Raw genomic sequence first — 144179 nt, forward strand, 5'->3', positions numbered from 1 at the left:
ATTTTTAGAAACTCAGACGTTGAAGAGATACATCAGGCTGTTGTCCTGGTGTAAGTTTATGTAAATATTCCTAAAATCAAGAGGATTCTTTATAAAGACATTGCTGGTGATGTGACCTGATTTTCAAAGACAGCGAGCACGCGAGACCTGCCTTTGTCTTCACAAACAGCTGTAGATGTTCATCATGTCAGCCAGTCAAGCCATTAGCCTTTCAGCATTCTAGTATTTAAGATCAGATAGATAGATTTACCCAGAGGAAATGACTGTAGCTACTAATTTATGTTCATTTCCTCACATGTAGAGCGAACACATGAAAGTCAAGTCACTTTTGCTGCTGACAATAAAAGTCATACATTCAGAGATCAAGTACTTTGTGGTTTTGCTAGCCTGAGCTCATCATGCCTTGTCAGCCACACTGGAAGACCACCAGTTAATGGATTTAACCTTTGCACCTATGAAAAATAATGGGTAAGCACATCAAAGCTAAGTTACACCAAAGTCATACATGTCCACTTTCTCCATCAAATATTTTCATAGTCTAACCTCCTTCACAATTGCTTTACTTAGTTTCACAGAAAGTACAGTTGCTCAAGTAAGTAGAAAGCAGTTAAAAAAGGTAAAGTTGCAGCTGCTCCCAAAGATCTCTCTGAAGTTCAGCTTCCACATGTGCAAATAGCAAGATAGCACTAACCAGGTCCTGCAGATACCTTGACTCAAGCAACATTTTAAGACAACAGAACAGGTAATAAGGTTTTGTCAAAGTAGTAGGTAAAGATAGAAAAAAGTTACTTTGTGTTGAAATGATCTAAATGTAAGAAACAACTAAATGAGAGAGAGAAATAGAGAAGTTACTCATAGGATGGTATTTTTCCCATTTTCTGCAAATAGTTACTTGTGCATCTTAAGAATCATATAAATATTTGTGGATAATATGACAGTGTCAGAACATAATCAGAAATCTGCCTTCCCAAACTCTGGACATGTGTCCACTAGCTACACAGTTTAAGTTTCACTTAAATCACAAGCTAGAAGAAAAACTAATTCTGTCTGAACTGTAGAGAATGAGAAAGCAAAAGATATAGAAATTCAGGAAGTCAAAACAAGAAATTCCTAGTAATTCTCTTTTCCATTACACTTAAACTCCTATAGCCATCTCAAATGGATTCAAACAAGAAATCTTCTGAAATGTATGTCAGAACAACTTTGTCTATTATTTCTATAGATTCAACTGTCAAAATTCTTAAGAGGGAGGAATACTTTATGCACCACATTCTGGGAAAGACTGGAGATTTTCACCTGTAACAAGTAACATTCCTGAGGTATGAAACAGAAATCCAGCCATCAGGAGCTCCCGTCTGTCTTTGAAAGTGACAAATAATTCTCCAAGCTGAACTTCAATTGAAAGCATCAGCCACAGAGAGCAACAGTTTGATGCTGCGACTCACTGTAGTGTGGATGTTTAAAAAGTTCAGTAAGTCCTCCATGCGATCAATAGATTTATTCAGTTCTCTTTATAGTAATATTTATCTTTTTTACTTCAAAGTAAAATTCCGTATACTTTGAGGTGCTAACAAGGATGCTGACAGAATAAATTTGAAAAACTGATCACAGTGTTTACTAAGGTATTCTCCTAAGGCTCTTTTCAGGATACCTTTGGCTGCAGTGTGGTACGTGTGAATGAATCCTTGGAGCCAGCACAACATCCTAGTGTTTTTGAACATAATGATTTACAGCAACTGCTTTGAATGCAGTGGTAGGTCCTAAATCCATTCATTGTTTACTAAAAGAAGTGGACTTTGGTAAAGAGAAGGCAGAAGCCTGAAAGAGGCTATAGCTTCTATAGGACCTGTTAGAAGTAACATTTCCAAAACAGGGAATGGATTATTTTCTGCTAAATTTCTCAGCTCTTAACATCTCTTTTTCTTTTCCCCCCATCAGTCACAGCTGTTATCTGAAACACAGCCCAGCAGGTGATCAGTTCAGGCAATGTAATATTTCTGTGCACACATACATTGGATAGTATAATGGTTCCTTGAAGTCAGTGAAATGTTTGCTACAGACTTGAGTGAAAAGAGAATGTCACTGTTCATTTCTTCAAAATCAAAATTAAAACTGAAGTTATTTTAAAAAGCTACTTCACACTTATACAGTTATTACTAACTAAAGAAAGAAATCTGACCACTTTAAATCGCATTATGCAAAAGGCTAACATGATGTACTTGTCTTCAATAGCAAAATAGTCAGAGGACACAGTGTAGATGATATTAAAACTAAGATTACAATGGGAACTGCTATAGCTCTCATTCTACAGTACAGCAAAGTAAAGTATAGGAGTTACAGAAGAACAAAAAAATAAACAAACTGACATCTGGACACTAAACTCACAATGCCGATGACAGATTTCTGCCATAACAACTTTTTTAAAAAAATAAAATAAAAAAAATACTACAACAACAACAAAAAGCTACTGTTCGGTCCTTTCTCACAATTTTCTTAGTGATAAAGGATGCAAATATGGATACTCTTGGATGTTTGGGTTATTTGGGGATAAACTTGGATATTTCCTGGGTGAATACTCTTCCAATGTGGCCTGGTATGTTTTAACATTCTTTTCACTCATGCAGTCTGAATGGCAGCTCTGTGCAACCGAAAAGAAGTCCAGAAGTAGTGAAGGGCTTTACTGTTCCAAAACCATGTGAAGTAGCACAGAAAAAGACAACTCAAATTTCTCCCGTTGTGCTGAATTCCTCTTCTAATTTACTACCAGCACTGGCTGGGCACCCAGAGGCATTTTTTTGATGAGCAATTCACGTGTTACTCTATGGACTGCCAATATAACTCCAGCTCGTGGTAGTGATCCAGGATGTGATCCAGGAAACAATCATCTTCAGCCTCATATTAGTTCAAGAGGTCCTGACAAACCTGTATATAGTGTTTTTTCTGTTCCTATTTGAGCACTCATGGGACCCACCTGACACAAACTTTGAGATAGTCCAATGTTGCCATCATTGTTTCCAATGCACTGAAGATAATATTCAGCTATGTACATGGTTCCCTAGTTGTAATCTGCTGATTTGCACAGATGAGTTAATTGAGAAACTCTTCATTCCATGGTGTGACTGTTGTTCATAGCCATCCAAAACATAACTTGTCATTGACATTGCTGTCACCACTGCTGAAACCCACCACCCATTGCCTCACTATGCTTATATCCACTGTTTGGTCTCCATAAAAGCTTAGCAAGTATCAGTGAATGTCAGTGGTTGCCATTTTTTCCGCACAAAGAAATTAAATGATACACCACACTTCCATGTCAGATTCCTTTGTGTCAGAATGTTCCCCTGTTGCCATTGGTCTGACAGCAACAAAATGTAATGCAATATTGTCAGGAAGGTTCAGCCTCTACTACCATAATACCAACATCTGCCTCTGATGTCATGAGACAACATAGTGAAATAACAGGCATTACTTTCCAAGTAGCCTTCATATTTTCAAATGCATACAATAAAACTATAATAAGCAATTCAGATTTTTTTTCAGTGTGTATTTTCCTAAGAAGACAGGCAGAAATACTATTTATGAGTGGAAAATGAAGCTTTTCCTTAGTTAAAAGTGATGGAAATGTATTTCACTTCATGTGATGCACAGCACCTTTCCTCCATAAAAAAATAAAATAATGAAGTCTTTTCATTATGGTGATTTCTATTTTCAGATTTATTTTCTTATTTTTAATGTAAAAAACAACCCTAAATATTGCTAATTCAGTATTTAAATCAAATTGTAACTGCTAGAATGTCAATGACAAGGTAAATGATTGCTGTATTTGTTTCAGGGATAGAGAAAGGCGTGAAATTTAATTTTCAATTTATGTAGCAGATTACCATAATGATTGGAAATGCATTCCTTCTGTCACAAGGCTGTCTGAGGACAAACCAATCCTCACCTAATTTAGAGGACTAAGTTTAGTTTCAGCTAGTTTAGAGCAGTATAACATTTAAAGCCTCGCATGGAAATAGATTTACATAACATAAATCCTTTGTGTTAATGGTGCAGCCAATTCTCAGGTTTTTACTGTCCTTTTTTTTTTTTTTTTTTTCAGCAAAAACTCCCATGATTTTTTACAAATCAGAAGTTGGTTTTCTCTTACCTGGTACACAATTTACATGCTTTCACATTATTTTGCTTCCAAGTTATAGCTTCTCAAAACTACTGAGATCTGCAAGACTATCCACTCCCAAAATATTCCTACATTTAGTAAGATCAAACTGGACTTTCTGATTACAAAGAATCATCCTTGTCCAACATCTTTTTTCTTGAGGATAAAAAAAAATAGAAAAGAAATAAAAGAAGTCACGCCTTTTCCCTAGTAAAGTTTCTAATTAAAAAGAAATGTTCACAGGGATTAAAGCTTTTGCTTTTCTACTACATGCACACAGTGGCTATGACATGAAACTAGCATAGGTTCATTTGAATCACTTTATACCAGCTATGAGCTTGTCACTTAGCATTTTCAAAGCATAACTATCACTGCTGAAAATCCTATTGTACTGGAAATAAGATGGAGTGATTCAGAGATGGAATGCCCACAGAGGAGTTAGTTCTGAGAAACAAGACTATGGCTGCAGGGAATTACAGAAAAGGTGCTGTAGCCTCTGTTTCCTGCTCGATTAGGGAGTGTGAATGGGAAACATGCTTCATTAACAAACATACTATCCCATTTGGCAATATTCAGTTTGATTGATAGAATTTATAATGTGCTTAGTGCCATTTTGTAAATACATAACTGTACTGCTACATTTTCCCTGAGACATTTGCAGAAACTAAAGAACCTCCTGCTTTACTTCACAGGCAACAAGATCTAAAAGCAGAAAGGAAGCATGAAAGAGTAAAACAATGTAGTTTCACTCTCATTTTTTTTTCTGCTATAAAACATAGATAAACCTTTTGCAAACTCATGCACTTTTCATTGCTCTCACAAAAATCAGTCAGTTATACGCAATATTTGCTATACTATAACAGTCAAGGGATGGAGCGGGCTGCTTTCCATCCCTTTAGTAGTGCTTGGTCACCTAAGTCACCTAAGGAGTCCCAGCTCAGGAAGAAAATGGTCTCAAGCCATGAGTGAAGCCATTTACACAGCGTTGACTGAGAGAAGGGCCTTTGCTTGGCTCATCACAAATTGCATAAGCCCTAGAATCATCTGGGTTGGAAAAGAACTTCAAGAACATTGAGCCCAACCATCAATCTTACCCATGTGAGAGAGCTTGGTTCTATCCAGCATTTATGTATAAAAGCCTAGTTATTCTCTTTGGCTCTTTGGATTTCACTGGTGGTCATATGCTTCTTTTTTTCCTCAGCAATTCCTGGAGCTCAGTTGAACTTTGGCGTGTTCCAGTCTCATGCTTGAATGGTTGTAGGACAGTTGAGAGGAGGTCTCTACAGATGGCCTCCCTGGAGTGGAGGGAAGATTATGAGATCTGGGTTGTAGGGGACCAAGGCAACAAGGGTTGATCTGCACATTCCCACGTGTCACACAGAGCAACAAACAGTACCTAAAAATGCATACGTTTTGAAAGTTGTCCTCTGCTGTCAACTCTTCATCTAAATTACTAATGCTCTGAGGTCACCCTGTCTGCATAACATTTGGGTGCTTTATCATTTGCTGATGCAATATGGAAAATGGGACTTGGGACTCGCTTTTTTCAGAACTCACAAATGCACTGGCAGTCAGATGCGCACTGCAATGCATGCTCAGCTAAATCAGAAGAGAGCTTGCTTACCTGGATGAGAAACAAGGCAAACCCTTGCTTCTTTGATTTCTCTGTCTGTTGACAAACTACATCTTGGAGAAACACTTTGAAGAGGATCAGCTGAGGTCAAGAAGCAGAGAGCTACAACAGCTCTCAAAGAGATCCAAGGGGAGAGCAGAAGATCTATACGAGCTCCTCACCTGCTGAGGGAAATGATCATGGGGGGCAGGAAAACAGCTTCCTGAAGAGAGAATAGAAAATTCGGATGGGACAGGTATAAATTAATCCAAGCATAACCATTGAAAAGACAGGCGATCTCCAGTGCAGCTTCACCTCTGAGCCCACATATTTCTTGCTATCAAGCTCATCCAAGCTGAAAACACAGCTTTGCATCTAACTCAGGTACAGCAAATAGGCCACCCCTGTCATTGGGTCTTTCCTCTCCTGGCATGAGATCTGATGTGGTGTTAATAAGAAAGAAAAAAAAAATCCCCCAAACTGCTACTGAAATAAAAATCAGCTATGAATCCACCACAGTTAATTAAAAAAAAAAAAAAGAAAAAAGTGTGAGGGATAAAGATGGAAGCACTGATCATGTACATAGGCTCCTTGGAGGAAATATGCAGTGTCTAGAACAAACAGATGAGGGGGTTGGTCTAGTACTAAACTTAGATCAGATAACATAACTAAGAGCTGCTAACTCTCACCACATACCTGTAATATCTGATGGAGACCAGCCTCCACCTCTGCAAAGCCAGCCTTAGGCACACGTCATGTAGGCACATGGGGCTGAGCTCTGTTTCTTGTGTGTTTTCTTACCTTGTGCTGGGGGTCCCAAAGCAGGCAGAAATACTCTACCAGCTTCCCCATGGGTATCTGATGTTATTATCTCCTTTCACCTTGGTATGCATAAACTACCTTATTGCTTGATTTTATGAACTGTAAGCTTAAAGCAAGAAAGATACTCTAAACTCCAACACTTAGTTATTTCCCTTTAAGGGAATACAATTTCTATTTGAGTACCCAGCTATGTCACAATTACAGCTGAAGAACAGTACTTCAGTAAGAGTTTCCTAAATATTTAATAAGACTCATGGCATTACCAGTAAGCAGCCACAAGCTGAGACAGCACAAGTATGTTTCTGAGCAGCTTTTGCAGGTGAATGGTTCACAGCCAATAAAACAATATATTACATGAAATTTGGATGTAAAGTTCAAACTCATTTGTCACAGATATTCCTAATTTCAAATCAGGACAGCCTGGTTACATTCACATCAATTAAGTATGCTTTGTGGAAAGATCTGAGCAATAACTTTTGGTAAATCAATGTTCGTAAAAAATCATTTAAAAGTCAAACGTATGTATATAGTTTCAAAACAAGGGAAAATGCATCAATGCAAATATTTGAACAAAGATTTCATCTGTTTTTCTCCAATCAAGAAGTAAGAATTGCATACAATTTATCTGGCCAAATGTATTCAAATAATAGGGTAAATTTTGAATATTCATGGATAATCAGAGACTGAATAATGCTCTGTTTCAGAGAAGTTCTGCAAATTAGAGGAGTAAGAAAACTCACCAGGGAGAAACTGTCTGCTCTGCTCTAAGTATCACACTGTCAGCACTTCCACAATTGCAGTTTCCTATAACATAAAGTGATTTTGATTTAGCATTTTCCAAATAATTTAACAACTGACTGCCATTGTCCTCATTTCAGATGCCCAATTAAGTAAAATCTCCCTCTTTTCCTTTCTCCTCCCCTAATAATCCCTATCTTAATTACATTCAAATTACATTGTATTTACAGTATAATGTACTTATAAGTAGGTACCAAAGTAAACATTCATAATAGAAGTATCCTTTGTATGCAGTATCCTTTTAACAGCTCTCCACTCTTTGAACATTAAAACAAATTGCCCAAAACTGAATGCAAATTAGGGATTCAGTTTTCCATTACAAAACTAAAAAGAAGAATTTAAAAACACTGACTTCGGTATTTTCCTGGCTTTCCTTTATGGCAGTCTTTCCGGTAAGCATCAGTTCTTGTTTCTCTGTGGTTGACTGTGGAAGACAAAATTGTCTGTAGTTCATTCATGACAGGAGAAAATTAGGATGGAAGTATGAGAAAAACTTGTCTTCCTATTTAAAGGTAAAACCGAGCAGTATCTGAGTTACCTTCTCCAGAGAATTATACAAACAACACACAGTCTTGAACTAGAAATTCAGAGAAGGAAGCGTATACTGAAAACGAAGACTGAGAAGTCAGAGACTGAAGGGCATTTAAAAAGCAACATCCTCTTTTAGCAGAAACAGCACAGAAGAACCTGAAAGGATCTGGGAGTGATAAAAAGTATGTATTTATGAGATGGCTTCCTTGGGGAGTGCATCCGTCTTAACATGAGTAGGTCACTGGGGATAGAATGAGATCTCTTGAGAAGCATCATTTACAGAGTCAAATACAAACATCAGGTCTCTCTAGAGTCTGTTTCTTCAGATTGGATCACAAAAAAAGCATTCTCTGAAAGTATGTGACTTTGCTTGATCACTTAGCTAACCTGGACAATATGTATATTCTTTTTATTTTTAGACTTTGAATATTTTCTTCATTTCTTATGCTTTTTCACTCATCTTTGCATTGTTATCTATTGCAGGTATTTGGGAATTGCTTAAAAATGTGCTTTAATCTACTCCAAGGAGATAGAAAATTAAGTTGATTTAGAAATTGAAGAAAAAAAGAAGTCCCATCGTTACTTTCCAGACTGATCCTAAGGAGTTTAACTGACTTGCATATCCTTATATTCCTCAGCTGAAATCTGTAAGGAGGTAATGAAGAAAGGATATCTGAAGCCAACTTGGCTCACGCATCTTAGTCCAGGAGAGGCACAGATTCAGCTGGATGGCACCATAGCTTTCATTGCTGGAGGCCCTGGAGTTTCCAAAGGGATAAAGGTTGAGAAAGCATATAATTGGTGTGAAATCCACTAAAAAATACTCTCCTATCTCTTCTGCTGCTCGCGCTTTTAGAGCTCCAGAAGGCAACTGGCAGTACGGACTCCCTGTAGCAGTACACTTCTGCCCTGCTTTCTACAAAATGCCTCATTTATTTCTGCTAATCTGCTGCTCCAGTTTCTAGTCTCTTGAACAAAGGTATATCCTCCACATGTGTGTGCATACGCATGTGGAAACTAAAAAGTAAATGTAAGTGAATTCGCTAGAAGGAAAAAAGACTTCTAGCTTTGTCCATCAAATATTCAGATGACTTAACTGTAGACAGTGAAAAGAAGTTCTGATGCAGCGTGTGACAGATATTTCCATCCCTAGAGATTGCCACAATAGATGACAAAATAGAAGAGACCTGACAAGAGAAAGCAGAAGTAAAAATTCTTTTCCAGGTCCTTTTCTAACATTTCCCTTCTCACCACTTGCATCTTTGCTTTCCTGTGTTATTTTAAGATTCATGTCTTTTCAAATTTTCTGCCAAGTATGATGCACACCTGTGGAGCAGGAGAACAAGATAATGACAGGAATGCACTTACTGATAGAGGGTCTGCCTCAGCTTGCAAACTCCAAGACATTCATAGTCTATAAAGACATTACGTTGAGCCCACTGTGACAAACTCAGAGCAATTAATGTCATGCTGCCCTCATTGTCTTTTACCTGTTCAACTTCTGTACCATTTCTCTGCTATAACTTGTGTCCAAGAAAATCTTTCTAAATCAACCATGAAATGTTCTATGAAAGCCACTGAATTTTCTCATTTGCACTCCTCCCAAGGCCTCTCTAAAATCAGAAAATTCGCAATTACCATTAAAAAACATGCTATAATGTTATAAGCATCTGATAAGAGAGATGATTGGATTTCCAGGTGGATTTTGTTTGGATCTTTTGTTACATACTGTACTCATCCAAGTCAAATACAATGTTCTGGTAAGTAAAGTTTTCCACAATTTATCTTAGCCAATTTAACGGACAACACAAAAAGATTGTCAAGAACTTAAATACCATTTGAATTTTTACCCCATTTGTAACCCTGATTTTTTCCACAATCTTTCCTGAGCCAAGAGACAGCTTTTCACTCCATTTGTGTAAAGCAAAGCAGAATTGTTTTTATTGAATCCAATATTCCATATATTTTTAAATGATGGATGTGATGCTTTACAGCCAACTAAGGTCAGTATGGAATGTTTTGTTTATACATTGCTTATCAGGTTTTACATTTGATAAAAATTAGTAACCGAGAAGTATCCTAAATCAAAAAACTGTAGAATCAAAACACATCCCATAGAATATTCCTTGTTCATATGGTACAAAATCTGAAGCATATAACATCAAATCATTTATTAAATCACATAATTGTATTTATGTATATAGTTCTACAAATTTGTCAAGGTGCACAAAACTATTCAAATTCTACAATTAAACTTGTGTTAGAAAGATGCAGTATCTGTTATCTTTAAAATAGGCATTACATTCCTGTTATCATTCCATATAATTTCGAATCTTATCTAAGCTTCATCAACACTGACTATGCAGTAAACCACACTGAAAAGGGAAACATTATCAGATGGTTTTATTGTTAGAAGGCTCAGAATATCATTTTGCCAATTTCTTTTTAGGAATAGCTGCATTTCTGTTAAATATTCAGTAAATCTCCTTTTCTTTTTCTTTGACAAAATCATAGTTGAAAAGGTTAGGATTTTTTCCCTACTGACAGCAAAATTATTACTTTCTGTCATGAAGAAAGCATTGAAGCAGCCAACAAGAACGTTCTAATTCTTACGTCCCCATTTCTCAAAATATCAAGATGATGTTATGTGCCTTGTTGTCCCAGATTGCTTGTCATTAGATTGCAGGACACAGTGGATCATTTATGGTAACCCAGAAATACAGAGCTCTGCTCTACCCTTGGTCATACACCCATCACTGATAACAGGGCCGTACTGTGGCAGAAAGCAGTCAGGGCCAGGTGCTGGAGATTCCCCTTAGGATGGCTTTTGTATGTCACCCTGAAATGTAGGATGTCACATCAGATGTACAGAATGATTAAGAAATCTCTTACCATTCTCAGACAATAATAAAACCTTTGTGTTTCTTAGAAAATGGATTTGCTGTCTGACAGGTGATAGCCAGCAGAGATGACTGAGTACACATGTGACAGCTGGGAAATAGATACAGGCAGTCACTGGGCTGCTCATGGCCCATGCCAGCAGATAAGCACCAAAGATGTTGATAATTACAAACAACCTAACACTTGTCTGTATATGCCATCCGCTCTGAAACAAACCAGAATAGGCTTTACATGCTTGTGTGGATTCTTGAAATGCCTCACCATGTTCACTAATCAAGGTTCTCCTCTTTCATATCCTCTAGGTGTGGAACTGGGGCAGTTGTGGGATGCCAGCCACCTCCAGGCAGGAGTTGGAGGGAAGGTCAGAGGGAGCCCTGCTCAGCTGGGTACTGCTTCCCCACACAGCATCTTTGGAAGGAAGTGAGGCCTTGTGACCAAGCACCAGGTTTTTGATAGCCGTATAGAAATAAGACTCTAGCTGGATGTTTTCCCCAGGCTCAAGATCAGGATAAAGTCATAGGCTCTGAGAGAAAGCATAGTTCACTTATTAGATATAACACCTTGAAAAAATCTGCTACAGATACCCAACTCTGCTGAGTTTGTGACATCAGTAAAGCTTGACAAGTTGCACACTTTCAGGATTTTAAAGGGAATAAGAATCAAAGCAAAAAGAAAAATTCCTTGTGCAACTTAGAAATCTTTATTGTCTTGGGCTATGTCTGCCAGCACCAGCAGGATCCCTGCATTAACAGCCCTCCCCAGAAAACAAACACATAAACAGTCACTTTTTAGAGCAGACAAAATCACTCCACAGGACTTTCCAGCCCAACCACTAAACGTGTTTTTAATGGTTTTGGAGGGTCCAGCTGATTATCCCTAGCTGCGGCTGTCCCTCCTGCTGCCACTTCTTCTCAGCACTGTCTCAAGTGAGATGTTTCTCCATCCGGCCGCAGAGCCTAATTGTTGGCATGTGGCTCTGGAAACCCCTTTTCCATCTGTATGAAGTATTTTTACACTCCTGGGCTGGAGCATAGTCATTCTACTCTGATTTCCTCAAATGCTTTTTTGAATGCTTAACTTCACTCCTGCAAGGACGCTTGCTGATTTTGATGTTCCTTCTTATGCAAACAGATAAACATTTGCTTGCCTCTTTGTTTCTATTTCCTATTTATGTAATGGGAACTCTACTCCTCTCACTCAATAAGTATTCAAAAAACAAATTCACACATAAAGGCGAGTTGCTCAAGCACCACAGTGATGGTGTAAGTACCGTAGCCAGCCTGATTCTCCATTGTTATTAATGTGCCAAATGAACAGTTTATCAGAGATGATTTCATACTTCTAAAGAATGGAAATGAGCAACCACTAGTGGCTTTAAATGAAAACATGAACATAATGCACAGGAATACACACTTTTTAAAAGTGCTTCTTGGTGTCTGTGATAGACAACGGGAAGAGGCTGCAAATGGGTTTAAATGACTGAAGCTGTTGTCACTCAGATCTGATTGAAACAACCCAATATTTTAAATACCATTCACATATTAAGTAGCAGGTGTGAGTTTCTGCTTCTTATTAGAAAAAAAAAAAAAAAAAAAAAAAAAAAACACTGGAAAAACAGCTGCTTTCTGTGAATTTAGCTCTGGGAGCCAGAGAGCTCCAATTTCAATCTGCATTCTGGGACAGGTAGCACAGAGCAATTAATCACTAAGACTCTCTCAGATGGTCTCACCTTCTTTTGTCTTTGAACAGCATGATACAAAATAAAAATGGGTCATCAATGCATTAGCAAGAGGCTATGAGATCATATCCTTGAAGAGATATTATATGTGCAACACTCACACAAGAAAAGCAATCTTTTTTGTCATGGCAAGAGCACATAATCTGAGGCAGGGAAGGTGTTTATTTGTTTTTACGAGTAGCACTAAAATGCTTTTTATAGCAAAGACATTGGTAGCTTTCTGTTCTGCAGCTCCCAGTTGAAATGAGAAGGGTGTAGCACAGAGCACAGGAACAGGTGAGTTCAATGTTTACCCAAGATGCCTATTGGCATTCAAAACCATGAGAAATGAGGTGGTGCTGGCAATAAAGGTTTGGGCCAAATACCTGGGACATGGAACGTGTTACTGGCTAGGAGCAAGAAGCAGATAAAGAGAAGCATGTTTATATATAAATAATAACCTGGAGAAACAGGTAATATAGGTGAAAATTGAATCAAATCGTCACAGCATGTATAAAGCATCCTATCAGACGTATCCTTCACTGTGTTGTTCATAAAGATAGCAAAGAGGGACTGCACAAAAATCAAGGCAGGAAGAGAGGAAAATATCTGATAATTGAAGTCTCTGATCAGTCAGAAATCAGTCAAGTGCTACTGTTGAGCTTTAATAGCAACAATAGATTCTTTGGGACTGAGAAAATAGCTATGCACAAAGTGGGAGGAATCCTGTATTACTTTTGTCATGAATATCCAGGAAAAGAAAAAAATACAACAAGGTTCTACAAGCATGATTTGAATAATGAGAACAGCAGAAAATAGTAGGCATGGAACATTTAGCAAAGTATATCTAAATTGTGAGCAGCCAGCATGCATTTAACAGCAAAGAGCTTGCCTAACTCATCTCGTGCTGCTTCACTGAAGAAGCAGCAGTAACCAAAAGGATTTTACAGGGAGAGAATCTGTGCATATAGTTACAGACCTGCAGGAAACAGTTCTGACAGAGTAGCCAGCAGTAAGTTAAACACGAATAAGGGATCCACCACAATGATCAACATTCAGCCAATGCAGTGCTACGGTGAAAGAGAAAGAGTAAAGAACAGCAAATTAAGAGAGATCTTACGTTACAGGCTGACAAGGGAGTAAAGACAAGGTGCTTTTGTAGTGTTCCCAGGAAAACACTTGGGAGTGTGTGGGAGCAAGAATTCTGAGAAAGGTGATGCTTTGTGTTTAATCAAGAACGCGTCAGTGCAAAATACATCCATACTGCCACAAAACCCATTATGGAACTCCCCTTCCCCACATTAAAAAAAGGGAATAGGAAAGCTGTGAGCATATGGCATTTATGGTCTTAAATTGCAAGGCTGAAAGAGGCTGTGATGAATTATTGAGACTTTACACATACCAAAGAATCTTACCTAGTAATTTCTGGCTGGACAAGCCTGTATATCTAGGAAAAATATGTGGTCTCAATTTAAATACTTCAACAAATTCATTATATTCATAGGTTAATTGTTCCAATAGTTAATTACTTTCAGTGAATCTTAAGTATATTCCTACTTGGTCTGCCTTTACTTTACAAACTAAGTTTTTTGTTGCCCATTCATTAGATTTCATAGCACTTCTTAATAAACCATTCACAGTCCTTCCCTTAGAGTTTAGCCTAAGCTACGTTCTATTGAAATAGGTTGAACTTCTTATTTTCTCATTACTACAATGTTTTTGAGACTCCAGACTATTTTTTGAATCTTTTTTTCTATTCTTTCTGAATTTTTAAGAAACACGGACACACTGTGTCCACTAGGAACTGTTTTCTGGTTAATGCCTAAGCAGCACACTGTGACAAATCTTAAAAAAAAAAAAAAAATGTATAAAAAGCAACATAACAGTTGCTGCTTGCTGTATCTTAACAGGGATAGGAAAGTCACATGTGAATTTCTGAGAATGACTGCATTCTGGCTTCTGGTGGAATTAACTCTTATTCAGTTACTCCTAATTTTTAGTTTTAGTTAGCTGAGAATCTGGGCCAACTACAAGGTTCCAGTTAGAGAAGAAAAAAATGAGGTGGACACCACAAGGTTCAAAAGAGGACAGCTGAGATTAGCCTCAATGACCCTAAATGATAAGTGAAAGAAGGTTAAACACACTATGGAAAGGAGATTAACAAAAGACCCCACCGGTACATAAAATACCTTAAGGGAGTTGTAAGAATACATTTTAGTAGTCTGGCAATTTAACAGAGGAATATGCCAGCTCAACTAATTAGTTAATGACTGTATTAACAAAGATGAAACGCTCTACATAAAGGCGCTGTTTTGTATTACAAGAAAGTGAAAAGCAGCAGATAAATTTATAGATTTGTTAACATGGAAATTTAACAAAATGACCAGGAGGATTATGAGGTTGCCATAACACAGACATGGTGGAGAAGAGAAAAGGGACAGAGATGCACCAGGCAAGTCCTCTGCACACAGTCAGGTGAGACCACGGATGTTCAAAAGAATGGGCTGGAGTCCTCCTATGGTCCCATCTAATATGAACAAATCTGTGATACGCTGATGTAAAAGAAGGTTTTTCAGCATAAGTAATAGAGAAATAAATACAAATAATGGAGAAGCTGTGCTTCCTGATATATTACCTAGGAAAATATTAATATAATTTACCAAATTATGATATATATATCAAAACATGTGCCACAAATAACATGAGATACTTTTGCCTAAAGAAATTCAACGATTATAGTCCCTGAGATGTACTGGACTTTACTAACTCTTATGAAGCCTGTTAAGAAAGCTGTATTTTTCAAACAATCCTGAAAAAGCCTTTTTCTTTGATTTGAAAAGGTGAACAGTATTTGTGAATGAAACTCAGCTTTTAAGAAATATTTACAACCATCTCTCTTCTCTTCCTCCTTTGCAAAATAAACAACTTTTATGATTTTATGAGCATATTGCTCATAAAAAAGCTATTTTACTAAACAACTTTCCTGGTTATTAGTTAGAACTCATTAGATGTTCTATTAATTATAATGCATAACGATGTCTGCAGCTTGCTGCATTTATTCCCTTTTAAAACAAATCCAAAATGCTAGCTACTTACATTTAGACTAGAATTGTTTGTTTCTAAATTATTTGTTATGTGTTTATTGATTCCACAGGCACACAGGAAAGTAAAGAATATTAGATACTGTATTTCATGTGAGCTTTTTATTATCTTCTCTAAAAATTTGAGTTTGTGGAGCTTAGTACCCTCCAGATAGCAGCTGTCTGAAAACAAAGCTTGGGAAGTTTTGCTTTGGTTTGCACAGAGAACTTTGAAGACATTTCTGGAGGATGACGAGCAGCAACGATAACTGAGAGTATGCATGCAAGTGCCATTCAAAGGGATTTAGGAAATATCATTCACACCCTAAGGGTACATCTAATCTGCACTGCACTCCCTGCTCCTAGTCAATACACATTTCATCACATCATCTAAGCTGATTGCCAAGAATCCTTCCTACTGAATCACATATTTCTGAGTTGCCATCACTCCAACCTGCATGGCTGCCATCTTCACATCTATTGGTGTCAGCACTACAAAAGGAGACGAGAAAGATCCTTATCCCCATTCAATAAGCCCCCCTGGACCAGAACAGAAGCACATGGATGCTATCCATGCTTCTTTCCTCCTTTAGCAAAGTCGGAACAGAAACTTCAACAGACATAGCTGCAGACTCCTGTCCAAGTGCTCTGAAGGAAGGGCAAGGAAAGTGAGAGTTCATGTGGTAAAATAACAAAACAAATGTCTGAGTGGCCACAGAGTGCATGGAAAAAATTGAGAGGTTTGTGGTTTTCAACAAAGTACAAATGAGCAGTAAGACTAGAAGCTTCATTTGTTAAAGTCTGCATTTCCCTCTTTAACTGAATTCCTTTCCAGCACTGCAGATTTGCAGCCAATGCGCAGGAAGGTCGTTTCTCATTGACAGAACGATAAAGCTGATCGAAGTATTTTGTCAGCTGCTGAAAGAACATAACTTCTTGAGCTCAAATTTTTTCTGAGGTTTTATTTGCTATTTTCAAGTGTGTCTATTAAGCACTTGAGGGACAGTTATCCTTAGCATAAGGTATCCTGGTCTTCACTTAAGCATCCCATTGCTTTTTCCTCCATGTTTCTTCCTGAAAGACGGTAAATAACCTTGACTCCAAACAGTTCTCTCTTAGGGCAGCAATAATTAGTCACAACCCCACTCAGAAGAAGTAGCAGCAGTAGCAAAAGGCAGCATTGCCAGGGGACAGAAGCTATGAGCGCTGAAGCAGATTCACACCATTTGCACAAAATCTCCTGTCCAGTCAAGGTAAGCAAGTATGAGGATCAGTGAGAACAAGAGAGATCCAGAGAAACAGGATGAGCCCCTTATAATTTACCTCAGTTATTTCATTGCACTTTTGAGCACATAACACAGGAAGATACTTTCAGAAATGTGAAGCACTGAGTGTTGAATAAATAATCACTGCTATTTAGTGACATTACTGATGAAGTAACACAAGAGTACCAAATTGTTCATCACTAGTAAATTAAACTTGGTAACAATACTCCCCAAGATGCTCCAGGGTTTTTCTCAGGGAAAAATGCTCTTTATCCTTATAGGGTTCTAAACTTTCAGTAAAAGCAGACAAATATTGAGGAATAATATGGAATGCAAAAAGCAAACTGTTTGGCCCAGGCTACAAGCTGTTTCTTTTTTCACGCAAACTGAGCATGTAGCTAAAATGTAACTTAACCTTTTACACAGCACTTCACAACAAAATAACCTAGGATAATCATCTCATTCCTGTTTCCTTTATCTACTTCTTGATTTTTTCCCCCTCGTGTCAACGTGCCTTTCCTTATTAACACAAGTTGTCCCCTGTGCAAAACTTTTCCTTCCAAAATGTTCTATATCAAGTTGCAGTATACAGAGATAGTACGTTTCCTGTGAGTGAAACTCCTGCGTGCCTTCAGAGGCAAAAAGGGGGTGTGTTTCTTCCTCAAAGATCACTGTGAAGAACAAACACAAAGATGCTACAGCAAGAATGGTGTTCTGTTCTTCCATCATGAGTGAACACAACGTAGAAACTGGCCTAGGAAGAGACCAGTGTGAGATTTACACCACTGATGCTAGCCACAGCCTAAGAGGAAGAACTACAGTCTTAGCAGCGGCTTATCTTAGCTACAAAATAAAACTCAGCTTCCCAAGCTCCACATCTCAGAATGCCACTATCATACACGACATGCACACAACAAATAAAAGTATGGAGCCCCAATAGCTAGGTCCATCCTTTCCTCCCCAGCCAGTGGGAGGGTGTTTAACCATCTAAACCTTGTCCAAATAGATTTTGATCTAAATACAAAACTTCTGCTCTAGGATCACCAATGCAGGATATTCAATTCTCTTAAAAGTCTTGTCAAGGAAACAAATAGAAAAGTAATTTATATTACAATGCAGTTTCCAGCAGCAGGAAATGTCACTTTGATAGTCACTGCCAGCGTGGTTTGAAATGTTTCATTTAAGCTCATATTGATCTCAGACTTCTGACTGCCCCCTCCCTCCTTCCTGCAGGCAAACTCAGCTTCCTGAATTCACTTCTTCATGAGTCTGTGCAGGTAGACAAGTTCCCACCTAATTGCCTACATAGAAAAGGCTTTTTCACCCCAGCTACCACTGTTGTAACAGCTGATAATAAAATCTTTCTATCATCTTCCTAGGAGAGGTTATGTCAGAAGCTATTCTCAAAAAGGAGCATAGTTCAGCCATGCACTGCTGTTCAACACCCTTTCTTTTGCTAAACACCAGAAATCTCAGCATTATATCACTTCCTATTTTGAAGGCATGCACATACTGCCAAAATAGGAGGGTCTGGGAATGAATTTCATATTTGCATTTCTTTGTAGTAGTTTTTTAATTTCTGAGACCACCAAAGCTGTTTCTCAGACCCTATAGCAAGTCTCCATGAAGAGTTTTAGAAAGTGTAATGTTTTACATTTTGAAAAAAAGCTTAAATGGTGATATTCAGACCTTTTCCTAAATTGATCTCTAGTCATCACAAACTCCCTTTCCAGCCCTCCTGCTTTCTTTCACTTACAGAATGATGGTGGTTGTCTAGGAAACACATCTTCTGTTCTCACTAGCATCACAGCACTGTTAATGAAAGAAATCCCTTTGCATCTCTGGGTTGCATCATGTTAATTCAGCACCCTGTGTGAGATCAAAGCAACTGATTTAGTGTGCAACTTGCAATGTAAAATGCTCTTTAAGAGGCTGCTAAAGTGAAAGAACTACCAGAAGGTAATGTTCCTCTGAAGTCCTTGCAGTGGTTAGCTATACAGGGAATTGCACACATTCACAGGATCATCTCTTATACTCACTGAGGTCAACAGCAAAATGCTCAGCGTCTGGGAGCTGGAATAGTTCCAAAACAGTGGTATTTTCTCAAGACAAAGTCCACAGATTCCCTTCAGACTGCTACACGTGGTAAGCCTATGCAGAAAGGAGAACATTGGTATTTGGTTACAAGAGAAAAAAAGATTGCAAAAAAAAAATTCCAACCCCAAACCTCAGCAGTTATTTAATGTCTTCTCACCGTGAAAGTACAGCTCAAGCTCATTCATCTGTCTTCTCTACTTTTAAGCACAGAAGGTAGATTCACCCAATTACACCCAATTAAGAACCCAACGTTGTTCTTAAAAGCATTAGATTTTTCCTTACTGGCTTCTGCACACCACATTTTCAAGCTCTTGTTCACATTTTTGAAGACTGGCAATAGAACCAGAAAGTCTACATCCAGAGCTGGGCAGGGTTAAACTTGCAGACCACTTTCTGCAGCACATTTTCTATCTGATCTGTTTTGTTTGTAGCTATTGCCTGCTGGACCGTACAATGCTTCGGTTTAAAGAAGAGCAGTGCAAAATGCTCCCACCGATAGCAGCCTCTGGCAGAGTTTTGGAGATGTGTTTCTTGAAGACAGTAAAAGCTTGAAAGCCTATTAAGTTGAGTAGTTACTAAAAGCCAAGGCTGCACACTTCTTGAGTATGTGCACTGAGTTCTATTGAACCCTTGAAAACATTTAGGAGTACAAATACCCAAGGAGCTCTCAGGATCACAAAGAAGGCACCTAATTAACAGCTTAAAGGATTAAACGGCAAGAGCAGAAAGTAGGTAGGCATGATTGCTGTCTGAAACTTGAGGAGCACTAAGTGGGGGTAGGCTTAAGCAGACCACAGCCCATCTTTTGGGCTTTGTTTCTTTTCAGCAGATGTTGTGGTGATTCCAAGCTCAAAAGATGGTTCTGAAAGCACAAGTCCCCGTGGCTTGGAAGTAGGTTTAACACAGTTGCATTACCCCCAGCTCTGTCAGTTTTATCATCAAATCACAGGGTCTGCCTTGTTGAAGCAGTCTAGTTGTCTTTCAGCTCAGATATTTCATAAACCAGTGGAGCTTGTGATGAGTGGAAATTCTTCTCCAGATTAATTAGGCTTTGAAGTCCTGTAAAAACACAACTCTCTGAGCCAGGTGGGAAATCAGTTAGAGAGTAAAACTGCAAGATTCAGACTCAGGCCACAAATCGTTCTATAGAAAACCACTCAGTATCAGCATCTCCTTCAGTGAAACTACATATTACTTCATGCCTAACACAGATTGCCTTGATGGCAATAAAAGCATAAAAGAAAAGAAAAACTTGCTATACTAATTATTTGTAGGAAAAGAGGATGGATGCTTGCTGGTTAAGTTTTTGTTATTGTCTCAAGAAAACAAATAGAATTTTGTATTTATTTAAATATGTGGCTGTAGCAAGACCATCTAGTCTGCTGACTAGTCTTGGTAGCAGTGAGTAACGAATGCAAGCACCTCACAATTCCTTATTGTGGGACTGGATACAGCAAACTGCATGAAGGAGAAAGAGGCACAGGTTGGCCACTATAAAAGTTGCTTTGCGTGGACTGACAGGGGAAATGCACTGCGTAAAGACTAAAGATGGAGACTGCTCATTCTGGCCAACTGTGAAAAACACAGCAGATACCTGAAAAATGTGTCAACAGAGAGCAGGACTAGACTTCAATAATATTCTCCACAGTTTTTAATCATACCTCACCCTTTTGGTCTTTTGCTCGAGGGAAAGCAAGCCCGCATTAAAATAATAAAGAAAAAAGCCATAATCCTGGTGACTTATATCTCAAACCTTGATGTATGAAAGATCCACCCTGCTACAGCTATTCACTATTCAAACCCAGATTAGAATTTTGCAAAGGGTCTCTCATTAATTGAAGATCGGATCAATATCACAATTTATAGGGTGTTCAGAATATGTGCCAGGAGATATTTCCATATTAAAATTGAACAAGGCTTGACAACAACAGACTCATTCTCATCCCAGATTAACTCCAAACAGTAAAGAAATATTTTAATCATTAATCTTATTAACCCCCCATCTTAGCTTGTCATTTCGTGAGGCATGGCTTCTGCTTTTGCAAATTTAATTCATGTTATAGTGTGCAATTTTCTTTGCTTACTGTTGCTACATGACACTTCTTGTCTCCTTTCTCTCAGGAATGTTGTTTTCTTAAAACCCCAGTTAAAGAGTGATACACATTTCAGTGGGTTTCCTCACTAGGGGCACATTGGACATGCATCTCAAAGCAATTGATCCAGGTGGAAGATTAGATCAGTAAAAAAAGTCTTCTGTGCATAGTTTGGAAACTTCTCTCCCTTAATCATATTTTAAGTAACTCGTCTCAGAATGGGCCAGTGACTTCCCTCCAACCACAGACTGATCACCACACTCATAATGCAATGAATCCTCAGGCACACCATCCAGATTGATAGAGCCATTGACACAGCTTCTCTCACCACATTTCTTAGCAGGTGAATTCCAAAACAAAACAGGATTTTTAACTAAAACTGAGGCAAGGAGGCATAGGAATCATCATTTTCAGAGCAGCCTTCATATATCTGAGTGAACATCAAAAACAGCGTGGCACAACTGATAAGAATTTCACATCAGATCCACAGTTATTTTAAGAAATGGAAGAGCATCACTGATGGGAGAAGTAGAATTGAAAGATAGTGTTATAAGACACTAAAATCTAAAGTGTTTGGAAGATAGCATTCATATTTAAAAGATTTATGTCAAATATTCAGTGAATTTAATAAAATAAGTCAACAGAAATAACTGGAGATACTCTAGTTTATATGTACTGAACGTGGTAACGCTTGTATGAATGAATATTTTTCCCTGCAAGTTATTCCTATGAAAAAAAGTCTTCACACACCTAGAGCTCTTTTATGCTATTACTTATAAAAGTAAGTGAGGAGCTAAAAGAATCAGCCAACATCAACAAGGTTAGGGAGAACAGAAAGGACACCTTAGAAGTGAATAATTGTCAATACATCCAGGTTGCATGGCTGCCCAACTAAAGGTAAATATCTGATTACAAAAGGTGCTGTACAAATCAAAAACCAAACACTGGCTCCTACTCAAGAGAAATTTGTACCTAAGAAAAAGAACAATACAGAAAGAGTGGGTGACAAAAGGCAATAGGAAAATTGCCTGAGCTTCTAATTCAGCTTAAGATTCAGAAGCATCAGGGCCTTATAAACTTTTATGGAAGTGTTTAGAGGGGTTAAAGTTGTGAAGATGTTTATAGGGAGCTGTTCTACAAATATAAAAGGTAACAACATGCTTAATTTGAAACAGAAGTTGATCAGAAGTATAAATCAAAATTTGATGGAGGAAAGAAGGTAACAAATCAGAGTAAAGCTATAGACCTTTAACATGAAGGTATTTATTTCCTTGGTAATGGAAGGAGATAATATAGTCAAGGTCACAGGCTAGAAAAATGCTGTTTTAGGGAGCATATCCTGAACAAATACAAGATTGTGTTTGTAAAGATCAAATAAAAGGATATAGCATTAACCAAAACACATGCTGGAACTAGAATAAGAATTTTACTTACAAATACTTTGGGGGGATGGGGGGGGAATGTACCTTGATAAAGATGTAGCATCCACAACTGAACATAGTTCACTGCTGAAGTTGGAGAACCATCCTGAACCACGCAAACATCGCTGAGGATTCTCCTGCAGAAGCTCCTTGCTTTGCACTCCCCACCACAAATCTTTGGCCTGCAGGAACAGGAACACACACTGCAAAACTGCTTACAGCCTCATGACTAGAAAAACTGGGGAAGAACAGTCATTACCATTAGAATTTCTGTTTTCAGAGACAATTTCCTAGACAACCAGAAACTCTGCCAAATGCAAAGCGCTTTCTTTGCATGATATCGGTTTGCATACAGTGAGGAATTACACACTTAGATTGTACAGAGCCAGTAGTTGAGATTCCTCTCACCTCGAGAGCACTTAACAATGACTCTCACTGTCTGATCTGAAGACAGCAATACCATGATAATTTAATGTAACATCTAGTCAGACAATCTTGATACATCCACCTTGAAACAATACAGTCAGAAAAATTCACTTGGCTATCTTTTTCCTACTCTTTAGAAAAATGTGATCCAATCGCAATAGTGAACTCAATAGAGCAGACAACTATCAGCCATCCAAGGTATAATTAGTAGCCTTTGACTTGCCTTTGACTTGCTGACTTAGTTTTCCTGGAAGATAATTTACATGTGGAACATCTGAATTGCAAGCTGGCATTTAACAACACAAATAACTGTTGCCTAAAAGTCCTTGTTGTACAAGATGCTCTTCCTTCTTTCTCTGTCAAGATCAGCTGCTCTTAAAGATATCTGTAATACTTGAACTACGTTTGCCCATAAGGTGCACTTAATATGATATTGTGGAGCCATAACTTGCCATGAGCCTCAAGGTAGATTAGTCTTGGTATGGAGAGCACTGTTTTCTGAGTCCTAACTCCTGGAGTTGAAATAAATTTGGTTTGCTTGTTCTTACCAAAGAAATGCATTGCCTGTGTGGCTGTATTATATTAGGATATAATATAAGATATATATATATATCTTATATATATGTATATTATATATATATCTTATATACAGGGCATATAATATATACTAGAATATTAGGGATCCAAGAACTACTGAATTAGAAGACCAGATGCCAAAGCCAGTTTCAAGAACCAGTTCTGAATGTTTAGTAGCAGTGACTGTGTTGATCCAGTGACAATTAGGATCCATAGAAGCACTTCCAAATTTAGAGGACATTTATCATCAGCCAAACTAGATTTTCACACAAGGAGAATGCATAATTGTGACACAATATGATGCTAACAACCCAATAGGTTTAAAGATAATCTTGAAGTGAAATGGTAGTCAGTAAGCAATTAACAAATGCAGGTAAGTGTTTGGAGCAAATTATGAAGTGTCTTCTTGGCTTGTAATTCCCCACTCTTGGCACAAACACTGCAGTGTACTGTACAACTTTCTATAGCCAAGTAGGACTTGCATGGTGACTGGAGCAAATTCCTGTCAAAGAAGCAGAGGTTTGCCAAATCACACAAAAAGCTTGATAGTTTTATTTATTTTTATCTGTATTTGCTCTTGGCACATGATTGATTCTATTTTCAAAATGCATTTTAATTTTGAATAATATTCCACATGCAGATTGTTAGGGAAGTATTCAGAGCATAATCAGGCTCTTCCAAGCTGAGAAATAAGTCAGCTGCAGGATGAGAATTCAATTGCAACCATGGAGAGCTCACATCTCAGCCCCAGCTGTGCAAAGATCAATAGATAAATGCCAGCCAAGGACTGAAGAGAATTTTGGTTTGGAGAGTGAGAGGAGACCTGTGGAAGGGAGGAATACAGAGAAGCCCAAGGAGCACTTCTACAAAATATAGCACTTCTATACAAATATACAAATGCTACAAAATGTTTACTTCCTTTGCTACTCATGTTCTGAACAGTCTCAAATTTACAAGCTTTTAGAATTTTTTTCCCCTTCCCAGTAGAGATCTATTGACCAATCTTAGCCTAAAGAATGAGAAAAGTTGAGTGCTGAAGTTTAGAAAATATTTCAAATATCTGACATACAAAGAGTCCACCTTTGTAAAGAAACTTAAAAAGTCACAGGTAATTTTGGTTTTATACAAACAGTAGTCACAGAACGACGAAGAACTGATTTACATACTTGTTTTACATCAAACTTTCAAGATTACACGGAGAAGACAGGCAAGGGATAGTAAAGGACGAGGAGAAGGAGATTCAGTGAATAGTTGAAGTGGACATCTCTCTTCGATATCTTTATCCTCCTCTTAAGGAAGTATTCTGAGACCTGAAGCATTGACATTACCTTATGCAGAAGCCCACACCTATTTGGAATGTCTTATCATGAGCTACAATTAGATATTCTGGGAGAATATAACAGTTCATTTACTTGGATGAGAACTTTCCGCTGACTTCCCGTTGCTGTTTTGCATCTCTTTAGCACTAGTTGGACAAAAACGAAATGGAAAAAATAACAGAGTTTAAATTAATTTCTTGTTGATTCCATTTTCAGATCCTAGATTAGACTAGCATTAAAATAAAGTTACAAATACAATAAAGAAATTTATTTTTCAAAAGTGGATTTTGCTGGAATGTTAAGACTAATGAAATATTTCAGTTGGATTTAAACCAATAAGCATGTAGTTACAAAACTAGAAGTTTAGCCTTGTGATTTTAAGATAGAAACCCCTTTTGCATTTTGCCAATATTTCATCAGACACTTTATAAATCTTTCCAGTAATTTTTTTGCTGCAATGTTTGCACTGCTTCCTATTCTCCTCCTTCCTTTTCACATGCATAACTAGCACAGGAGAAAGTAATGCAATTCAGAGGGTACTGCTGTGGATTTGTTTCAAAACGCTACATTTATCCAGATATTTGACTACAATGCTACCATGGACTTCTTGGAACTTATTCTGCACAAAAGGGGGCAATAAAATTGTGCAACCTCATAGACCTCAGGGCACTGACCAGTGAGCTACGATTATATACTGAAAGGATACATTAAAAAATGTAAATTGGAAAATTAAAGATCCTTCATTTTTAATATTCAAAGTTGGACAAGTATTATTAGCAAAGTAAAGGGATTTTCACTTTGATGTTACTGAGGATTGGCTGGAAAGCTGCCTGACAGAAAGGGACCTTGGTGTACTGAGGGACAGTGAGCTGAATATGAGCCAGCAGTGTGCCAGGTGGCAAAGAAGGCCAATGGCATCCTGACTTGGATCAGGAATGGTGTGGTGAGCAGGGCTAAGGAAGTCATCGTGCCCCTGTTCTCAGCACTGATGAGGCCTCACCTCAAGTACTGTGTTCAGTTATTATACCTCAGTACAGAAAGGACATTGAGGTGCTGGAGAACGTCCAAAGAAGGGCAAGAATACTTGTGAAGGACTTGGAGAATATGCTTCATGAGGAGCAACTGAAGGAACTGGGGCTGTTTAGTTTGGGGAAAAGGAGGCTGAGGGGAGACCTTATTGCTCTTTTCCAGTACCTGAAAGGCGCTTACAGCAAGAGCGGGGTTGGTCTCTTCTCACTGGTAACAGGATAAGAGGAAATGGCCTCAAGTTGCACCAGGGTAAGTTTAGGCTGGATATCAGGAAAAACTACTTCACTGAAAGGGTTGTTAAGCACTGGAATAGAATCCCCAGGGATGTGGTTGAGTCGCCATCCCTGGATGTGCTTAAAAACCATTTGGATGTGATGCTCAGGGGCATGATTTAGCAGAGGATTATCAGAGTTAAGGTAGCTTGGTTAGGTTGCAGTTGGACTTGATCTTTAAGGTCTTTTCCAACCTGAGCAATTCTATAATTCTACGATTGCAAAGGTAAGTATGCAAATCTCTGGCATTCAGTTAAGTTCATGCTGTTGGACATCACACTACAAAAGGTCGAGATGAAAATGTAGGTTATATCAACTAAAAGGCAGTTAACAGTGCTAAGTCTAGATGCAGTTGATTTATTATTAATTTCAGCAGAAATCACATGAGCTTTTCACAATAAACCTGAAGTAGCATTCACTCAGAGGCTGAGACATTTGCTGTGACTTACAGTTGCTTGAGAACACATGAATAATGGCAACTTGAACTGCCTGCTATTTGAGTAGTGAAGGACCATCCCCTGCTTATGCTGCACTGTGCTAGAGAAAGCAGAGCTTTGGAGAATGCTGCCCTTATAGGTCTTGCAGCTTTTATCATGAAGAGCTCATTTGGATAAAGAAATAAGATTACCCAGCCCTGGAATTACCAGTAGTCAGAATGAGCGGGAGTCCATAAAACATCTCCAAGGTGGCATTTTTAAAAGGCAAAGGACATTTCAACCACAATACAAAGCTGACATACAACTATAACTACTTTTCAGTCATCTCTGAAGGAGAACCACACAAGCAAACCCTGAGTCAGCCAGTACCTTCACAGAGCAGCACTGGTGAACCTTGTACAGTTCAGGAAATGTGAACACATTTCAGTGCCACATTGGCAATGAGCAATTGAATTGAAGGCAAATGCTTGTTCGATGTTTTGGCTGAGAGAAGAGAATCACAACCTTGCAATGTAACTCTGGAAATGAAGGCAACCATCTTCCTGGAGTTTTGCATTCCTCCCCTTACTGCACAAGAATCAGTACAACAGAGACCCTTATTGCAGAACACAGCGCAAGAAGAATTTGTGCATCAGCCTAGTATTCTCTTGAGCTACCTGGTTACATCAGAGCACTCACCAGGGAGCAGATAGATGCTGCTCACCAGAAAAATCAGGATGAATCAATCATTCACTGCCCTTAGCCACAGCACTCAGGCATTGCCCACTGTGCTGTCTCCAAGGATAACAGAAACTATTTACAACAGCACTGGATTTCTCAATGCTTTTGAAATGCTGGGCATTTAAAAAAAAAAAAAAAAAGTGCTGCATCAAAATGAAAGCAAATTTATTTCTGTGAAAGTTGAACACTTACAGCAGAAATACAACTTTCCTTGTAGTTTAGCCCAAGCAAACAAGTTACAAGAAGAGGTCTGTAAGTAAAGCTCTTTGCTTTTCCCCTTCTTTGGAAAGGGGGGGAAATTGTCTTCACTGGTCATGTGTCACAGATTCAGGAGGCACCAATACAAAATGCACTGAAGTCAGAAGAAGACAAAGAGGGAAGGGAGGGAGGATATGCACACATTGTCTGGTTAGTGGAACAGTTGTCTGGGAGTCAGGAATTTAGGATTTGTTCCCCAATCCCATGCCCAGCACATTAGGGTGTTTTGGGCTAAGCTCCACATTCTGAAGCTTTGCTAGTGTTAATTTATTAAAACGACAATCAAACAAAACAAAATCCATTTACTACTACTTCTCAGTGCAGTAACTTAAAAAGTTTTATTTAAATCATGAACAATGTCAAAACCTATATCACCACCAATCCAAAATCATATAGAAGACATTTGTCTGGTATCTGAAACAGTAAAACGTGATCTCCATGTAACTTGCTTTAATCATCGTTTAAAAAAAAAACAAACATTATGAACATTCCTCATTCAGGAAGATGTAAATTGTTAATGGAAATTGTGAAACAATCTTGTTTTCATTTAAAAATTATTTGACTACCAAACTCGGAGGAAATGAAACCATTTTCAAAATAAAATTAAATTAGAACTCAGTAATTATTATTTTATGTATAACAGATAAAGTAAACTCCGTGAAATTAATCTATGCCACCATTACATGGATAATTACACTTTCATTGATCCATTAAACCCAGAATATTTTAATAACGTACTTAAAAGGTTATTATTTACTCAGTAACCATTAGCTTAGCATAGCACAGATACAGATGAAGTAAATGAAATGTCATCTGACTGCCCAGTAAAAGAGATGAATAAAACAATATTAGAATTAAGTTAGCCTGTTACGCCTATGTGCAAATGTCACTGCAGCTTGTTGAAACTCTCTGCTGTTGGTGAGTGGTGGTCATAGGGACAAAGGACTCCTGCCAAACAATTTCAGCAGACAAAGGAAAGACATCCATACGAGTACTACCAACTGAGCACTATGTGCTCAGTAGTTCCCACATAAATCCGCTGTATCCTCAGTAAAATAAATCCCCTTAGAAAAATCCTGTCTGCCACTGAACTGCACAAAATAAGCCACATATGGTACCCAAATCTTGCATCATGTGTAAGTTTGAAAGAATCCTATACTACTTATGTTCTTCAGACTTAACCCCAATTAGCAGAGACTAACTGAATAACTTACTAGCTGTAAGGTATGCCACCTCCTCCATGTACAGCAGTTGGATCCTTAAAAACTGGGGAGGTGACTACAAACTGTGTACTATAATTGCTGCAATTCCTCTTGAAAAATACCCATCACTGAAATGTTAGTCTTGTTTGAGCACTAAAAGCTTAGAAGTAATATACTAATTCATATGACATCCACACAGTGTGCTTTATTGCAAGTAGAGGAAAGCCAAACCAGGATTCACTCATAGCAAAGAAGAGCAGGTAAGGTGTAGAGAAACAGCACTACTTATCACAGACAGTAGCCAACGGAAGCATTCAAAAGCACTTGCGATGGACAATAGAGGGCCCAGCTTCCTCATATTCGTCCTTACTAATCCACATTTGCTGAAAAGTGGAGAGGGATGCCAATATTGAACCCCCAATCCAGACAGAGTATTTACGTTCTGGTGGTGCAATCATCTAGAAGAGAAGCGTGATCTGTCATAAATAAAGTGGCAAGCAGATAACGCAGTAACATCTCTTTGGATTAAATAACTAGGTGAAAGGCACTGTACCAATGCAACTCTAATGAAATAAGCCCTCTGAGAGGCAGAAAGCCTGTAAACTGCCTTCCAACTCTAGTCAATACAGATTATCATCAGCAGATGAATAAGTGGCAGCCCACAAAACATCTTACAAATGAGAAAGAATTTCAAATTTAAGAGATTAATATAATTTGATCATAAATAAACACTTCCGAGAGTGGTCCAAGGTTCATTTGTTTAAGGATAAAATAGCTCTGTAAATAAAGCAAAAAAACCCAAACACTTTGGACATACCAGCCTTGTATCCCAAGATAGATGTTAGATATTGGGCTGCCTCTTCCCCGTTTATCCAGTGCTAAAATGCATCAGCTGTTCTATGCTGTAAATACTTAACTAAATTTCAAATTCATTAGTGAATTGTTAGCCTATTACTGAAATTTCTTTCATCCTTCTCACTACTAATGGCTTTCACTGACAGCTAAACTTTGAAGTCTGTGATACTCCCAGTAACTTCTCAAATTGCCCATCTATCCATTGGCATTTTCAGCTCTTTCCTCTGTAGGTTCATCCCTGTCTCTCAAACTCCTCTTTCAATCCTGCTTTAGCTGGTTTAAGGAACAGAGGGATAAGGCTGCCTGTCCACACCCTCCTACCATCAGGACTCCTGATGCAAGACCTGAGCATTCGACTACAGACATTTTAGATTTGCTTATACGGCATAATTTTTCAACAAAAGAAGCAAGCATTAAAAATTACCTTAATCTTCATGGTACTTGGAGCCAAAGCTGTGATCTCTTTCTGCATACGGTCACCAATACCAGGATACATTGTGGTTCCTCCAGAGAGTACATTGTTGGCATATAGATCCTTGCGAATGTCAATATCACATTTCATAATGCTGTTGTATGTAGTTTCATGGATACCTGCAGACTCCATCCCTGTGTGGGAAAAAAGTTTTCATCATGTTATTTCTTTTTATTATTGTTAAAATGGAAAAGGAAAGCTCACTAGTCCAAGCTTATTTCCCTCACCTATCTCCCTTCACAAGACTCCAGAAGTTATGGAATGCCTAGGATAGGAAGGAGATTCAGGAATTCCTGAGTCCCATAGCCACATTTCTGACAATAACCATCCTTTAGCACCAACTGTAATCCTTACTACACTTCCAGTAAACAAATTCCTCTATCAAAGGGAATTTCTGTAAATCTCACTCCTGCTGCTGTTCAGATACAGAGCTTGGAGCTACATTAATGCTTGGATAGTTTGATTTTCACATAGAAGTGTGGCTAGCTTTGCTGTTCAGTACAATAGAAATAATGCCAAAGTGCCTACAGCCATTTTGCTGGGTCCTCATCAGCACAATCTGAGTGGGAAGTGGGAAATTTTTAAGAGCAGTATGATTTACCACATAAAGCGCCTACATCCACTGAGAGAATGGAAATTTTAACACTACAGCTAAAACTACTGGAAAATAAGGTTTGATTTTTATTTTTATTTTTTTTAAGATTAACTCAGATTAATATAAGAAAATGATAAACAGAAACAGCGTCTGGATCAAAAAAATCAGTGCTGCGTGGATCTAGATCAGTCAAGATAAAAAGCAGTGATCTTTCAACAGTTCTCCAAACATCAACTTAAAACTTCTACTGCGTTCATGAAAGTATGAAACAGCCTTAAAATTCTCATACTCTAAATGAACAGAGAGCTTTCTGCAGAAACTTCTAAAGAACAAAATAAACCAATAGAATCTGCACGTTTCTAAGGACAATTGAGGACAAACATTTAAGATCCTACAGCTGTGAAACCTTCCTATAGTTTCTAATAAAGCATGCTTTCTATATTGTGCTAAGGCCCTAAAAAGAGAAGTCGTGTCTCACCTATAAAGGATGGCTGGAAGAGAGTTTCTGGGCATCGGAATCTTTCATTTCCAATGGTGATGACTTGTCCATCAGGAAGTTCATAGCTCTTTTCAAGGGAGGAGGAGGAAGCAGCAGTTGCCATTTCATTTTCAAAATCTAAAGCCACATAACAAAGCTTCTCCTTTACATCCCTCACAATCTCCCGTTCCGCTGCAGAGAGTCAGTAAGTTTTTAATCAACATACAGTGCAACAGACTGAACACAGACATCCTCATGCGCAGCTCCTTAGGCCCAGGGTGGCCATACAGTCCATTGAATTCTGATCTCTCTGCCATCATAACTAAACTACTTCCCATTTGCATAACCAAATCTCTCTCATCTGCTGATGAAGATGTATTGTGTTACCAAACAATGTAAAGAAATTTTTACATTTTATGAGCCAAAACTTTGATCAAATTTCCAGAGGTTCATCTATTACCAGCTACTAACTTTGTTCCTTTGTCTGTGGAACAGATACGGTGAACTCCAACAAGCAGTTAAATTCCTCAACGACACAGGATTTCCTAACAAAGTGGTAACCATGTCCTTGAGCTCAACAGATATGCTGCAAGGCACAGCCAGAAGAATTCCATTAGCTAAGCTAGAGATATGGTTTTTGCCAGCATAATAAGACAAGTACCAGAACAAATATAAGCAAAGTGCATGCAAAATAAAGCTCATTACCAGTGGTGACAAAAGAATAGCCTCTCTCTGTAAGAATCTTCATGAGATAGTCAGTCAGATCTCTGCCTGCAAGGTCCAGCCTCATAATAGCATGAGGCAAGGCATAGCCCTCATAGATGGGTACATTGTGTGTGACACCATCCCCAGAATCCAAAACTATCCCTGAAAAGAGAAAGAAAAGGAGACGCTGGATATTTTCCACTATTATAGAGTCTCTACATTCCTCATATTCTAAAATGAATTGTGCAGCAACAAATAAAGATCCTCACCCAATTGCTTCTGTCATTTTTACATCTAAAGAGCTCACACGTGAGATGAAATTGTTAGCTCAAACTAAGCAACTGTGGCAGTGAAGAGACATGTAACATTCAGCAACTTGATTGTATTGTTCTTACTGAACAGATGCTAACAACAATAATCATATACGGAGTCTTTCATTTTAGAAGACTGCTAGCTCTTCACAGACATGAAACAGTATATAAACTGCACATAAAAATCTGTCTGCCATTAAAATAAATCATTCCACGAGGGAAAATGTAACCACGGTTTATCTGCCTGCAGATGAGTCAATTTCCTATTCAAGAATGGAAGTGAGTGTATGTTTTCCAACCAAAATGAATAAAGCATTTCTGATATATCAAAGATGTATATAAACAGTCAAATTTTGGACACGAAACAAGTATTTATAACAGGTTGTAATCCCTGCAGGCTGGTGATCTTTTCATATAGAATTATACCGTGACATCAGGCTACATAAACAGATGTCTTTTAATTTTTTTCAAAATATGTTAAGACTAAAAGACTACTAAAATGTAATTTATTGTCTTGATGTTTAATCAGATTCTAAATGGCAATAAGAACTACATGCTAATTCTAGAGCAGACTGCTAATTAACAGCAGACATCAGGTTTGGTGATAGATATTCAATACTTGCATGAAACATTTTCACTTAACCACTGGAAACTATTTATCTTGTATGGGGAATGGAGCTTCACAATAGAGACAGGTATGAAGTAAGAAGGAAAGAGCAGGCATGGAACAGCCCAGTTAAGATACAAACTGTTTCTCCATGCTGTGCAACTAAGGGCAGTATCAAGTTGTACCATCCACCTGTTCATGTTATTGAGAAGTAGCAACTTGATCATTTTAAGCAGAACAACATGAAGCCAATGCCCACACCTGCCACAAAGAGCAGAACAACCAAGAAGCATTTAAATGGCATAGTGGAAGGCATTTTGTTTCCATATAAGTATTGATTCTTCTTAATAAACAGCTGGCATGCCACAGCAAAGGAGTACGTACACGTGCAAACGAAGGACAGGCGGACAACACGGCACCCAGACAGACTCACCAGTGGTTCTTCCAGATGCATACAGAGACAGCACTGCCTGAATTGCTACATACATGGCTGGCACGTTGAATGTCTCAAACATAATCTGTAATTAAAAATTCACAAAACTTTCTCAGTTACACTTAAAAGTAACTGAAGAGACAGCAGAACTGAAGTCAGTGGATATCTTTTAATGAACCTCAGACTAGGTCAGGGTGCTACTGATAACATTCATTGAAGGCAATGACCCTGGATGACTTTCTCACCCCACTGCTGCAACAATACAGCAATCTAAAGTATTTAGATATATGTCATTAAAAAAATTAAGAAAACACAGCTGAAAACAAAGGAATATTCAACCTATTCATAGCTCAAGGAAGACCTGACCATTCCTGGCACAGCTTTTGTTCTGTCTCAGAAACTCCTCTGCTAGAGTGTTCAGATTCCTCTGGCAAACATATCTAGTGAAACACGAACTTCAGGATTCTCTTGGTGTAGCTAAAACCTCACCTGATCTGGCTTAAGCCTGTCATCTCTTTCTGTCTCCAGCAAACACTTTTTTCTCTTTATGGTAACCTTGGATATCAGAAGGTTCTTCACCAGAAGGTAGCAGGCACGGAAAAGTCTCCCCAGGGCCCCAAGTTGTTGGAGTTCAAGGAGCATCTGGACAATGTTCTCATAGAGTCTGATTTTTGGGTGGTCCATTTGGAGCCCAGAGTTGGACTCAATGAAACTTATGGGTCCTTTCCAACTTACGACATTCAACATTCTCTCATCTTGTCCCTCACATATTCTCTACCCTAAAAAGCTCCAACTCTTTTCACTTTCTATATCAGGTACTCTGCATTTTCATCAGAGCAGATGGAATATCTTTTGTTTCCGGCTAGAGCTCTGCTGAGTAAAAACATTAAAGGCTCACAGGGAAGTAGTGAAATATGGACAGCCATATGGGATTTATTCTTTCCTAAACTAATGTTACCTACCCCACACAATGCTAATCCATCATCAGTGCAGAGCCACTGGAATCAGGGAGTTACATTTAAACTTTGGATTTCATAAGCTAATGCCTTTGCCAATGAAGTCTATTTTAATGAAAAGCACACCAACAATTAAAGAATATATTAATTAGATATTTCATAGTTAATTGATGCAATGAATTTAATGCAATAAGCCTCTAAACAGGATTTATCATTACAGTGTAATGACAAAGAAACAGTCCCAGACATGTCTGCTGTATAAACTACACTTTCTGGTTGCCATAAACTAGGTCTTTCTTATGTTTTGTTGTTGTGTATTACCTCCCAGTAACGTGTGCTGCCAACTTCATTACTTAATTAGTATATTTACACTGTTGCTGAATGGATGCATAATCTTTTTATTAAATATATGCCAAATGAGTGCACAAAGGGAAGCTCAGAGCTACATTTGATTTTCCCATGTGATTTTACTTCCATACCTGTATTTAAGTCATGCTTCTATTTACATCACTAGTCAAATCTGCAATATGGACTTCTGGCCAGAAGGCTGTTCTAAAATGTACAAACTGTGGAGGTCTACTTTTGGTTCTGAGATATGCTTATTAAGTCAATTCGGGCACATCTATCTGAAAAAATATTCAGCAGAGCATTATTTCAATTTGAATACTCCTGGGCAATCCATTTTCCCAAGACAGAAGAGATCCAATTTTTAGAACAATTTTCTCCAATCCTTTGCGCTCAGAGATGCCAACCCTAAGTGATTATCTTCCATATTAAGAAAGCTGAATATCAAGGACTTTTATACCATGGCTTCCTGTATGATTCCCATGCAGAAGTGGTCTGCAGTGCAGCATTTCCCAGGGGAGAGGTGGAGTCACCATCCTTGGAGATGCTCAAGAAAAGACTAGATGTCACACTGAGTGATGTGGTGTAGAGAGGTGGCAGGCATGGTTGGACAGCCAGACTGGGTGGTCGTAGTAGTCTTTCCAGCCTTAACAATTTCATGATTCCTATCTGGTGGCCCACCATACCTGAGTCATTTTTTCACGGTTGGCCTTGGGGTTCAACGGGGCCTCGGTCAGCAGCACAGGGTGCTCCTCTGGTGCAATGCGGAGCTCATTGTAGAAAGAATGATGCCAAATCTAAAATGAAAATCACTTCAGAAAAGTGGTCAGGAAATTATTCCATTTGTCCACATAACACTACACAGGAAGCTTTTCAGATACAGTTCTAATAAATTTTCTATAGACACGTTAAAATAGAGAAAAAGCTTGCAAGAGTGAAGCTGCCAAATGCTGCTCTGTTTTTATTAACCAAAACCACTGGGTTTTTACCATATTGAACAACAGAATATGACCTACACAAGGGAGCCCCTCCTGACAGGATTCCCTGCACATATGATGGATCATCCTCTCTAAATGGAAGCACTGCTGCATTTCCAGCCCCAGCGCTCTGGTGCTGGAGCTGAGCCGAGCATTGAACTGCCAGTTCTGGAGAGATTTCTCCACTTCAAGCTGTGTGAAGGCTAAGATCCAGTTGTAAGCCATTGCCAAGGCAGTCTGTATAAATCTAATTATTTCCGCAGAAATGAAAAGTTGTTTTTGCCACAGCTATTTCATCCTGTAAGCCCTGAATCAAACTCATTCCAAGTAACTGCGTTTCTCAGTTTCTGTGAATCACTGTTGTTCAAGCTGGGAGGTGTTACCTGTACCAATAGTGCTGGCTTTGATTGTTCTCCTGACCCATCAAGACCCTTTTTGTCTGAGGACTGACTACGAGGAACTCAAGGGATTATTTTCTTGATGTCAGCTCAAAGACAGATTGTTTTGTATCATGATGAAATATTTTCTCATCTTCTCATGTAATTCTTTCCTCCATTTTTTTTTCTTGTCTCTTTAATCATATTCCAGCTTTGTCCAACCTAATGAACTTATTTCTGAGCATAAAGCATCAGCTTTGTGCTCAAGTTTACTTGATGATCTTGACTTCGTAGGTGCTTCAGATTCAGACATCAGCTGCCAAGCACTGGAATTATTTATTATGAAAGTTATCTGCCCTCAGAAAAAAAACCTCATTTCCTCTCAGTCACTTAAGTATAAATCCAGATATTTCCAGAACTGGGACTTGGGGTGCAGGCCATTTCCACTTGAAGGTTGTAGCAATTGGACAGATCAACACAATAGGGAAGGTGCTACAACAGAGGTGTGATGACAGAAAGATGGCACAATAGAAAGGTGCTATAAAGGAAGGGAAGAAGATTGCTCACCTGTATCAGAAGGTGCCAGGTTCACAGGGGAAATCTTCTCCAAGGAAGGATCTCCAAGCAGAGATCCTTCCCCGATGGCAGTCAGCCCCTTAAATGAGGTCTAAGAGAAGTGCAGCCAGGCTCTACCCCTTTCTATCACACAGCTGAACTGCCTTCACCTGTGCTCCAAGGGCTGACCAGGTCCTTACCCCAGGTGCTCAATCAACCAGGTCCTTACCCCAGGTGCTCAATCAGTGGTTCAGACCGTGACTCAACAGTTACCATACAAAGGTTTAGAAAATGAAGGCAGGAAAATGTTGAAGAAAATGAAATAATCAGTAAAAATAAAATAAAGGACAACATATGTCATATATAAGGAGAAGGAAAAAAACCACAACTTCAAATAGGAAAGAAGAAGGAGAGGAGTTGTACATCATTAACAATGCACCGAAGATTTCAACAGTACTAGCAAGGATAGACCCTGATGAAACCTCTGGCATTTTGCAGGTTTTTACTCCAAACCAGGCAGGATTAGGTGCTGCACAGACCATTAGACTTGATCTAATGATAATAATGGATAATGGTATTCCACAAGAAATGAGAATAGCCCTGTGTTAATTTCAACAGGTGACAGGAATTAAATTTAAACAGCATGCAAAACAGCTAAGAGAAATTACCGAGGAGGGATTATTCCAACACTTAAACATCTACATAGCCATCAGGGTCAGAAATCTCCCCATTCTAACGCTTCCCCTCCCATACACTCAGCATACACTCAGCATACAGCAGCTCCGTTGCTGCGTACAAATTAACGGTGATGTACAAAGCCCCGTGTTATTATCCACTAGAAAACAGAGCAGTCCCAATTTGAATATTGTGAACTGAAGCACACCAGAGGAAGAATGCTTCACTTCATTGCCCACATGTTCTGTTCCTGATTCACACAGATGCCTGGGCGCCCAGCAGCATCCCCATCCGCACTCCCCCTCACACACAAACTCATCCTTACTCATTTTCCCAGCCCAGTCTTTAGGTGACCTCCTCTTATTGTCATGCGTGCATGGCTGAGCACTACACTGTTATGCCTTTGTTCCATTTTTTTGGCACAGTCCCCAGCAATTTCCTCATTTCTTCTATAGTGTGGCATTTTTCAGTACTGTTATTTCCAAGCATGCCAAAGAAATTTGTGGTTTGGATCAGAACTGTGCAACTTGTTTTGGGAAATCCCAGGGAAAATACATAACGCTTATTTCTTTAACGTTCAAACTTTAGGAACAATGCACTTCTGAGTGCCCTTCAGCCAGAAGAGCATGTATGTGTCTGTGTATGTGCACACATACACAGAACTGTTATACAGTTTCTGTTGTACAGAAATTAGGTGGAAGATTCCCATGTGATCATATGTCTAACTGAGTTGGGGAGAATCATAATAATAATTACTTTTTTTTTTCTTTTTAATTTATTTGCAACAATCATGAAAGTTAGCAATGTGATTCTCATCTCTCCCTTCCCTCTGTCTTTCTCTCATGGTTCTTTTCTGCTATTTGTTGCTCATTTATTTGAAAACCTTTTCCACTTTCTGTCCCACTCCTTAGACTGAGCGCAACTCTGTCTGGGGGCATCTCTTCCAGCTAGGACATCTTGGGTGTTGTATGACATAAGAAAGTGATTTTGAGCTAAGAACCCACTCTCACTCATTTGGTTGATAAAGTGGAGAAAAAAAAAAAAAAAGTCGGACTACAAGAACCCATGCCTTGTCCTACCATTATATGAATTACAGCACTGCCCGAATCTCCACCAAAGAACATCCTTGGAAAACCCCTCCCCTAGCAGAGGTCATTCTAGCCATTATGCTACCCTGCAGCACTACACCATGAGACAGTAAAGCACATGCCAGTTTTTGTTTCTGTTTTTGTTTTTTTTTTTTACCATCCCCAATTTCTGTTCTTGACTGCATTTTAGATAGCCTGCTCCAGCATCAAGCATTACCCAGAAAGCAAACACCACTATGTGCTCTACACAGAACAGTTCTGGTTGCAGAGACAAACCTAGTAAACTTTTTCACCCAATGCAGAGCAGGAAAATTATCATGAAGAACAATATAATGGTGGGAATTATATTCCCACCTATTCTACACTACAGAAATGAGCAAGGTATCTTCCCAGGAAGCAGTGAAATAATGAAATGCAAATACTATGCTTCCATCTAGAGGAGTAGGTGGGCAACTCTCATCCAGACAAGAAGTTGGGACTCCCATTACTTCTGTGTTAACTTTGGTCTGTTCACCTGGTACACCCTGCACTACCAGTGTGAATTTGTGGCTGTGAGATTATATAAGAGAACACACAGCTGAGTTGTTGCTTTGCCCCTAAGCAGACACAGCACTCTCACAGATTCAGGTGCTCCCTGCAAAGACCGGGATGCATGCAATATGAGAAGGACTTCGCACAGTAAGATAGCCCTCTCCAGAACCCATCAGCAGCACTCTGCACTGCCAAGCCTGCTCTTGGCACCCTCAGCAAGGCACTGCTCAGTGCCATTCTGCTGTCCAAATGCCAGGAATGCAGTACCTGGCAGGGAATACAGCAGCTTCATCACCACACAGGCATTAAAGCTCACTGGAATCAGCAATGGGAAAACATGCTCTGCGGAAAAAGTCCCCTGCTTAGAGAGTTGGTACAGGGATGAGAAGCACAAATCTGGTCTTCAATTGGCAGCAAGTGCATTCTATGCAATACAAAACACGTGCATCATCCGTGCTCACATAGGCAAGAATTGAGGAGGGAAAATCATCCACTACCTCACAGGTTTCAATCCCAACTGAAATAACCTTCCTTCGTGTTTCTGTTACACCTCTGATGAACTGCAACTCCAACTTTAGCCAATTCCGATCACATCATACCAAGTTCTGTCTCAGTTCGAACTTCAAGACTAAATATATGTATAAAATATTTGTCTAACATGCCACAAATACCTGAAGAAAAACATTTACTTTTTAAAACGTCTCCAGCAGTGCTAAGGCCTGATCAGCACTGGACTCCTGTACAGGCACACAGCACCATCCTTTCAGCTATACTGAGATTTCCTCAAGGATTCTTTCAAGAACTTCCTTTGATTTGCAAGGAAGATAACGTCAAACTCTGTGTTTTTGATGACGCTTTAAGAAAATTATATTAAAAGTAAACACCCACCTTTTCCATGTCATCCCAATTGGTGATGATTCCATGCTCAATGGGATACTTCAGCGTCAGGATCCCTCTTTTGCTTTGAGCTTCATCCCCTACATAGCTGTCTTTTTGACCCATTCCAACCATAACACCCTGCAAAGTATATTGTTCCTCTATTAGTGTGGCGTACCTTGCACAGTAAAAAGAATATGGCCTAAATCTCATGTGAAACAATGTACTCCACAAAGCCAAACTAAAATGCAAATTTATTGCTAACCACTGACCGTACCAACTAGCTCAATAAACTCTCCAGAAAGCCTAACACAGCTTCAGAAATGAAGCTGGGGATCTTGCACCGCACACAGAGAATGCCTGCATAGAAGCAATGTCTAGGAAGGCATCAGTAAACCCATGGTATCTCCAGGAGAGATGGGTCCTTCAACATTGCAAAGAAACACTTGAAATGAATTGCAGATGAAAGAGAACCTGGTTTTGACTCCAAAGATCTGCTTCTTATATTTGCTTGCACCTTGGGTCTAAGCAGTTCCACTACTGCCTTTAAATGGTGAGATCGCTCCTTTTCAGAAGACCAGTTTACAACACAGGTAAAGGATAAACATTCAACTTTGAAATTTACATTAATTAATGCTCTTTTGTGAAACATAAAAGAGATTTTGCAAAAGAAAATGAACACGTTGAATAATAGTTTTATTAATTTCATCATGTTTGCATTAGGAAGTCTATCATTCTTTCTCTAAATATAACAAGACATTCGGTACAATATTATTCAGCAAATAGTAAAAAATATATTGAATTTTGTCATGGATTGTAACGCAGCCACTGAGATGTTTCACTGTGCAAAATGACATGCCAGCTCCAATCATGATTAAAAGCCAGTGAACAATTCCAGAGGTTAAAGAATGGACATGCTTTCAACAACTGACATTTAAACTTCAATAACTCATAGAGGTGTTCAAAACACATTCATTAAAAAGCTTAATATTTTATGCCTGTCTAAACAGGCTTATTCAACTTGGCAAAAGAACACAGAGAACTTCAGGGAAGGGGTTAGACACCTCAGAAAATTAAAATCTAACTCGGATAAGAACAAAATCAGTGAAAACTGGCAACTTCTAATTCTAAAGGAACTGTTAGAAAAGTAATTAAGCAAGCAAGACCTTTTTCAAGTTCAAGAAAAATCACATTTATCCTTTCTAGTCCTGCTGGAGTTGATTAAGTGATGCACCGGAGATATTTTTCAGACATTTAATGGGCCCTGCTTTTGTTTAATGGAACAATAAAAGGACTTTACCACTGCCATTCATATGGTTTCTTGTGTTAGCAGCGTTCTTCCTTTTTTGTTTGTGTTGATACAGCAACTTTTGTGGTTTTTTTCCCATAAGACACCTCCACATCATTAAAACATTCATGTTCTTCTACAGTCAACATTTTATAGTTGAAGAATACCTTTTCCAAAGGACTCGGAAGCTCACTGCATAAAAGATATGCAGCTCAACTACCTGGTTCTTAACAAGCTCAATTCCCACAAACACGAATGGGAGATTTGCCTGAATAATCCTTTATCACTTCCACAAGTCTCACAAATACGAGCAGGCAGCACTTCCATTCTGGTACCAACAGACCTGATGTCGAGGGCGTCCAACAATGGATGGAAACACGGCTCTTGGAGCATCATCTCCTGCAAATCCAGCTTTGCAAAGACCAGACCCATTGTCACAAACAAGGGCAGTGGTTTCATCATCATCACACATAGTGCCTCAGTTTGGGCTGTAAAACAGTAATTTGAAAGAGCTTGGAGGAGTAGATGGAAGGGAATGAGACAGAAACAATTCTTCATCTTTTAGATAGCCTACTGCTGTAAAGAAAAATTATTTTAGAAAACAGCAAAACTAAATACCAAAGTCCATGCTAAAGCCTCAGTTCTGGAAAACACACTAAGTATCCATATAAATTTTGGCTGAATGAATTTTAGTGAGCCAAGTTCGCAAGGATATTCAGCCTCCATTTCCAAAAGGGAAATCTCCGATATCCCTGTCATTCTCTATTAACTGACTTGGTGATCACAGGAGGGGCTCAGCTAATGGATACACACTCAGCTCTACGTGGACTTCTGCAAGCGTAACTCCATCTCTTCCAATGCTAAATTACCTTCTAGAAATTACATTTATTAAAAATGAATCAATCATATGCACCCACCAGTTATAACATAAGTGCTTTAAGATCTCCTGAACATTAACTCTTTCAAATGCTGCCTTTGTTCCCTAAAGGTATTTTTGCCTTTTTCTCAGAGGGCCATGATCAATTTGAAGAAACAACTAAAAATAACCCCCACAAACACTTTCAGGAAAGTATTGGCTGTGTTTTTAAATGACAGCTACTCTGTAACATTAAGTGCTGGCTAGAGGACCTGTTCCATACTTGTAATGGTAAATATCTTATCAAGGAAGCTATTCTGGGACATAGAACAAGCTGTGGCTGGCACAGCTGGCCAAAATCAACAAAACTGCAGCAGTTGGCCAACACATCAAAGTCCTGAATTCACTGAAATCCATGGCAGAACTCCCACCGAGGGAGGGCCCAAATTTCACCAAGACTTCTCTTTTGGACTCCTTGTTTATTTTTAGGGCTGTAAGACTGCCTGTTTAGGCAGTCAAGAGAGAAGTATTGCACTTTTCCTTTTCTGGCAACTTCATTCGGTGAGGAAGAGGACTTTAAGAACAAAAAAGGAACGAACAAGAAAACAGAACTTCTCCCACTAAGTTTCCATCTGTCTGATCTGTGGAGCTTAAAACAGCCTCATGCTCTTCAGACGGCCACTGCAACAATACTGAAGTCCTCGGATATTTAAAACCAAGGTTTTCTCACAACAGACAATGACTGTGCAGAGATAGGATACTCTGCCCCTTCTGCATCAAAAAAATAATGAAGTCCCTGGTGTTCACTCCTTCACCATGGGCTTTATGGAGTAAGACCACAACACGATTGATCAGAACACTGCCAGATGAAATGGATGTATAATTTAATACATGATAATGCAGTATTATAAAATAACAATAATCTCTTTGATTGACGTTGATATGCATGTGACTGGAAGATTCCTTTGCTCATAAAGAAGCTGAATATTTCTAGCACGTATGTTTGCCAATAGTTTTAATTTAGGAATGTTTAAACATTAGTTCCAGCAGGTGTATTTGTGAATCTTCATTCACACTGCCACAAGCCATTACTTACTTCCGAAATCCTAACGAAAAGCCTTTGAGAATGCAATAAACTAACCATCTTCCAGCATTATCCAGCTTTACAGAACTGTACCCAGACTTCGATTCCAATGTGAATCTGAATCAAAGGAACTTCAGTTCCTAAATACAAGAACTACATCAGGTGAAACGCTACAATTTCAAAACAGAGAAATTATAAGTATAGAGATTCTTCGCAGCTCTGACAGTACAGCACTGATCATTGGTTCCAAAGGCTGGATACAGCAAAGATGCTTAATCCCCAAGGAGAAAAAATAATATTCCCATTCACTCTCATGCACAGCATTTTATGTGCAACTGTGAATGGAAAAATGTCAGTTACAACCATCCTCAGAGAAAAAAAAATCACAGTGAAACCTTAGATCATCTTTACAAGCTAGGCTTCAGAGTGCCAGCAGTTATTCAGTTGGTACTTTTACTCAATATTAGTTAGACAACTCATTGAAACTTATTAATAAAATCAATGGCTGAATTTGTTCATTTCATGCTTAAAAACAATAGCAATGACCTTGCTATGCTTATCATTACTTAGTCATAAGGTAAATGTTAAAAGAGTACTACTTAAATACACAAATACCTTCAGTGACAGTCATGTTATTGCTTTGAAGCTGCTGGTTTTATGTTTAATAAACAGATAACTTCCTATTTGTTTCTACTGGTTTCTGCATAATGCCTGATGTTCAGAGAACACTATTAAAGTTCTAAATTGTATAGCATGTTCTGCATTTTGTATGCATATTTAGCACGGGCCAAATAAAAGTCCTTATTGTCCGTGCTGTTCTAGGATTGACAAAGAACAGATGCCTGAACCATCTAATTCCCTCAAACTGTTGAGCCTCCATGTCTTTTGAATGCCTTCCCCACATCCATCCTACCCTGCCCCTCAGTCAGTTGACCAAATGTAGGTAACACTGAAATTAATACAGCCATCCACTCTTAAGACAGCACTCCTTCTGTAAAATACGAAGCGTTTAGTTCTTTAGTACAAAATGCTGTGAGAGAACTAAATGTGATGGAATACATTCACCTTGTGCTTCATCCTGGTTTGTGTCATAGCTACTCATAACTATCTGTTCAGCTTGTATACAGATCCCTCTAGTCTTCAGACAAAGAAAGTTCCACTGTACACCACTGATCTTTCCAGTGATGAGGGATATCTACATCTCCTTACAATCATGCAGTCAAACCTGAACTGCCTTACATTAGGAGTCCTTCTGGAATTCCTTCAATGGCTAAGGCAAAGCAGTATCCAGGACCACATTTTGGAAATAAGTAAGTGTACACATACCTCCAGAAGATCTCGAACCAAGTGAAAACAAGCGTTAAAATCATCAGCTGCTAACAGGTGAAACTCTCAGGGTGTGCTTACCTGGGAAATGGTGACGATCTGTAAAAGCACCTTCGTAAATGAAGTGATCTCATCTTCCATTACATTTATAACAGCTTCAGGAAAGGAGTTCACAGAACATCTACGTGAGTCAAGCCATTTTTGGAAACCTTTTTTTCAGTTTGTGCTTATCGCTGTGACAGCATAAAGGCCTAGATAAATTAGGGCAGGACTTCCATTCCCTCTGTATCCCCTCCCCCTTGCTAACTTGCTATGCCTCGTGAGAAAGGATTTTTATTTTCATTAATAACCCCCCTTTTTGAGACAAAAGCCCTCACACCAGATGTGCAAGACAGGAAGGTTTTGTGGTCCACTGTTGTCACTAGAAACCATTCTACTTCTTTTAACACAAATACCTAAGAATAGCTCATTATCATCCTTGTTAGCAGCCATCCTGAAGCAGGAGAAGTCTTACCACAAACAGTTCTCACGTTTCAACTGTACTTGATGTTTGTTTGTATGGTGCAAAGACTGAAAATAGCTGACTTATCTCAGAATTTCAGTGACACTGTGGCTTAAAACAGGGACTGAATCAGCAATAAGCCATTCAAAAGAGGTGAGTGGTAACTATTTCACACACACACACACAAAAAGACATCAACTACACCGGAATACATTGGATTAATATAGGAATCTAGACCATTAGTAGACTAGAAATATTACAGAATCCTCATAAGAAGAAAGTTCCCAAGCTTTACCTTAGTTCCTAGATAATTAAGGCCAGTGATAATTCCCATTCCACATCACAAAAGCAAACAATGCAGAACTTTAGATAAAATTTAGTAAATGTTAACCCTGCCAACATCAACTCTCAACCAATGGCTCTCTCTCTCACCATGTGACCATGCACAGCAGAAGACAGCATGTACAAAAATCCTTGTAATACAGGCAGATAATTCACTTCATGAACACCCAAGTCAATTTTGTAAAACTGATGGAAGCCTTCAATTTTCATATGCATTATCTTTTCCCACAATATTTTAGTCTGATTAATAGGAAAACAAATGGCCATTTCTTTTTGTGACTTTATGTCTACTCTCTTAGACTTGGCTCGTTTTGAATGCATCTCCATTTTATACAGGCACGAACGGAAACACAGAACAAACAATAAACAGTACCAGTAGTAAAAACAACATTCTAGCTTCTACTGGCCATAGCCTTCACAAATAAGCTGGTTTTGGAATCAGAGAAATAGCTGTGAAGTTTCAGAGATCGTTATAACAAAATACAGGAGTATCAATATAAAAGGCACAATGCTCCACTACATACCTACAGAAACTGAGTGCAAATCACCTGCTTTTTATAGCCTCCCAGTTAAAAATGCAAACTCTCCTCGTTCGTAATTCAAAGTATGTAAAATATGTAAGACTGTAGGTTTATAAGCCTGAAGTTCATCTGCTGAGCAGCTAAGTAACATTTGGCCCCAAGACATACATAAACCCATCAAGACTACGAGGAGTGGAAGTAAATTTAAACACGTGAAAAGTTACAGAAATTGCACCTCTGAAACAACAATAAAGGAACATAGGATGCTTAAGACATTTCTTCACGCCAATTCCCCAGTCTTGACTGAAGCTTATACTTCACCTTACCACATTACCACATACAGACCTGTGTACCCTGAAACAGCCAACGCAAACTATAAAGGCTTAATATGGCCAAAGAACATTGACTTAAGCTTATTTTTTGAATGAAAATAAGAGGAAATTAAAATCCAGTTCTTCTTTCTTTATTGCACTCTTGTAGAACTTCCTGTTGTAACCAAGAAGCCAATAAACAGTAATAGCTGAATATTCCTTCAAAATGTATAGTTCAACTCTTAAAATAAAATTTATTTAGAAAAGATATCATTTACAACCCATTCAGTAGTAATCATTCATTATGTACTCACAAGCAATATTAAATAACTAGTATGCAGCAGTTTCTTTATAGGGCAAACGAGGGCAATATTTTCTCCTTAGCAAATATAATACCCCACTGTTAAAGAGCAATTCAAGTCAACTTTGGGACAACTGTGATATACACAAATTTCTTACAAGAAGCTGAAGATTCATATAGTGTAACAAGAATATATACAACTGTGTCCAGTGCATAGCTTTACAGCAGCATGTGAAAAATCTATTATCTTGAATTGGCACACCATTACCTATAAGAAAATAATTTACTCAGAAAATGCAGTGTATTCAGAGAACACCAGTGAGGCACAATAAAACAATAAGATGTAGTGTAACCAGGTATGTAAGGAATAAATAACGGGATTTTGCTCTGGAGGTCAGCAGCTTAGAACAGGTAAGACTTCGTCCTCGAAGCCATCTTCTGAAGGAAAGGGCTCCTCTTTTCACCTGGTTAGGAAACAAAGTGTTCATAAATACCTAAGAAGCAACTCCATTGTAACCTAGACATCTCTGGCACCGTAAACCTTCTAACTCTGATGCAGCAACAGATGTCACACCATGGGACTTAAACATGATTTAAAGATAAAAGAACAGCATTAACAAAAGGGGAGTAAGAATGAACACAAAGTATTTGTATATTATGTAATTACATATGCATACTAGAGACAAAAACATATAATTACATGCATATAAACTGTATTTAATGGCCCGATATGCAACAGAATTAAACTTATAGATCTCTGATATTTTGGTTTGAACATACGTAATGTGGCACGTTTTACACAGCTATCTATATTTGATTTACCATCCACAACCCAGGACAGAAATAAATTTTTTCATTACTTTGCTATGTTGAATGGACCCCTCTGTAGCCAACACACCCATGATATGTAACACAATTAAAAGAATGTTTCAATCAGCTTTTTGGATTAATGGCAGATTAAACAAGTAGCTGCTTCGTGCCAGCATTTACATACAAAGAGGATAATCTACAGTCAGCAATTCCCAGAAATTCAAAAGGGAAATCTGCACTTGAAGAATGAATGAAAGACAGAGAGGTAAAGAAGAAGAAGACCAAAGAAAGGAAGAGTAGCATGAAAGAAAATACTGAACCATGATGCCTTCAGTGCTACCTGCAATTAACAATATACAACATGTGTACCACTTAGGCAGTTTATAATCTGGGCTTTTTAGAAGCTTTTTATTTACTTACCTTTCTTACAGTAATATGTTCACTAGGATTGATGATTAAGGCTTCCCTTTCCCCCTCGGTTTCCATCCTAACAGTGTATTCGCTAGGTACAGGCCTGTAACTACTGACTTCAAATCTAGAGAAAAGTTAGACAATGGAATACTGAATTACCTGCTCTTCCAAAATACCAAATTTACATTAAAAAACAAACAAACAAACAACAACACAACACTTTATACATTTAAATTGCTGCAAGGAGCTTCCCATAAAAAGCAGTAAGACTTAGAGACTTACGACAACATAAGCTATTTGCAAACTACTCTCAAGGTGTTATTTATTCTAAATAATCCTCATCATTGTTAGCTGGTTAAATAGTAATTTTCAGATTACAGTAGTAATGAAGATTTTAATTGGGCAAATGACTTGTGATATTTTAAATCTAACCCATGCCTGTACTAAAGTTTCAGTATGTATATTTCTTCTAACTTGGCAAAAATAACACCGAGTCATTCAGAAGCAGGAGATTAACTAAAAATAAGAACAATAAAAATCAAAGGCCCTTAACATTTTCTTGATCCACAGAGTTAGAACTAGATTTTTAACAGTCACACATGCATTTTTTTTATTGCTACAGGTTCTACACTTACAGTTTCTATTCTATTACCAGAAATCTAACATCAACAGGAAAAATCATCACTAAAAATAAAAGGCAAATAAAAAAAAAAATCGGACAGTTTTTCAGTTCTGTAGTACACTTTGCATTTATTCTAGGCTACTGTAAATGAAAACCTCAGGATGAACCTATTCAAAAAGAAGCTGAGCCACAAGAGGAAGAAAGAAGAGGAAAGAGGTTTAAGCTCTCCGAATATGCAGGTTTTTTCATACTTGCATAAGGGTTTAAATTTAACAATCCATCATATACCTTCAAAAGAAAAAAACAAAAACGTTTCACAGTACAGTACAGTTTACCTGTTACTTAGCTCTTCAGAGAGTCCAAGAGCTTCTTCTGCAGCTTCTCTCCTTCTCTTTTCTTCTGCCAGTGTTTGTGTCAGTTGTGAGAGAGCCTGCTGCACTGAATCATATTGTTGCTCAGTGTCTGCAAGCCTATAAATAAAATGAAAAATGAAATCAATATTTTTATGTACTGAAATAATCAATTCATTGTTCTTTTTTTTTTATTTAGGAATGTTCTGTTTGGGGATAAGGACACAACTTTAATGAGCCTCGTTAGATTAGATTTGGAGATACTGAAATAAAACCAAATAATATTGTAAGAATATGACTGACACATTTAATGTACTGTAAATCCACATCCTTCCCTTTTCCCCAAAGAGAGAGAAAAGCATTACTTATGCACTTACAATACAGCTGTTAGAAAAACAATATTGCTAATACACACTCTTCAATTCTGACCTTTTTCTGAGTTCATTTAGCTCCATATTGTCTATTTCAACAATAACTGCAGATCTTTCCTGTGGTGCTCCAGGGGGAACTTCTGCTCTAGTTTCATCCTATTAGAAGGGGAAAAAGCTAGTCACAATTTTTGTAGTCGTAAAAAAATCTTTATTCAGTTAAAGAAGCCATGAGCAACACACAACAGGGGAACAGAACTCTCTTGTGTCATTCAATCATTAAATTTCCAAAACCACAATTTTACAAAACTAAGTCTTCTAATTAAAAAATGACAACTGCCTCTGTGTGCTGCTGGATTTGGAAGATGCATGTATGCAGTACAACACAGCAATCTGTCTGCTATGTCTGCAGTGCAAGAAATACATCTACAAATGCACACAGTAACATAACATACTGAGCACAGTTTCCTTAATAGCATAGCTATTCTTCTACTATCAAAATCTGAGACAAAATATCTGTAGCATATCAAGCCATACAGACAAGCCAGTTCAAACAGAGGCAGCAGAAAAGTTCTACACAGTATTGTATTCTTTTTCTCACATTTGTGAACTCTAGACACAGAACACCCCATTATATTTTGTCCCCTTATGATAACATCTGAATATTTGGATTAGTTACTTAGCTCTAGCTTCACAGCTTGTTGCTAAGGTGTAACACAAACAGCAGAACAGAAATACTTGTATATTCAATAAGATGCAGTGATGCACAGGTTAGGATCACCACCTGGACTGACACTGAATAAACGCTTGGGAGTAGATGGCTATGTGTACTTGCAGAACAGGTGACAATGTGAGACTGAATAAAGTAGGTCTCCCTTTTATTTTCTCCCAGATAGACTATGACTAACATAAAGCAATGTTTAAATTCAGAGCTTTAGGTAGTGCAGAAGCACCGAGAACTGCACTTAAGCAGCCTCATGCTTTGTAAACAACATGTGAAGGAAAGGGAACCTGAATCTTCCGTAAGAAGTAGAGATTTAATTTCTTTTTCAGTATACAGTTCTCCCCATTATTTTTGTTTCTAGAAAGGGCTTATATATGAATCCACATAATATTTTAGGGTCTTCCATTTATCAGTCATTACTTACTAAGAAAGGTAGCAGAGGAAAACATTTTAGAAATGAAGGGACCACAAAGAGATAAGCTTACATGTGTATGATGGTTTGTAAGGGGTACTGAGATGCTGAACTGATTAAATAGATCTGATTTCCCAAAATATTACAAATAACTTTGCAAAATGGTTTGTGACTGCTGTGAAACTATCACTGAATCTTGCTAATCCACTGATTGGTGATCATCCAATTATCCTGCCAGTTGTGGCCAATTCAAAAAAGATGATGCTTCAAAATGAAAATAGCATCTGTAAAGAGCTTCCTGAAAAATCTAATTAAAAAACCAGCTTTATAAAAAAAGTTATCTTAAAAGGTATCATAGACTATTGTATCAACAAAACAATTAAAAAACAGTAAGTAAATGCTTTTTAAGTATTTATTTTTGTTTAGCACAAAAGCCAGCAAAAACACGAGTATAAAAAGAGCCCTAAGAATTTTCTCTGTGTTCATTTACCTGAACGGTGCCCTGGAAGGATGTCACCTGCATTGTTTGATATTCCCTCTCCAGTCTTAAGTAACGATTCTGCAAATCAGTGTAACGAAGCTGGTTATCCCTTAGAGTCTGAGATAGAGTTTTCAGCTGGGCAGACAACACAGCATTCTCTTCTGCTGACTGCAGATTCTGAAAGAAATTATCATTTAAATTATTCAAAAAACACAATAAAGCAAACACAAAAACTACATCATCCAGGAAATTACTAGACATGAGATCTGTTGTTGAAAGTTTGAAAGTAACTGCATACTATTTTCAGTATTGCATCCACTTTTTGGCAAGGTCAGCTTAGTAAGATTTAACTAGTTGTTTTATGAGAAGTAGAAGTAACAAAATGTTCAAACAAAAACAGAAAGAGTATTGTCTCTGTAATCAATAACTCAAAACAGTAACTCCAGGAATAAAGATGTTCATCAGGAAGTTGAGGTATGTAAAAGCAGTCAACTTTTAATATTTTCAATAACAAAACAGCAATACAGCTCTTCACCCTTTCCCAAATATTCACCTTCACCTGTAGGTTGAGATTGCTATGACAGTTTCAAAAGTTGGTTGAAATTGTCACTAGATTCATAAAATGTTCAGGTGCAGCAGTAAAAACAGACACAATTACAGATGAAATGCAACAAATCTAATTTGTTCTGAATACCAAGACACACAAAGCAGGATAAGTGCTTAGTGAATTTCCAAAAACATTTACAAACTTCTGCAAGCAAAACTCAACACATCCACACGCAAATCAACTGAAAGGTTCATAAAGACACTGTGAGGAAACATTTTTGAGGTATTTTACATTTGGTATGAGAAAGCCAAAATTTTGTTCCAGCTAAGACAGCCATCTTTTTCTGTCTAATATAGAATAAAGAAAAATACTTTAATTTGAGTTCAAGTTGAGCAATACTCTATCAATCTCCTCAGAATGCAAATTCAAATAAACATCTCTTGGTCAAATAAGGAAGGCAACAGCATAAATGTAATACTGAGTTTACATTGCAATTTCTAGACTGAACCAAATGGAATGTTTTGAAGAATTCTAAGTTTTGAAGCGAAGTTTCAATCATAAGGATACCACCCAGTTTAGCCCTATTTCTGTGCTTTTAATTGCTCAGATTCACATTGACTATTTAGGATGACAGTTGTTGGTTTAAGTTACCTTTGAATTAACCTGATGTAGATGCAGATCCTTCTGGTGCATCTCCTGAAGACAGCGCTGTAGCTCATTCTGAAGCTGATTCCTTTCAGCCAAAACATGTTTGACTTCCTCAGGGGTGTCTGCACATCCAGCAAGAGAGGCAGTTTCTAAAGCCTTAAAAAATATCAGTATATTCAGGTTAAACAGTAAAGGAATTTTCTAAATAATTCAACATTAAATATGGACTATATAACGATTTCCTTTAAACAGGATAATTTCCTTCTTATAAGTTTATTTGACATGTGGAAGAAACTTCATTTACATCAAAATCTGCTTCTAAAAGTTTTCAATCTACAAACTTCACTGGAAAAAAAAAAAAATGCAAACAGTGTGAAGCACGAAAGTGGAAAAACAGAAAAGGCAGATGAATTTAAAATACCTTTTAAAAATCTAGTTTCTAATTAAAAAAAAATAATGGCATTCCTAACAGGGTGAATGCAGCTGTTTTTTAAATATGAATTTAAAGTTAAAAGCCCAATTCACAAAAAGAATTCAACTTTATCGCTAATAGAAAAGGACAAGATTGTGAGTACATGGCAGGCCAATGCTATGATGTTAATCTCTAACAATGAAGGAAAGTAAGCCATCTTCAGTGGTTTCTGGAATCTATTTTCTTATAAAATCGTGAAATAAAGACTTTTACCACATAAGGTACTTTGTAACCCAGCAGACACTGCAGTTCAGCAGCCCTTGTTTGTCATCTTGAACACACAAAAAAATGAACAGTATATGACAGCCATGAATTTTACCAGCCGAAACACTGTTTTTAGTGAAATTAATGGAAGATGCCTTACCTCTACTTCCTTTGGTACAGAAAAAAGCAAATGAAAACATTATTCCAAAATAACACTTTCCTTGAACCTTTAATGATAATCTATGAAAGCAGACAACTGGGTCTCAGCTGCTGTCTTTCTAAATTTGGTATTTTGTTCCTGCCAGAAACAACTCTAGCTGCTTCATGGAAAGGACAACAGTGTTTCCATTAGGCATCTGTCTCCCTTCTCCCCACAGTTAGGTTCTACTCTCATCGACAAATAATTAAGAGATTGATTTAGGCTCTTATGACTTTGCTAGCATCAAGTATATGCTGTTGTTATCAATGTAAATTATCAAATTTCTTTTTGATCCTGTTAATAACATGTACCTGAAAACAGTCTGTAGAAATCATACATCTAAAAAACGTTCATGCTACCTGAAAGAGCACATATCTTGACTAGTTTTGCTTATCACTTTATCTTGGATTCACAAGAAGTTAAAGATTCTCACTTCAAATGCACACATCCTACAGTACAATGAGACTGTTTATCTCTTTAATTTCTTCTTTAACACGAACAAATCTCAATCTTTTCTGAATTTTCTTATTTTCTGCATCATGTTTTCACTCTTTCAAAACATTCTTACTGCAATGCTTCTGTGAAGCTGAGGTGAAGTGTACTGTAACATGCTTTGTGTCACTTTATCCACCATTTTTTCAACATCCAAAAAACTTATTTAATTAACGCTGTTTTTCTTAAAGTAAGATGGAAGCAAGTAAACCTGTTTGTCCATCTGTATCAATAACATCAGTTAGACAAATTTAAAACTGGATTTAAAAAAACGTAAGATGTTTATTTCTCAAGAGAAGTTATGCTACTTCTGTATTTAATGATTTTATACATACATGCAGATTATTATAAACACAGGCTCAGGAAGACATTGTATACATGACATTTTCAGCTGAGAGAAAAAGAACTAAGTATAGCCTGTGCCACAGGCTGCCTGGCAGCTAATTAAGTCTAAGAGCAAGCAAGGACTTGGTAACTGATAAACACATTGTTGGCACCCTACAAATCATCATACAGCATTCTACTTCTCTTCTGAATGTATCTCATAGGAACAAGTAGCAACATTGGTTTTATAATAGTGTGAACTGCAAATTACTCATGATAGGCAGAAAATTGGCACAAGAATTATAGCCCCAAAGTTATTTTCCACCTAAGAACGTAACACATTTTACCTCAGCTACTATGTAGGAATTCCTCTGAGAGTTATCTGAAAGCTTCATCCCTCTTGACTGGACAAAACTATGTGACAAAGCTATAAATCGCATTGCTCTTTTTTTTTTTTTTCCCCCCTTTCCAATATAGATCTCTGTATTTATCAACACCGTCTGCTGTTGAATCATGCTCATGATCATTCACCAACTTTGAACTTCTTCATATTATATTCTAGATTTAACTAACCTAAAATAGCAATTTACAAAATTACTTAAGGAATTTACTAACATTATCAACTCTGTAAAGAGAAAATACAGCTAACTTACAGTTTAACCATAACAAATTGATACTCCTTATTGGCTAAGAATTAACAACCATTACTGGTTCATGACAGTTCTTCATATTTTGTTTTATAACTATTCTTTTATTCATGAAGTTTCTTCGCATGCTTTTTATCCATTAAAATGTATTGCACCAGTGAGTTTTTATGGATCCAAGTTGAGGGAGGATGGATCCAAGTTGAGGGAGGGAAGATTTAGGTTGGATGTTAGGGGGAAGTTCTTTACAAGGAGAGTGGTTAGGCCCTGGAACGGGCTGCCCAGGGAGGTTGTGGATGCCCCGTCCTTGGACGTGTTCAAGGCCAGGTTGGACGGGGTCCTGGGCAACCTGATCTGAATGTGTGTGTTTGGTGGCCCTGCTAGGCAGGGGGGTTGGAACTACATGATCCTTGAGGTCCCTTCCAACCCGGGTGATTCTGTGATTCTGTGAGTTTTCTCTGTTATTTTATAAACGTAACGAACTTCTTTTTTTCATTTAAAAGAAGTGGATCAATATCAACACACCTGACTCCATTTGAAAAGTGTTCTTAATTATTGCAACTCAGTGACCTGATGTAGTTGTAGCTTGCTACTGGACTGGCCCCCAGAATAGTGAAATACGCTCTATAGCATATCAGCCTTCACTATTTAGACTAACATACTAGATAATTCTCATTTAGGAAGCAAACTGCAAACTTAGTACAATGAATCAACTGAAATAGGTTGATGCCTCCTGCTATATTCCGTTTACCTTGACTGGGTAAATGTTGCCAGTGGAGATTGATTTTTTAACAATTACGTCTTCTTGCAGCTTCTGCAGTTCTGCAATCTGACGGTCTTTCTCAGCAATTGTCATTTGATATTGATTTCGCAGTGCTTGGGACTCTGAGAGGAGGAGGTTCTTTTCCATCCTGAATGAGAAATAAAAAACTAGCTATTAAATGAAAATATACTATACAGAAGTCAATGAAAAGAATAAGGCTGTATAAATTGTTATTTCTAGAACAAGTCATGGCAATTTTAAAAAACTTACATGCAAATGTGGTACATTTTATGAGTATTCTCAATACATATTTCCATTTGAAGATGTCTCTTCAAAATAGCATTCACAGAATTAGACACAAGGTGTGACATTATTCATTTGTCATAGGTGATAGAAGATGTCAACAGTGTAGAAGTGGACATGTGAATTTAAAAAAACATTCCTCAAATGTGAAATGAAGACTATTTTCAATATGCAGTTGAGTCAAATCTGCAATATTTCAGACGTATACTTAACAACAAAAAATTGGGAGGAAATGTTCAGGTTTATCAACAGTAACTTTTACTGAGACAACAACATGATATCATCAAGCACAGAAATGCGATCCATTAATTTTAGATCCATACACTGAAGTCACCAGCTGGAGAGAAGACATTCATTCAAGACTGAAATTTTACATGAATAAAGAGATAATTAGGCAAAGATACAAGGATAACTGTAAACAAAGAAAAATGCGTGGAAGCTGACCGAGCACGTTATGAAAATATTCTTCTGATAAATTATACATCATCTTCTTTGTCAGTTATATATCACGTTGAACTCAATGAAGAATTCTAAGCAAAAACCTTATGCATCACTTGTTAATTTAATTTAAACATTTATACCTCAATCCAGCAATTTCACTCTGGTATGATGCAATTTCTCTCTCAGTTTCTGCTTTGAAGGCTTTTGTCTGATGTAACGCCTTCTCCAAATCATCAACCTTGGCCTTCAGTTTTGATATTTCAACAGTTGCAAGGCTGGCTCCTTCTTTAGCCTACATTTAATAAACATGATTAGTAAACCGAAAGAAAAGTATATAATTGAAGTCTTCTTAGTACCAGAATTCTAGTACAGAATTCTTTTGCTTTGCTTTTCTCATTTGCTTTTGTTTAACAGGAACATTTTCTAAACTCTCAAGATTTCACACATCTTGTTTAGTCACACTATGTTTTCATAGCACTCATGTAATTTGCAAAGTCATGCATTCTCTGCATTAAATGGAAAAAAAAAAAAAAAAAAAAAAAAGAAGCAATGTAGCCAGTTAAAACTTACCAATCTTTCCCTGTCAATTTGAGGCACATCCAAATTACTTTTAAAATAATTTATATCATTGATGCTGTTGCAAGCAATGGGAAATGAAGCTGTGCCCCCCTGTTTAGTTTCAGAAGCTACCTTCTGCTTGCTGAGTTCCTGAAGCAATTTGTCTCGGTCATCCTGAAGACTGGCCATAGCCTTGGAAAATGCTTCAATCTGCTGAACATAATTCCCACATTCAGATGAGAGCCTGCTAATCTCCAGCTCACGGGTGACAAATGTCCTACAGAGATTTTCAATTTCATCAGCAATCTGATCAACTGTAACCATATTTGCAGGATCAAAAAGTACCTTTTTCAGAAGACCATTTTCCTTGAGTATACTGACAAGACGGGATTTAAAGCTACCAAATTCAGCTTCAAGTTCAACTCCTTTCTTTTTTTCAGACTTGAGTTCTGATGTGTATTTGCTCTGAAGTATATTTAAGTCCTCTATTATCCTATCTCTATCATTTTGTAGAGCAGTCATTGCTTTGCCAAAGGCCTCATTCTGGGATCTCAGCTCTCTATTCTGAGATTGAACTTCTACTATCATCTCTGTAAAAGCATCGGGTTCATATCCTTGCTCAAGTTTCTGAAATGTCTTACTGTGTTCCCCATCTGCATCCTTAGTATTTCTGCCTAGTGATTTCTGGACACCGTCAATCTTCTGAAGTTTTTCTCCATACAGTCCATTGGATGCACTTTTTTTTTTCTGAATGCTACCACTAGCTAACAGTTTCTCTCCAGACTCAGAAACAAGCTTCTCTTTGTTTAATGATGCAATTAAAGATTCTAAATCATTTACTTTAGATACTAATTTTTTATTTTCATGTTCCAAAGATACAACAGTATCCATTTGCAGTTGACTGGACAGTTGCACCTCTTTTATTTGTTTCTGAAGATCATACTTTTCCTGTTCAAGGCCTTTAATGAAATCTAATTTTTGCTTAAGTAAGTCTTTTAATTGATGATCTTTCAGAGATAAAACTTGGTTAAGATCTTCCCTATACTTTATTAGCTGGGCATTTAGCATTGCATTTTCAGAATGAAGATCATCTATCCGATTAAGTAGTACCCTTAATTCTTGTTTCAAAGCATTATTCTCACTCGCATTGCCAACTATAAGATTGTCTCGTTGACTAATGACATTTTGGTGAAGATGCTCCAGTTCTTTGTATTTTGAAAAAAGGTCATCACGATCATTCTGAAGAGATGACATTGACTTTTTGAAGGCATCTAGTTCACTGGCAATTGCAGCCTTATCTTGACCTGCCTTATCTGCTTTCATCTGGAGATTTCTCAGTTCATTTTCCATCTTTTGACAGGACTCCTCAGACTGTTCTTTCTCTCTCTGTAGTGAACGGAACTGACGCTCATATTCTTTGATTTGTTCTCTATGTTGAGTCTGTACCTGAATCAGATAGTCAGAAATTCCATCACTTTTTGAAGAAATGAGTAAGGAAATTTCTTTATCCTTATTATTCAGCATGATTTTCATTTGCTCAGAAATGGTAATTTGTTTCTCCAACTCAGCATTAATTTTTTCCTTTTCAGCAAGAAGGTTTTGCAGTTCTTGTTCTTGTCTTGTAAAATTACTTTCCAGAACTTTTATCTCACTTCCAGAACTTTTATTATTCTCTATGAGATGATTAAGAGAGTTATTTTCCTCAAGGAGTGCTTGCAAAGCTTCCTCTTTTGACTGCAGAGCATTCTCCAACTCTTGCTGCCTATTAAAAAAAAGTACATTTTCTTCCTTTATTTTGCGGAGCTCTTCATGCCATGGTATATTAGCAGATTTTTGCCTTAAATACAGTTCATCCTTTGTTTCCTGTCCCACAGAATATTTGATATTCAGTTCCTGAATCTGAGTCATTTTGTCTTTCAATTCATCTTGCAGGGACATTATCCTTTTATTACTGTTTTCTATTTGTATCTCTTTACTCTGGATAGCCTCCTTGAACTGTGTTTCCCAGGTTTTCATTTCAGTGATTACCCTGTCCCGGTCATTTTGAAGAGAGGACATACACTTCGCAAAAGCAGCTAAGCGTGCCAAAGCTGCATTCAAATCTGCCTGAAGCTTCTTGTTTTCAGAGTCTTTAAAGCTAATCTCTTCTTGCAATCCTTGAATCTTACTAATTGCCCTATCTTTTTCTCTCTGAAGGGCACTGTGTCTTTCCTCTAAGTTCAAAAATTCTCCTTTGTGAACCAATTTTAATTGTTTAAAATTTAGCTCCAGTTCTGTCATATATTTTCTCTTCTGGATTTCCAGTTCATCTTCTTTCCTCTTAAGTTCATTTCTCCAATTCAGATTCTCAGCTGTAAGCCTGTCTACTTCTTTCTTTGACTGATCCAACAAGTTCACCTGTGAAGACAGCTTTTCATTGAGATGGGATATTTCTTCATTCGATTTGGTAAGCTTTTCTGACATATTACTTAAATCTTTTTCAAATTTTTCGTTTTTTGACTGTGACAATTTCACAGACCTTTCCAAATCCAGGATCAGCTCCTGGAATTTTATAGAATCCTTTTGCAAATGGTTGATCTCCTGCTGTTTCTCCTTTAAGAGTTCTTGTAATTCTTTTGTTCTGTTTTTATTTCCACTATTATCTCTCTGTGCACATTTCACCTTCTCCTCAAACAGTTTTACTAGTTGTAGCTGCTGTTCTTCTTTTTCTCTAATCACATTACACTTCTCTGCCTTTAATTCTTCCAGTTGCTGTAAAAGTACATTATTCTGCACTTGTGCTGATTTCATTGTATCAGTAAGATGATCAACCTCTTTAATATGATTAAGCAATTCTGTCTCAAGGAATTCCCTCTCATTCTTTACTTTGTAAGAACTTTCTTGTGCATTTTCTAATTCCTCTTGTAAGAGACATTTATCATCTTCTAAAATCTTAACTTTTTCATTTAGACTAACAATTTCTCGTGTAAGATTTTTACACTCCATGTTCAGCTTTGTAATACAATGATTTTTATGGTCCAAAGACTTTTCAGTTTCTTTCACTTTTTCTGAAATTAATTTTCTTTCTTGTTCCTTTTCAGAGAGTTTCTCTCTTAAAACATTAATGTCTTTTAACAATGATTCATTCTCATATAACGCATCTCTGATTTTAGATTGCATATCATTTTGGTACACTTCCATTTGAACTTGGAGGTCTCCCAGAGCTGCTTTAGTTACAGCGATGTTATTATGAAGGATGTCATTTTCATCCTGAATTTTCACTAAAGCCTGCTTTAAATTTTCAGAAGTTTGTTTCAGCTGTTCATTTTCCTCCATTAGCTGATCATTCTTTTGAGTGAGTTCATGAAGACGAGTCTGGTGTTCTTCCATTCTTGCCTCTTGTTCACATATCTGCCTTTTTGCTTTTCTCTGTAATTCATCAACTTCCAATTTCTTGGATTCACTGAGTTTTTTCAGCTGATCCTTAATCACTTCATTTTCATCAGTGAGTTTCTGAAACTGTTTCTCAAGAGCCTCCTTCTCTGATTCCCCTTCCCTGAGTCTCTGAATAGCCTCTTGTTTCTCTTTTCTAGTGACATCAATAACTTGCCTCATATCTGCTATTTTACTACTAATATTCTCATAAGCCTGAAGGAGGGATTCATACTCTTGCTTTAATTCACTGTGTTTAGCCTTCCAACCTGTTAATTCAACTGTCTGAGAATCTTTTAAGGTATTTAGCTGGAAAGAAAAGGCCTCTTTTTCCTGAACTATTGTCTCCATCGTAGATTTAAGACTTTCACATGCAGCAGTGAGGTTTTCATTTTCAGCCAACAGTCTAGCATTTTCAGAAACAAGGCTCTCCTCTTCAGACAATACAGAAACAGTATTTGAACTTTGCTTTTCTCTACCAAGCTCTAACAACAAGCGTTCAAGCGTACTTGTCTTGTTCACCAGTTCCTCTCTTTCCAGTAACAGCTTATCAATCTGGTCTTTCAGATATCTATTTTCTCTCAGAGCTTCTTTACGTGATATTAAAGCTGCTTGTAATTTTCTTTGAAGATGGTCTTTGGACTTCTCTTCTGCTATAGTCCTTTGCCCTTGTGGTTTAGAATCACCTACGTTAACAGTTTTTGCAAGTGGCTCTTGAACAATTTCCATTTCTTTCTGGATTTTATAGTCCACTGCTTCTTTCAGAGTAGTTTTCCCAGAGTAACCAGTCTTAGATAGTTGAAAAGAGGTGCCTTTACTTTGTAATTTTCCTTGAAGAGAACCACCTTCTGAACAAAACTCTACCAGTTCTTTTTCAGTACCATTTTCTTCTTTAAACTCTTTGCATGACACTACAGGAATACTTATCTCAGCCTTCTCACGTAGCAAACGAAGTTCTGTCAGAAGCTTTTTGTTTTCTTCACTGACATGCTTTAACTCCCTTTTCTTATTGATTAGTTTCAAATTGGACTCCTCTAAATGATGAACAAGCTCCTCTTTTTCATTCTTTATTTCTTCAAGTGCTGCTTTGTAACGGTGGATTTCTTCTTGGCGGTCCTTTAGAGCTTCTTTTAACAATTCCTTTTCAAGATCAAGTTTCTCCTTAAAATCTTTAAGTGAAGAATGCAAAGCTTCTATTTCCTCATTCTTTTCTGCAATTTCCTTATTAGCTTCCTTTCTCAGTTTCTGCAGCTTCTCCTGGCTCATCCTGCAATCCTCCTCATTTTTTTTAACAAGTGTTTCTTTCTCATTATTTACACGTTCCAGCATCATCTTCATGTCTGCAGTTTCAGTCAAGAATGTTTTCAGCTTTGTCTGTAGCTGCTTTATATCCTCCAAAACGCTATCTTTACATTGTTCCTGGCACTGCTCCTGTTCTACCATGGAGTTTAAGTCAACTGCTTTTATTCCACCACCACCAAATTCAACTAATATTTTTCTCAGCTCTTCCTTCAACATTTCTGTTTCCTCCTGAAGCTTTGCATAATTGTCTCTTAGTTCTTCTAATTCAGTATCTTTACTTGTCACCGAAGTGATTAGGTTTTTTGACTCTTTAAAGGATGCAGCCTGAACCTTGTTTCTTGATTTGTTGGATTCCAAATTCTGTAGGTCACTTTCTTCTTCTCCCGTCTTAGGAGAGACAAGCTCTTTCCCAAGATGTTTTTCTAATTGATTCAAGCCAAACTCTTTAAATTTTCTTCGAAGATCTTCCCAGAGAGCTTTATGCTCTAGTTTGACATTCTTCAAGTGTTTTTGTTCATCAAAATCTGCTGTAAGTTTAGTGTCCTCTGTCCCCTCTTTCTGAAATTTTCTTACATCTTCTTCCCTGACCAAAAGATCTCTCTGCAAGTCTTCTTTTTCTAACTGAATTACATTAGTTTCATTGTTAGAGTCCAAACACTTTCTCTTGTCCCTGGCACTGAGCTTTTCAGAACTGGAATTTTTCAACAATTCTTCCTCCTTAACTTCAGAGTTCATCATTTCAAGAGCTATTAAGAGCTGTGAATGTTTCTCTTCATACGCTCTTACTTTTTCATCAAGCATAGTTTGCATATGAGCAAACATGTTATCCTTTTCCTCTAAAGATTTTAGGTTCTGCTCACAGATAATTTGTTTTTCAGCAATGACATCATTTAGTTTTGCAATATTGGCCTGAAGTTCCTCTATATAAGTGGCCTTTGCCAACAAGATATCATTCAAGTCACTTATTTTGACATCTTTTTCTCTAAGCTGTTGCTTCAGAGTTCCAAGATGGGTCTCAAAATCTATATTTTGATCTTCAGCTAGTTTCAGCTTGTCCGTTAACTCCTCAACTTTCTTCAACAACCCCTCTCTTTTTCCTTTCTCTTTCTCTATTTCTTCCTGCCCACTCTTCTCTAGTTTTGCGACTTTTTGCATTAGATCTCTTCTTATTATCAATGCTGCTTGAAGTTTCTTCTTCAGATTCTCTTTTTCCTTGCCAAGTTTCTCAAGATTAAGATACATCTCCTCCTTTTCTTTCATTAAATCTTTAAAAACAGCTTCTCTGTTGCTTAATACAACCTGACTACATTCCAGCTCTTTCTTACAGTCCTCAAGTTCCTGCAACACTCGATTTAGTTCTCCTATGGAATGATTATGAGCAGACTCAAGAGCCTGCAGTTTGCTGTTTAATGTTTTCCTCTCTTCAGAAAAATTCAGCATTTCACTAGACAATGATTCCATGATCTGGGTAACAGAACAGTCCTTTTCTTTCATTTGCTGGCTTAGACCAGAAATTAAATCCTTTTGCTGATTTACTTGTGAAGTTAAGTCTTCTATGAGTTGATCTTTTCTTCCCATATCTTCAAGGAGACTTGCTACTTTTTTGCCGTCAACATGCAGTTTTTCTTGACTGGTCCTTACTACTTCTTCTGATTTATTTATCTTGTCCTGAAGAAATTCAATCTGCCTATTCTTTTCTTGCAAAAGAGATTCTTGTTTACATAAAGTTTCCTTGACAGCAATCATTTCTTGTGATAGGCATTCAATTTCAGATTCATAGGTACCCTTCATTTTATCAATATCATTCTGCAGCAACTCCTTCTCTTTCTCAAGTGACTGCATATTTTTTAATTCATCTTTTATGACATCTATTTCTTTCTGTTTTTCTAAAAGAACCAGCTGCAATTGTTCTCTTTCTACTTCTTTGCTTAAAATAGTAGATATCAGAGTGGAGAATTTTTCCAATTGTATTTTACCATCAGTTAGCTGCAGTTGAGAATCTGAAGTCTTTGCATTCTTTTCTTTACATAAAAGCCTACTATTAAGTAAATGAGATAAGCTTTGAGTTATTTCCTCTTTGGTAAGATCCAGTTCCTCCTGTAAAGACTGGATTTTGCTATCCTTGGATTTCATTTCACTTTCTAAACAGTTCAATTGTTCAGTAAGATTTTTAATTTCTAAAGTTGCCCTATCAAGTTCTGTCACCCATTTGTTTTCTGACTCAAGCAGACTTTGCTCTAGATTTTCAAATTTAAGTTCTAATTTAGAAAGTTCTTCACCCTTCGCACTAACCTGCATCTGTAACTTCTCTTTTTCAGTCTTCATCTGCAGTTGGACAGCATCTATCTGCATTCTTGAGTAATTCTCACTGGCTTCTAGTTTTCCATTCATTTCTTGGAGCTCTTCCAATTTCTTTTCCAAATGATTTTGAGATGCAACAAGTTGTGTGTTTTCAGCCATAAGTTTAGCAGCATCTTCTTGTAGCATATTTTTTTCATTCACTAAAGCCTCTACTTGGTGTTGCAGACTACCTATTAAAAGTGCACTTTCGTGGCTGTCTTGAGATGATTTGGAATTTACATTATTCAACTCCAACTTTAGACATGCTATATTATCTGCCTGTTCAGTGCAAGTCAAACGCAGAGACTCTACAGCCAATTCTTTTTGCTGTAATTCTTGTTTCCATGTACTTATTTGGTTTAGTGCTTTACAGTGTTCACTTTTCACAGTCTGAAGCTCAACTGTCAAAGAATCAACTTTCTTCTGATTAATATTAAAGCTTTCATTTTTCTCCTCAAATTCCTTAGTAAGGTTTTTCATAGCTGCACCACTTTTTTCTAATTCTTCTTTGAGAATCTCAATCTCATTAGAGAGAACACTTATGTTCTTATTTGCCAACTGCAGACTGGAATCCTTCTCCTTCACAGAATTATGCAGTTCGGCAATAACTTCTTCTTTTTTATTAAGAGCTGCATTAAACTCTGTTCTTAGTTCATACTGTGCTTCAATTTTTTCCTGAAGAGACAAAAAGGCATCTTCTTTCTCCTGGATTAGTTCCTTAGATTTTTGTAGTTCTTGTGTTAGTACATGTACTTGACTTTGGAGCTGAGAGATTAAATTTATCTTCTCTTCATCTTCCTGTGCTTTCTCCTTCAGAGCATTGAGAAGAGTTTTATTTTCTGAAAGAGAGGATTCGCTTTCTGATAAGGACTGATCCTTTTCTATTATTACGTTCTTCTGATGTTGTACTTCTTTCTGTAAATTCACTTTTACTTCCTCCAGCTCCACTACCTGTTTCCTTAAGACAACACATTCATTCTCCTTTTCTTGAAGTTGCATCTTTAAGCTCTCACTGAATAATGAAATATTATTTACAGTTAAATCTTTCTCTGAAACAAGTACTTTTAATTGTTCTGCTTCTGAAGTTAAAAGTTCTAACTGTTTCTGCTGCAAAATGGATGATTCCTGTACATCAGAAAGGCATGCTTTTAAACTAACGTATTCATCTATCTTTTGTTTTAAACATTCATCCTTCTGTGCAATTGAATCATTCAACTGTGCTGCTTTTGCTGTCAAATTTCTAAGTTGATACTGAAGGTCAGAAATAACCTCCATATTCTCAGACAGTTGAACCCTAAGTATATCAGACTCTTCAGATTTATCTTTTAGTAACTTTAATTCTTGAGCTTGCTTCTTACATTCATTTTCTTTTTCCTGCATTGTCTGTTTAAGCTGGCTGGCTTCAAAACCTAGGGTTTGTATTTGGTTTTGCAGATCTGAAATGACTTGCAAATACTGCCCTTCTCCTGCCATTTTACTATCCTTCATTTGTTGTAGCAAAACATCCTTCTCAGAAATTAGAATTTCTTTCCTTTCCACGAGAGTTTTTAGGTTTTCTTTTTCAACCATGAGGCCATCAATTTGGTCCTTCAGAGCTAAAATACTATGACTCTGTTGTGACAAGTGTGAAGTTAAAGTAGCTATTTCTTCTGATTTTTTCGTTATCATTCCATTAAGGTTTTCAATTTCTACTTTCAATTTTTCATTTTCTAAAGCTGCTGTGTGTGCTAGTTGCCTTGCAGAAGTAGTATCAGATTGTTGCTGTACCAACTGTGACTGAATAATTTCACATTCATGTGACTTCTTGCTCAATAGGTTTGAAAGGTCCTCCTTTTTATACTTAAGCTCAGTCACTTCTTTGCTTACTTGCTGTAGCTGATTATTTAACACTGAAGTTTCTTCAATTTTGTCAGAAACCTGCTTACGAAACTTTTCAAGTTCTGAACCCTGACTTTTTAGAGTCAGGTCTCTTTCTCCTACCCACTGAGATAACTTTGTTTTGTCCTCTTTAAGACTTTTAATTTCTTCCTGCAACTCTACAGTATAAGATTTACTGTCTTCAATTTCCTTATGCAGTGAATCACATTGAAGGATTTTTTCTTCTAGACTCTTGCTCTTAGCTTCAAAATCCAAAGTTAATCTTTGAACTTGCTCTTGCAGCAGTAAATTATTTTCCTTACTTTGGCTGAGCTCTTGTATTAGGGTACTACATTCAGATAACTTACTATTTAACATTTCTTCTTTCTTTGTTTCTTTGTCTGTAGCATCCTTCAGTTGAATGAGAACTGATTGCATTTGTTCACTCAACTGTTGTGCTTGTTCCTTGCTTTCAGACAACTGACCAGCTAACACATTGCATTCCTTTGTCTTCTTCTGCAGCTGTTCTGCAACTGAATTTTCTTTTTGCTTTGCAGCTATTGAGAGTTGTTCAATCTCTTTTGCTAGAGTGGTTTTTTCACTGTTTAGTACTGAAAGAGTGTTTTGGTATTCAGCATCGCTAACAGATAACTTGCTTTCCATTTCTGCTACAGCCTGGATTTTCTTTAATAATTCACATTCCTTCACATCCAGAAGTTTGGACAAATTCTCATTTTCACTGACTAACTGTTGCTTCTCTTTTTTCACTTTACCTATACTTTTTTTCAGATGTTCATTTGCTTTCACTTGCTCTGCCAATTTTGTTTCTTTCCCCTCAAGATCTGCCTGCAACCGCTTATTAGCTGAAGCTTTCTCCTGTGTCTCTATTTCCATCTTGTTAATTTGTTTCTGTATTTCACTTAATTGGTTACTAAGCTCTTCACAACATGTCTCTTTGGCTTTAAGATCTTCAGTTAATTTAAGTTTGGTCTCTTCATTTTGTTGCTCCAAAAACTCAAGCTTCTTATCTAATGAAATAATGATCTCTTGTTTCTCCTGTAATTCTTTTTTAATTGTTTCCTGGTGTTCAGTATGTTCTGTGAGCTTCCTAGATAACTGAGCCAACTCTTCATCTTTTTTAGCATCTTCCAAAACTAGTTTGTTGTATGAATCTTTAATAGATTTTAACTCATTTTCAAGAGTCTGTTCTTTATTCTCTTTCTCTTTAAGCAAACTGTTCCATTTTTCTTTCAGAGTGTTATTTTCCTCAATCTGAGATTTCAAATATTCAGCTTCTTTTCTTTGTTTAGTCTCAGTTTCTTGTAGCTTTTCAGATGATTTGCTAATTTGTTCTTTCAGCAAAGTAATTTGTGACTCACACTCCATAAGATTGTTATGGTATGCGACATGATTGGCCTTCATTTCAGAACGGAGATCCTTAACTATAATGCTGTACTCACTGATTTGTCTTATCAGTTCCTCATTTTCTTTAGTTTTAGCTTCATTTTCAACTCTAATTCTTTCCAGTTCTAGTCTCATTGTATTACTCTTCTCAGAAAGGACAGATATTTTCACACTTGTATCTCTTACATCAGCTGTTTGTACTTCTTTCAGTAAATCAGCCTCCCTTTCAGCCTTCGATAAAGCCTCTTCTATCCCTCGTATTTCTTCATTTTTGCATTGCACTTGATGCTTCAGAATGATAACTTGTTCTGAATATTCCGTCATATTCAAAGACAAGGCAGATAACTCCCTCTCTTTTTCTGCCAGTGCTTCTTTAAGATGATCAATTTCTCTTTCACGTTTCTGGAGATCTTGAATAAGTTGAGATCGTTCCTCTAAATGGCTCGTATTCAATTTGTCAAGTTCCTCATTTGTCTGGTCAAGATCCAGCTGCATTGATTCCACCATATCATCTTGTTTCAAAGTCTAAACATCAAGAAAATAATGTTACAAGAATAATTAAAAGGTACATTAGAAGGAAAATGGAAGATACACTCCATATGTAAACCTAATATTTAGACTAATCCATCACTCACAAACAATCCTTGAACTAATGACTGTATGGAAATCGTTGAGTCACAGCCTGAACCACTGATTGATCACCTGAGGCAAGGACTGGGTCAGCTGTGGGAGCACAGGTGAAAGCAATTCACCTGTGTGGCCAGAAGACCCCATTTAAGGGCTGACTAGCACTAGGGAAGGATCTCTTTTTGGAAATTCTTTCTTTGTGGAATCTTTCATCCCAAGCCTGAATCTTTAAATATGGGTGAGCATTCCTTCTGTTTGTTTCTTTCCATTTCTCCATTATATTCTTTCCAACTGTACCACCATGATACTTTTATGAACTGTAACAATGACCTACCCAACAGTACAATCACAAGACAATGTTATATTTTAGATCGTTTTAGCATACAGAAAGGTCAGTGTATAAAATCTGCAGTATAATTAATGCTCAAGGTTGTTGGTTTTTTTTCTCACATTTAAATGAACCATTTCAAAATACAAGAAAGATCCTTATTTTTATTTTATGAGTTACCTTTTCCTTCAGTGTAGCAACTTTTTCTATGAGATCACTGATGACTTTTTTCTGCTCAGCGTTCTCCACTTCATACACACTGCATTTCTTTAAGGCTTCTTTCAGCTTAGTATTAAAAAATAAAGATTTAGATCATAGAAACATATTTAAAATGTGATGTTAGAATAGTAAGATTGAACTTACCTAAAAGAGGTAGTTATATAATGAAATTAATTAAGACAACATTTCACTCAAAATACACAATACATTCATGCAAATCACTGTGGTGTGGCAAGTAATCGTTACACCCAACTTTAAGCAAAGTAATTAGATGATGTGAACAAAGCTGCAATGAAACGAAAGAGCCAAATCCTTTGGCTAGAAAAACAGCAATTTTACTTCTGGAATACAAATCAAAAGTTAAGGCCAATGTTCACCAGTTCTAATAAATTACATACTATTTAGTAACTTACATTTTGTTCACTATGCACAAACTTCTCTCCCAGCTCTTTGTTCAACAGATCCCTTTCTTGAAGCAGTTTTCTCAAAGTTTCAATTTGTTCCAGTTTTCCTGTTAAGCTTAGCAGTTTTTCTTCTTTTTCTCCAAGTGAAGTTTCAAGGAAACTATTTCGATCGCTCAACCTGAGAAGAAAGCACATACATATATCTTTGATAACTAAATTCCATCTTGAAAACAAAGTTTGCTTTAGGCTTTCTAGTTTATTAGTCCCCAGACTGTGCTCCTAAAAGAATAATCATTTCTACAATTTCCATTTAAAGTTCCAAGTCCAAAAGTATCTTGACTGCAATCAGAAACAAGTATCAAGTTTACATGTTTTAACAGATGACACTTCTGGTCCATTAGAAATTTAAGTTTAAAGCAAAGAAAGCAAATCCTCAATGGAGTTATAAAGAGCCTTTATTTTACCCTTTCAGCTGCTCATTCAATCCAGAGATCAGAATTTGGTGCTTTTCGGCATCTCGAATCTGTTGATTGCGTAACTGGGTGAGCTGACTTTGAAAACGTTCATTTTCATTCTGCAACAAAAAGTTAATCAAGAGGATTACTGCACACATAGAATAGCATAAGAGAACTAGAGTTCCAAAAATCTGACTCATTAGAAGATTTACATCTTATGTAACAAGAGACTGTTAGCATATTAGCACTCATCAGTTCAAAATACAACATTAATATAATAAGTTCAAATAGATGCAACCCACCTTTCAGAAATACTTCCTACAGTGATGCTATACTAGAATGAACTCAAGGATTGTTGCTCTATACCCAAAGCAACACACACACACACACACACACAGTGTTAAGGCACCTTATTTAATTGATCTTCAAAAGGGGAAGCTACTGCTTTGAAAACACACTTTCCTCATTGATTTGAAGATAATACTAAAGGGGCATGTTTTTTTCAACCTGAAGGAATGCAAAAAATCTGCAGGAGACTAAATTAGCATAAAGGGAGTTGCAGAGAAAAGAAGAAAAAGAAAGCAAGCTCCATTCACACACTTAAAAAAGAAAACAACAAAAAAACAATGCAAATGCCCTACTCTAGTCAGATTCACAGCACTCATTCAAAAATAAAACCACAAAAAAATCTAATGGCAACCAAAAAGCAAAACACATATTCAGAACCAACATCAAAAAGGACAAACGTGGCAAACTTGTCACCTCTAATGAAAATAAGCTAGCATTCTGGAGGAGGCAGAACACACCTGTACCGCCCTCAATAGCTGCCCTTCTTCCTTTACATCAAACGTTACCTGTATCAAAAGGTTTTGTTAAAAGATTCTCAGATATTAATAAGTTTGTTTTGTATCTTAAATTAATTATAAATAAATGAATAGGTGCAACTTAGCAGGTAAGGAATATGAGCAATGTACCAAGCTTGAGGACCATGAGAAGAGATCAGTTGTGTCATTTTGTGGAAATTAGGTTTAGAAAGTATTGAACATAGTAACTTACTAGTCAGGAAATACTATAAAAGTATTTAAAATTTCTGATTTAAGTATTTATGTTACTGTTCTTCTCGTGCATTCACTGCAGCATACATTAAAATATGTTATGTATTTATATTATGCATATATTATATGTACGTGGTATGTGAGCTATAATTATGAATTGAGGGAAGTGACAGAGACTTCTTCTAGTAGTAAAAAAAAATTCAGCTCTTGCTCTTTTAACAAAGGCATCCTACAGAGAGTTATACAAATTATTTTGACCTTCACTATGTTTCTGCAACAATTAATGAAGCTTACTTCCAACCAAGTTTTTTTTAATGCACTGACTTCTACTTTTACTGAATAGAAGTGACAGACTTAAACTTTAGAGCATAAGATAGCATGTGTAGACTGTCAGCCAACAGAAACTATAAAATAGGTTTTAGGTATTTTTGCTAGCTGCAAATTTACACTTTTGTGCTACTGTAGGCTGTTGTAAGAATACGAAGAGAGGACTAAGCGATTATCTTAACAATAGCAGTTTTTAGGGAAGTGCAAAAGCTCACCTGAAGAGTTTCCATTCTACCTTGAAGCTGCAATCTATCTTCCAAATCCTGACAACGTTCTTCTAGAAACAGAATTTGTTCCTGCAGTTGATTTCTTTCCAATTCCAACTCTTCAACTACACTCCGTAAGCCTATTTAAGTCAAAAGGAAGAATTATTTCAAGAAAGATCTATTAAAAAATCCTTAAGTCTAGAAGACTTTCACCTTTATATTCACAATTTTTGCCATTGCTGGGCACAATTAGATCTCAACCACTTCCAATGGAAATGCTTGAGGTCTTGTTCATGCAAATATTAAATGATAAACATACCCATAACTTTTCAAAAACTAAGATCTACTTGCAAAACTCAGTAACTCACAGAGAACCTAGCAGAAATATTGTAATCAATATTGTGTCCCAATTAATAATAAGAGTGATGTTACTTTAATCATAAGTTAATATACTTACAAGATCAGATTTTAAGCTATATTAACAAAGTAAACTGGTCTATATCAAAATTTGCAAGTGCATCTACTGCATTTTACTAACAATAAATACTAGTAGCTTATACCACAGACAGAAGAGCATATCCACACTAAAAAACAGCTGTTTGATCTTTAAAACAAAGCACACAGCAGAGCAATATAATTCTGTTTTCCAAACAAAACTGTTACACAGATTGGAAACACACTCACAGGAACAAGACTCAACTTAAAAACCACACGATCTTGCTACGTAGGGTACTTCACAGGCAGCAAGGCTCAAACAATTCCAGTGTTTAATAATATTCATATTCTACTTCTGAACCAAAACTAGGCAGTTCATCCAGCACGCACATGCTTAAAATGAAACAGAAGAAAACACAAGCCAAAAAAATTCAACAAAGAATAGGATACACCACAAATGGGTTGTTAGTTGAATTTTGAAAACAAAAATAGACACAAAATACAGAGGCTGTGCATGCTTTAATAAACTGTCTAGTCTCTATCACACCTGCATTAGGTGAAGTGTATTCTGGCCACCAACCTCCCATATTTTCTCCTTCAGCTGAATCAGTGCTATCCAGGGTGACATTCAATGCTTCTTGAAAGCATTGTTTTCTATCAAAGCTGTACTCTTCCTACGTGCAAAATATAAGAATGACATTTAATTAAAAGAAGAAAAGAAGGAAGGGTAAAATACATATTCTGTTACTAGAAGTGTAGTTTCAGTTAAATGTTATAAAATGCAAATGCAACAAGTGATTCAGGTGCATAAACGTAAGCATGTGACCACTATGGACAGCTGTCTAGCCTTAAACTGTCATTTCCAGAGAAGGAGAATCTTCCACTGTCTTTGTGCAGGACCTACTACAGCTCTAAAGACACCCTCAGGCATCTGAGAGGCCAACAGATAATTATGTTTGGAAACGTTAATTAGTTCCAGTTTCCACAGTTAATAGCATCCTCTGAAAATCGAAGTACTGCAATTAACTAAACATAAAATTATTCTTCCAACAGCAGGTTTATGCAAGTGACATTGTAATTATTCTTATAAAATACTGGGATTTTTTTTTTTTTTTGCAAGCAACAGCACCAAGTACCAAAAAGTTAACTCAAATGAACTGACACTAATTACTAACTGTTCTATAAATCTCCCTGCATAGAAATTAATAAAGACTGTATCTGACACAAAACATGGCCTTAGCATATGAAGCATGTACACAGCTACAAGGATATGAATTACTCCAGAAGGAGACTCACAATTTTTCAACGTAAAATTAAGCAGGCTCGTGACTCAAGGAACAGAGAACTGTGATGCCACTAGAATTGCTCCTCATCTTCTGGCTACATTCACAGGTATTTAAAATTTACTACCAAATCTATCTAGTATTCACTTACATAACAGATCTAAGCTCATAAGGCCTTAACCTATCCAACTGTAAAGCATCATATTTTCATTAACATTCAGGTAAAAATAGATATATGTAACTTTTAACCCACCTGAAGATTCCTGTTGTTCTGATTACTTTTTCTTCCCGCCTGATCCAGCCTGCCCATTCCTTGAACTGTTGTCAGTTCCTCCTCCAGCTCCTGTTGCCCTGAGACTATGGCTGGATCAGAGCAGCCAGGAAAGAACCAGTCATCCTCAATCAGTTTTGTGCCACAGGAAAGGAATTACAATTATATCAGACACTACTACATGAAAAGAGACCTGGGACAGGCTGAAGTCCCTATGAATGACTGACAGAACAAGATTAAAGAAGCAATCCACAGCATTCACCTTGTGATTTCCCTCCAACGTTACTTAGTAGAACACAAAAATAAAGACTGTATATCTATCTCACTAAGAAGAAGCAAACTGAAGTCTAGCATTACTTCTTCGTCACTCTAAAGAAAGTCTTAATACAAGAGATCGGAAAGGGTGAGTTTACGCTAAAGTAACAATAATAAATCCAACCAATTAAAGGCCAAATTACATAGGCTTTTGATTTACCAGGTTAAAATATACCCAATTTGTATAATAGTATCAGCTGAGACAGCTGTGCTTTTTGTAATGTGAACAATCACATCAATTTCATGTAAGTAACGTGTCTATTTCGACTTCAATTTTAGTATGAGTATGATAATTTGAGGAAGTCACAAGCAAGCGTTACACTGCAACTGGTATCAAACCATCTTATCATACATCAATAATACCATTCTTTTAAAGACAAATACAGAATCATTGTTTAAAACAAAAAACCACACTGAATAAATTCAGAATATGAAAGCTAAGGTATGCATCTTGATCGCTGTTAGAAATGCTTTTTCATTTTAAGTACATTCCCATCTGTTTTGTGATATGACAAAACACATTTGGGTTGACAGACTAGGTAATAGGTGTATCATGCAAAGCAGACAAAACAGAACAGCTGGTGAGAAGAAATGAAAATAAAGGTGGCTCCATACTTCAACTGAAAATAAGACAATCGCAGATACAGCTTTCAACTTAACCATATCAATACACAGTTGTCTTCATAAAATGAAAAGTCCAGACAACATTCTACTTATGCATCAGTGAAGTATAACCCCAAAACTGTTAGGTCATACTGGGAATGCTCAGCTTTCATCTGAATTGAACAAGGTTAACTTATTCAACAGATTTCATTAAAGCACATTCATATACCACCTACTAGATGGGAGTAAAGTTCTTCCTGTAATATTTAAAAACTACATACTTAACATCATAAAAGAATCATAAAAGATTCAAGCAAAAAACGCTAAAGAAAACCTTTAAGGGCCATTCAAGCAGGACTGCAGAACTGGATTTCCCTTATGGTTTTAATTAAATTTCGGTTTCAATTAAATTGTGGTTTCTTGCACAGTCACTTTATCAGCATTCATTCTGCACACTTTTGTGCAAACATGAATTCAACTTTTTTTTTTTTTTATTTTGTATTTAATCGCTACACGTGCTTTTTCAAAGCATATATGTATTTATATATATAAATATATAAATATATATAAATATATAAATGCCAAATTCTGATCACCTTAAATATATGCTTACAGAACTATTATTGTAGTCCAGGAAGCAATTCAAAGAGAAAGTGTTATTTAATATCAGAATTTAATTCCCTCTTTAAAAAAATTAAATGCCTTCAAGTTTAAATTGAAGACATCTGCTTTTAAGCATCATCAGAAAGAAAAGTACACTATCCTTTAGGAACCCAACTATTTTTGGTTTTGATAGTGGAAGAAAAAACGACATTACCATTGTCAGATGAAAAACGACAATGTAGAAATTGGAGCTTTAGAATAATGTAAAACCCTTTGTTAAACATTAAAACACTTTCAGTTAAATTCAGCATTACTTTAACAATAGTAAGTAAGTAAATATATTTTCTAATGTTTTGCAGCAGCGTAGGAAGCCTTTCATTTGCAATTATATCTGAAGTAAAAACCTGAACAAAACACTTTTATTCTGATTCACAGTGCATTCAAATTAACTAATAATGCATCTATAATTCTGTGTGTAACTGTTCATGTTACAATCTTCAGTGGTTTGCAGAGGAAACAAGCCAGAATTTACAGACATCAGTCAATACTTTATCCCCCTAAGATTGTGTAGCTTTTCATACATTCATTCCAAAACAGAAAATTGCCTTACTTGGCAAATTCCCATAGTCTATGATGGAATGAGTAGTGGGTTTCTAAATTGCTTAAAATATTGGTAACTAATATTAATCCAAATAAATCCTGTAACTTACATGGGGGAATATAATTGTGGTTTTTTTTTTTTTTTTTAAATGCTACTGAATTTCAATTTCTATTAAGAATATCTAAATAAATTCAATTCTTGTTTAGTTATATCCAGTTGCAGCAAGCTAAGATTTTTTTCCTCTAGAAATATGGAGTCAGCTGTTACAACAAAGAAAAATAAAGAAACACGACTCGGTTAGTGTAAATGAAGAAATTGGCTTTGCAAGAGGAAAAAAAAATTAAGTTGAAAGACAGCATTTGTTACACATACTGTTAAAACCCACATACCATCAATGGCAAATATTATAAGGTACTGTTGGCAATTTCCTCACAAGAACCATCATCAGAAGAAATCAGCAACAGTACATTACAAGTTGCCATTGCTGCAGGAACCTGCATGCACAAAACTGATGGGAAACTATGTTCTCACTGGCTGACCAAATCGCAGTGTAGGGTAGGAGTGGAGGGGGAAGGGACGCTGAGGGCTCATCAGGTGTAACGGCAGGAAAAAAAACACCAAAAAAAAAAAACAGAAACAGAAGGGTCATGCTTATCCCAAGGGGAAAAAATGCAAAATTAAACACAGACTGACGCAGATGAAATTTTACAACTGCTATTAATATTGCATGTGGGTCTGTAGTTACCACATATGAGGTAACAGGTAGTTTTAATGAAGGGAATATTATTTCCATCCAAAGCATTACATGGTAAAGCTCTCAAAAAGATGAGACAAGATCTTTAAAACATTTCTGTGCTTATATACTGAACTTCCAAATTCATCCTTCAAATTAAAAATAATTACTCAATTGCACATTAGAAAGAGAAGACTCAAGTTCTTTAACTGAATTAATTATGATGGTAGGTTGTGCACATTATAATGTGCTGTTAATCCATTAACTAATGGGACAAAAGTTAAAATGAAGTACTAAATGGTCTGGGAAATAAGCAGTAAAAACTAACTGAAATTTAACCAGACCTTTATGAGATTTAACAGAATCTGCTTCACTTTCTCATCAACTGTTTAATTAATAATTTAGAAAATTTCAATACTTGAGATTACCCAAAATGTGATTTTCTGTAACACTGTTATTCAACCAACCACACAAGTGACACTTGTTAACAGACTACTAAAGGAAAGTTTCTGATTAATGACATTTAAAGGGAAAATTTGTCCTGCATTTTACTAAAGCACCACCCAATATCAAATTTAAACCAGTACCACAGTTTCCCACACCTTTACTCCCTGTTCAAGGCAGGCAGCTTTAACATACGGTGAACTTTTTAAGCACTGTTCATTCATATGTGGACAGTACGCTTCCGAAGTAAGTTCAACATTTCTTACAGAGCAGCAACTTGGAGGGGAAACAGAACAAGCACATCTACTCATAAAAATGATACAAAGAAAAAAAAATGAACATATGGAAAAAAGATTCAAGGACATAGGAAAAAAAATTAAAAATGCAAACTTAAGCAAATTCACTTGCTATATATAATTCTCAACATTACATAAATTAGTCATGATAGAACAGTATAAATTCAGTCTGCAGTAGAACACACAAACATGTGAGATGTGATTGCACATCATATGTATGTGATAATTTAACTAAGAAAAACAACCCACCTTCTCTCTCCTCCTCAATCTGAGCCATTCTCAAGGCCATAGCAGATTTCTCTTCCCTGACTCGATCACGCGACTCCTCTGATTCTGGTGCATTTTCTTGCCATTCTAAGAGCTGATTCTGCAATTCATCCACACTACCTGATTCACTAGCCTAACAAGAGAAATTGGACATGAAAATATATTCACCAAATCCCACTGTGAACATAAATGACTTTTTAATTTAGCAAGCCATTCACAGAGAAAATTATCTGTATTGTTTACCACTTCACATATGTATCTGTGAAAATGAAGATATTATCATAGATGGTAAAAAAGGCAAACCTTACCACTTAGCAAAATATCTAAAATGCTACTTGCCAGTTGCACTTTTAGTCTAAAATACTTTTTATATGAAGTGTTTTTTCTTTTAACCAAAATATTTTTCTTGTACATTTTCATCTTGAAATATTTCAAAGTAGAATAATATTTAACTTCCTTTCCTTGAGATAAGAAATCTCTATTACTTTTATCCATGAGTAGAATAAGAATGTTTCTGCCTTCCCCTCAAAAGAAAGCCTCGTTTTATAAATTTAACAATCAAACAAACAAAAAAATTTCATTAAAGTTCATAGATAACACTTTCAGCAAAGTATGTTCAAACTGGCTTTGTTGTTGGGCTTGCACAAAATCACTAAGTACTAAGAGTAACATATACTTTTAATCTATCTAGAAGTCTTTTGGGATAATTTTTTGAATCTTCTCCCTTTCTCATCCATATCTGGATATTTGTTAAGATTTCATTTGTTATTTTCTTCTGAAAGTTACTCAGGTCATACACAAAGTAATAAGAAGTCACACTTCAAGAATTTCTGTTAAATGTAACTAAATAAATCATAAGCAGTTTAGGGAAACATAACTTAAAGTATGTAAAAAAGTAAGTAGAAATCCACATTTAATTAATTCAAATCCTGTCAGCTTGTTACTTAACAGCCACTGACATCTCAGTTTCATGTGTCACTCATCTGCAGCACCAAGATTCAATGAACATACTTTCCAATGTGCCACTTGAGCCAATCAGTAATTCATACAAATCAATTTTAAAGTTAACCTGTGAAGCTGCTCTCTTTGTAACTTGGTCAAGATCAGCTTGCAACTTCCTTTGCTGCTCTTCATAGATTTCTAGCTTAGCCAGCAATTCTTCTACAAAAAGAAAATCATGAATTAGGTTTGATACAATGCAAAACCATAGGAAGATCAATAAAAGCATAGAAAAAAGATTCAAAATGGAAATTTAGATGATTGATTTCAATAAGAAGCCCTGTGCTGGGCTGTGCTGTCCACTTACCCAGAAGACCGACTTCTTGTTTATTAAATACTGATGAGTGCTTTAAATTTAATCTGCTAACAATTTAGACCACTAAACTGAAAATTCTACCATTTTCCATTAAAAAAAAAAAAAAAAGTCATAAAAACTAACAAGATAACACGAAAATAATCTCTCTGAGCTGTATTTTAAACCTAGTTACCACTCTGAGGTTTTATACAAGTTTTTCTCAAAATCTTTATAACAAGAAAAAAAAAAACATTTGAGATAATTCTGAATTTAAGCTCACTGCTCTTTACCATTTATTATACACACTCTGTTACATTTTTCCAAATATGTTCATTCTCATTTTTCATCCTAAGAAAATACCTCTTCCACTTTACTAGAGAACCTGATACACATTCTGTCAGATACAACAAGGCCTGAACTATAAAGCACAAGAAGGTTTAGGGAAGGAAGAACCGAGTTGCAACTCTGAGTTAAGTAGCGTATGCTGTTGCTCAAAGCAGCATGAAGTTACTTCCAAATCTGTTTGAAAAAAGAAAAGGTATATATTGGAAATTTAAAACAAACAAGTCAAAAGTCCATTTAACCCTCCCTGTCTCTTTACTCTGAACCATCTGCAATAGAGTAGTAAAAAAAGATATTTTTGTTAGCTTTTCTCCTTGTTTTACCGTTCTGAGTTCTGATTTCTTGTGATGATTGCAGTTTTAATTCCAGTTCTTCTTTTTCAGCTTCTAATTCTGACACACGATTGTTCAAGGCTGACAGATCATTATTCTTCGATGAAAACTAAAACAAAAAGCAGCTGTAAGCTTCTTAAATGCATCAAAATTTGTACATTTTGTTGTTGCGATTTCCTCCTGTATCAACATTTAGCTTCCATTCAATTTTTATACTATTTTTATACTCAAATATAGCCATTTTGAATAAATTATTTCAATATTCTATTTACCCCATATTTTACTTCTTTCAATCGAGTAAAGGCATTTTAAAAACAGGTTTGTAGCATTAAAAAATGCTGCACATACATTTTTCAGCTCATCTTCCAATTGTTTGATTCTTGATTTAGACCAAGCCTTCATTTTCAGAAACTTAGCTTCAGATTTGCTGGCCTCTTCTGTCTTCAATTTCAATTGTACTAAAAAGCAAGGCATAAAAATTACTTAAAATCCTAGAACGATTATCAGTAAGGGACCTATGTTTAATTTCTTTAGCAACTGAAAGTAACACCTAAACAAGACAACTGTATATAGAGAAGAAAAACATTAAGAAATGTAGTGAGTAATTTACAGTGATATCTTTACATTCCCATAACCCTCACAGTAACAGTGCTTCTGCACACATACTTCTTATGGTGATAACTTTTCCAGTGGATTTTATGGAATTCCATTTGAAAAACGAATGAAATTAGCATACAGTACGAAAGGGTATGGTGCAAAGTAACTTCATACACGACAACTTTTTAAATAGGATACCTTCTAATTCTTCCATCTTCTCTTTGGATGTAGATTCCAGATCTGCAACATCTTTTGAGTTAGTCTGCCCACTACCAGTTAATTCTGCCACTTGTTTCTTAAGCTGAAACAGAGCCTGGTCTTTCTCTTGCAGCTCAGTTTCATGTTTCTCTTGAATTTCATGCAGCTCAGCATTGTATTTCTCCCTGACTTTTGTCATTTCAAGCATGTGTTTCTCCATCATGTCTTTTATCTGTGCCCTCAATACATGCCTCTCAGCATCCAGTTTGGACTGGAGGTTTTCTTTTTCAGACTGCAGACGTTTCATGTTTTCAGTAATCTCCTGTTAAAAAAAAATGTTAATATGAAGTATTTTCAGTACCACTGTGAAACATTATATGTGCATTCTTACACACTTTATCTTGTCATAATCAGAAAAGGGTGCTGCTTTGGGCAACTGGCTCTCGTACAAAAAACCCAGCTTCAATTTCAAAGGACTACATGGGAACTTCAAAAAACAGCACTGCTATTTTTGGGTGCAAACTACATACAACATCTCTCCATAGGCAAAAGTGGAATAAAAATGAATGTTTTGATGTACAGCGTACAGGAAAACTGCAAGAATCTAACAGTGATATCAAGGATTGAGAATGTTCACTACAACACCATTCAGATGTTGTTACTTACATTGTTAGAATTTAAACTAGCAAACTACAACCTAGTTGTTTTTTACAGAATCCTGTTGCTAACTAGTTCTCTGTTGGTGCTTATTCTACTTTCAGTGCTTTCACATTAGTTATAATACAACGGCTAAAAAAGATTACAGATCTCCCTAACAGTATGACAGCAGCTCACCAGATTAGATTTGTTGTACAAAAGCCAGCATTCATAATCCATGAACTGTCCATGTAAAGAGGCCGTGAAGGACAAGAGAGACAGTATTTTTAAAATGTGATTATACTGCACATGTAAAAGAAGACTTCCTGCTATTTTGATACTAAGACCAAGGATCCACCACAGTTAAAACTGCTCTAAGTTCATGTTGTCATATTTCACCCTTCCCACTATCTTCAAGTTGTGCATTTCTGTCCCCTCAATGCATTAGCACTGGGTACTATTCCTGTAGATCATCTTCCTCCAAGATGCATCTAACCCCAGGAAAAAAAAAAACAACAAAAAACAAAAGCTTGCATAATGCACAACACATAATAAATGTGAAGGATGAATAAAGCACCGACTCAGCTAGGATAACAGCTTGTAGATCATTCATTTTTGCTGTGGATCCTGACTGTGTCATCAGGACAGGATGCCTACCTGGTTACATACATAGTTTAAATAATTTCTAATAGATTGTGAGTCTGATAACCCTCTTGGCAAGTGGAAAATATTTTAGAAATATTATGGCTGAATTACTGGCCCTGACACTTCTTAAACAAGTTGTTTCAGCAGAGTCTCAAAAGCTTGAGAACTGCAATGCCCTTTTCTTACATTGTTGAACTGAAGTAGCAGCACTCAAAAGGCTATAATCAGGGTTCACAATAAGTGCTTAAACACAAAGAACCCTGATTAGCTATGGGTTTTGCAATCAGTAGAAATACTTCAAAAGGAAGGGCACACAACTAGCAAAACATTCTCTTTAGGGAACAAAAAGAAAGCCTCAGTTTTGAAGTTCTCTCCAAAACTCTTAACTAGAGAAATCAAAGTTTTTTGACAGCAAAAAGTCTTTAACATGTAATAAATGAATCAAAACTATGGGTGACAACTGACAATTTTGTATTTCACGGGATTTATTTCTCCTTAAAATTCATTTCCTAACTGAAATTAATATTTGTTTGCACAATCATGATTACATTATCAGCATGTGTGAAAACCACCCAGAGCACTGCCGAAGTATTTTACACAGAATCATCTTTGTACACAATCAACAGTTTTTAGAACTTGTAATTGACCAGGTGAGTTGAGCAGGGTGTATATAACATTTCTTACTTTCAATTCCTGGTCCTTGGCATCCAGTTCTTTTTGCAGCACATCTATCACCTGTGTTCTTCCCAGCATGACTTCTTCCTTTTCGTGAAGCTTCTGTTTCAAGGCCTTCAATAGCTAGTAAAAAAATCAAGCTATCAATATAGAGGTTAACACTTTAAGAAGACAAAGTGAACGTCCCATATTTAGTTTCCAAACAAGACATCTGAACAGTGTCATACAGGTCTTTGTGATTCTGTGATACTCACTGTTAATTACATTATTCCAAACTCCCACGGCTAAGTCAAAGCAATTTACCAATTTTCCAAAGCAACACACCTGTTCCAAGTCAGCACTTGCATCAGATTTAGCAGCTAATTTAAAGAGCTCCTGCTCATGCTTTTTCCCCTGTGCTTCCAGCTCTTTTTCCTTTTCATGAATTACATTTTGAAGCACACGTACCTAAAACCACATACAAAGAAAATATGAAACCTGTTCAGAAAAGTACATTAAAAGAATACTGAAGTAACTGAAGTACAGCAAGATATTGTGTTCTGTAAGTTGAGTTTTGCTTCTGCTTAGTAGTAAGTAATCAGTCAGTGTAGGAAGTAAGTAATCAGTCAGTGATTACCAAAGACAATGATGCATACAGATAAATCTCTAACTTGCATGAAACGTGCCTCAAATCTACAATAACAAAATTCAAATGACAAGAAAGACACTGAGGCCCTGGAGCAAGTCCAGAGAAAGGCAATGAAACTGTGCAGGGTTTGGAGCAAAAAATTGTAGGTGGAACAGCTGAGGTAACTGGGATTGTTCAGTCTGAAAAAAAAGGATGCTGACTGTATTCAGAATGGTTAAATAACTCAGAAAGGCCTGCAGATGCTGTATGTGTACACTTCTGCACCTTCAGGAACAGTGCCACAAGGAGAAGGGTTTAGAGGTTCTTCTTACAATGCTCCACAACTCATTTTACTCATTTACATCCTAGTTCCTCTGTGCACAGACATCAGCCACATTGTTAAAATCCTTTCTTGCACAGTATTTCATTTTCAATAATCACCTGTACAAACCATCTACTGACAGTCCCATTGTTTTTATTTCATCTGATGACTATTTAGACCTTAAGAATCACTGAAAATTCAGAATGGCTTCTCTCAGATATTGAAATAGCACTACTACAGCCAAGACACCACTTCTTCCACCAACAAATGTAAATATTTTTACAGTGCTTACTTACATTTTCTATATATGTCGCTTCCATCTTTTGGAAACGTTCTCTTTCATTGCTCTGCACATTTTTAAGACTCTCAATCTCTTCCTGGAACAAGCTGCATTTTTCTTCACTGTCTCCAACCTTCTTGTTAAGTTGCTGAACAAGAATCTCCATGCTTTGTAGGGATGATTCTTTAATGGATAGTTCGTTCTTTAGAATGCAAACCATAAGATGATAAGAAGAATGGCTCCAGAATAAAGAAAAAGCAATCACTAGGAATCACCTTCTAGCCTTTCCTCTAACGTTAAGCACATTAAACTAGAAATTCAGGTTTGGTATAAATTTGTATGAAGTTTGTCAGCAGATTCCAAAGTCAGTATTAATGATACTGACTAAAGCAAATAAATATTAGCTCTAACAAAATAAATGAGATAACCAGTGAAGAAATTGAAGTCACATGAATAACGACAGCTTATTTATTCTTCAGAAAAGGACTGCTCACGTAACAGCAGGGTTTGTTGGGTTCCTTGAAATTGCTATGAAACATACCTTCAGCTCTTCAGTGGGCAAGAGTATTTCATTGTTAGCACCACCTGATCCACATGCTATCTGTAAATCGATGATATAGGCATCTCTTTCAGCTAACTTCTTTTCTTTCTCTGCCAGCATGGCATCCATTTCAGTCCCCCGATAGCGCTGAGCCTCCAATTCAGCATCCTGAAAATGAAAAGACAACACAGCATGTAATCTATACTTCTATCATCTACAGCTCAGAAGACCAGTTTGTACTACCTCCTTACAGCCTATTTTAAGTTACTGAAAAAACTGCCACCACATTTATAATGTAGTTCAATTTTAGCCACAACATTTAATTACTAAGTCTGTTTCTCAGTGAAATTCTGTAGCACTCGCATTCCTGCCACTTTCTACAGTCAATAACAATATGCACAAAACACATAATATGAAATTATTCCTTGCTTGCATTTCTTTCTGTAACGACTTGCTTTTTGTAACTGAAACAAAACAGCATTTTAATTCAAAATAAAAGGTTTAAAGATTATATTAAACCACACAGGTCATACAATTTTTCCTTTTCCATTTACTATCAAAATACCACAGAAGTATTCTAGAGAATTCATTAACTGAAGACACAACAAAACAACTATTACTGTATTTTCTGAAGCAGATTATAACATTGTAACGTGGACGTTGTGTTGAGGGACATGGTTTAGTGAGAACTGTTAGTGATAGGTGGGTGGCTGGACTGGATGATCTTGTAGGTCTTTTCCAACCTTGGTGTTTCTGTGATTCTGTGATATATCCTTCTCTTTCTTCTCAACCAAAAACTTTCAGAACATCTGTTTAGCCTTTAAATATAATCATGCACCACAAATGTGAAAAAAAACACACACTAAGCATCACTTAAAATACCACCTTTTTTTGTAACTCTTCATCTTTTTGTGTGATCTGGGATTCCAGTTCTTCAATTCTCTTCCTCAGCACCAATATTTTCCCACGGTTTGCTGCAGCATTTTCCTGGTCACCATCTCTTGATGCCTGCAAAAACATGGACTCTTTAATACCATAAATAGGTAGTGACTGATTTTGGGGTACCTCCACCTATTCCAACAACAATATTGGTGAAATAAAGTACTCTTTACTCGTGGTTGGTATTTCCATTCCCTTATATACAAATCCAAGAAGCTAAACAAAGGCAGCATGGTATTCCTATTAAGCATGCAGAAATCATCATATTTAAATTATTAATGATAATTATTGATGCAAAGTGAACTGAAACATGCAGAAGGGGTATTTATTTCCTCTGGCCGTTGTAAGCCACATAACCTGGCAGGTGTAATCAATATAACACAGAAGAAAGAAGGGACTGTTGGAGGGAGTGGGGAAAAAAGCATCAATTAAATGCCTCCAAAGCACAGTATCTACTCATATGAAAGCACTACTATAAACAAATTTTAAAAATCTCTGTTTCTGGTAAAATACTGGTCAGCTAAAACAAGAGATTACTGCATTTAATCCAAACTTTGCTTCCAAGGCCATTTTTAGATTTCCAGGGTTGTTCTGGTTATTAAAATTACAAGGTGGGTTTTTTAGTTTCATTTCCTCTCATAAACATATATTCCTGACTCACGTGTGAAGAGTTCAAGATGCAAATAAGACAAACAGCAGTATGATTTTTTTAGTTTTTTATTTAACTAAAACAATTTGAAAGCAATACACAACTTTCTAAATTTCTATAACAAAAGAAATTAGATAGAAACACACAGACTGGCAGCCAGCGACTACAAAGTTTATCTTGATTGCAACCTGATCAAAGCAGCTCAAAATTGGGACTTGAGGTCAATATTCAAGTCTGGCATATTAAACTGTCCACTTTCGAGCTAAAAGGCACTTACCTTTTTCGGTTCTGCTTTTTCCTCTGAGCCTCCTGATGCTGACAACTGTTTCTTAAGTTCTTCCAGTTGTGAGGTTAACGATGCAACCTTGGCTTTGTTTTGCAGCTTCACTTTGGAAAGTTTGGCATCAGCAGATTCCTTCTCCTCCTACAAACATCAGAGTCACAAAGAACTTAAATCAGCTCCATGAGCAACTGCGTCCTTCAAGTCTCCCATTAAAAACAAACAAACATAAAAATCTAAAAAAAAAAAACACCTAAGAAATCTAAATCCAAAACAAATTTTTGGAAGAGAGACTGCTGCCTGTGTAATATTCAAACTCAGTTAACTTTTGGAACAGACAATACATTGACAAAAAGCTAGAACACCCAGGCCTCATCTGGAGCACTGCATCCAGTTCTGGGCTCCCCAGTACAAAAAAGACAGGGATCTCTTGGAAAGAGTCCAGCGGAGGGCCACGAAGATGGTGAAGGGCCTGGAGCATCTCTCCTATGAGGAAAGGCTGAGTGAACTGGGTCTGTTCAGCCTTGAGAAAAGAAGACTGAGAGGGGACCTGATCCAGGTCTATAAGAATCTAAGGTGTGGGGGGCAGAATGGCGAGGCTGGACTCTTTTCAGTGGTGAGTGGAGACAGGACAAGGGGAAACGGCCAGAAACTGCAGCATAGGAAGTTCTGCACAAATGTGCGCAAGAACTTCTTTACAGTGAGGTGACGGAGCACTGGAACAGGCTGCCCAGGGAGGTGGTGGAGTCTCCTTCTCTGGAGATGTTCAAGACCTGCCTGGATGCCTACCTGTGCGACCTGCTGTAGGGAACCTGCTTTGGCAGGGGGGTTGGACTCGATGATCTCTGCAGGTCCCTTCCAACCCCTACAATTCTGTGATTCTGTGAACAGCTAATTGTTACCAATGCATCCTGAAGTTCCTCCAGTTGCTGTAGGGGACTGTTAAGCTTTTATATACAAAATCAGCTTATGGCAAACAGGACTGAAGTATTTTTTTCAAGCAGTCTTTTTGACAGGAACACATACACGGTACCTTTAACTGATGGTCTTTATTTCGAAGCTCAGCATCCTTCTCTCGAACAAGCTCCTTTAGCTGTATTACCAGCTGCTCAGTACTTGCCAGCTGTTCAGTCAAATCCGTCACCGACATGCTTCTTGCATCTTGTGAGCCCGCAGCCTGCAGACATTAACTACACTTTGAACAAACAAAATGGTGCAGACAATGCTCTTTGTGCAAAAAAATCACCTGTTTTGGTACAATTTCCTTAGGGGGCCGGGCGGGGGCTTGAAAGGCAAGAGGGTGCGTTTGTTTTCTGAACACATACAGCACATCTTTTTAGAACACAACATTCAAACATGCATCTACTATATGTGCACATACCAGACTGGTCATAGCTAGTTTGACAGATATAGTAACAGAAGGGGTTATATAAAACCATGTTAAAAAGATCTCGCAACACAGTTGCAATGATCTACAGCAAAGAGTAGGAACATTCCTCACTGTACTACGGTTCAGTCAGACCATTCCACCATCTTGTTTAGACCCAATAAATCCCTATATTTTGCCACCTCAGAAATTCCTTGCAGTTTCTTCCTTTTCCTCATCTTTATAGATTCTCTTGTACAGCAACCTTCCCTTCTGTCCCTGATCTAAGATCTGTGCGGAATCATAAAAAGAAACCTGAAAGATTTCAAGTGGATCTAGCTAACTCTACTCAAGGCTTTAAAGAAAGCTTTCTTTTTTAAGGAAGCAAAAGTAAAAAACAGTATCCCTCACCTTTCCCTCAGTAAGACTTTTTCCAAAATAAGCTTTAATGTAACTATAGCAATAGTTCATTTAAAATAACATTTTTTTTTTTCTTTATGGGGGTCAACAACACTGACTTTGAACGGCTAAACACATCATGAAAATAATTAATAGCTACACCAAATGTTGAGCAACTTAATGTACAAGGGCTGAACTTTCTTAACTACTGGATTTTCATCATGACATCCAGTAGTACTGTTACTGGACGTAGAGGTAACAAAATATTTTACTGAACACTATGCACAAATAACACACTTGGGATAAAAGCCCATAAAATTTCTCTGAATTTGCTCTTAAAACAATGTAAGCATAATGAAGACGAGCAGAGCAGTGGTGTTATGATTAAATATCACATAGAATGGAAGCAAGAACCCAATTTGACTTATAGAGCTATCATAAAAGCGAATGATGGTAAAAGCAATTAAGCAACTTCTTTATGGAAGAGCAAATACATATTATTAGCATAACATCCATTAGAGAAATTATTACTGAAAAGTAGCTCATTACTTACTACTGCTTTGGAAGGGGAATCATCTCCACTACCCCATTTCCACATGGTTTCAAGATGGCTATGAAAAACATAAATGAAATAACAAAACAGTGAACATCAGTGACTCTCAGATGACTCTAACCAACTCGTCCTCTCTGCACATTTCAAAGTAAAATATTTGAATCTAACTTGTTTGTTCAATGGTGACAGCACCTCTGATTTCCATCACATTACTAGTTGCTAAGATATAATTACATTTTGTATAAAATATGCATACTATGCCTTTTGACTCCTAGCTTGTAAAATGCCAACACTATTAAAAATATATATATCCAAAGAAGCCTTTAAAATGTAAATACTGTAAAGTAGTGTTCAGCATAGTTGCTATTTCCACATGTAAATAAAAGATAGAAGCACTGCTAATATTTAACCAGACCTTAAACACTGCCTGCCACTGCAGTATGACAGGGTTCATATCAACGTGTGGTTCTATAAAACCACACACAGAAAATCTTCAAAGAACACCACCCTGCATTCCATGCCATGCGACCATCTTCATCTGAAAAATAAAGTCAGTGCTGCAACCCTTGAAGTCACTGATCAGTCTACTAAATACCAGCAGCTGACGCTGCAGGAGCAGCACTTATTCCTTGCTCCTTTGCTCTGCAGCAAGCACCACTGATTTCTAAATAGTAACAAAGTATTAGACACATGTAATTGTAGTCTCTGGCTGTGGAAAGCTGTAGACATAAATTAAGGCAACTCAGGGCTATAAGGTGGCAAAATCCTGAAGGACAAAAGGACAGAAGGCAGATCAGGGGTTAAGAACAATCCTGCATAATAGCGATAGGCCTGGCTGAGAAAAAAAACGGGCAGCCTTCAAAATATCCCATGCTGTAAACACCAGACTGTGCTGTGGAGATGTATATTAAGAACAGACAGATGTTGCTCTGTCTGGATAATACTCCAAACAGCAGCACAAAGTGAGAAGCCAAGCCCTACCTGTTCTATAATCTCCACTCTCCACTGGCAACACCCATCTGTACAGCATACTTTTGAAATATGCACGCACAGATCAGTCAGCACTACTGAATTTGGAAACCAGTTTATTATAAACATTAGCACATAGCTTACCTTAAAAAGTATGCAGAATGATAGTAGAGACTGCTTTTAAAGATGTTTATCTTCTAAAAGCTAAAACCAGCAATCACAGACTGCAATCTATGGCCTACGTTATCTACAAGGTCAAAATGGATTATGCTAAGATTCTTTCCTAACATTAAAACCAACAAAGTAACTATGGGCTCGGGGATAGAAATTATATAACTTAAAAGTAAAAACCCTATCTATGACTCCTCCAGAGCCCTAACATCAAATCTGCTCTCATTAAAAAGCTCATTTCCAGATACATAAAAGGGTTACTGAGGCACAGAGAAGCTAAAAGGGACTCACTGGATTAATATGGTGGTGTATTTACATTTGACTTATGAATATTTCAGCTCATTTCCAGCTTTGACTGAAGCAGTTGCCTTCAGCCCCTTCATGTGCCAGCATTCCTACTTGAATACCTTAACTGCCACTTTCCCAATCATCTTTATTTATAGCAAGGTTACTAAATATTGAGAAGTTTTCCAAACTAACTTGGAAACACAAACAAAAATTTCTCACCCACCATGAAGCCAACCAATAGTGATTTTTGCTTTTCTTATGCTGACAACAAATTAAAGCACCAAGGCTGCAGCTGGAATGCTCAGCACAATCCTTTCTCCTTGCAGTATTATTTAAACAGAACTTGAAATCAAGTCTTCTATCCCAACTGTCCTTCCAGTGCTAGCCTATTTACTGGACACAGCACTATCAGTCATCATGAAGCTGAGAGTCCAAACGATCTGTGGCTACCTTCTCTGTGTTTGTCTTTCTGCTGCAAGATCTACCTGCTCGCTCTCACTTTAAATGTTCCACACTGCTTCATCACTGCCAGTACCTCATCCTGCTCTTCATCTTGCATTTCCTACCATGCTGATCATCATCCTTTGTCACGCACTATACGCTCACCTCCCTCAGTGTTTCCTTCACCAAGGAACAACAAGCAGCATACTCAAACTTTCTGCAAACTCCAAGAGACGAACTAAGGTTTCCTCAACTGCAGTGAAGGAAGTTTCTCCTTACGCTCCAAGGACAACTGAGGTTTCAGCTCTTATCACAATGGGATTTTATCAAACAAAAAAGCTCCTCCAGCAGCTTTGGCTCCACAGTCGTCCATTCTATTAGTCCTGCTCCAGCTGCAGTTAAGTGCAGCTAAAAAAATCTAACCGTGCATTCACCTGGGGGAGTTCCAGCCTGCTCACTTCCCTGAGCCAGCTATGTCAGGGCCTGGCACAAGGGGCAATGAAGAGCACACAGCTATGGGCAGGGCACCTTTCAGCAGCAGCACGTACAGTGAGAGGTCACAGAACCCCCACACTCACTTTCCCCACGGCTGTTCAAAGCCATTCTGATATAAGGATGGCTTCATGCACACTCACTGAGCTTTCAATATGAAGGCATTAAGGGAACTCTTCTCCTTCTCTACAGAAGCACATAGCAACAAACAGAGGCAGAACTACCAGGGAAGGCAGTGGTGCTCCCTTTCTCTTCTTTCACACGTCTGCAGTAGAAAGATTATCAACAGTGCTTTATTACTTCTAATACAATTCTTTGAACACTTGTGCTTTAAACACAGAGACCGAAAGAAAAGCGCGCCCATGTATTTATTTTCTCACTGCACCTGCACAGTTTTGCTTTTACCCGATACTGATTTAACAGCAAATCCGCAGTTATCACACGTGCTTGTTACAAACAGCTCCTCGAGAACACAGATCACGCTCCCCTGGAAAGCCGGCCATCCCTCCCGGCCGCACACACTTCCTGCAGTGCCGCCAGCACCGTCACCGCAATCCGTCCAAGGCCCGTTCAGGCTCAGGGCCGAGGCAGAACACAGCCCCAACGAGGAGGCCCGGCCGTATCTTCCTCCCCTCACCCAATCGCCCCAGCTCACGAAATGGCTCCGCGCGGCCCCACTCACCTGCGGGTGCCGGTGGGCGGGCGAGCCGCGCCGGGCTCCACGCAGCGCTACCGCCTCCTCCGCCTGCGCCTCGGCGCGGCCCCGCAGCGCCGGGCACGGCAGCGAGCCACGCCCCCCGCGGCACGTCGGTGTTGTAGCGCCCCCTGGCGGCGCGGAGGAACCTCGGCCCTGAGGGAGCGTGGCGGCCGATGACCGACGAGAGAAAGATTTGTCGGGAAGAGACGAGCACCTCCGCGAGTATCGGTGCGCTGCGGATATAGCGTAACGACAGCCGCACCGTCAGTGTTCTCGGAGATGAAGTGGAACAGCTTTCCCAATGTGACCAATGTCACAATGTCGTTGCTTTTCCCAGCGTGCCCTTCTTTCCAGTTCGCAGCTGGTGCCCTGTGACTAAGGACGCCATTTATTACAAAGACCGCCTGGTCCTTTCCCCCAGCTGCTGCCGGGCCGTGTGATGCGAGGCCAGGATCTCCCACAGGCACTTCCCACTGAAATTCCCAGCCACGTCATGGCCATGGGCTTCCCGGCACTGCGTGCACGAATGCTCTCAGGAATAAAGGCTTCTTTGGGAAGCGCGTGCATGGGAACAACAGCACTGTGTTACACCCTCACAACACACTCGGGCTAGCCAGCATTTGAAAAACAGGGGCTGGAAGGCATCTTACCGAAAACTAAACTCCTAACCACTTCAACAAGACCGGCATTTGATCAGTTCTAGAGATTTTCATGTGCAGGAAAGAGGCTTCAGATGTAACAGTTCAAAAGATACAGGTAACAGTCCATCTGCCTTCAGGTAGTTTTCCTCATTTGTTTCTGAACAGATTTTTCTGCATCGTATTTATAATTCAAAAATTCTAACAGCAAATGACTGACCTCATAAATAAAGAAACCTCTGTGGTTCTGAGGCAAAACAGAGCAGCAGGAAAAGAATGTACATGGAGAAAGATGGAGCTATAGAAGGCTTACATGCCTCTGAGTCCAGCCAGCCCTGTGCCCTCTTCAGGCCCAGAATTACAGAGTTTTCCACTCTCATACATAGGAATGTGCATTCAAGTGCTGCCCTTGGAACACTGCATTTTGGTGCCTGTTGCTTCATTGCTCCTTGTTTGTATTACCTTTTCTTAAGGGACTCTTGAAAATTAGTTTCAGAAAATGCTTCAGAAAACTTATCTACATCTTTGCTCCAAATATTTTTTAATGGTTCCAATTCAGTGAAAGAGGCCGAAACTTCCTTAAACTTCAACTTTTCTTTGCAGTGTGAATCGACCTGCTGTAATGATCAACACAGTGTATAAACTCATGAGGACTGTATCATCCACGGCTCTTCCTTACCCTTTAATCCAATGTATCAACTAGTCTTAGAAAGATGGGAGTGGAAATGACACCCTGCTTGCTTCTGGAACCCCAACAGCCAAATCCACTGCTTGGTTCTCCCACTCCAAAATGCCGTGTGCTGCATCAAGGTCCTGTTAGTGTGATATTAAAATTGCATCATTAAGTCTGAAAGTACAGCATGCTGGGAGAACAATGTGCATCTCACAAATAATTGGTTTTAGTGTTTTTGTGTGCCTTCCAGCCTAACTTCCCTGTTATGAACTCCCTTCAGCCCTAATGCTCATTTTACTCATCAGCAAGCTACACGTCCCTCAGAGACGGGTGGAGATTTCTCTGTTGGAACTTCTTTACTGCCTTAGCAATTCCTCCACATTTAGGAGGAATTGCTCCTGGTTTGTTAGCCTCCTCACTTCTCTCAATCCAATCAGAAGTGGGAAGAAATTTCTTGCTCAGCTTTCTGCTGAGCTCTCTGCTTTCTCAGTATTGACAAATAAAGCATGCTCAAAGGTAAACAGATAAATACTGGGTTTTAATTGTGCAACTAATTTAGAATGGAGCATACAATTTAGATAATTTAAAAAACTAAGGAAAACAATGTCAACAAAACCCAGAAAACAGTGACATGTTACCCCAGACTCCATGGTAATGTAGACAGCCACAGGCACTAACCTGTATCTCACAGAACACAGTTAATCACACAAAATATTTGCTACCCATCCTCATAATAAGGAAGGTTTTACCACCTTCCTTTACTACCACAGAAATTTATTACCTCTGTGATTACAGAATTAACTCTTCTTGTTAAGTCTTTTAAATATTAATCCTTTTTTGTTTGCCTTTTCCCCTTTTTTAAACTTCCCTTTTCCTACAAATTCTCCATGTTATTTCTAAAATGTCTCAGCTCTATCACCTTTTATTATTTTTCCCATAGGAATGTTGTACCTCTACCAAAGTATGTTATATTATATGCTTTGGCACTGACAAGTCTTCTTTCCCAAATGATGGGAAATTAGTATTTTCAACATGACATTCCTAAGAGATTGACATCTCTTAGAAGGGAAGCAGTAGAATATGTGGCCTGTGTCATACCAGTACTACTTCACTTAGAGAAAGACTCTAACCCTCTTTGTTTCCCAGCATAACAACTCCCAAAAGCTATAATCACTCTGCCAAAACTCACTGATTATATGTAGCAGCCACCTCCTGGTCAGAAATAAAAGAAGCCTTGGTCACATTTAAGGAGAGTCTCCAGATGGAAAGTACAGATGCGTCTTGCTTGGAAATGAGAACTACACTGGGCTGTAAGTAGCGTGCTCTTAAATAACCACACTTTTCACATTTCCTTTTTTACATTTTTATTAATCAAAGATAGCGTAGCTTTCATATTTTGAGTGACCAGAGAGATCCCAGGATGTTTTCATAGCTAAGGTAAGCTTAGCCAAAAGGTGCTTTGCAGAATACATGATGGTTTGGAGTAACACAATGCAGTCCCTTGCCTTTGTTATGACTGAGTGAGCCAGTATCACTGACCCCCCAGAAAGCACAAGCCAGAGCCCTCGGAAAAGAATATACCATTGGCTGTAGACTCTTGTGAGAACATGCTAAAAGTTCCAAACTTGTCAAAGGAAAATTTGGCATCATACTTAACTGAGAGGCTCCCTAAGACCAGGGGAAGCACCAAAGGTCTGCCTCCACCACAGAATCGAAACAATGTGCAGCGTTCGAGCTCTAGAAGTCGTACACACACAAACAGAGCATTATTCTTCATGCTATTTAGATGCATGTGTATTTTGACTGCCATTTATACAGTTGCACAAAGGTCAAAATATAAAAGTCTGCAAACTTTTGTTTAATGCTCTTATGGAAGCCTAAAGCATTAAGTTTACCTGTTCATGTGTCTCAAAAAAACAAAAGCTGATTACACGGGAAAGTAAACTAGATGTGCCATTTTAATTCCTTAGCATTTTATAAACAATTTTTGGTATACTAAGAAATATTTAGTGCAAAGCACATGCTTAGCTTAAATCCTAGACTTGGAGAAAAAATATAAGCAAAACTAAACTGTAAAATGAAAGCTCAGCAAAGAAGCTGGCATATGTAATCTGCAGGCCCACAGAAATATAAAAGAAAGGAAGAGATTTCCTCACTAAAAGCATTATTTTGGTTTTGTTTTAAGAAAGTTAGATGCCTTCCTCCAAAATAATGGTATTGACCGTTACGTTATTGGTTTGTATAAGTGAAAAAAAATGTTACATAGATACTAGATATTGGAACAAAGAGTCTGCATCACCTAAAAACAAAAACTTCATGGATACTGCAGCAAGTTTATGCATATGATTCAACACTGTTGTGTTGAGGGTAAACTCACTGCTTTGTGTATGAAAAGGTAGCATCCAAAAGAACCAAAATCTCAAAATTAATTAGAATTCATGCTGAAGTAAGAAATTACAGTTTTCCATCACAAAACATACATTATTCCTGCATTTCCATATCAACCTCAAAGGTTTTCCCAGGTCCTCCACAATGTAATACTACTTCAGAATTAGGTATTTCCACTGAGCAGATGCCATGCCAAAACTTCCTGAAAATGTTAACAATATTGGTCTCCTTCACGCAAATGGAGACAGCAGTTTACCAGATGGAACCTTAAAAAACAGAATTGAAAATTAAAAGGCCTTATTTCAGCTGAAACTGTAGTATTTCAAAGTATTTAAACTTCAAACTGTAGTATTTCAAAGTATTTCAAACTTCAACTGAAACTGCAAGAAGTACAACTGAGAAAAGAGTTAATAATGATTTTGTATAATTTCAGCTTGGAAAGACAGCATACAGACCAGGATTGCTACAGAAGCATCCATAACATGGCTATTACAGAAGCAATACTGAAAGCTGCCTTGTTAACCCCAGTAATTGCACCCTCATTGCACAAGTCTTGTTGGCAGCAAAAGTAATCAAAGTTATCCAACTGATAGAATACAGCAATATCATTCACATTGCACTGAGACAACTTCCAGCAGGAGGACGTTCTCAATTTACCTGGAAAATAATTAAAAAGATTAAGAGAATGTTGAAAGCAATGCCAGTTTTGATACAGATTGGGAATTCCTGCTTAGACTGAAGCTTTAGCAACAACCATCCTGGGAAGATGTCAGTCCTAAAATCAGCACAACAGTCTTTTTGGGGCAGTAGAGCCAGGAGATTGTTTCACTTTGCTCATTCTTTCATTTCCAAGAGACATGCACTATGACAAGAGCTGCTGGAGCTGAGGTAGTTCAGCACTCAGCCAGCAGGTTCACCTCACACAGCCTGTGCTCTTATTCCTGCCAGAGAGCCTGCTCTGTGAAACTGTGGACATCCTCATGCAAGACGCCAAGCTCCCAGTAGGGGAGCTCCAACTAGAAAGTGATTAGCTTCAGAATCTCTTTATTTAAAAAAAAAAAAAAAAAAAAGCAATTAAAAGGCTGTGCTGAGTAACCCACAACCCGAAGGAAGTCTGGGAAAATGGCCACACCTTCATCTCTGCCTTTCAAACAGAATGTAAACTCCAGAACTGCAGATGAGTAAATACTTCGTTACAGAGCTAAGAATGATCTTCAGCTGAGGTATTTATCCGTACCATATTAACCCCATCTTTACATGAGAAATATAAACTTTACAGTGATCACAATGAATGTCCAATTCAGAAAAGTTTTCTCCCCTCTATGCCTTCATGGGCTTATCCGCTTGGACTCCTTAGAGGCAACAAGCTCAGGTAAGAAGTGTGTCAGCCACAAACTCAGTATGTAGTGAGACATCTGTATAAATGCTAATACACGTGTATATCAAATATCCAAATCATCTCAAACTGTATCAGTCACTTAGAAGTCAAAATACACCAATTTACTACTAGTATGACCTTCAAGCTTATATTTGCAACCTTCTATTGCAGAAGGCTAAGAAATTCAAGTTATGTCCAGTACAGAAGTGCACAGGCAATGAAAATGGATACAGCCATGTTTACCTTAGTTCTGTAAGTCAGTATACCTACCAAATCTCATCTGCAAGCAAGTGTCTTCATTTGATAAGCAAGTGCTGTTGGTCTTGCACAAGGAAGGGCTGTTCTCGCAGTGATAGCACCTCAGGGCATAACCTAAGAAGACAGAGTTTTGCCTTACTGAACAAGCAGAATTGAAAAGAAAAATGAAGAAACAGTGGCTGCATTTGATTGCCCCAAAGCGTATTTCTGGTTGTTAACCTAAACACAAGCTGAAATGCACAAGTTTTTGTCAGTGCACACGCCGAGACTGGTAATTTTGCAAGTAAGATTTTGAAGCATGTGCTTCACATATTTCATTTTGAAAAGCATTTATCCTTACATCCCCTGCATAATTATTTTTTGCTCCTTTTATTTAAAAATCAGATTTTCCAACATCACAGATAAGAGATTTTTTTACTAGAATTGCATTCCATCCCTTTTTCCCTTGTTCCTTTCATCCTACCTCATATCTCCCTTGTTCTCTGCTCCTTATTTCTAAATCATACATCGGGAATTCAATATTCCACCAGCAAAACAGCATGTTTAGTTGCCATATTAAACACCAGCATGTTCTGCACACAGCTCTCTGCTCTGACCAAAGACAATCAGCCACAGAAACTAAGCCCTGCCTATAAAGTTACCCTAATTCCCTGCAGCAACATTAAATAATGCAGGCCTTTCTTGTTATTTTTCCCTCTCAGACATTGTTTCCATGATTCCTTCACACACTGTCATAACATTCCATCAGCAGAGAGCCTCCATTATACTCACCAGAACTAGAGAAAGCAAGCAGAACAATGCAGGCGGTTAGCAGGACGCAATTCATCTTGATCATGCTTCTTCCCTGTCTGGGGGGCATAAATAGATTTAAAATATTTATTATATTTAAAATATGTACAGAATTGGCAAAATATGTGGTGAGGAAGCAAGGGATTCTGTGTGACCAAAGTCACTGGCCATCAGAAAAGCACTGGAAGGGAAGAGACAAAAGTGACTTTCACCTTCACAGAGAAGGTTTCATGCTGGGCGCTGGGCCCAGAGCCCCACTGGCTGCAGCACTGCTGCTCATCCTGCCCAAGAGCTCTCACCAGCTGTCACCTTCTGCAAGAAGGGCCTGTGGTCCTGTATGTCTTCTCTTTCACAGCAATCCACCAATAACCCCAAAGCCACCCTATGCTCCTTCCTTTCTTCTCTAAGGGCTGTTTGAGAGCTGCCTGCACTGCAAGGCTGCTTGCCCCTTTCCCCACAATTGTCTCAGCTGTGCCAGTCTACAAGATGAAATGTGTGAGCAGTATGAGCCTACTGCTGAATGTTCATACCCACCATAGCAGAGAATGGGCTCTTCTGAATCAAGCAGCAGCTTGGGTTGGAAGGGACCTTAAAGTCCATCCAGTTCCACACCCCTGCTATTGGCAGGGCTGCTCCCCACCAGATCAGGCTGTCAGGGCCCCATCTCACCCAGCCTTGAGCAGCTCCAGGGATGGGGCATCCACAGCTTCTCTGGGCAGCCAGTGCCTCACTGCCCTCTGAGTAAAGAATTGCTCCCAATACCTAATCTGTATTTTCTTTCTCTTAGTTTAAAACTATTCTCCCTTGCCCTGTCACTATTTACACATGTAAAAAGTTAATGTTTTCCACGGTAAACAACTTGGTGCAAAGCTTCCCAGGACCTCACACCCAACGCTCTCCTTCAGACCCAGCACCAAGCAGATCTGGAGACAGATAGACACACTCGAAGCAGAAGGACCTGGTATTGTATTTAGCTTCAAAGCCTAGGTGGGAGTCGACTGTCCCAAAGTGCTGCAGGAATTTAGATAACAAGTTTTGCCAAAAGACTGCAGCGGGGTACTGACATCACTGCTTTTGACCACGTTTCTGCTTGGAGCTACTTCTGTGTGCAGTTATGAGGCCGTAGCGACAAGCTGGTGGAATCTTTTCTTCCCAACTGAACTTCAAAAAGTGGCTTTGCAGTAAAATAATACTGAAGTCCTTCTCAGTCACAAGCCAAGTAAGTAAACGGTCTTTTCCTCTTTCTTGCTTAAGCTAAAAAAAAAAAAAAAAAAAAAAAAAAAACCTCTCGGCTGCAGGATGTGATGTTTCCCAAGATGTTTCCCGCACCCGGGGCTCTTGGCACAGCCTGCAGCGCCCCGGGACGCCGCCATCTTGGAGAGACCCTCAGCCCCGCAGTGCCCGCGGCGCGGCGCGGCTCAGCTCGGCACGGCGCAGCTTTGCCGCTTGGCAGAAGCGAGTCACGGCCGGAATAATAAAGGTCCGCGAAACAAACATAATGGCTTTGACGGCAGTAAAGCTGCAATGTACCTGTCTTTTGTGATTTAATTAGAAATCGGATTCCCAAATTGTCCAGTTGGGGCATCCCACCGGCCCCGATGACACAGCTGTCCAAACGCCGCGGCTGAGGACCGCGCCGAAGGAATCTCTGCAGCCCCCCGGGACCGCTCGCCCGCGGACGAAGCTCGGTCGTTGCCGTGCCGCAGCCCCGGAGAGGCGGGATGGCAGTGAGCGGCGACGGGGACCGTGACTCGTCCGCAGCCTCTCGGAGCAGCCCGTTCCGCATCCCATCGCACCTCGTCCCATTACCCCGCGGCCGGCACGACGCTGCGTCCCCGAGGCGTTGCGGCTCTGCCCTGGGGCACGGTGTATCTACATACATACAGATACACACAGCGCACTGCGGTACCGCCGCGGACCCGGTGCCGTGACCCATCCCACAAACCCCGTCCTCCCGCAGGACGGCCTCCCCTCCTCGTCCCCAGCCCGGCCGCTCGCTTCCTTCCCGCAGCGCGCCGCCGTTCCGCCTGTAGAGGCAGTCCTCGGGCCGCCGCTCCCCGCCGCAGCGCTGCGGTGAGCCGAGAGGCTCACTGAACATCTCCGGGCTGCCCGAGCCCGCGGCGCCCCTTACCGGCTCCGCACGGCACCTCCGTTCAGTCCCGCACCGTCTGCAGGCGGTCGGCGGTGCAGCGCTGAGCGGTTCTGTCGCTGCCCGCCCCGAGGGCGGAGCCGCGGGCACGGCCCGGCCCGGCTGCGGCACGGCTCCCGCACAGCTGGTGCTGTGGTGTTCTAAAGATCCGACCTTCGTGCGAGCCGTACCTACGAGCAAAGGGGGAGAGGAGGCTTGTGCACATTACTTACAAACTATCAGAATCCAAGACGCTAAGACTTGATATTTCAAACGAACAAACACAGTGATTTATTATTTCACTTGTAAAATTTTGTGGTGAGGAACTGGCAACATGGAACTTGAGTCACAGCTGAGAATGGGCCTGTTTTCCCTTCCTTAAGTCCATACTGTCATATAAATGGCATTTCCCTTGCGGTCCGATTTTCCACCGTTGCAGATTCCTTGCACAGATGATGAACATTTCTGTCAACATCGACCAGAATAAACCCTTCAGCGGCACAAGTCAAACAGCAAACCCTGTGGGTTTTGCTGCTGGCTGGCACCTGCCTTGTTTTCGCCTTGCACGATGCAGTCAGGCCAGGGCAGAAGGCTCTCTCCATTTAATCATGTCAGTACAAGCCTCAGAAAATGCCAGTGGAATCCTACAGCAACAATAAGCTGGCACTGGAAGCCTTTTCCACACACACAAATAAGGTCTGCTTCAGTTACACATTTGCACTGGATGTGCCTTTAACTACATTCTGGACTCACAGATGTGCAGTGAGGCCCAGTGGACAAAAACCCCAGCTATGGGGTCATCAGACTTTGCGGATTTGGTCAGAAGCAGGTGAAAGAGCTTCAGGCTTAATCTAAACTCTGGCCACCAAAGAGACAGGCAGTGCAACATATTCACTGTACAGTTTATATTGAGCAATTAGCGAGTGGAAGCCCTGTAACATTTACCAACACACCTACCCGAAGTGCTGCATCAGAGCACTGCTGAAATGCCATCTTCCTCAGTGGGATCTCAACAATCGCTCCTCTCTTTCCCAGTGAAGATTTCTGCATGCACACATGACTAATGCCTTGTTTTCTTCCAGTTTCAGCTGCTTTGCTTTTCATAACAACTTGGCAGAAGTTTCAGGTTCTGGTGAGATGTGCAAGACTACTGACATATGCCCTGTTTTGACTGTGCATGACCAAGAGCTACAGTGCTTCCAGCAACACGGCATCTGCTAAGTCCAGGCAACACGTCGCTGTGCTGAAATAGCTGCCTGAAGCCATTTTATATAACCACTTAGAAACACAGCTGGTACAATAACAGCAACAAGCTGTTCTCCCACCTCATTAGATCTGTACTTCATACCTGCAGTTACAAGAGCCCTGAGACTGCCAGCAGCAATGGGATCATGGGCTGCAAGTGCTCAGAAGCCAGCAGGATTGTGCTGCCCTCTATCCTGCCTTATGCAACAGTAAGCAAAAATTACACTTCCTTTGTAACAACTGAAAGGAAAAGGAACCCTCCCATAACATCTGTTGGAAGTATTTCTACAGAACCTAATGACTTTTGGTTGATACTATGTTACTAGAACCCGCAGATCCTATTTCTGACAATGGCATGGCCCTGACCATGACAGTTAACAGTTGCTAAAACACCTATCAGACAGATTGCACTGGAATAAACTCTAGTTCTGCTAAATACTGGTTTCCCAACCTTTATTCACTGATCCTTTTAACTGGCGATGAACCTCCTGTTAAGAAACAACATTAAGCCACGATAATGTTCTTCTAACAGTTAATACTGAAGGAGCTCCCAAGCGAAAACATGTTTTACCTAGTCTAGTAATTCACACTGATGTTCAGACTTCAGTACTGGAGAGGCAACATTTTTTTTTTCTTTCCTTTTTTTCTCCTCTGGATGTTTCACCTGAAGAACTGTTGCAGGGGTCACATTCAGTATTCATTTGTCTCCCACTGTGGAAGATCTATCCAAATGCTGTGTGGCACAAGAGAAAGATGAGCTCATTGAGAACCCAGTGACTATGACAATGACTTCTAGGAAGCAAACAAACAAACATTCAGACTTTCTGTAACAGCTGTAGCTATTCAGCAATTGAAAGATTTAGTTGTAGCAACAATATAGTGGTATTACTCATCAGAGTTACTAGTTCTGGATATAAAAGAAAAAATAAATGAACGGACTACAGCAAAACTAGTCACCAGTTTTGTTCAAGTCTTCTCAGAAGCATTCCCATATAGAACTTCAGGGCAAAGAAAGCAGTTAATTTGTTTATTAATGACAGTGAAAACAAAATAAAAGTGATAAAGCAAACAGATACTTATTTAAATATAAAGATTCTAGTCATCTGGTGTTCTGTCAGGCTCTTTTTCTTTTTTTTATTTTTGATGGGGGGATTCAGGAGGCATAGTTGCAAAAATCCACAGAGGATTTAGGGAAACATGATACTTTGACAGAAATTGTCAACTAGGGCAAAGTCTGAACAGCAAACATCATATAATGAAAAACTCAAACCATATTTACAAACTCATACTTCGTAGTCATTGAGAAATTTCTTTACCAAGTGGCAGATGATGTGTGTGCACGACATTCTGAAAAGGCATTATTCAATCAGAGTCACTTAGCATAAAATTAAGCAGAAAGACAGATTGTCTAGAAATAAGGCCAGTTCCACTCCAAATTTATCTGACAATCAGAATTTTCTGGTGGTTCTACATTAATAAAAAGAGCGTAAGAGCACCTGATCTAATCCAAATGGGATATATCAACCAACCTGCAAACATCATTCCTAGCAGAAATTACCAACAGTAGAAACTCACGTGGACAATATACACCTCTTTTGCCTCCTTGTCTATTGCTAATTTCAAATGCTTGTATAAAAACAAATCCCCACACAATGGTTTAAAATCGAAACATATGATTATCTCAGACTATCACGCTGTTTTGCACCCAGGAAAAAAAGTGAACAAAACCCAAACACCTTTCTCTTTCTCTACTTCCTCCTTCCCCCCTTCCCCCACACTTCCAAATCAGGAAACAAAAAAGAAAGAAGTTATACTCTGATGAATATTAGAGCTGGCACCAACATTCATGCTAGTTGCCCTGATGGGCAACAGAAAGTTCATTTACAATAGTCAGAAATATTTTTATGCACTAGCCCCAAAGAGTTCAGCTTCTGAAAACAGTTTTGGAAAAAAGTCCCATCAGGTATGATGTGGGCAGCGTCCAGAAGGTGCAGGAATGTCCATCACTCTACGGCGGTCCTCATATTCATCAGTGTCTGTGGAATCCTCGTCTTCATCCACTGCATACTTGTTATTATTTGTTTCCTAATACAAGGCACATTCATATTTAATTAAAATCTTGTATTTCAGCAACTCATAAGAAAGCACAAATGTTTGTCCAAAAAAATTAGAAATCTATATTATCACATCAATTAACTGAGGTAGATACAGTGCCCATGTCTTAAAAAACCCAGTTCCTTAGAATTATAAAGCTTACTTTACACTAGACATCATTTTGCCAAACTACTTGATCTTCAGCTCAATAAATTGCCATTAGCCTTAATTATTCCATACGTACAGCTACATAGAATCAATCTGGAACCTTAGTTGTACCGGTTTCCTTGGTGGCTCATATTTTGATACAAGCAGTTTAAAAGCAAAGGGTCATTACTACCTTTAAAAGTAGTGGTAGAGCAAAAGAGATGAAACCAAATCACTTTTACAGTCAGATACATTGTAACCTCTTCCACTCACAAAGGTAATCTAGAAATACCTTCCACTATAAGTACGACCTCTGCTGGCAATTTCTATTATAGCCACTGGTAACACGATTTTTCAAATAAATTTGGTCCTGTTTTTCCAAGGCAAAAGTAGAAGGAATACTCAGCGCTTGCACAAGGATTTTAAGTTCTATCTGAACTAATCACTAGAAAAGAGCTATGCAAGTCATACAATTAATAAAGCCATCACATCTAAATGTTCCAAAGCAATCAGAAAAATTAAAGTTAACTCGCAATCTCCAAACCACAACGATAATTAACAGAAAGCTAAATATCTTTCTGATTTGCCAACTCATTAAGAGTCAAATGCAAGTCAAATGCACTTCAAGTGAAAACTGAATATCAGGAGGATCATTTTAAAAATTTTAAATTGGTAGCACTACACGTCAAGGCAACAAGGATACATGGCTTTACCAGTGTACAAACTGACTACTACAGTTTTCAGACCGATTTAGGCTTAAATGTGTTATCAATCTGAATAGCTTTCAGTGAATTTTGCAACATAACTGTTTTCTTATCAATAAACATTCCAGAAGCTTAAAAAAGTTTGCATAGTGGGAAGTTGTCCAAGTATCAGACTGAGTGATGCTTCCAGATTTTATGTTTTAAGTGAAATGGATCTCAAAGAGAGCTGATTTTCAGGGGAAGTATTAAAACTGAAAAAAAGTCATCATTGAAGTTTAGACACATAGTTATGTTCTACTATTAAGATGAACACTCAATGAGAACAGGAGGTGAGAAAGAAAATCCAAGATGAGCATAGCTGCATTTTTGCTTACCATTCGTGCTGTAGACACCTTGAATGTTGGACACACCATATGAAATCTGGGAATCGTGACATTAAAGAATTTTTCCTTGTAGTAGAGGCAGTGGAAGGTGTAATACCCCTCCATATACCCAGACGTTGTGGAGAAAGTAGTACAGCTGGTATATTCATAGACTCTCCCTGGACTGATTATTGGAAACTCCCCTGTTGACAAGATGTTAGATCACAGTAAGTAAGATCTGATGTATAACTGCATTTTAGCACTTTGCTGGAGCAGCGGCACTCTGTAACATTCAGGCAGATCATTTCAGATTCTAGTAGAGGCAGAAAGTATACTCTAACTATTAGCATTAAAAACAACTGCTTGAAGAAAGATTGACTATCAAGATGTTAAAACTATGCTTGAAAAACAACTTTAAAAGATGAAACAGATGGATGTGTATTTCTTCCTTTCAAGCAATGAAATCGTGTTGATACAAACCACATAACTACTACCATGTCATCATAAAGAATGGCTGATATGCACGTCATGAAACTAACACTATTAAACACCAAAACATTCACCATGAGGTTTATAAAAGTAATCTTTTGCTTACCAACTACTCCAGGACCTTGAACTTCTTCCACATCACCTTTGGCATTTGTTATTCTCCAGTATCGACTGTCCAGCTGACAAGCCTTCTCAGGAAGGGCATCTTTGGACATTTCGATTCTAGAAGCAAAACAGCATATTTAATGATTATGTAACTACTGTCATACAATTTAAGACTTGGGCAATCTTGGGGTATTTCTCAAAGCAGACTGGGAAAAAACCCCAACAACTTACAGTAAGGTATACTGAATCAGTTGCCAGTAACCACCTGTATGCCTCTGCTCACTATCATTATTGCTCCCTTTTTGAGTTACTTGTAACTTTTTAACTTCACACATCACTGTATTTTACTAATTACCAACTTGACAGATGCCTTATGTACTTGACAAGGTAACGTTTAAATGGTTGTTTTTTACTTAAATAGTGCATGCTGTGCACATTCAGACACATTCAATTAATTTCAGTAACTTCACAAATTTATACAGAGTATTACAAAATTGTTGATGTGAACTCCCCAACGGTCTTCCCTGTGGTGCTTTATGTTGTTCAGTTATAATTCTTACCTGATTCTGTAAGTGAAGAAATAATGCGGTGGATGTACAGAACTGAGCTCAGGTAGAAAAGATGTGGATACAGAAACAGTAATATCTCCTGTGGTAGCGACACATTCTTTATCATGCACATACCTGCAAAAAAGAAAATGTTAAATCTGCAAATAGCTGTGCACGTTCAGAACAGAAAACTAAAGACGTGAAGTGATTAATTAGTCACTACTAAGAACACTGCAGTGCTAGATTTAAAAGTAATTCTGAGTTTTTCATCTGCTAGTTAAGTTAATGATATACACAGTGTCTTCATTACACACACTTCCCAAACTCATACAGCTACATACCTCTTTCTAACTGCATTAATGCTTACACTATGCTAAGTATACAATTTCATCTGAAATCAATGAAGACACTTGTTATTAAGGATGTGCTCTTATGTTATTTACTTACATATTTATATATATTGAACTTATGGAAGTCTATGTTTATTATTCGCCTTTCTACCACAAGTAAATTGATTTTCAGATCAAGCACTCGGGTTCTGTAGAACCCCAGTTTGATAAAGCTAAGGCTCTTACTTAAACTTAGAAAAAATTGTAAGTACATGACTATTAAGCAGCAGAACAAGTCCTGTTCATTTACTTATTTAGTGCAGTGTTACTTTAAGAGATCAGTTCACTGGAACAATTGCTGTCTTAATAACTCAAAACTGCCCTGCAGCTGTAGCACATGCATTGTAAACACTAAGTAATACAGTGTTGTTAACTAAGCTTCAGAACAACTTCTTTTCAAAATCCCAGTCCTGTTTATATAAATTACAAACTCAAGTTTCTGGTAGAAAAAAATGTATTTAAGCATTCTCTTTCAAAGCTGTGTCTGCAATATTTCATGCACTCCTTCCTCCCCCACTATTAGCTTTTATATCCGATACCCGTAACTACTTAGAAAGAGGTCTACGTTCTAAAAGAAACATCAAGATTGCAGTGAGGCTTTAAGTCTCAGTCACATTACCTGAAGATCTGGTCTCTGATGATAGGATAACCACCAGTTACCACTTTGTTGACATAGGATGTAAACCATTCCAAGTAAGATGTTCCTAGATATCAAAGAGAAGTGTTACTAAGGATAGGCAAGTTTACCACTAAGAACATTTCCGTAAACAGTGTAAGGCAAAGCTTAATTTTTAATATTTCACAATAAATTCTCAGACTTTCTTAGATGAGTTAGCCAATATTCCAGTCCTTTCAACCAATTAGGCTCATCTGGAGCAACCAACCTAGAACTAAGATTACATACTCCAGAAGTGCCACAGCAATTGAAGAAAATCTTAGCTAAGTGTTTTGCAATATCATCAGTTTTCAAATGCCAGTGTCTCTCATCATGTTTTGCTTATTGTGACTTCTCCTATAATTTGAAAGAACACTAATTTAGTGGTGCATCCTACTTGTATAGCTCTTTCCAGCTAGTCCACCTAAGAGGCACACAAGGCTGCTGGTGGATTTATGAACATAGCTTTGATAGGCAAGTTTCCAAACTGATTCTAAGAAATCTGTTAAAAAGTTGCAGAATTTCCCTTTCTTTAAAACAGGGATGAGGCATAGATATACTCAGCACTCCTATCACAAGCCTATAAGAGCACTCAAAACAAGTTGGGATTTTCCTTAACATACAGCCATTGCTTGAGAAAAGGTTTTCATACATCTACAGCCATTATTAAGGAACAGCTTGATTTCTAAGTGGGCAGTCAAGCTGGCAAATTTAACTTCTCAAGAAACGAGTTTCATACAAAAGATACTGGCTTTAATTATAGCCATAAATTTTCTAAGCATTGTGATAAAGAGTTCAGCAGAAAAGTACACAGAGTTCTTCAATTATTTGTCAATTTTACTTACACAAAGCCATATTTAAAGTAACTGAAATACTAAGAAGTTGTTATCCAAATCTTCACTGAGCTGTTATCGACTACTGATCTCTCCTCTTGGATTACACGTACTTACCACTACTTTTTAGTGAGAGCTACATGTACTGTCCTTTGAACTTACGGAATCTACGTTTATTATTCTCCTTTCTACCACTAATCCACAAAATGCAAACTGTTTCTAAAGTAACTCTGAACAGAGAAAATAGACCAATTTACTCTGCAATGTTCAAGAAAATCTAGATGAATGCTGCATAAGCTTCCCCTCCACCCTGCAATATGCCAAGATGAATCCTTTCAGGCAAGTGCGATCAGTACATTTAAATGATGTCAGATCACCTCATCATTGACTCAACTCCATAAAAGCAGCAAGCTCAAGAAACAATACAAATGCACTGTAGAGCAGCTTTAAAGTATTAAATCATCCCCATGCAGAGAAAAGCAAGTAACCAAACTATTACTCTTGAGCTTTTGGTGCATTTTTCCTCTATAATTCTAGGGCTCACAGTGCATTTTACTGAATGATTTTTGTAAAACAGATTTCAGATTGTTTCTGTCACGCTGAAATTAGTTCATACTATTAATCAGTACATAGGAAGGACTCCTATAATTAGAGTGGTAAAGAATTTAACCACCTTCAACCCAAACCAGCAATGGCGTAAAATGATTTCTCCCTATTAGTATTCATGCATATACCCTAAGAAACACATGAGGCTAAACTTTAAGATTAATATCGGAACTACTCAAAACACACCTGCTTTCCCATTGAGTGAAATTAATTTATACATAGCCACAATAACCAGACTCCAATGAATTAAAAAAAAAAAACAAACAAACAAACCATGAGAACAGCATTTCAGTCAATGTACACATCAGACAGATATCACAATAGAGTACCACATAACCAAACGACAGTTTTCACCTTTCTTCCCTTTTCTTTTCAACAAAGGAAATCAACAGAATAAAAATTCAGAAAGTCTTTTCTCCGCAGCCACAGTTATAGTAGATTAGATTTCACTACAGGACACAAAATATTATGAACTTTTAACACTGCTGTAAGAATACTGGGGAAAAAAAAACCACTTTGTGTCCACTTGGATGTTATATTTACTAAGCACTTACATTACACCCATGGTGGCTAATTTACAGCCTTTGCTCATCTTGTTAGACAGGTTAATACAATGTAAAATTGGTATACAAGGCACCAGGAAGGACAAACTTTAATAGGAAAATCATTTCAAGTAACCACTGACACTTTAAAGCAGGTTAGTCTTAAAAGTACCAGACGAGATTTACAACACTTGCTTTGTTCAAGTCAACTGCTCTGCACAGTTTGATTTCGCCTGACAAAAACTGACATCTATTTCCTGAACAGTGCAATTAAAACATTTTGAAGAATATTTTATTCTGAAGTATTACCTGTAATGAACATATCAATAGCAGATGGATTGCGAGCCATTTGGTCCTGAAACAGAAAGGAGGTTATAGATGTATTAGAAGGAAAGCATTAGACTTCCAAGTTTAAAATTTAAGATCTGAAATGTAACACAGAGAACTCCTTCCTATATCCACTAGACAAATAATCTTGCTTCTTAATTCATCATCCTATCCCAGTCATATTTTCAAATATGTAATAAAAAACACACATGCCTGTCCCTGAGAATGCTCAGCTGATAATTACACGTACAGTTTTGATATTCCACTAAGGCTCATCAGATTCAAGGCATCATTGAAGAGAGCGAACAAAAGCACAGTGAAGTTGAAGTTGGAAGAGATCTCTGGAGATTATCACCCCAATTCCCTTGTGCTAGGGAATAGAGCTAGAGCAGGTTACCCAGAATCATGTCCATTTGGGTTCTGACCATCTCCAAGAACAAAGACTACAAAACCTCTGAGTAATCTGCTCCAGTGCTCAACCACACTCACAGTTAAGAGTTTTCTGCCTACGTTCAGATCAGGTTTCCTGTGTTCTGATTTGTGCCCATTGCCTCTTCTCTGTCATTGGTTTCCCTGGGAAGCTCTGACTTCTTTGTGGCCTTCAAGTATTTCTAAACACTGATAAAAACTTCAGAGCCTTCTTTTCTCCAGACTAAACAATCTCAGCTCCTTTACTATCATTCTCCTACTTGATAAAAGCAGGGCTATTCATAGATGACCCCAAACATAAGCATGTAAGTAATGTTTCAGGTTCCAATGCTTTATTCAAAAGGTTTGAATACTTAATATAACACAAATGGGGATCTTAACATCCTTCAAGTAATGCATTTCAAAGCATTCCCTACAGATCTCATTGCTACATGCTCTGAAAACATACAGCCAGGAATTCCACAGCAGAAAGAAGATTTTTTCCTTTTTCACTCATCCTACTGTTGCGGTGAGGGTGACTAAAGAGGGGGATACGTGAAGTATTTTTAGGTATAACATTTTTAAGCTTCAATAGCAACGATGACGCCTATCTTAAAATTTTACAGCTTTAAGAATTAGGAAAAAAACCTCAAATAATTAAGTCTATAAAGGATTTCTTTATGACCAATTTGTTCTCTCATTGGAAAGTAAGTCTTCCTTAAAACCCAGAGGTTTATTATAGCAAGTCTACATTTATCACATCTGAGAGAAGAGATTCTTATTTATCATAGCAGAAAAGCTAAACAAACAGCTACCATCAACTGTTACAGATCTACATTCACAAGTATAACCATATCCTTCTTACTGGACACTGATAGAAGATCTCGTATTTATTCCGTCCTTCCACGCTCTCCAGGGCCATGTACTGACTCAGGCCAGTGTGAATGCAGAAGGTCAGGGGGAGGCATTGCTTCAGACCTAGTCTCTGTTGAAAGCCTCCAGCGGCCGTGTCAATATCCAGCAAGTCTTCGGAGCGGTAGTGGTTCGACAGTGCCATACTTCCCATCAACCTTAAGAGACAAAATCAGATATAGAAGCAGAATAAACAGAAGATCTCACTCAAAATGTAAAGAAAGCTTTCAATCTAACAATGCTATATTAGAGCTATATTAAATCCAACAATAACAGTCAGAAGCAGAGACAAGTCTTAGTTCTCAGTAAAACTTAGAGGGAGGCTTGATTGCTTTCACACTTTCTTGTACATTTTGTGTCCCTTAGAGAATCATTTAAACTGCTCAAGATTCCCATTCTGTCTGCAATTACTTCAAATAAGCTGTAGGCTACCTATTCACAGCTGGCACAATTTCCTATTAGCTTAATATAATAATAGCTGAAGATATCTCACGTTTTATGCAAGTTAATTCCAATACTATCAAACATCTGTGATTTTTCAATTAGAATAGCAAGCTGCTATAGTAACAGACATTGATCAAAACTATGAGCTGGGTGTTCTACGCTTTGGAGAAAAGGTTGATAAGTAAAGAAGGAAAACAACTATGGAGTCACAGAGACTAAAATCTCTGTATAAAAACTAAGGCAGACAGACACAAAGTCACACAAGGAAAGAATGAGAAAGCATCACACGACAAGACCATTATGCATCCAATTTTTCCTCTAGTTTTTTGTAAGCACACTACAAAAGATGGGATTCTGTTGTTTTTTTTCTGACAATATGAATGTGACTTTGAAGCCCACAAAAGGAGTCTCCTGAGATAGAAAATGAATGCAAACAGTTGAGGAAAAAAAAAAAAAAAGGTGCTTTCAGATTAGTACAAATAACAGATTTAAAATGAGGGTGAGCATCAGAATCTAAAGGTAACACTGATATGAATGAAAGCCATGGTGAAAATAAAAAAAAAACAACATACATTCAATCTCAAAGATGTGCAAATAATGGCAAAATGATAAAAAGGGACAAAGCGATTAAAGTAATTACCTACAAGAGCACACACTTCAGCAGTGTGCCTAGCAAGAAGAGACGACTACAGTTATCAAAGCCAAAGAAAAATACACTGCAGATGAGTTTTTGTGTATGACAGGAAAGAGTTGGTAGGCTTCAGGCTTAGCCTGGGTGTTAGCAAGGTCACATGCTTCAGAGAAAACTTTGCAGGGTAAAAATCAAAAGTGAACAATTTTAAATAGGACTTAAAATAAGTGGACAGGAGCTCTGTATGAACACTTTAGTTTTGGTCCTTCTGACTAACATTTTGGCTTCTGTATTTGAGAAGTCACATTATCTAGATTTTATTTTTATTATTTTAAAAATTCAGGGTCTCTAGAGGAAATATCCAAGCAAGTCAACATTGAAATTTCTAATAACATCTCAACAAATACGTATGTTAAGCATGAACCAAATATTTTAAAACTCAGCAAAATACAAGAATTCAATACATTATTTCAAACAGGCTAACAGCAAGAGATTAATGAAAGCAGTGGTTAGAGTAACAAATGCATTGCATATAAACATGTCTTTATGTAACTGACGTGGGACTCAGGGACATTTGGAAGGACAGCATCAAAAAAACATGAGATACTCCTTTTATGAAACAGCAGGACACATTAAAAGTTTACACATCAATGTACTATACATCATCAATTTGGAAAAAGGCCTGAAGTGATAGAGTTACAGTTACTGCATTTGTAAGAATATGACAGATTTGCAACAACAGCTTTCTCATATTGTTTTATTTTTTTTTCCCTGTTTGGCAGAACGTGGCTGACATTCTCCCAAAGCTCTGAAACAGGAGATACTTTGCCCAGAGTTGATTAGTGCAAGGAGTTGATCAAATTAACGAGAAAGCACTTAAATTCTAATGCAGTGTCAAATATCACACAGGAATCACAAGGCAATTTGCACAAGAAAACTCCTAGAACAGGGAACAAACAAAACAACCAGCATCCACTCTTAAATCCACACTGCACATTTCACTTCTTTTTAGAGGTAGCTGTTACTTAATCACTAGAACTCCAAGGTCTATCTATCTGATCAAACTAGACCGGGCCACTGTTAACAACTGAGTATTCTTGATACAGCCGTTAAGAAAATATTCCTAAGACTATGACTGATTAGTCCTCCAATAGTCTTTCAATAACGTCATCTAATAGGTTAATGTGGACTGAACTAGAAACTGTCAAGATCACAGCACTAGAAGATAAGCTTCTAAAAGCTTTGACTTTATAAACAACATTATTTTTCTCCTGTTCCCCAAAGAACCACAACCTTCTCTTCTTCATCCAAGTAAACAAACTTGTAACCTACACCTCCCCACCCGTACTCCCTTCTAATTTGCCTTTCACTAATGTTCTCAGACACAAACTTTTGCACACACTAAGCTTTGCTGGCATTATGAAAGCAGTGACTCAAGGCACAAGCTGCCACACGTCTGTATGAGCTAAGTTGCTCCTACCTTGGGCAACAGGTTCCATTCCTCTCATCTTTCCATATGTAGCGTCTTTAAAATCCGGACAAAGACTCCCATAGCACTTACCAGTGACTGGCACTCACATCTAGACCCAGTGTCCTCCATTTTTGGTCTAACACACCAATCCCACAAACTCATCAACTTCCACCCCCTACACCTGATCTTGCTGATATTCATGGCCCACTATGGAGCATGAATTGTGGGGTCAGCGAGCAAGTCTGCCCCAAAGTAACACTATATCTTCCACTTGCAGTACGACACCATTTCTTATTCCAAGGTCCCAGTGGCAGAAATAATTGGTCCACCAATGGGGTTTGTCAAGAAATGTTTAGGCCTGTTCCCTCCCTTTGAGGGCACAAAATAGATCACAGCCCACTGGCAGTTACCTGAACTGAAGGTCATGCCCAAATGCATGTGTCCCTCGCTGCCCCTCCACAAGCACACTGCTCATCAAGGCAGGGTGTAGTGGAAGTAAAAGAGCAGTAGGAAGAGGAGAACACACACAAGCTGCAGAGCTTTATTCTGATCACTTCCAAATGATCAAACATAGCAAGCATGGTGAGCCACATTTGCATTCATAAAAATTTTTAGTCATCCATTGACCAACAGTAATGTATTTGCAGTTACTACCACTTTTTACTCTATCAGGTAACAGACGGATGCACTTTCAAAATGGAAAGAGCTATCTCATTTAAAATCTGCAGAACTAGGTAGGACACTACCTCTCCTCTGAAAAAAAAAGAAAAAAGCACCAAGTATTTCCTAGGGAAGGAAACAAAACTAGAAGTTATCCTTATGCTTGCATAAAACCATTTCCCATATACCTACTGCACTTACAACACCCGAATTAGACAAAGCTGTGTCTGCTTTATCAGTGAAGGCTTTGGCAGGGCAACATGAAAGCACTGCTCAGGAGAGACACTGCAGTGATTTGCCCGCTTTTTATCTTTTGCTAACACTTGTGTTTGTGCATCAAGTGCTGACCTGCTAAATCTTTTCATAATTGGAAGATACAAATCCACGTGCACTCACCTGCATGCTAACCTTGATGTCAAAGGAGTTTTTAATTGCTGATATAGCATCAAAAAATCTTCTAGTCAGAAAATTAAATTTGCAAAATTGACACTTAGATTCTACTGAGAATGACTACCCGGTTTGGAAGTTATTCCTTCACCATTTTTAAAGAACAAAAGTTTCCAAATCACGAAGACTGCAGTCTGAGTCTAGTTACATAGCTTATATAACACAGAACAAAACTTTGGGAAAGCAGCATGCAGTGGTATGTCAACATTCTGAAGTTTCAGTTGTTACAAAAAAAATAAAGGCACTCAAGAACAATTAGAGCAATTAGAAATCTACACTACATTTTCAGTTACTTCTGAGATTAGAACATAACCAACTCTATAATCAGTGTCAGTACAAGTGGTCCCTCAGTTACAATACATTCAATGTTTCATCTGTCCTGGTCAGCAGACATTTGAACTTTTTAAGAATACAGACAATTAACAATTTGGTAAGCAGTTGCTGTAGCTGTAGCTTACCCAGGAACAACCAGCTTCTGTCCATTATGAATACGGAATGAACATCGATAGTCATCTGGGAGTTTGCAGCCAATCTGTGCTTCCACAGCATCTAGATCCTCTTCCTGCACACTCTCTGTGTACAAAAAGAAACACAGTATTACGAGGCAGTGTTAGAGGGGGAATAAACAAGTACTGCTTCCAACTCTCAAACATAATGCTGTTTCCCTACTCCACCCACAATGCTTGTGTGCTGTTCCTGACACATGTGAATACTAGGATTTGCATTAAGACCTTTCTTTAAAATTTCATTTCACATAATTTCATCAGAGCAGCATGGCTAGCACAAAGAGAAATTAACCACATTCTAGACATAACATCATGTTTTCAATTGCAAAGAGAATTTAATGATGCCCCAGCATTATATCTTCTTTTATGTTATTACAAAAGAAAATACAGGAATATAGATTTCAAAGTACTTTGAAACTCGTAATCCAGAGAAAGTGAACTGACAGACATACAAGCAAGGAAAATTAGGGACGCAGTTGTGTAAAAGCATGGTTCCAAGCAAGTAGCCAGAATCACTGAAAATCAAGTATTTTAAATACAAAGTATGAAATTTGTAAGTGTCTTGATCAAATAAACAACATTTAGTAACCACTGTATGCCAGGAGGCATAGAATTAATACTACGTACATTTGGAAAGAGGCTGATTACATTAACTGATTACTTAACACAGCACCAACCTTCATCCAATGTAATCTCAACAGGCATGCTCTACACATAAAGTATTTATGAAGTGAAAATAACCTCTCCCCCACAATATTGTTCTTAGCCGACAGTCAGGAAATATTATTTGAAGGGTTGCTTCTCTCAGTTTCCAATCCAACCATTAACAAAAAAAAAAAAACAACCCTTGGCTACAGACACCTTTCATGTTGTATCTGGAGCATCAAACGTGAAATTGGGGAATTTTTATATTCGATTATCAACAGAAGGGCGTAGGGAATAACTATTCTTATACCCCCACACACACACCAGAGGGGAATTTGTATGCTCAGTTACAGCAAGGCATCAGTCAAAAATTCAGTGAAACAAAGTGTGTACTATGGTACCATGAAGGTCTAAGTCTTGCAAGTCTCCTGCTAAAACTTCCTATCACTATTCAAAAGAAATTGAACAATTCCATTCACTTTTTTGTAGACAAAAGAAGCTTCTGGAAGTAAAACAATAGTAAGATTTTTCACTTCAAGACTGCCTAATGGATTACTAGCAACTTGGCAAGGACTATACATGTGGTCTGATAGACTTATTTACTGGAAGGGAGAGCACATCTCTTTCACTTCCAGGGCTCCAGGAACTGATGCACAAGTCTAAGATGAAAGCAGTATAAAACTAAATAATAAAAGCAATAATAAAAGTAGCATCCATCTACTAAAGCAAGCAGGTATCACACTGTACCTTTCAAAGAACCAATCATCCGAGGACACCGCTGTCCCAGGTATTTCTCTAGGTCATCCCAGGCTTTTTTCAGTGTAGCATAATACTGGATGTATCTTCCTAGATCAGAGTAGGTACTGATGAAGATAGCTTTCCAGCTCTGATTTCGTCGACTTTTTTCCTCACTAAGTAGAGATGAAGAAGGAATTTTGAACGTCAGCCTAAATACTTTGACTTCTAAAACCAAGAAGCTGATTTTTGTCATTTGGCAGAAACCATACACATAATATTAAGCCTGGAACACATCTCAGTCACAGGAAGCTACACCAGTCTAGTTAATTTTGACATCGATTAAACAGCAACTTGGAACAGATTTAGGATACATGTTTGGTACTTAGTACCAGGGGAAAGTAGGGATACACAACTTCTTTAAAGGAAGAATATTGTCTAGCATTAAGTCTTAGAACTGTTAAATAGCTAAATCACTTCGCAGGCCTTTATTAGTCTTATTTTTTTATCTACTGCAGTAGTCAAATAAAGGAGTCATGAACTCCTCTATTTACCTGATAAAAAGGATTAAAGAGCAAACCTGATAGTTACATAAGAATGCTGTATGCTGATCCAGAAAGCCAATTTCTGAAAGAACTACTGCATATTCAATTCTGCTCACGGGCACAACAGCAGATTATTCAAATACTGGCTGCATAAAAATGCTGACTGACATCTGACAAAGGCTGCTTGCCTCCAAAACTGTAGCAGCTCTTCCACTGTTGCGTAAGGATATATTCCAACTCCTGAGGTTCCAATAAGCATGCTGAATCTAAAAGTTTTAATACAGCCCCATACACCTGCATAATAATTTAGCAATTGAGATGCCTTCATATCAGCTTTAATATTTTTTTAGCTCTTGTAAGGACAGAAGAGCCTTATTTCTTGAGGAAGATTTCTTGATGGAGGGGGGAGGAAAGGGAGAAGAAAAAGATTATATTTAATCTGGAAAATTAGAAAAACTAGCAATAAAATGGAGAGTAAAGAGGAAAAACCTAGCATGACTCACGACTCAGCAGATGAGAGAAGTTTAAGCTCATATTCACCCACCAATGTCATTAGTAGAGATTTCCTTCAGTCTTGATTACTTACCCTTCCTGGGTGAAGGGAGACCATCATGTCAGAAAGTCACCCTACAGTCTGTTCTTAGCAGAGCCCTGACTCCCTCACCTTTCCCACGTAAGTTCATTATGCCCCTCTTCTCAAGCATCAGGTATTCAGTCTGAACTTCCCACTTGCTTCCTTCCCCTTAAGATTTTTACACAGAGAATCTCAATGCAAAACTTTTACAACCTGCATTATAGCTTCATAAGCTGTATATAATTAGAATATTTATCATATGTTTACACACATTGATGTCCTCCATCTGGGGAAGAATAACCCCACACACCAGTACGTGCTGGGGATCAAGAGGCTGGCAAGTGGCTTTGCCAAGAAGGGAGCCTTGATGGATACCAAGCTGACCAAGAGCCATCAATGTGCCCCTGCAGCAAAAAAGCCCAACAGAACCCCAGGTGCAACAGGAAAAACACTGGCCAAGAACACTGTTCCTTTCCAGACAGCCCACGTGAGGTTGTATCTGGAGCACTTTGTCCAGTTTGGGCTCCATAAAACAAGAGAGATATGGATGTACCACACAAGGCCTCAAATATGATTATGGGACTGGAGTATCTTTCACATAAGCAGAGTTTAAGAGAGCTGGAACTCTTCTGAATGGAGAAAGGAAGGCTCAGGGGCATCTACCCTAATGGAAAGGAGTAAAGATGGAATCAGACTCCTCTCCACACTGCGAACTGACAGTAGGATAAGCAATCACCAAAAACTCAAACTGAACACAAAGAAATACATACTCTTTTAATGTGAAGGTGGTCAAACACAGGAACAGGTTGCTAAGAGTGGTTACAGAGTTTCCATTTTCAGAAAACACTGAGATTTCTTGGACAGGGTCCTGAGCAAGCTGTCATTGGTGACCCTTTTTGAACAGGGGAGCTGGACTAGATGATCTTAAAAAGATCTCTTCCAACCTCACCTACTCTGTAGTTCCAGTCACAGCAGTCACTGATGCAGCAATCCAGGTGTACCCCCACAATTACAACACTCAGAATATTACCACAGAGTATTTGGTGTCTGAGAGTCAAGCTGAAGCTTCTCCGCCAGCTTTGGCATGAACAGGGCACTTCTATCTATCCATACAAACTTTAACCCTTTTACATTCATGAAACTGTCATAGAAAATGAACATTTTTGATACCTCTAAGCTTTCATCAAAGTGAAGTCAGCAAATGGTGAACACCAATCTAAGTGTTACAAGAAGTCATGTACACAATAGCAACAATTTTTTTTTTGTTAGCAGAAAGAAGGCTTCAGACAACCACACTTACTCTGAAATAAGCCAGTATTTCTTGCAGTGTCTTTTCCACAATGGATCGTGGCTTGATAGCTGATTTAATCTCCGACTCAAATAGCAGCAGCTATAAATACAAAATCATTACATTTGATTGCAGGAAAGCTGTGAACTAAACAGGGATAAATACTCACCAATAAACTGTAACTTGCTTTCCCATTAAATAAATAACAAAGCTTGAAAGTTCATTAGCTACCCTTTTTAGAGTTGTTCTTATAATGGTTAACAGTTTCCATTACAGCTTTGAGAACTGTCAGTAATTAATTAATTTTGTAAAGCAGGTCAGCCTGTAGGTCTTTTCCACCACAAACATAATCTGAAAGATTCAGGTATGATTACAGTCCACCAGAAGCAAGTATTCCTGTACTGCAGGCTACTTATTATGTTTGATTCATTACCTGAATTGCCCATCTCTACCTTATCTTTTTTCCCCACCACTGTCATACTGTCATATTGAAAGCTCGATCAGTAAGATACAGAACCGTAAAGTTTCAGTGCTAGGAAGTTATTTTCCATTTTATTTAAATAACTTGTGATGGGAAAAAAGAATAAAACAGGAAAAAATACAAAGGACGGTAGACTTGGAAGTAAGTAGTGCAAGCTCACTCTTATGAAGAGCATAGGTAAGCTCTTGCCATTGCATTACAGGTAACATTGTTGCTTCAGGAAATTAAAAAAATCACATCTTGCATTTGGAAATATAGTCATAGAATCATAGAGTCATAGAATTTTAAAGAAACAATTGTCTCATTTATTCTAACCCAAACACCTCACAATAAATCTTCGCCTTCCTCTTCTGTGTTTGAGCAGAATTGTCAGTTATGCTTTGAAGAAACTTGCAGGAAGAAACCACCAGTACAGATGTAGCATCACCACTCTGATACCTTGTGCTAACACTCAGTGTGTATGCTTTAACAGCTGAGATTAACACCTGAATACTCAAAATGAAATTACTAAACTTCAACTTTTGGTCATTTTCATTGATTTCCTTCTCCGTGTAGCTCAGAAATTGGCAATTTATAAGGACTAACCGTGCAAACGGACACAGTTACACACTGGAATAACAATGCCTCCAAATCCTGTCTTTGATAAGCTAAATCAGCTGTACTCTTATCTCACACTGAGACCACAGAATTATTTGTGTTTATCTGCTCAATTCAATCTTCTTAATTTTTTTTTTCCCCAGTGTCCACAATAAGCTGTTCAAAGCAGAACAGTAGCAGTATTTCAACAAACTAAAGTGATTCTCCTGTATGCCCTGCAATTACCTTCAGCGTCAGAAATACATTCACTTCTATTAGGTAGTGAGTTCTACCAATGAGACACATCAAACTGACTGCTGTAGCCCTTGGATCTTTTAATTCATCACCTTTCACTGGCACAGTCTTGCACTTTTTTGTTCCTCAGAATTAGAGCTCACTGATCTGACTGGTCAGCTTGACCAGAACACACACCCCTTGTACCACTGCTGTGTTACTTCACCAGCCTTTACAGCACTTGTAAGCTTTAACGGCTTTGCTTTTAAACAATAAACTACTTAACACCTATTAATGGCTTGCACTTATTATTTAATAGTAATCCCAGCAGAAGCCCACTAGATACACAATGTTGATTCGTGGCTGCTCATGAATAACAAGACCTTGATATTCGGCAATAGGAGAACTTCATTTGCGACATTCTGGAAGTTTATTTGTAAATAAAAACATCCTGAAGTTAAATTCCTAGCCGAAATCTGTTCTTGGTGTTATTGGAATAGGCTGCCCAGGGAGGTGGTGGAGTCACCACCTCTGCAGCTTTCCAAGAACAGCACAGATCACTGAGGGACATGGTTTAATGGCAGCGATGGGCTAACAGCAAGACTAGATTATCTCAGTGATCTTTCCAACCATAATTATCAACCAAGCTTATAATTGCTTGGAAGAAGGAAGTCACTGTGGTAACAGTGTAACATGTGGCTTCAAACACAGTCAAAGATTTAAAGCCATTCTCATTAATTACATAAGTGTTGGGATTTTTCATTATTTAAAGACTACCAGGCTGACCAACCTGTGGAATACAGGGGAAATGGGAATGTCTGTGATAGTGTATGCATGCATGCCACTAAAACAAAGACAAGCAAGCCAGAGATGTCCTCAGTTAACACCCCGAGTATCATGAGCGGAAAGCTGAGCAAAACTACCATTACTGACCTTACCAATGAGAAAGCTAACCACACTCATCTCATTTCATCACAGAATCACACAGTTGATCAAATAAGAGTTCATCAAATATTTAGCAAAAATAGGCATTAAGCCTGCCTTCACTATATTGTCATCAGCTACTAAGTCATCTCCACTGAATTTACCCAATTACCGCACTGTTTTTTGCTTCCATTATACTTCCTCTCATTTCTGCTTCCTAGTTAACATAAGTCTCCCAGATGCCTTCGGCTTTCCTCACTAATATTTACGAGAAGAAAAACAACTGATGACATCCTATTTGATTCACACGCATTCTTCTCGCTAATGCAACACCGATTTCAATCACTGCTGCTGCTTGCACTTCATTGAGAAGGTTTCAGCTAAAAACATATTCTCATCTCCGCCGTCTGACCTGCAGCTCTGACATCCACCCCACACGGAGCAGCTCGCAGCTCTGGTTCACGTTCTGCTGATCGAGAGGTCCTCCCGTTTGACTGCATCTGGTTTCCCCGAGCCCCAAACAACAGCCCATTCAATAGCCGCCCGTACTGCTGGCAACAGAACCGCCCTTTGTTTGCCCACACATATCAGAGTTTCAGAGAATTACTCATTCCATTAACTCAGCTATTGGTTCACCTCCACATGGTGATTTAAATACAAATAAAAACAACAGGTAATGGGGGTAAACGGTGAACGTTCTGTTTCGCTTAACCAAACGCCACCGCTGTTCTAAGAGCGCAGTGCTTCAGGACGCCTGCCCTCCCGAGAAGAAGCCAATCCTCTCCCTCGCACGGCGACATACGCTTTCGAGCGCCGTGCCCCGCTCGCTGCTTCTCCTCCCCGTCCGTCACATCCCCCACCAGCCCTCTTTTCCTGACCCTGTTTGCTAGCACAACCAAAAGTTGTGCACCGGCGGCCACCGGCAGCCCCGGCCGAGGCAGGCGGCCCGCCCCGCTCCCCGCGGCTCCCAGCCGGCCACTTCTCTCTCCCCGACACGGCCGACACAGCGGCCGCCTTGCGCCCCTGCAGCACAGCCCGGGGGCGCCGAGGCCGAGGAAGGGAGCGGACCCCGCCAGCGCTCTGCAGAGCCGCGGCCCGGCGCTGCGTAGGGGAACGCCTCCCGCACCTCCCCCGCCTCCCGCCGAGGCCGGGCTCGGCCGGCCGTCCTTCCTTCCTTCTTTCCCTCCCCCCGGCAGCGCGGCCCGGAGGCTCCCGCGGCGCCCCGGGCCAGGCCTTCACCTCATCAGATCCCGGTAGTCGAGGAAGCTGAGGATGAGCAGCAGCGGGTCGGTGGGCAGCAGCTCCAGGCTGAGAGCCGCCGGCTCCATGTCCAGGGGCGCCGCCATCTTGAGAGACGTCCCACTGCCTCGCCGCCGGGGCCGCCCCTCGCGCCGCTCCGTTGTCGGCGGGGGCTGTTGGCAGCGCCCCCTGCCGTCCGTTCCGCCGCTTTGCGTCCCGCTGGTGGCTCTGCCGCCTGTCCTGGCGATGCCTCGCCGCTGCCCCGTGCTCCAGAAGGGCGGGAATTTTAATATCGTTATTATTTATACATACTATTATTGTGGCTTCGCTGTGGTCCGTGTTAAAAGGGGCTTGGGGTCACTTCAGTGATTCTGTTTGGAATGCAGTCCGAACGCCTTTGAATGATACACAAGAAAGGGAGCAGTGAATTCCAACACGGGAATTTTGTGCCCACTGCATCCATTACAGTGATATTCATAAACTCTGTTCTTAAGTGCGACCATTTTATATAGATTACAACACAGAATATCTTTTAATCGTTTAAAATCGTTTAATCTTCCTTGAATATCTAGGTAAGCTGACCTTAACTTCTATACATTTGGCCAAGTTTGATAAACTTTGCTTCTTACCTCTGTATCCAAATGAGGGAAATGCCAGAAGACGATAAGAAACTACAGGATGTAGGTGGGTGTAAGGCATTACCCAACCTCTGTGTAGTTTATGACCTGACCTCTGGAGCTATGACCCCTGAACAGGCCAAAACAGGGCTTTGCAGCTGGCTTTACTCCAAGTTCATTCAGTGCAATTAGGTCACTGAAAACCAGTTCGTTTACTACAATGCCTCTTACAGCTACCACTGAGAATAAAAGGGCCCAAAGAAATGTGTACTGTTATTATACTGATAATATTATTTTTGCTTTTTTGTGTGCAAACGAAGGAATAAGTTCAGGGCATATAGGGAAAACAAGGCAATTAACTTTGTTTGGAAGTCTGATAATCTAAAATTAGCCATGACCCAAGAGTGGCTGTAACAAACAGTAAGGAGTAAGGGAAAAGAAATTATAAACGGGAGCTGTATCGTCATGCAGAAACTTCAGTGAGTCAAAGGAACATAAAGATAGATCAGTTGTCCTTTGAAAGGTGAGGGATTTACATAGGAGCCGATAAGCAAATCACTTTTCCAGGCTTCACAGGAGTCAATCTCAGATGAGATTTGAAAGATGCCAGAATGGTAGCTCTAGGGATCAGAGCCAGAACTTCAGTGAAATGTGTACGTGAATAAACTAAATATTACATATGAATGAGCTTGTTGGACATTTTAGTAACAAATGGGATTTCTGTCAGCATACAGCTTCAGGCTTTCTCCTGACAGAATGAAACAACCGGTTTTTAAAAAATCCCCTTCTTGTTACAGCCATGTATACACAAACAGTGACACCCTTCTTGAATCTCTCACACAACAGGAGATTAGCCATGACACCTCCAAGGTCAGCTGGAATCAAAGGCAGCCCACAGGCCAGCTCTGGTATCCCCAAGGGTTGAGCCAGTGGACTTTATCTCGGGGTTACAGTGAAATGCAAGGAGCAGATGGAACTTACACTCAGCTTTCTGCTTCTGGACCAGATGAGGTGCAAAGAGTATAGTAATCCAGGCAGGTCCCTTAGTGCAGAGGTGTTCTGGATGAATTAAACCCTCATATCTTAGTGTCTCTGAGCCCAGAAGATCCTGGGGCAGAGATGAGCTAGGGAAGGTGTGCTGTGCTAGTAAAACTGTGGTCCATAGATTTGGAATTATTAGGTGACCCTATATGGCTGCTCTTGTCTACAGTGGCTGCCCAAGATTGTCACCAGGACATCTCTGCTTCTTCCCCACCTTTTGCTGGACAGGTCTGAGTGACTCTATGCTTGTCTTCTTTATTAGCAAAAATAAAGAAAGAAAGAAAAACTCTGAAATGACACTCAGGCATTTATTTATGTTTGCTAAGATACAAATTCCATTAGAGTGCAATTTTAGTAGCCTCTGTGCTTTTTTTTTTTTTTTTTTCTTTCTGCAGAGGAAGGCCTCCACGTTAACACAAACTGACATAATCAAGTTTTATTTTTTTTCCTGTGGTTTCTTAGTTCAGAGTTGGTTTTCCTTTCACACAGTGTACTTTGACATCAATCATAGGTGAGATATGATTAAAAATGTAAACATTCATCCATGTAATTTTTTTAAAAAACTTGCTTACTTTATGGAGCGTAAATAGCATAGAAAGACACAATCCTTGTCTCCAAAAGCTGACACATTAAATTCTGTGAGCAGTGGGTAGTCAGCAGGGGCCTCCATCAGAGCCCAGCATTGCTGATACCCGCTCTCTTGTTTTGTATGAGTGCATTTGTGCATGCTGGAGTAATGCTAACAGAGAATAGCTCTGAGGAGTTCACAGGAGATCATACGTGCATGCTCCCAAGATGGCTAATTTCAAATTTGGTCAAAAAGTCTTTAATAAAGTTTTAGGAATTTTCATTATTTCATGTGCTTACAATATTTTCACTATGTATGATTCATCCTAGGGCATGTGTGAAAGACCCCAATGAAAATAAGCACTGGAGAAATATTCCATGATCTTATGAGAAGTGTTAGGAGCCCAGTTGCTTAGATGCAGCTTTTGCATTTGTCTAGAAGCTCTGAAAGCTTTTCTTTGCTTGAGGAAAATGGAGAACAACCATGTGCCCCTTCGAAAATTCTGCTATCACTGATTCTCTCACACCTGAAAAAAGCCATCTGTATGAACCAGATAGCCGCTCACTTTTCAGCTCCACATGTTCTCTCTTTGGGTTGTTAGCTGAGATTCTTAACAAGACGACCACTAGCTGCGGTTCCAGCAGTGGAGTTTTTGGCTCTGAACACCTGTGCGGTAGGAGAAAGGCTGAGCCCAGTGAACATTCATCAGATGACAGCAACAATAAATTACTGAAGTGTTGAGCCGGATTTGAAGAGGTAGCACAAAGATAAAAGACTCCAGAAACCCTTTGCAATTCCCTTAGTCATCCATTCCCACTGAAGGCTTCTCTTTTGAAGTTTCCAGGAAGCCTCACGTGCCCTTTGCTCGTCCTTTTGGTAGGAGCTCTTATCTGCCTCGTGCAGACCCAACCACTTTTTGCTGTACTACTCAAAACCAGTTATTACGGGATAAACAAACTGTGTTTGCTGATGCATGTTCTCAGTTCCCTTATCAGCTGAGCAACACGCTTCTCTTGCATGTTGGGTCAAACTCACTGCTGGTCCAGCTCCAAGAATTCCTGGGGAATTCAGTGTTCACACGTCCTGTAAGAGAAAAGCAACCATGTTGTGACAGAGTATTGTCTCACAAGCGGACCTAGAAATTCCCAGTGTTGCAAAACATCCTCAGGTGTATAATCTCAGGTCTTATACATTTTATTAAGCGAGCAACGTGACATCTAAGCACTTTTAAATGTAGCTGTCAAGATGCTGCAAGATATTGTCAGATGGAAGAGTATGTGTCTTAGCGTAGAACTTCATTTTTATTCAGATTGTCTCTTGAAAATAAATGCAAATAAGTAAACAGTCTGTACCTCAAAACTGACTTTCAGGTGTTGTGAAATACACTGTTAATGTTATCTGGTAAGAGATGCAAGACAAGTTTTTTTTGCAGGGATAACCATGCCCACAGTAGCAGTACAGAAGTCAGGATCTCAGGCACAAGCCTGCAGCTAGGGGCTCAGCTGCCCACCACCCAGGGTCCCAGCCCTAAGAGGAATAGCCTCAGCACTGCAGGCTGGTTGTTACTACTCCAGTCATACTGGAGCAGCATCTCCCCTGCCCAGCTATTCCAGCACCTCCACAGAAATAAAACTTGCCCTCGATCTACCTTCGGTCCCAGGCTTCACTAACTTACACCAACATACATGTAACCAGAATACCTCAGAGTACAGCAGAGATGTTCAGGAAGCACTTGGCAAATGGCATTTCAACCTGTCATTAGAAAAGAAATATCTCTTCCCTGAAAAGTGGGATTTTCATGCATCATATGTTTCCCACCAAAAAATAATTACATATTGGAAAGCCAAATTTGTAATAGGGAAGTCATGCAAGAACAGCTTTTTGATCATCCCTTCACTGTTTGCAAAGAATACAGAGAAGGGGGCTTAAAGAGATTTTGAGTATTGCCTGAGTATCGTTGCAAATAGTGAAATGGTTGGTATGCAGAGAATAAGCCATAGACATCATTAGGTGCATTTATTCTAGCAGAAGTTCATGAGTTTTTACAACCAATGACCAAATGTCCCCACAGGGTTCAACACGTACAGCTGAGCTGTATGCATTTAACCATCAATCACAGAGGAGAGAAGTACACATCATCAGTGTACCAATCACTTCCCAACAATTCACGGGAAGTATCCATACAAAATGCTATCTGAAGATGCCCTGGGATGCTCAGACTATATTTGAGGATGTGAAGGGGCTGCATCCACACCACTGGATAGGTCAGGCTGTGCCATACCGATACCTGCTTACTTAGCACTTGCAAAACAGTCCATGCTTAGGTCAGGAGATTTAAGTTCTGGTCGTGTATAAGTCTGTCTACTGTGCAATTTTAAGGAGGTCACGTCAATCTTGGGCCACAGTTTCCCCACCTATGGAATGGGGTTTGTATCTTCAGAAGGGAAGAAACAATGAATTGCTGCTTGCAAGGCACTTGTAAGGTGTTGAACAGAATGGGCTTCACTGCTACAAAATATGTTGATTAACTAATGGGCAGAAATCTGCTGCTATGTTAAGAACCATTCAGAAATAGGCCATCTCATTAGACTGGAACAAAACAACCCCCAGCAGGGGGGGAACAAGTTACTTCAAACAAGGTTCAACTTTCTGCCAGTTTAATCTTTGTCTCATGGATAGACTTGTGAATCTTAATTTAATTACAATTCTTTAAATGTTTTTTTATATGATATCTGCATCTCTCTGTTCTATGCCTTTTTATGGTTTCTTTTCTGTTGCGGGTCTGAGGAATAGATCATTTTTCCCAGTGTCCATTAAAATTTCCATTGCCTGCAGTGCAATAAAAGAGATGAACCTGCTGCAAGAGAAATAAGCTGATGCTGCGCTGTCTTTTTAGAGCAACAAAAATCTTTATAGATTATTTTTCCAAGTGTCATGAATCTCCTTCAAAGTCACAAGTCACTGTTATCAATTAATAGACTTAATAGTCTCATTTTCAATTCACATTCAGGCCATGCAGAGGCTGTGCTCATCCTGGCAGATGGTTGAAAGCTTTGCCTTTCAGAGATAAAATGTTACCTTGTACACGGGGGTAGTGAGGAGGGGGGTGATTCAGGAGCAGAAAGACGTGTTAAAGTGCAGCACCTGAGGCCTTCTTGTTTTCTGAATTTACAATCTCAGGCTGGCAGTCGTATAAATGAGTGATGCTCTATGATGTTCCCTTCCAAGCAGGCTACGAAATTGGCAGGGAGTCTTCGGTTTTGTGCTGATGTGTCCAGAATTCCAATAATTTGATTCTTGGGTATAATGACAATTGGAGGCACAGTATTACCTTGAGAACAGAGAGGGGAGAGTCAGCTTCTGTATCCTCTATCGAATTAACAACCGATTCCCATTTACTCTCCCTACTGAAAACTCTATTATGCAGGGTTCTTATTGCCCTTATTCAAGGACATGGAATTAAAAAAGTAATATTGATGGTAATGCTCTCATTTTCCTACCATGACATTGAATAATGGGGACAAAGAAGGGAAATCTTGAGGGATGACATGCCTTTTAAAATACTGACGGTGCTGAAAACACATAAAGGACACTATATTAGAATATCAGCTGATGAAGTCTTATTCAGAATACCATGCTTTTTTCAACGACTTTAAATAATTTTTGCTTTTATTTTTTATCATTGTTTTCTGAATATTTTATTTTCTTTTTATTCCAGAAGAGATTCCTGGCTGTAAGGAGTACAGTTGCGAGGATGGAGGGGAAGTGTTGGTTAAACCAGTTCCAAGAGAAACCTCTTCTCCCTCCACTTGGACTCAAATAACAGGAGTTATATATGAGTTATGAGCAGTATGAGATATGCAGCTGGCTTGAAAAAGTGGGAACTCACAGCAGTGTGATGAATGTAACATCACATGGCAATTTGACAGCAGAAGAAATGCTAGGAATGACTACAGCATTTTGTTGTGTTTATCCTTGCGTTTTTATACTTGGTAGATTTTTATACTGTTTTTTTTAACCTCTTCCCTTTGTTGGCATGCATACATCACATTCTGTGATGTCTAAGGGTTTATCTGGCAAGGAAAAGCCATCTACAGATTGACATAATTATACAGACAGAGGCAGAGTTATACTACTGCTCAAGTGGAGACTTGTCTGGGCACAAGTTTTTGTCTTCCAGTTTACCTTAGGCCTTACACAGACTAGATAAAATAGGTGGTCTTATAATAAAATAAGAACATCCACATCCTTCAGCATCATTCCATGACATATACATTCAAGTTAAACTATTTTTTCCCATGTAAGTGATACCTTACACAAAATAATGAGTGCATTGGGATTTTTGGAAATTTTTTTAAGAGCAAATGATGGTGTCTCCATTTCACAAGTGAGCAATGGAGCAGCAGAATATTTCACTAAATTGCTAAAAGTCACACAGGAAGCACTTTAGGAGGTGGGAACAAAACACAGATCTTGCTTTCATTAGCACAAAGCCTCTATGAACTACTGACATTATTACCTCATCTCAACTCAGATGGTAATGAGGCCCCTCACACTGTTTTCAGTCAGACCTCTCTATGAGGTGGAATTGTGGAAATCAGCTCTGCAGCGTGTCTGAGAATGGTTGAAGACTACACTGTAAAGGGTTTAGGGAATAAATGTCTAAAGTCTGCTCTGTAATGATCTTAGTTGCTCCTGACCGTATCAATGCCATCTTTACATCAATGTAATTCTGCCATCAGTTATTCCACTGTCACTTCTGCTATTGCACAGCATGAGGTCTGAACAGGGTTCAAAACCTCTTTGTAGCAATTCTGAAAAGTCAAAATCATTGCCTACTTTGCCAAAGTCCCTGGCAGTGTCAGGACCACTGGCAGAATGCTGCCCAGCCTCTGAAGTACGCTCCACATGTTGGGGTGGACTTCATCCTCCCTGGTGTAACACATTCCCTTTGATATCTACCTATTTGTCTCAATATGCCAGTAGCACGGGGCTGCAGGGAAAGCAGCTTTATAGCTGATTGCTGTCATCTGTATTTTTTTTTTTTTTTGCCATGCACTTGTAGATGTTAATGAAGCTGTAAGCACCCCTTTCCCCTCTTGTACTGCGGTGCTGTCAGGGTTTACTTTTTCAGGGAAAGGAGAAGTGTGAAAAAAGAGATCCCTGAGAGATACATTACCATAGGGCATGATGACCTGCAAAGCATTAAAGGCATCTGCAATGAAGCTGTTTTTTATGAACTTGTCTGGCTCACTGTGTGAGCACGCTGCACAGACCTGAAGAATGTCTGCGCACCTGCACCTTGCTTTAGCATCATGAATATGCTCAGTAAGTGGTGCAAACTAACAAGGTACTGTGACAGAGTTTTTGCAATAAGCCAGTGGGGATGATGAAGGTGATAGCTGGATTTTCCTTGTTCTGGGTACACAGCTTTATAGCTTTCTTGCCTGTGCTGGCAAGGATGTGTATTAGGCTAAGAGCTGTAATTATAACAGCTGTCAGTGGCCTCCAGAGGTCAGCATATCACTTGAGAAGAACTAAATCAAGGAGGACTCAAAAGGCCCTTTCTCATTTCAAGCATGAGATCATGGCTCCTGTATAGTTTTCAACTTCAGTTGTAGTAAGGTTTAAAGCTTTTTGCCCCCAGTTCTGCCTGTGATAACAAAAGCAAGGAAAAAAATAGCTCTCAGGATACCCACTGTAAAATGCAACATGTTGTCACTAATTAGCACCACTAGAAAAATGAGAACTAAAAAAATGTCCCTTAGGTGACAATCTTATTTAAAAGAATGGGACAAATAGGAACCTATGTGTTTAGGTGCTACTGCTTGTGTTGCTACTAACGAGATGAAAGCACATAACAGCTGTGTTCTGAGCTGATTGTTAGACTTGTTCCACTGTGCTATAAGCTCTATTTTTAATATGTTTGAACAGAATTAACAGCCCTTGTGACACTCTGAAAAGGACAGAGTGGAACCAGAAAACATGTAGACGTGAAGAGGATGAGAAGTGTGAAATAGCTTTCACACAAGAAAGAACTTAGATTATTCATCCCAAAATGATACAAGTTGGAGGGTTTGTGATATGTCTATAAGGACAAGCATAGTGCAAAAAATAATGATGAGAAATGACATTTATCCTCTCTTCCAGCATGTTGGACACCCAACTAAGTCATCAAATAACAGCTTTTGAAAAATACAAAGCACAGAATTAAATTGAGAAATTGGTTGCTTTTGAAGGAGGCCAAAACTTCAAAAGCCAGAAAGAGACCAGGCAAACTCACGGGGAACGGGTCTGAGTTGCTGTTAAGCACTGGGGCCTGAGGGCAAAGCTCAGAGCTGCTGTTAGGGCTTTGAACAGAAATCTTTCTAAACATTAGTAAATTTTGATTGGCTCAAATTATATTAGACTGGTTTCAATGATCTAGAGCAAAATCAGGACCTAATCCTACATGACCTCCTCTGAGATCAGGCAGCTTATTCTTATGTTGCACACTAACACCCAAATGTATTTCACAGAATCAGCCAGCCCCAAAACATCCTTACAGGCACCCACGTCACACAATACTACCCCATTGGTCCTTAGTATGAAGAACTCCATAAAACTTCTCGAGGCTCACTGGTGTTTTCCTGCTGCTGCTTTGAAACACAACCTTAAGTGAATTCAGCAAGAATCAGCTGTAGTCCAAGTGCAGAAATCCCGCTACAGAAAATAAATGATCCAAACAAAATATTCCATCTGATTTCCAAGAAAGAAATAGTAACACTCAAATCTTCTGTCATTTTTATTAAAGCTGCAGAGTCTTACTACACACAACAAATATTTTATCGATATAATCTAAGTTAATAAAATAGCTGAACAACTCTTTAGATTTATATTTGTATAGAAATGATCTATGGAACATCTCATCTTGAAACAGCAGTGCCTGAAAACAACTATTCAGCAGGACTTTTTTGAAGAACAGTTTGGGACTAGAGGATGCACTCTTCATTCTCACCAAAAAAAAAACCAACCCAAACCAACCAACAAAAATCCATGCAAAAATAACCCCCGCCCTCTTCCCCCTTTCTCTCCTAATCCAAAACATACTGCCTTATCAAATGACCACATAAGGGACTGGCCCTTTTTTTCCAGTATTCTTCTCCATGTCTACTTTAGGAGCAGTTGTCTAAATTGAGTAACTAAAAAGAGTTGAAAAGAAAAATCAACTGCACAATCCTAGTCTGCAGGTGACAAAGTCATAACATCTCTTTACATAAGTCACTACTGTTTTTCCATTTATGAGCATTCATTATCACATTGTGTTTGCTCCTCAGCTCTTGCCTATCTGGCTGATGTCAGTTATTGTGGATACGCCTTTGTTAGCAGGCCAGTCTATCTACTATTGCTTCAGTCTCCCTTCTTCATTTATATGTAGTTTGGATTCTACGCAGCACTGCCTGAAAAGGGCCTACTCTGTGGTATTTCCCCCCATTATAGACAAAGCACATAGCTCAGGTGGTTATCTCCTCACTGTAGCTACGTGTCTGCATCACCCGTGAGATGTCTTTTATAGATCATGAGCCATCTCTTTGCTATATCATTCCATTTATCTTAGTCCACTCGTAGATGTCCTGTTCACATACTATGTCCGAGTTGATGAGGAGGTATCTGTCCCCAACACAGAAGTGTTTCTGGCAGGCTGCACATTTGAAGCATTCAAGGTGATACACTTTGTCCTTCACCCGCATGGTCATCTCATAAGCCCGGATCCGTTTGTCACAGGAGGCACAGAGGCCATCTTGGCCAAAGAGCCTAAAACAACAACAGCAGAGAAGTAATTAGAGTTCCTTTCCCGGAGAGGTGGGGAAAAAAAGTAGTCAAAACAGGAACACAACATCAGTGCATTGCCTCATTAGTCAGACTATTGCCAAGATACATAGAGGTCACACGGAAAGCTGCTGAGCAGAACTCAAACCTCTGAAATACCAAAAACTGAGGAAGAAAGTCCAAGGTCTTCACTTATTTCTAAGATAAATGACTTCTGTGATCAATGACGCTATCCTGAAACATTGAGCAGATTCAAGCAGAGTAAAGGTTCACCTGATCGTAGATAAAGTTGTGTGATGCTAATACTTCCTTTTATACCATCAACAGAAATTACCTTTCAGTTGATAAATCTTGCCTATCTTCAGCTGTTGCTATTGTGGTTCACAGGAAAAAGTTGCCACATTATGACATATCTATGATTTAATATTCTACTGCATGCACTCATTGCTTCCATATTTGAGATTCTTTCAAACTCAAATACTTCTGTATTCGTGAAATCACTCCTGCTGCATTTCAGGATACATGCTAAGACCTTCCAGGTGCTCTGCTGTCCCAGAAAATTCTATGTTCTTGACTGCTCTTTTGAAAGCAGATTGAGATTCCCTGCTGAAATCAGCATGCTATCTTCTATTAAAAGGAGCCCCTAGCAAATGCACCATGTATGATGCCCCCCTCACAGCATTTGCCAGCATTCTCAGCTGAAGCAGAGCAACATATTCAGTCATGTGTGATGACAAAATGAACAGCAGCATTTCACACAGTCTGCTGGTTACAGTTTTAAAAACATATTATTAATAAATAAAAGACATATAGAGAGTATGCACGTATACAGAATCATAGAATCATTTAGGTGGGAGAAGATCACTAAGATTATCATGTATAGTCCTAAAAGGAGGGAGAAGTCCTATTACTTGTGTATAGAATACACTCATTGACTTTGAATTCTATGTTTCCACACTAATTTCAAAAAGATTTTGTCCACCTTTACACTTCACTTCAGTGCCTGCTTCATGTATCCTGAACTGGAAATGGAACACCTATTACAGAGAGCTCATTAAGGGCAGAAGATAAATTTCTTTAGTCTACCAGGAGATGTCAGTGTCTATTTCTGCCCAGCTAAAGTGATAAGGTTACACAAACGTTGCAAGACGTCTCATTAATAATGGAAGATACCATGTTACATAATTAAATAAACAAAAACATTTCATCTCATGGCAAGAAAATACATTACTTCGCTGACACATTTTGTCTTGCTTCCCTTTTAAAACAAAAAGTGTCTGGGAAGCGTAGCTAACACAGGTTCATTGGAACATGATGTCTGCTGAGCGTTTACAAGTGGTCCCATTTCTGCCAAGAGAAATTCCCATCAGTAAGTTCTGGAACACAATTGCTAGGAGCAACTCTGAGATGCTGCTTTAATTTTAGTAGACTTCAGTAAGGTAGCTGAAAATATATACAACGTCTTAAACCTGTTCCACAAACTTCCTGCAACAGTAGGGATCCATTGGGACAAATGGGATACAGCCAGCACAGCTAAGATCAAAACATTTCTCTGTAACTGAGAACATAGAGATCCTTTATTAAGAATGCTTTGTGAAATATATTATTCCCAGTTTAATCCTCTTACTTAAAAATTATGGCAAATCAGATAGGAAGATAGATGTTGCTGAAAACTCCACTGGGTCCAGCTTAACAGGACCAAACTTCCCTGTACTGGCTGCAGCTCCACACTACACATCCAGCACATGATTTCTTTCTGCTTGAAGTGCTCCTGATAAGTTACCAGTGGTGCAGAAAAAGACATGGATCGATCCATGTACAAAAGGCTGTCACTTCAGAACCAAACAAGTACAGCAGTCTCACTGCTTGGTGGAATCAAGCGTCTCTTATAGGATTGACATTACCACATCAGGAAAATGAATTAAATTCAGTTACCTTGGATACCATGTTCTTAAATGAGAGAACGAAATGATCTTTCATCAGTAGCCAATCTCAGCACCTGCTTTTATATAACTTTCAGCTCCAAAGCAATGCCTGGAGTGGCACAAAACTGCTTAAAGCCATTCTGGGGAACTGGCTTGCAGTCAGCATGGGTGGGAAGGTCTTCTTCAAATTCTTCACTGTTTCCCAATTTCTGCTTGGCAGTACCCTATGCTGACACGGCTGAGTCAGCATCCAGCTATGTGGGGAGTAGCAGCACTGAGCAAACCCCATTACTCTTAAACTCTACATCTAAGATTAGCCAAAATGAATTATGCATGATCCTTTGTTCACTAGCTGTACCTTAAATTGATAGACAAAGCTGAAATGGTAGAGAGAAGCAGAGGTGAATAGAATAAGTTGCCCAGAGAGGCGGTGGATGCCCCATCCCCAGAGACACACAAGGTCAGGCTGGACGGGGCTGTGAGTGCCTGATCTAGCTTAGGCGTCCCTGTTCATTGCAGGGGAGGTGAACCAGATGGCATTTAAGGTCCCTTCCAACTCACACGATCCCATGATTCTATGAGAAGCGGGCTGGGAGGCCGCATACCTGAGATAGTCCCTCCGGCAGAGCTTCCTGCCCAGCTTGTAGTACAGCCGCCGGCCCACCTCTCCCAGCCGGCACCCGCACAGGTCGCAGCTGAGGCAGTCCTCGTGCCAGTACTGGTCGATGGCCTTTAGGAAATAACGGTCCCCGATGTTCTGCTGGCAGCCCCCGCATGTCAGCAGCGAGGGGGGGATCTGCAGCACCTCGTCCACCGGCTCCCTGCGAACAAAAGGGGCGTTGGAGAAGGGAAACACGCTGCCATCATGAGAAGGAGGAGGAGGAAAACCAAAACTAAACACAATGGCAGATGTTTCGGGTGAGAACACAGAGCACACCCTCATTTTTTCTCCCAATGGAGTGAACAATTTATCCCCTTCTAACACGAGAGGGAGCGAGCAGGACTTCACTCTTATTGCGCTTTAAGGAGATTGGGATAACTTAAAGTATAAGGAGCTAATAAAAGTAACCAAATATTTGCCAATCTGTTTTATATTTCTCTTCAAAGGATAATACAGAAACACACAGATCTCTTTATCACCCAGGAGTATTCATTACCGTAAATACACCTACAATCTTAATAGAGCATTCCTGCCAGTGTAGATACTTCGTTTTTTCTGCTGGACAAACACAAATTGCTCATCATTGGGCTCAATCCACACAGTTCTTAAAAATATAGATATTCCACGATTTTCATGTGATTGAAGACTGCACTTTTTCAGACACTTTTTCAGACACTTATTCCAAAAGGTGCCTGGATTCACTATGAAAACACTAGTTAGGTCCATGCGGGCAGACAAATACCAACAATCACAGTCCTACGAGTTCTGACTGTATTCTGTTTTCCAGTAAATCTGTTTTGCCCACAACACATAGCCAGGCTTTAGTTTCCACTAAAAAAAAAAAAAAAAAAAAAAGCTTTTTTTTCCCCCGATTTTTAAGATTTACCTATAAATGTCTGCATGAACTCAGACAACATCTGGATCTACTTCTAACTTACTGAAGAGCTCCACAAAGCACCTCTGCGCCCCGAAATACACAAGCCTATTGTTTAGACCCGATGCTTTCAGTTTTGACTGTAGCGCTGCTTGGGAGCAAAGGGAATTCTGTCTCACAGAGATCTGTGGGTCTAGAAAAGGTACCTGAGGGAAACTACATGCAGCCAGCTTTCCTCTGGGGAATGTAAATTTGGAGACTAAGTCCGGGGATGTTATTTCACTGAGCAGCATTAAATAAATAACAACAACAGATGTAGCTGCTGCCCAGATGGTTTATGCTTTGCTGCTGTTTTGAATGAAGCCCGGATTTCATCCGACGTTCAAAAGCTAAAAGGAAGGCAGGTGAGCCCAGTTCTGCAGTGACCCAGACCCTCACACAGACCCCAGGGATGCTTATAAGAAGACTCTGGGATAAGTCCTTTAGCATCTGTATCATTTCAGCCCTCTGCTAGTGGAAAGGAAATCAGAGGTTTGCACATTTAGGTTTATCTGCTTTACTAGACCATGACCAAAGTGCTCAACAGGAGGCAGAGCAGAGCCCCAGACTGTTTGTGGTCCTCACTCAGTTCAGAACTGGGCTGCACTGGGGTTCCAGCAGGCAACAGGAGAACTCCTATAGCTGCTGCCTCAAGGAACTCCATACATTTTTTACTAGGTTAGCAATTTTCTAGGGAAATATGACTCAGTTCAGTGTGGAGAAATGACTGCTGGTCAACATCTTCTGTACTATGAAACTGATCCTGTAGCTTTCACGAGCTGAGCCATGGGATGTGATGAGACGACATGCTCAGCCCACTGTTTTCCCAGTGCCCAAGCTGCTGGGCCCCAGCAGTGCTGCCTAGGCTCTGTAAGTTCCCATTGAAACTCCAAGCAGCCTGGGCTGTGACAGGAGCAGGCCCTGCTTATTCCAAGCTTTCTCTATTGAGCCCCATAGTTCCATTCCTGGAGAGTGGGCTCCACTTAGATGAGCTCTGCGTGCCACCCAACAGAACGTGCAGCTGGGAGGGAACGCACCTTAGTGTCCCTTATCGGCCATCATGCGAAACCTGAGATTGCAGCCCCAAAATATCTTGGCCTCACAGGTTCTGGGAATCACAAGGCAGCTCTGTAACAGCCCCACACGTATTTCTGAGGAACAGAATTTCTTTCTTCTGCATCGGCTTTTTGATGTCCACATATTTGCATGCCAGCGAAGTCATTAGGACACCAAGCAGGAAAGCAAATAAATACTGCTAAAACGCTGCAGCGCAAACCGGGACATCGACACCCAGGAGTTCAGATGATGATTTCTCATAGACGATTTAAAAAAAAAACACGTAGCACACAAAAAATCAAAAGCAACACGGCAGGAATTGATTTAACCCGCAGTGGGGATGGTTCCCCTGCGCTCATCGCAGCTTCAAGAGACAGCATTTGAATATATCACAGGAAACAAACCGCGGACGACCAAACTTAACTAAGAGCTATGTTTTAAGTACTATCTGAAAAAGGAGATTTTCTTTCTTTTGCTCTTATCACGATTCCAGACGGGTGTAACTGCAGCTACGAAGGCGCGCAGCGCTGTTTTAAGCTGAGTTGCCATTGCCCCTTGCAAGGACGGCGCCTGCATGTGCGGGAGGGCTGCACACAACCGGCTGCGGGACGGGATCTGCGGGTCGGCCCCTTCCACGAACATGAAAAACGCGGAGGGGAATTCTCACCACCTGCACCGTGGGGTCCCTCCGCACGCCCTCTGCGCAACGCCTCCCCCAGCAAAGCCCTTGAAAGTTGCAAAGCGCCTCGCGTTGTGTAAATGTGGAAGTCGGGCACCCGCAGATAACAGCTCCGACCTTTCGCTATAATCGGCGAAAAGAGCGGGGCAGGTCCGGGGAACCTGGCGACGATCGCCTTTCAGCTTGGATGAGAGCCCCGCAGCAGGTCCCGCAACCCGCGGGCGGCGGGAAGCACCCGGCCCGGAGCTGCGCCCGCAGCCGCCTCCCGATGGGGCTGTCCGGCACCCGGGCTCCGGCTCCGGAGGCCCCCGCCGGAGAGAAGTCCCCGTGGCAGCCGAGGGGCGCGCGGGGCCGGTACGAAGCCGGCCAGCTTGCCGTCGGTGGCACCGCGAGGAACGGAGGGGTGGGGAGGCCGGGAGAAAAGACGCCACTTACTCGGAAGGATCGAGGCTCTTCCTCTCGATGGCCGATGACATTGGCAGGGATGGCTCCTTTGTAGCGTGCCTGTGATGCGATCTGCCCCCGCTGCCCCCGCAGAGGCCGTCTGCTCTCGACGCCTTGTCACCAGCCGCGCTCCCCCTCCGCCCCCCAATGACATTCACAGGATTTCCTCCTGCAACACCAAAGAGAGACACAAACGCGGGCTGGGGCGGCTGCCGGGCTCCGCGGCGGGGCTGCCCGCGGGCTCTAACCTCCCATCCTCGCCGCGCTCCTCCTGCGCGCCGGGCGGCGGGGCCGCTCCTCCGGCCGCGGCTCTGAGGGCGGACGGGAGGCGACTACCGCGACTACCGCGGCCACCGCTGCCTGCCCGCCGCTGCCCGCCGCTCTCCGGCGCCTGCCCGGCCGCGGCTCTCAGCTCGCCCCGCGGAGCCGGGCGGGTGCTGCGGCCGGGGAGCTCGGCATCGCTATTAGTGCTGCGCGGCGCGGCCCCGGCTCTCCGGTTTCATTTCCTTTTTCCTGATCACGATTCAAATACAATAGAAGGAAATCACGCTTAAAGAGACAGCTGCCCGTTTCTTAACTGGACTCCTGGGGGTTTAGCAACACAAACAGCGGCATCACGACTCGCTCGGCTTCTTAAAGAGACAGAGCTCGGGCTCCCCGCAACCGGGGCTGCGAGCTGACGCTGCGTTTTCACATCGCGACGTCACGGAGCAGCACCGCACCGCTGCTCGGGGCTCCCGGGGAGGTGCGCGACCCAAAAGGGCTGAGGGAAACCTCGACCGGCTCCGAGCTGTCGGCACCCCGGCCCCACGCGGAATCACAGCGGCCGTCACGCTCCCTCTCCTCGTCCTCTCCAGCCCCTACACACGCACATGCCCACACCAGGCACGTTTCGCTACGGCACCTGGAAATCGGGCGCTGGGTCAGAACTCGAGCGCTGTTTTCTACCTAGAGTACAAATCGGTCAACTAAACTGTGCTTCCCTTGTATCCCGTTGTGTTCCAGAGTCACTGGTCGCTGGTGTCTGCTTCCAGATGCCCCCGAGTTCTCGGTAAGCACTATAACAAATTTATATCTTGACGCTGCTTGGTGTTAATGAGCTATAAAAGCTCGAGAGTACAGTATTGATCCATAATGAATCACACGGAAGCTAAAGATGGGAAACTCTTGCCTGAATGTCTCTATTTCCACTCCCATCCTTCCTCCCCCTCCTCTCCATCAGCACAGCATGTCCCAGAAAGAACTGATTTACAGGGCCAGAGTGAAAACTATTACAGTGGTTATAGCATTTTCCCAGACTGTGTGGCATGAGATGCCCGTAGCTGCTGGAGGCAGAGCCCTGGCTGAAATGAGCTGCTCGCCCCACTAATTCCTTCAGAAACAGTAAGAAAAGATCAGCAGTAAAGTGCTAGCAGAAGCATTTAGCTTCTATATTAATTCCCAGAACAGAAATACATTTGATGTCTATTTTTATGAGTACATTTTAATTTTTTCATCTTTTTGGCACCGGGGTTATAATATCTGAAATACATTAATGAGCCCGATCCAAAGATTAGTAACACCAGCAGAAGGACTGTTATTCATTTCAAGGGCTTTGAACTGAGTTCTCGCAATGCTTTAGAGCCATCACTGGTCATTAGAATACATCTTTCTTATTCTTTAAGCTGTTACAGTATAGCAGCCGCTCTCACAACCAAATGTTCCCGTCATGGTACAGCTCTTTCACCAGGTTCCATGATGAACATCGAATGATGAACATTTCGTTTCTTATATTAGTTGGCTTTAAAGGTGTATCAAAAACAGCCATAAGAACTTCAAACGTGTTGGGGGTGAGAGAGGAGGAAGAAAAGAAAAAAGCACTTCTGAGCTAGATTTCTCCTAGCCCCATGTCTCAAGGTTTAATAAAGTATAAACTCTGAGTCACAATTTCCCTAACTACTGGGGTAATCATACTCTGAACGGCTCCTGATGGGATAACTTGAGCAATTCCTTAAGGCCAGGTGCATTTTCTGCTTTCAGAGGACACAGCTGTGCTACAAAAGAGCTACAGCTCTTTTGGCATGCTCCCTCTCTTCTATTTTTCCAAAATTTACAGGAAATAAATATCTTAAGACCTCTGTCTATGTGAAAGAGGTCAGCTCAGTCACTGGTTTTGGTGAGGGACAAAAATAGAGATGTTGACACATTTCAGACCCAGAACAAACTTCTTAGAAAAGCCAACTCCTTAAATGTAATCCTCATGATGGTGCTAGCATCATCACATATTCCCACAGACACCACCTATCTCCCAGTGTAAAGAGCTGTAACAACAATCACAAAGTTATTTCTTGTTTTCTCTCTTTCCTCTGAGAGGCAAAACAGTATGGGGAGAGCTAGTAGGAGCAAATCAATCAATCTCCTGATTGCTGCTCCACCATGCTTAGTGGGACAGTGGTGGAGCTCAATCTGCTTAAGCAAAGAGCAAACGGGATCAAAGTTACAGATCTTGAATAAACTGCACTGCAAAGGCACCAGGCAATGCTTGGCCCTGTACATCAGGAGCCAGTGTCCTGTCCTGATGGGGAGCACCAAGTTAAACTGCTCTTGGGTTTTCCTGAATGAAATTTCTCAAGAACCTTTTCTCCAGGTTTCTGAGCTGGCCTTGGCTGTCTATTTTCACTGGATTCACTGTAAAAAAACGGCAAGAGCCATCTCTTCTAGCACCTTAGGGGATCAAAAGCATACACTTTTGGGGGAGACATTCCAATTTTCCTTTACTGGGTTTGTATTTAATAGGCTCTCACTCTGGACAGTGAACTTTGGCATGCCCACCCAAGGATCTCAAGTCTCAGAGCAACAGATGAGAGCAGTGGTGAAGAGCGGATTCTCTTTTTCATCTCGGGCAAGTCCCTTAATATCTTTGTGCCTCAATTTTCCCATCTGTAAATGTTTACTTCCTTCAGTAGAATCGGTCATTGATTTACTTTTGCCTCCTGCTGAATAATGTTCACAAAGACAAAGCATTATTCTGGGCTAGAATTCATGGTGCCTACATTTCCTGCACAGGGACAAAAAGACTGGTACTATTTTTAGTGAGGGCTTTTCTTTCCATTGTCCCTTTCTCTGTGAGGCTGTATTTTCCAGCATTTTCTAGTACAGCTTTTTGTGTTTGCTGACGGATTAAAAATCATGAGGGATGACTGTTGGTTTCAATTAAATTTTAGTAATGTAGATCCTACTATGAACTAATTATTGGAGCACAGCTAAGATCAAAACCAGTGCTTCTGTGTTAAGCATTCAGTACTTAGAAGAATCAGGCTGGACTTTTCTCTGTATTTTTCAATAAGAACATTCCATCTAAAACTATAATGTTTCTATGAGTGGTGTCATCTCAAGAAATAGCAAAAGGCACCCATTTCCAAAGAGCCAGCCCCTCCTAGACTGAGTATTTTCACCTTTCTTTTGGAGCCCTGCTCATTTGAGAGAGTCTCAGGATCTCTGCTCCTGCATGCACTTCTTTAGTATATCCTAGCTTTGTTCTCTCTAGAGCTTATGGATAACGTTGAATAATTTCATGTCTCTGTCATTTAGAGAAGCTTGTGTATAGGGAAGATTAACTTTGCTATCTTTCATAGCTGGTAACATTTTTTTGCCTAAAATGTACTTTATGAGGATTTAAGTTTCCGCATAGACATGAGAATTAGATCTCAGTGCCAGTGGCCTGTATTTTCTGTTAGTATCTTCTATAGGATAGTGATGTCAAGACCATGGCTGAAGTTGATTGATTAATGCAAAGTCTGGCAGAGAAAAGGAAATACAGATTTCTGTATTTTGGGTTATTGTCTGCCATGGCCCCACCATACAGTGTTAGAAAAAAATCATTGCTCTGCCTGATTCCCCGCTTGGTTCACCTGTTTGGGAAATGGAAAACCTGCTTCCCACCACTACTCACTGAACTGAGGCTTTGCTGTGCCAAGTCCTCGGGTTTAAGGAAAAAAAAAAAAAAAAAGGACATCTGTTGCTTTGTTTCGGGTTTTTCTGACATGATGTTGACACTGTGCAACAGGTTAGGAGGTGATCATGTTCGCCAGTCTCTGGTCTCCCTGGTGAATACAGAATGCTTCAGTAGAAATCAGCTACTTCTGACAATGTTTGACATCTCTGGAGGATCAGTGTCATATCAATAGTGCACCATATTGACAAGGCATAATATAATATCATAGGCATGCAAGACATCACATCACTAAAAGAAACAAAAATATGTTGGGGTTTTGTTGCTTTTTTGCTTTTTCATAGACCTGGAAATCTCTTTTTTAGACAATAATTTCTGTTATACATCCTATCTCCACAAGTGCTAGTTTTCTTCCTAACAAAAGCTCCTACCACTCTCCCAGCTACCTAGCATATTTTCTAAGTTTCCTGAGGATGGAAGTGGTGAAAGTAAAGATAAAGAGTTCTTCTTGAGTGATGACCACAGGAACAAACCTTAAAGTCTTTGGAGGCTTAGCAAAGTGTGATTCAGAGGACTTTAAAGACTCTGGGATAAGAACACACTTTTCTTTTGGCAGGTTAACCTCTCCTTTGAACTGGAAGAAAACATACCAGAACAATAAAAACCACAGTGAGAGTGAGGTTTGCCCTGGGACTGTGAGGTCCGGACTTTCAGATAAGAAACCTGGTGCATAAAGAAGTTTGAGCAATAACAAGTTGTTGTTTTGTTGTGCCTTACGTTCTTCAGCAAGCAATTAAGATGAAAAAGCAGCTGAGAAGAAATCTCTGACTGCAGGTCACAGCACATATGATGACAAGTAAGTTACAGGCAGTCAGATGAAGGGATGCTTCACTGAAGAAATGCGAAAGGTTTCCCCTTCCCCATTTCCTCTCTTTTCTGCTACTGATTTCCCTTGCTCCCATCAAGCCCTTGCTGCCTTGTACACCGGCCAGATCCAATTACCATGTCATTTTTTCCATAAGGCTACTGCTCTACAGTATAGTTCTTCCAAGCAATTTGCACCTTTTCTGTGCTAAGTACTCTCCTCTGTGCTTATTATGCATGTAAGTCACCCCAGCAGCACTATACTAGTTTTTCTTTCAGAATTAAATATCTCATCCGAAGTCCATACATGCCAGAAGAAATACACATATTAACCTGCAGAAGCTTTGAGTCTGACCTATGAATGCTTTCCTTTTAAAAAATAAGCAATGACTGGGAAAGAAATGCCCTCAGAGGAAATTTCACAGGGAGTCACAGACCAACCAGAAACTTCTGCTCAGGCTTCCCTGTCTACGTATATATATTTATATCTGTATTTATGATGTGTATATAATTATGCATTTCTGTATGGGTGTATGTATTTGTAAACACACAGAGAGACACATACAGACTTGTAAATTACATTCTTTAGTGTTTTGCAGCGTCCCAAGCTGTTTTCTAGACAAAGGTAGCCTTTCAAGATTACCACTGGTCTAGCTGATGCATATTTCATGTTATCTGAGGGTCACCAGGTAAATGTAGTACCTTGGTGTTACACAAGGAAGACTAACATCATTCCAGGAATACACCGGTCTTGCTGCTCCCCTATGCAATGCCGTTTCTGCTTTTAATTAGTTCTGGGGATTCAATGTGCGACGGGTCAGTCTCCCCAAAACAAATGCAATGGGAGGTAGTTCTGATGAGCTGGTCTGGTATTCCCTGCTCCACAACGAATCACGGAATCATTAAGGTTGAAAAGACTATTAGGATAATCTGGCCCAACCCATCACCGCTGTGACCACTGAGCGACGTTCCTCAGTGCCACATCTACATGTTTCTTGAACACCTCCAGGGACAGCAGCTCCACCACCTCCCTTAACATGGATAGCACATGCATACTCCCAAAATACATGGGCTAAGGACTGCATAATATTCTTACACTTACAGTACAAGTACCATCAATTTTTGGAAAAAAGTCCAGAAGAATAACAGCTCAATGCATTCTTGTTACACTAGCTCAAACAAAAATTGTACTGAGTTCATCTCCTCATTCCAGAAGCTGCAGCTTCAGATCTCACCAGATGCATTGTCATGTATCCTATAAAAAGTCATACAGTGCGCTTTATACCATGAACCTAACCAAGCTTTACCTGTGGACCAGTGTGCAGGAGCACTGCTTATTCACTAATTTACCCCACTTCACCCAGCCACCTTCAGCAGACCTTGTAACCTGTAGCAGGAGTTTCCTCTTGGACTCGGGAATGTCTGATGCAGCCTTTGAGTTGCTTCTCTTTTTTACATGACAAGGCTCCATTGCAAGCATACTGGCCACCTAATTATTAACCTTGACCTTGGGAAAAAGAAGCAGAGTGCCTTTAATAACAGCCCCAGTGAGCTGAGGAGGCTCTGCAATTATGTCGCATAATATAGTCATGAGAAGAAGGTAACCAGGGAGATAATGGTAAACATCAGCCTTAATTCTGTCTGAAAAATAATTGGAGTGATCTCCCTTTGTGGCTGGGGTAGAGGAGAAAATTGGATGGGTAAATTTCCAGCTATCACAGATGCTAGTCAAACATGCTGCACTCCACCACTGGCCAAATTATTTGCTGCCTCTAAGTGCTATGGGCACCAATTGCCTGGCTTCCTCTCAGTGCAGATAAGTCTGCATCATTTAAATGAGAAAACAGAGTTGGTTGCGGCCCAACTGGTATCTCTCTGTGCTGCCACTGCATCTCTTGTTTACAGTGGACCCACCAAACTCCTCTGCTTGTCAGTATATTCATCAGTCCTGACACAACCTGGCCCTTAGAGCTGGTGACTTCCCACGAGGGTTGAAATTATCCTAGCACAATCCTTCAGGGTACAGCCATGGGAATGCTGATGTAGGATGCCCTCTGTTGCTCTCCTCACTGGTCTGTGCACTGACTACAGCCCTGAAGTGTCTTTCCCATCCCAAGGGCACCCTTACAGGGATTTGCAGTGCCTCCCCTCACTGCAGACTGTGGAGAGGACATATGTGTGCCAAGGGAGGAGAGTTGGGATGCTGAGAAGTTTGCTAACGGTTTGTTCCTACCTCTGCTGGACACCTCCATCAGATGCTGACATTTGCCTCTCTGCTGTCACCAACAGAAGTTCTACCTGGACCTCATGCTGACTGGCTAGGAGACTCAGGAAGCACAGTTAAGGCCACTCTCAGTTTTGAAACAAGCCCAGAAGAGCAACAGACATTTTCCTCCCGACTGCACCGTTTCCCAGAGCTTTACCTTCCAGTTTCTTAGCCCATTTGGGACATCCAGTCTCCTTACTGATATAATCTGCTCAAATTATCATCATTCAGTCTCTCTTCTTATTTCATCCTCTATCAGAGGCTCTAGCTGGGATAGGGTGCCCATCCCATCCTGCCAGTTCTGCTTCCAGGCATTTCGGGCAGTGAGTTCTTCAGCCTTTTCTTATATTTAGATCAGGCATTTCATTCCACGGCCACAGGGTCTGACCATATTCAGATTGAACTGTGGTTTCAATTCCCCATTTCCTATTCCCATTCACTCAGTTCTGGAGCTGGCCAGGCAGAGTTACACAAGTGTGTGGTAAATACATGCATGTCACATGCGTATCAGCTAGCCTCAAGTGACATGTTAGCTCAGGTGAGTTTCATCAAGGTCTCAGAGTGGAATCACTCGGCATCTTCCGTTAATACGGAAGTGAAAATAGTATTAGGAAGCCACCTATGTTATCCAGGGATCCAAAGGGTTCCAAAAGCTCTGCCACTGCTTCACAGTGTCTCTGGGGAAGCAGTGGCCAATGAAGACACTGCTGATGACCACAGGATGCCAGACTCCAACAGGGCATTGCGCAGTACTGGGAGCACATAGTGCAGAGTGAGGGAAATGGACTACCAGCACACAAAGCCACAGTGTATATTCGCTTTCTAATCTTTGCAGGCTCTGTGCCTCCTATCTCCTAGCCAATCTGTGACACGAGTCCCACTGCCAGGACAGAGAGATCCCTCCACTGCAGAGCAGCCAGGCCGTCCAGCTCTGAGTGCTGCTGACTCCAGCCAGACCTCCCTGCTGCAGCTCTCCACAGCTGCTGGTAGCCTCAGTGCCATCAAAGCGCTGGCTGGGAAGCGTGAGTCCTGCTGGGCTAGGACAGCATCCAGCACTGCAGTACTGCCACATTCTCCCTCTCCATTCCTCTATGGATCTCTCTTTATATTGGCCACACATTTGGCACAAACACAGCCTTAATAGCTGCTTTCTGCTGGTCCCCTCTAGTACCCAATTAGAAGTCTGTCAGCACCAGGGCCATCACTCTCCTGCCGCTTCTGACAAGCCTGGACACCGCTGTACTGCCACAGAAGATTAAAGGAGTCTTTCCTTTGTATCACCCAGTGGCTGTGTGCTGGCCAGAAACTAATTCTCATCCCAATGAATGCGTATGTGGAACAACTAATAGGCTCCGTAAGCCTGTCTTCATTCATTTTTAAAAGCAACACACTCACTAAAGGACAGAGCTGTCTAATACACATTTCTCCTCTTTCCCTTTTTTCCAAGCCTCGAGAGAGTTGCAGTTCTCAAGAATTAGAGACTTCAGGGGGTGTAGATGCTTCCCAGTAGTCACGACAGGACTGGGCGTCAGGAATCCTAGGTGCTTTTAAATGATTCATTTAGAAGTGATTGTGACTGCCTTTGCTCTTCAGTGATTGTTTTCTCCATTTCAGCCCCTCTGAAACTGAGAAACAAATGGGCATGTAGTTCTTTTACCTCCAGAACACTGGCTCAGATCTGCTTGAGGCTGGCAGTAGCAGGACCTCACTGTGCTCTGAAGGCTCTTTGGCAGCCTGCGTGAAATGAGTTGAATGACAAACCTGTACATTAACTTTACCACCGAGCATAAAGATTACTGGGTAGTACAAAAGAAATGTTGCTTTAATCTCCTGCAGCAGTACAGAGGTGCTTGAATTTGTCAGGCACCACAGAAGGAGTGATGGTCTGTGGGACCAAGATCTCAACAGCATCCCAGGGTGCACCTGGGACTGCAGTAGGCCCATTAACTTCCAAATTCTGGTGGCATTACGCAGTAAACCCACCTGATGGAGTATGTAAAGCTGAAACACAACTGA

At 39.2% G+C, this 144179-nt stretch overlaps 5 protein-coding genes across 6 annotated transcripts; all 5 read right to left on the reverse strand.

Annotated features, from left to right (window-relative positions):
* Positions 1-27849: 27849 nt before the first annotated feature.
* On the reverse strand, positions 27850-45846 carry LOC122157600 (actin, alpha skeletal muscle B-like). 2 transcript variants are annotated; one of them, XM_042813444.1, is made up of 9 exons: positions 44204-45846; positions 41200-41344; positions 39581-39709; positions 35176-35286; positions 33189-33273; positions 31838-31999; positions 31133-31324; positions 30012-30193; positions 27850-29190 (listed from the first exon to the last, which is right to left on the reverse strand). In XM_042813444.1, exons 2-9 carry the CDS (start codon positions 41326-41328, stop codon positions 29047-29049), a joined length of 1134 nt encoding a protein of 377 aa, XP_042669378.1. In that variant the 5' UTR covers positions 41329-41344; positions 44204-45846; the 3' UTR covers positions 27850-29046. The 2 variants fall into 2 exon arrangements, with proteins under 2 accessions (XP_042669378.1, XP_042669377.1); XM_042813443.1 differs by having other exon boundaries at positions 41200-45846.
* A 181-nt stretch (positions 45847-46027) lies between these two features.
* Positions 46028-89412, reverse strand: LOC122157603 (golgin subfamily B member 1-like). Its single transcript, XM_042813445.1, has 30 exons — positions 89357-89412; positions 86314-86371; positions 85029-85172; positions 83993-84139; positions 83013-83135; positions 82128-82295; positions 81603-81788; positions 80702-80824; positions 80387-80500; positions 78422-78743; positions 77975-78084; positions 77618-77735; positions 76728-76819; positions 75640-75791; positions 71779-71932; positions 70823-70916; positions 69817-69947; positions 68229-68338; positions 67774-67942; positions 67322-67426; positions 61050-66711; positions 55885-61001; positions 55455-55606; positions 54559-54718; positions 51476-51628; positions 50287-50454; positions 48722-48819; positions 48278-48412; positions 47330-47444; positions 46028-46563 (listed from the first exon to the last, which is right to left on the reverse strand). Exons 2-30 carry the CDS (start codon positions 86356-86358, stop codon positions 46405-46407), a joined length of 14526 nt encoding a protein of 4841 aa, XP_042669379.1. The 5' UTR covers positions 86359-86371; positions 89357-89412; the 3' UTR covers positions 46028-46404.
* A 2617-nt stretch (positions 89413-92029) lies between these two features.
* Positions 92030-97709, reverse strand: CD59 (CD59 molecule (CD59 blood group)). Its single transcript, XM_042814014.1, has 4 exons — positions 97627-97709; positions 95478-95554; positions 94719-94820; positions 92030-93727 (listed from the first exon to the last, which is right to left on the reverse strand). Exons 2-4 carry the CDS (start codon positions 95539-95541, stop codon positions 93534-93536), a joined length of 360 nt encoding a protein of 119 aa, XP_042669948.1. The 5' UTR covers positions 95542-95554; positions 97627-97709; the 3' UTR covers positions 92030-93533.
* A 2172-nt stretch (positions 97710-99881) lies between these two features.
* On the reverse strand, positions 99882-119673 carry FBXO3 (F-box protein 3; the record flags this gene model as incomplete). Its single annotated transcript, XM_042815118.1, has 11 exons — positions 99882-100953; positions 102188-102378; positions 102771-102886; positions 103330-103452; positions 104326-104410; positions 106652-106697; positions 107943-108147; positions 112101-112215; positions 113541-113704; positions 115948-116037; positions 119390-119673. Coding segments are annotated over 11 exons (1545 nt in total), but the record flags the coding sequence as incomplete, so codon positions are not given.
* Positions 119674-128386: 8713 nt separating this feature from the next.
* On the reverse strand, positions 128387-135732 carry LMO2 (LIM domain only 2). The gene is made up of 4 exons (XM_042814662.1): positions 135681-135732; positions 135094-135271; positions 131955-132170; positions 128387-129409 (listed from the first exon to the last, which is right to left on the reverse strand). The coding sequence occupies exons 1-4, from the start codon at positions 135715-135717 to the stop codon at positions 129190-129192; spliced, it is 651 nt and encodes a 216-aa protein (XP_042670596.1). The 5' UTR covers positions 135718-135732; the 3' UTR covers positions 128387-129189.
* Positions 135733-144179: the final 8447 nt, after the last annotated feature.

This window comes from Centrocercus urophasianus, unplaced genomic scaffold (assembly GCF_019232065.1).
Source record: "Centrocercus urophasianus isolate 14NV4802_14NV808 unplaced genomic scaffold, USGS_Curo_1.0 seq_14, whole genome shotgun sequence".
NCBI classification, from domain to species: Eukaryota; Metazoa; Chordata; class Aves; order Galliformes; family Phasianidae; genus Centrocercus; species Centrocercus urophasianus.

What these genes read in the sequence shown, in the direction of transcription:
- LOC122157600 (XM_042813444.1), bottom strand. Translation starts at nt 41,328, where the DNA reads ATGTGTGATGATGATGAAACCACTGCCCTTGTTTGTGACAATGGGTCT. An exon ending in ACCGTGAAAAAATGACTCAG is followed by an intron (nt 33,274 to 35,175) that starts GTATGGTGGGCC and finishes TTTTAATTACAG; the next exon opens with ATTATGTTTGAGACATTCAA. An exon ending in CTATTCTTTTGTCACCACTG is followed by an intron (nt 31,325 to 31,837) that starts GTAATGAGCTTT and finishes GACTCTCTGCAG; the next exon opens with CGGAACGGGAGATTGTGAGG.
- LOC122157603 (XM_042813445.1), bottom strand. Translation starts at nt 86,358, where the DNA reads ATGTGGAAATGGGGTAGTGGAGATGATTCCCCTTCCAAAGCAGTA. An exon ending in GCATAAAGCTCTCTGGGAAG is followed by an intron (nt 61,002 to 61,049) that starts ATCTTCGAAGAA and finishes AATTAGAAAAAC; the next exon opens with ATCTTGGGAAAGAGCTTGTC. An exon ending in AGTGAAATTGCTGGATTGAG is followed by an intron (nt 54,719 to 55,454) that starts GTATAAATGTTT and finishes TTTCTCATTCAG; the next exon opens with GATGGAAAAGAACCTCCTCC.
- CD59 (XM_042814014.1), bottom strand. Translation starts at nt 95,541, where the DNA reads ATGATCAAGATGAATTGCGTCCTGCTAACCGCCTGCATTGTTCTGCTT. An exon ending in GCTTGCTTTCTCTAGTTCTG is followed by an intron (nt 94,821 to 95,477) that starts GTGAGTATAATG and finishes CTGTCTTCTTAG; the next exon opens with GTTATGCCCTGAGGTGCTAT. An exon ending in TTGCTTGCAGATGAGATTTG is followed by an intron (nt 93,728 to 94,718) that starts GTAGGTATACTG and finishes ATTATTTTCCAG; the next exon opens with GTAAATTGAGAACGTCCTCC.
- LMO2 (XM_042814662.1), bottom strand. Translation starts at nt 135,717, where the DNA reads ATGCCGCTGTTTGTGTTGCTAAACCCCCAGGAGTCCA. An exon ending in GCTAAACCCCCAGGAGTCCA is followed by an intron (nt 135,272 to 135,680) that starts GTTAAGAAACGG and finishes TTGGTGTTGCAG; the next exon opens with GAGGAAATCCTGTGAATGTC. An exon ending in TGCCGGAGGGACTATCTCAG is followed by an intron (nt 129,410 to 131,954) that starts GTATGCGGCCTC and finishes TTGTTGTTTTAG; the next exon opens with GCTCTTTGGCCAAGATGGCC.